Raw genomic sequence first — 129,466 nt, 5'->3', positions numbered from 1 at the left:
GTCTGATTTCATGGTAATCTATCTGAGCTTGTCTGATTTTTAAATTAGAGTTTTGAATCCCCAAAATAATGTCTTCATGGATTAAGAGAATTTGGGGATTTTGGTTATTAACGATTTATTGAAATGGTGGTTTAGTTTCCCTCAACAGGGTGAGGGATCTTCAGATTATCAGTTCTGGTCTGAAAACAAAATGACAGGGATATCGTGCCATGATCCCTAAAGCATTTTGTATGAAGAACATACAAAATATAATTCATTTGGATGTAGTTCATAAATAGTCCTCCTATTTAAAAATTTGAATCTTTTCCCTCAAGTGATTGTGCCAGCATTAAACCATTCTTCTACAACAGAAGAACAGTATCTCACCAGATCATGTTCAGACTTGTGAAATTAAATAGATGTGTATTCATATTTAAAATGTCTGCTGTTTACATCGGAGTAATTTATTGTAAATCTATGTTGTCCAAGAAGAAGAAAGTTTTTCTTGCTCATTTTGTACATTGCAGTAAATGCAGTTAAATATACTTACATTTACTATAACTTTAGTGCTACAATTTTACTCCTAAGCCACAAAAGAATTTTCAGTATTAATCAGAAATTACAGTAGTCATTTTCCTGTTGTGAGTGCTATCTCAGTATCTTGTTTTTGTCAGGACTATTGGGAGCCATCATAGAATAATAGAGAAAAAGTCATTCTTTGGTCCTGGTAGCAGTGTGGCTTGCAAGGTCTAATATCATAGAATGGGAAGGGACCTCTGGAGATCATCTGGTCCAACCCCCCTGCTCAAAACAGGGTCAGCTGGAGCAAGTTTCCCAGGACTGTGACTAGCTGGGTTTTGTGTATCTCCAAGGACTGAGACTCCATCACCTTTCTTAGCAACCTGTTCTAGTGTTTGATTACCCTTATGGTAAAAAAAAAAAAGTGTGGGGTGGTTTGTTTTTTTTTTTTTCTTCCTGTGTCTACATGGAATACCTGATATTTCAATTTGTGGTTGTTGTCTCTTGTCTTGCCACTTAGAAGAATGTGGCTTCATTTCTTGTCATCATTTTCTGTCTAAAATTAAAATTGAATCTTTGGATAAACCCCAATTGTTATAGGTGGTAGCGCCTAAATACAGTGTGGACTTCTATGGCAACAGTTACTATGGGTTGGTGGAAATTGCAGTGGATTGGGACCAACTGATAGATAAGCCAGCCATGGGGAGCATGTAATTTCTGTCTTGGCTCATAGAAAAGCCTAAAGAAAAATCCCTTAGGAGAAAGTCTGCCACAGCTGTTACGGACCTCCTTCAGAAAAGAGATAGGATCATTCAGTATAGGAGCCAAGGCATTTGTAACAGTATTTGTACCTTTTCCTTTTTTTCTCCTGATAATTTGTCACGTGATGTGAACATGCTCCCTTTCTGCCTCCTTAGTGAGGTGTAGCCTATGTAGACTTTTCACATTGCTTCCTTCCAGCAATTGACTTAAAATGCAATTCAGAGCACATGTTTATGGTGAGAGATAGGTGATGCCAGTGGCAGCTGAGAATGTGTAAAATTTGGTTTTATGTTGAACAGCTGAGCAGATTTCTGCAGCATGCTGTCAAAAATTCACATGGAACTATAGTTGAAGATATATGCCTAAACAGAGGTTGTACGAATACCCTAGCGTGTAGATGCTTTACTACTCATGTTACGGAATATGTGCCTTCGTTTGGTTGATGGAGAGAATTGGATCATACTGGATATGTAGTTCTCTCTGAGCTAAAACAAATAGCATGTTAATTCTAGTCTGTGAAGTATAGGTATTGTGTTTATATTAAATCAAATGGGTGCTAAAAGTTGGGGGGGGGTGTTTCTGTTTTCCAATAAGTGCATGTTTTCAAATGCTTACTTAAATTATTATGTGGTCACCAATGCTTACACTTATTCTTCTTAATTCGTTGTAATACTCGTATACATTAATGAGGTTGTCTGTGCTGTAATTATGGATGGACATAGCTAGGCCAAAGAGAGCATGTGAAAATGAGAGTGAGGAGTCACTCTGTTGGAATGAGCATTCAATGCTAAATATAGAAGGGCTGTAAATTCTGGCAAATGGCTAGAAAGCATAACCTGTTTGACCCCTCGATCAGTTTCAAAAAGAACTAAAGAAAAGCTGCAACTGTAAATATGTGTGTGTGCATGTCAGACTGCTTTGGTTTAATGACTTTGTTACATGCTTTCATTCCTCTTAACTCTATTACAACTAATGTGTGACTTATTATCCTACTTTGATAATTCAATTCATCCTAACCAGTTCTACAGATAGGATAGTTGTATTTACTATGTACGTTCCCTTCTCAGCACTGGTTTTAAAATAATTACTTCAGTAACCAGTGCTTTCGTTCTAGAAATTGTTCTATTCACATTAGTTTTAAAGAGCAAACTACACTGGTGACTCATCTGTACGAGTTTCTCCTGTACTTATCTTTTATGCTGTACCTTTCATAAACAGAAGGTGGCAGATGTTGTGGGGGTTTTTGTTTTGGTTTTTTTGGGGGGGGTTTGTTTTGTTTTAGAAAAATATGCTGACTTCTGCAGTATTTAACACTCCAGCCATTGCACTTCTGCATTCTTGCATAGGGTGGCAATTGAGACCACAGTTGGGTTGGAGGATATTTAGCCTCACTCTTCAGAATTTTTTTTTTTTTTTTTTTTTTAAATTTTAATGTGTGAATATACTCGGTCAATACTAACCAAAGCTGTGCTCTGTTTTAAGTATTTGCTTAGTGAAAACGTTTCACTATTAATCCTATGGGATTTGGTGAAGAAACTAGGTTTTTTCTGTCACAAGGCTACAGCAAGCAAACAAAAAAGCAGTTGGATTTTGTTTCTTGGTATGGATGCTGCAGAAACGGTTCGTAATGATACCTGCCGAAGTGCGATCCATAGGTATGGGGAGAACTGTAACTTGTCTTCCCTGTAGCTTACGTGTACTCTGCATATTAGAAACGTGAATGGGAATGCGAAGATATTTTTACTAGCCTTTTAGCATGGATGCGCTCACTGTGGGGCTACCTCCAGGGCCTTGCTGGTTGGAATGCTTTTTGGAATGTCCCGGGCTGTGAGCCCAACCCCGCCCTGGAATGTGAGGTTAAATGTTGGCGGTACAAATACAGAGTTTGAATATCTAAATCCTAGAGTTCCCCAGTACTGCAATTTCAGAAAGCTGGCAAGTGAACCACATGTCAGCTCAGCTGCTCTCTGATTCAAAGAGTAAGCATGCCTTGGGTTGCTGGGCGAGAAGGGGGGAAGTAGGATGTTTTTTGGTTTGGTTTGGTTTTTGCTTACCCGTTATGACCTGCAGAAGGGCGTGCTTTTCAAAGACGTTAACTGGCAAGATTGCAAGAGGTCCCAAATTGGTGTTAGCTAGAAAGAAATCTTCATTCACAAAACCGTTTTATTGCCACTTCTTTAATCAAACCTACAAGCTCAACATACTTGAGAGCTGTTGCCTTATTAAACAGGAGTCTGCTTATGTTTGGACTGCAAGTCAAGAAGCTGTGTCGATGAGATGGCCTGTAAGGCTTAAGTTTCCATCTGTACCACAGTGCAGGAGGCCAGTGTTTGAGCCTTTTATTCAGAGTTTCTGATGACAAAGCTGATGAAAAACATTAAAAGCAAGATGCAAAGTCTTTGAGGAGGGAGTGCCTCGTGTATTGTTAAACAGCAGTTGCCTAGGTCAGTTAAGGAGAAGAACTGATGAGCTCCAGAGGGAGTCCAGTCCAGTCATCCTTACTCAAAGGAGTATTAACCTCAGTGTTTTTATGAGAGGAGGCTTAAAAAATAGACATTTGTGGTGTTCACTTAGCTCCCAAATGAAACTGTGTTGTAGGAGTTAATGTGAATCTGCCTGTTAAATATCTATTAGATAAATAAATAAATACTTCTCCCTTGCCCTGGCATGGTGGGAGAGTCTCTGTTTTCCATTTTTAGAAAATTATTGTCTGAGTGATATCCTCTTGTGAGAGTTTAAAAAGCACTGTAATACAAATCTGACACTTAGCTCATTTTAACTTAATTTTCCTTGGTAGTCTCCATACATTTGTTAATGCTTCAGTGGGTCATTGTGTTTGACATGAAAAAATGAGCTTCCTGTTTAACTGCCTTTAAAAACTATTGCTTGGTGATTGTAACTGAAATGGTTACAACCTATCTATAGTTGTGAACATGGATTTTTTTTTTTTTTTGTTCTCTTGCATAGAGCTGGCAGAACTGGATTTGAGTACAGATCTTCAATCTGTATTTTTTAGCTGTTTTGAAACTGTATAAACATTTTAGTTTTCCTAATAAGGTTGTTTGTTGATTTGTAAAATTATCTATGTGGTGTTAGGATGCTGCATGTGCCATGCATGCCTGTATACTTGCCACTGTCTATTCTGTGCACAGGTGTTAGCAAGTATTGCTAGCATTTGGTCCTAGAACTTTATGTTAAACTTCTTAAAGAGAAACTGATAAAATGCTTTCCCTCATTGTGGTCTGAGAAAAGTGAGAGTTAAAGATATCAAACTAAAAGCTAGTACTTTTTTTACCTTTTTTAATTTCAAGTGTTGGAAAACTTTCTCGTTTTGAGTTAGGAAAAAAAATTATGCTCTAATCACACTTCATTGGGAAGCTTCTCAGTGACTTATGTGATTTGATTCAGTGGACGCTTATTTACTTAAGAAACTAACTACTGCAATTTTGTTGAAGTTTCTCAGGCAGCGAAGACATGAATGCCATTTAGTACTTCACTGTTTCACTAGCTCTCTGAATCATTACAAAATTTAAAGGAAACTTCTTGGCCATCTATGTATCTGCTCTAGTTACATACTCATGTAAGTCCCAGGCAACAAACAATTTAAAAGCTGAAACAATTGTCGTTGTTTTCTTCTCACTGTGTTGAAATAGAGCCAAATCCTGGACACGAGACAGAACATAAGTAAACATGTCTGGGTAGAGGTACCTATACGAACCACAAAACCCATGAGATCTTAAGAGTGTTAAAAACAATATGGGACAGTTTCACTTCAGCAGAAGCGTGCATTTATTTCCCCTGTATGGCATACAATGCTTTTTTTTTCGTGTAATTTTTTTCAGAAGTTAATTGAACATTGTGTTCAGATCCTTAAGTGAGAGGGAATGGCAGATGGAGTGTTTGCAGGGGCATCAGAATGATATGGCTTCAGAAAGCTGGAATATTGAGACTGCAGGATTAAGCGAGTAAATCACTGTACAGTTAGACCATGATGCCTACCTGTCATATCAGTGACATGGTAATTCTAGTTTACTGTCTTGCTGCTCTGTGACATTCTCTTATTACAGGTAATACCAGCTTTCATATTTTGCTCTGCCTGAGCATGGAAAACAGTTGTAGTACTTACAACGTTTATAGCCCTTACACTGTATAAATACTGCATTATGAATACTGAATTAACAGAGATTTAATAAATTATCTTATCTCCCATTAACTTTTATCAGCATGCCAAATGGTTGCAATGTAGACTGTAAAATCAGTGGTAGTTGGCTCTCTAGCATAGGTAACATGCAAGACTATGCAGTGTGACCGGAGATGTGTGCATATCCTGTAATGGCAGTGATGCTGGGGTGAAGACATAAGTAGAGCAAAACAAAAAAAAAAAAAAAAAAAACCAAACCAAACCCAAAACTAGTCACTGACGTCTTTCTGTACAATAGTACTGGTTCAGCATTTACCCATAGATTCGGCATTTACCCATTTTCCTCATGTTCATGTTCAGCATTTAGACTCTTGTAAGTCCATAGCAGAAGGATTCTCCATTCTTTGTTAGAGACAAAATGTGTAACACACCATTTATTTAAAATGATGCCCGTATGCCACTGTGTTATGGAAGCAAACGCAGCTCAAAGTATGATGGAGGACAGAGTTTCCATTTCATTTCTTGTAGAGAAACACGCTGAAGACGCAGATTTGTTCCACCCCCACTTTGTTATTTTTTTCATACATCTTAATTTAATTAAAAAAAAAAAAAGTTAGATGAAAAGGAGATTTTCCAGAAAGGGTTGATGTATTTCCATGAAAGGAAGAGCTAACCTCATCCTGTTAAGAAACATCTTGCATCTTCACCTATCACTGCTAGACTGCCATTATGCGTACTATTTCCCCCTCAGCCCAGCCTGTGATTTCACCAGATCACCTGGTCGGAGAGAACATTTCGCCCACACAGTTCACTCTTCTCACTTCCCCTGTGCTTTAGAACCCCACACGCATGCTGTCATCATACTGACGTCCTATATGGCCCAACAAAACAGACAATGATGATGTTTCTGTGTGAATGCATGTATGAAAAGAGAACACTCTCCTTTACAAATTTTACAGGGTTTATGGGAGCCAAACCTGATCCTCAAGCCATGAAAACTCCCTCTGGGAAAATGAGAGGTAACATAGTAACTGTCTTGTTTTAGGACATTCTGATCCTCTAATTATATCCTTACAAACTAGGTACCTGGGGCCAATGGAAAATGCTTCTGTTCCAGGACCAGAACTCCCACCTAAGTCTGTAGTTTATTCCGGCTGGTTGCAAAGATAAAAGTGCCTATCAGCAAATAGGAGGGATATTCCTCAGTTTAGTATGCAGTGATACTTTTTTTTTTTTTTTTTTTTTTTTTTTTTACAGTTCTAGGATCTTGGACTCTCAGAAAGCGGCTAACTGTATTCTTTCTTGCATTAGTAAATTTGGTTGGCTTGTCTATAACTGTGACTTAAACTGATTTTCACTAAATACAGCTCGGCCTTTAAAGAAGTTGCTTGTAACTTTTTAACATAATTTGGGATACTGACAAAAGCTAATCTTAGCTTATTGAGGCTACTTTTCACTCAGGTCGGTGTGGGTGGGGAAGAGAGGGTTTTCAAATGGTAATTTGGAAGAGTTTCTGCTCACTTGTTTTCTTAGCCTCACAAAGCTAAAGTTAGCTTTTGTAAATACCATTCTTTCTTCCACCTCAATATTTAGAGTAGGCATGTCAAGCTGACCAGTCTTTTTATCTGAACATAAATAGTCACCGTGATAATCCCTGAATTTCCATTGCAAGACTTTCTTGTATCCCTGGGTGAACTAAAATAAATTTGGGATTCAGCTGTTACACCTGAGTTACTAGAACAGTATTGTACAGGTGTTGACTTCCATTCAAGAAGGCATTTAGGTGGGGTGACAAAGAAGTACATCTGTTGTCTTCCTATCTTTGCTTGGCAATGATTGCTTCTGTAGGCAGCGATCACTAAACAGCACAAATACTTCTTCCTTGACTTCTGTAGTGCACAGCTGGTAGCGTTCAACTGGTGTCAGTGTTGGTTTTTGTTATGTTACTTCCTCACACTGTAACTGGGGCCCTCAAGAGCATGCACGTATCCCTTCAGCAGGGGCATCTAGCACAGGGGCAGAGCAGACAGCTGAGAGTGGCCACCACCTTTGCTGGCCCCAGCAAAATCTGCCACCAAGTGTCAGTCAATACCTGAAGTGCTTTGCTCGACATGGCTAGAACAGCAATGTAGCAAGAATACCTCAGATGCATTATGAAGGTGGAAAACACAGCTGGATAGGGAGCCTTTTGCTTTAGCACCTGCACTCAGGGTAACAAGAGAGGCAGTAAGGATGCTTTAACTGAAGTGGAATGAGCTGCTGGTTACAGTCCAGTTCTTAGCATGAAACATCCTGTTGACAACCTCAGCATAAACATCAATGGCTGAAAAAGAAAAGAGCAATTAAAATAGTTTTTCAGTCCTTTCAAGTACAGTATCTCCAGATCCAGGGTCAGTGATATGGGCTTCTGTGGAGTTTGTACTGTTACTGTCTATGATGCAGCTGATCTCCTAAAAGAATGTAATAATTTTCATTCTTTGACACTTCTATGCAAATTAGCACAGACATTAGCAAGATGAGAAGGTACAGACCAACTGGATGTGCAGTTGTCTGATATGCTTCCTTATGATTCAAGAAATGGAACTGGGAAATGGCTGGCATATTTCTATCCAGTATACTTCCCATCTATTGACTGCTCAGTATTTTGTGGACAAGTTCATAACCTTTGCATAGAAGATAAAAGCTATCAAATTTATTCTGCTAATTTGTATAGATTATTCAATTAATGAACAATATACAATATTGAGCTTTGTCAACAACCTGTGTATATATATTATAAATACACCCACAGTGCATCATGAACTGCTGTAGTTCAACATAAAACTACCACCAAGAGGATCTTCCTTGATAAGTGAGGAAGTGGCATGATCTGTCATTAGTTTCCTCCTAACGAGAAACAAGTATCTTCAACCACATCTTTAGACTCCCACGCCATTGTGGATTATCAAGATGTTAGGCTTGGTTTATTTTAAAGGTCATCATGTGAGATCTAACACACAATTTCTAAGCTATAAACAAAACATAACTCCACAAAAGGAAAATGCAGGTTATCAAAAGTGAGTGAAACTTAACACAATGTCTAAAAATAGACTCCAACATTACTTTTGTGACTTAAAAACATTAGCAATTATGCACAGGGCTTGTTTTTTTTGTTGTTGTGAGACAAAGTTCAGGTCTGTGTGGAATATAGTTTTATTACCTATATTATAGCAATATCCAAAATAGGCCAAGCGTTAAGAGTATATGGAGCATTTGCTATGAAGAATTTACCATCTAAGAGAACAAATATGAAAGGTAGGGCAGGCAGGATATAACTGTATACAAAGGGTGGAAGGTAGGGAGGAGCACAAAGCTGGCTGACCCATTTTTCACAAGAGTAGAGGAGAAGCTGGAGTACATCTTTTTGTGCCGTCTGTGACAAAGATGGATGTGGTAAAGGAAGAGGAAGCTGAGGGACTCAGAGTGGACTCATGTCATTAGCAAGACATGGGAGAAAGGAAAACGTCATAGAAAACAGCTTAAAGAATGTGTTGTTGGATGAACCGGTGAGAAGAAAGTTAAAATAGTCAGGGATCTGAAACTGGGGTTACATGAAGCCATACCGATGTCATAGAGTAAAATGATTTACCATCTCCCCGAGTACTTTTATTGGTAATTTGGATATGGTTTTGAGATGCTGGATAATGTCCTGAATTCAGGTCTACCCACTACACACATGGGACGTAGTGATACTTTCTTATATATGATTGTTGACAGGAGATTATTTAAAATGGAGATCAGCATTGTTTCAAGTTTTTGCTAGTTGACTATAAAGCTTTAGACTGAATTACTTATAAGGGATGAAATGCTGGGTAAATTAGATGGATTAAAGTAACATATTTTGGATCTAAGTTCTCACAAACTTAAAAGCTATTTAGGCAAGGAATTTTGCCTCAAGCCCTTCTCTGTTTGAAATTTTTAAATTGTGTGCTTAAAAAGAAGGAGCTGGTATCCAGTACTTCATGGGGACTGCATGAGATTTTTCATGAAACATATTGTATTTTACTGAGATGGGAGGTGAACTGAAGAATGCCAAAAAGGGGTATTGAATGACCATCAGTTAAGGAAGTTGCTCCCTGTCCTTGAGTCTTATGGGTGTTTTAGAATGACACTATGTTTGAACTATGTTGCCAGTATATTCTTGGGACTAATTATTCCTGAAACAAGTAACACACAATTCTCAGACACTCAAAGCTACTAAATAAACTACTGTAGCATTCAATTCAAACATGTTAAACACTTTTTTTTTTCTTGGAAAGTGTGGAGATATAACTAAGGCAAGGGACCATGAAAACTGACTTCACATCTATTCTAAGCACTTTCATTGAGCTATTGAGACTCAGCAGTAATTTCATGCCTTTACAGTTCCAGTTCCTCTGTTAGCATAGAGACACTGTATGTTATCAAGGCTCACATAATAGGCTGTGGTTCAAACCAAGTTATCAAGTCCTTGCCTCCTGCTTCTTGTTGCAACCTCCATTGCTTATTACCTCCTCCATTGTGCCAGCGCAGACACTTGCTTATGGTTGCTTTTATTTTTCAAGTGAATTGATTCCCTGATCTGATTTTAGAGAAGATGTATCTTTTAAACCCTAGGCATTTTATTGCCTCTTGCTAGTCCACAATAGGGATCATGGCAGCTGATAAACAATCAATCAAGTGTAGAATCTAAAATTAAATACCTTGTTTTACCTCTTTTGCCCTCCCACTATTGTTTCTTGAAAACAAAGAATATTTTGAAATAATTATTGAATCCACAGCACAGGTCTAAATGTTTGTCTAGGGAATTAGTGCTTTGGAAAAGGTTTAGATTAGTGTCTGTATAGGCTGAAGTCCTCTGCCTATGATTCATGTACAGTGTGGTCAAGTCAGTTTTACAAGTGTGTCTTGTGAAGTCAATTCTAGAAAAGTAACATGGGACATCTCTTCCTGACCCTGCATTGTCCTCTCAGTTCTGCAAATGCAACTATGTGTACAACTACTTGGCTAACTGAACTGATGCAGCGTAAAAACAAGCCAGCAAAATAGAATGGTTTTTTTGGGTGGAATTTTTTGATAACCAAAGGCCACTGCCGCCAGAAGAACCGCTCGTGAAACACTCTTATTCTCATCTTGGATGACTTTGAACTAGGCTAGATAGTTCCTGGCCTGTCCGGGGCCCCATAGTTCACATTGCCAGATGCTTTGGACAGTGTCTCACTCCTAAATGAAAGATGAAAATAGATACTTTTTCAACACAGAAGTGGCAGCTGTAAGTATTTAAAGGGTAGATATTGGCAACTACAAATGAACTGAAATGGAAGCTAAGTGGATTCTTGCATGGCTAACAGACAAATAGCATTCTTGCACAAAGTGAGTTGTCTTTCCTGGCAGTAAGGCGGTCAAAGTTGTTTCTTGACTGTGTAACAGATGCTGTGCCTCTTCTGTATGCACATAAGATATCAGCATTTAATATTTGGAGGGGGGTTAGTCTGCAGCAAACAAAAGTTGTGGCAATTCAAAATGTGGACAAGAGATCAAATATGTTTCATCTTGCAGCAGTTTCTGAGTTAACTGGTTTTAATTGTAAAAGATTATTTTAAAAATAGAACTGCCAGAGGCTAAACTTTACAGATCATTAAAATATAAAGACTTTTCCAAGTTGTCATCAGTTTCTCTCTTTAAAGAAACGGCTATACAGTTGCCTACTCCTAGGATATTCCTAGGGCTTCCTAGTGAGATTTTGCTCCTTTCTTCTAAATCAAGGTATTCATTCACTTTGTTTCAGAGTATTAATAGCTATGGCAACCAACTGTCAGTGAGAACCTTGTCCAGTCCCTAGAGTAACAGGAGCCAACAAAAAGGAACGTTTTTCTTTCATTCCTTTCCTATGGTTCTCTGATCGTTTGCCACAAAAAGCAGATTCTTTTGACAGAACCAGGTTAGGGAGTGGCTCCATGTGTAGTCACACTGGCAGATCCGAGAGGCCTGGCAACTACAGCCAGTGTGAAGGAGTTCACCTCTTAAGACAGATCATCTGCGCAAGTCTGACCATGTCCTCAAGTTCAGTAATGCTCCCTCTCAGACCAAGGCAGGGAAGATGGAAACTCCATTCTCAAGGTGATTTATTATGTCAGTTCTTCTTTCAAAAAAATAAAAGCCAAGTAAATGCTCAGTTTATGGTCCATATGATTTCTGAATGATAAACTTGAAGTTCTGATTGCTCTAGACAGGCAAATGAGCTTGATCCTTTGCTTTACTTGGCTATAAGTGAAGCCAAGGTTTGCAGAGAGGTCCTCCATACTGGACTGGTCCCAAAGAGCATAAGGGATGGAAAAATGTAAGGAGAAGGCAAAGGTTCAGAGGAAAGAATTGAAAGAAAACTTGTTCCAGCATCCACACTAACCTTTTTTCAATAGTCTTTGATGCTGCTCCTGAGAATCTATTATTTTCTAAACTAACGAGGTGATGACATCTTCTACAGTACGTCTTCCTGATGGATCCAGGTACTTTGTACAGCTTCTGAGATAGGTGACAGACAAACTAGACATTGTTATCTGTGAACCATATAACATATATCTGGGAAAGCATATAAACTTTTTGACATTATTCACTCTTGAAGGCCGATTGGCAGAAATAATACAGTTGGCTTCAGTCCCCATGTTCCTACCACGTCTAAATAAGCCTAGATAAGAGAGAAATTCCTTTAAAAGGATTTATGCATTTTAGTTTTCATCTGACTCCTGGCTCTGTGTTTTTGTCTATAGATTAAAGAACCCCAAACATGCAGGATTACCGAGAGTCATTTTTAAAGGGAAAGATTTGGGAGGGGAGGAGCAAAACAAAAAGATCCCTCTGTTCCCTAAAACAAAAGCCTATTCTTTGGAATCTCTTTACAGAGATTCTGTATAGGGAGTATATACATTGGTCAGTATGTGAAAGGTACTCAGTCTAGTCCCACCACTCTTCAGAAAATTTACCAGGCTCTGGCAGTATCACTGGGGAGGCAGATATGACCTGTAAACAGACTAAGCGTTAGGGATTACCTCCTACCTTATGCCAAAACAAATACTGTATTATATGGAGTAATAACTCAGCCCTGTATTCATAAAAGTGGGGAATGAGCAGCTGCTTAACAGTTCTTTTCTGAGTGTTACAGAGCCTTTAAAAATCTGTCTATGAATTTTTCCCTACAAATGCCTGTATTGTGTAATCTGGTTTGGGGATAGGCAAACATACTGGATCTTGGAAGTTTGTAAATTTATGTGTGGTTATAAAATGGTCTGCATATTTTAATTTTTAATTTTCCAATAAACTGCAAGATTCGGTAACAACAAGCTTGTTCATACAAAAGTAGTATGCAACTGCAACAGTATCTGGGGTGGGAGGGAGAAGGAGAGACCCCCTTGAAGACTAAGCACAGTGAGTTTATTATAATGTGATCTTAACTGTGTGTGACCCTTTCTAAGTGGATATCTCCGTGTCTGAATTATAGGTGGAAGTTCTTTTTTGGAAGAAAAGGGCAACATCATGTAGTTTGTATGCACATACAAACTGCCAGCTGAACTATGAGTTCTGAATGCATAACATTGAGAGATATGACCCTTTAAAATTTTTGTAATTTTAGAACTGTCTCTACCACACAAACCCTGTGTAAACAAGAGCAGTTTTGCACATTTAGTAAATGTGCTATAATATGGATTTGCAAAGAAGCAGCCAAAAGTGTATATTTGCAAGGAAGTCACTGAATTCTACTCAGACTATTTAAATGACACCTCTATGGTTTCAGTTTCAAAGAGAGTTTTATTATTTAAAGGACAAGTTTTGTTGCCATCTTTAACTGACACCTTTTTGCTTTCCAAGAGTTCTCCTTTAATTGGCTGCCTAGATGAGTAGCAGAAACATCTTATCCTCAGACGGGATGGCTGCTGTAGTTTGATGAACACCTTTTCTCGCGTCAGTGCTCCTCAGTCCCCAGCTGTTCATTCATCTTTGTCACTGCCTCAGTTGTGGCAGTACAATTGTTCATGGGATTTTGTGGTAAAACAGATTAGGGAATCGATACAGGTTAAAAACAACTGCCTCTCCACGCCCTTTGCACCAACCCTCCAAACAGTTGTTCAGGGGCAGCAAGGGAGAAAGAAAAGGAAGGGAACAAGGAGCCTGGAGGCAAGGGTGGTTTAAGTCAGCACTGCTGACAAAAGCAGTATTTATCGGACTGTGTCCTGTAGATATTAGCTACCCGGTTGACTTGGATGTCTGTGACACTAGAAATCTGTTAAAGACTTCCCAGTAGAGCTAGTCCAAGGAAGTATAAACCAAAAAAAAAATACTTGATCTCTCAAAAGTGAAAATTGCTGTTATGGAAGTGATGTGCTGTTTCTCTGCCTTGGTGAGGTAGAGCAGTCTGCTGTAGCTACAGCATGAAAATTTATGTGCACGTGTACGCCATAGCCTGTACCTGATAATACGTGTATTTGTCACATAAAGCTGTTGGTAAAAAAAATTCAACAAGTCTAAGTAATTTAAAAGTTCAAGTTCCATTTTCAGAACTAATACTGGAGACTACATCCCCCTGACTTACAATGAAAGACAGATAAATTTCTAAGGCATTTTGGAAATGAAATTTAGTTTTTGGAAGTAACTTATCTACTGTAGACAATTTACTCTATCCATAGCTAAGACCCTAGTCCTACTGCTGTGTACAGTCAAGCTTCATTTCAAGGCACTGCCATAAGAACTTGGTGGTTGTCAGAGATATTATTCAGGTTAATTAAGAGAGGCATTTCTGATTTAGTGCTATGTAACTAAAAATCAGAAGTTGTCTTTCAATTTGAATATGTGGGGATTGTTTTAACTTATAAAATGAAAACAATGATTTCTTCTTTAACTGCATGCAGCTTTTCAGTTTTCACTAAAATTTTACTTTACCATCCCATTGTCTCTTCTAGTAACAAGAGACAAAGTCAGTTTATATAGGATAAGAGTCTCACCGTAATCTTCTATTTTTAGAACTGAACTTTCTCCCCACAACTCTTGAAGACAAAACACCATGCGAGAAGTTGACTACTCTCATCATATTCCAGCTGAGAACAGAAATAAAAGTGCCAGCAACATCACAAATAAGCCTTTTTCTCATGAGACTTACAGCACATTTTTTTCTGACAGAAAGTGTACAGATGAATTTCCAAACTCTTAAATGTTTATCTGAACTATACCCACATTTTTTTAACCTTTTGTAGCTCTTACTTATATCTGAGACTTAAAAATATATTTATCAGGGCCATGGCTTAGAACAACAATCATCCCTAACAGATAAATTGTTTGTTTTGGAGTTACTGGTATGAATTGTGGGGAGGGGGATAAACTGATGAATTTTTGTCGTGAGTGCTTTAAAGACTTTCTCTTACTTGAAGTAAGTTTCAGTCCGTTTTTTCCTGATGATTTACTATTCCATATCACTTATTTCTGTTAATGATCCTTTGAAGTGATTATCCTTCTCTTTACTGCATGCAAAATGTATCTCTCAAACTAACAAGAGAAACTCCTATAGCAAATAATTCAATAGCCCTGTCTTTATCACTTGCAATAAACCTCATTATTTCTTTTTCAGACTTACTTTCTCCAAGTTTCACTATTGATCAGTCTTATCATAGGTTTTCTTCTAAAGTCACTCTACAGCAATGTATTCATAACGTTTATCCCTGAGATACCATCTGTTCATTTAGGTACTTGTTCACGTTCTTTTACTGGCATTTGTAAAGAACATTAATACAACGGCAGTGTGTTAGAGTGTTTCCCTTGAGCTATTGCCCTTTGTGGGCATGCACAGTGACTAGCACTGCTCTTGCACTTCTACTTCACGACATGAAGCATTTGGCAGCAATACTGACTTAAGATACCCTTGGTCTGCGTTGCTTCTTGCAGCCACTACACCAACCCTGCACAGTTGTGCTGACACAGCTTGTTGTGGGGCCGCACTGTGGATCAGATCAGGGAACCCACCTGGCCTGAGCAATCCTCCCCCACTCCCCCCAACTGAAGCATGAAGCTGGGTCAGTTCCCTTGGTCTGGCTCACAGGGTGGTCTCACAAATGGTTGTGCCAAAACAGCTGAGCAGATGGCATGCTTCTATGCTGCAGAGGGAAGGAAGAAACCATTAAGCTGGCATTGCCTAACACCATATTCTTATTAGTCTCAAAGTACAAACAGATGTAAATATTAGATTTCCTAGTCCTTGTTGTTATAACTGCAATTTACCTTAATGGCTAGGTTGCTGATTTTAAGTACAAATGAGTAAAGGAGGGGCTTTTGAGACTTAACTGTTATAATTTATCATGTAGCCTACATTAATTTATTTATTCAAATTGATTAAAATGTTGTTAGAGTAAGATCTATATTTAATACACCCAGTTGGCATTAATGGCAGTCTGACTAATGTGTGGATCAAAGCGTTGCTTCTTTTGCTAATTATTCTTTAATTGCTAAGTTAATATAATCTCTGGTTTGTTATCTGGCACAGTAAAGATACATGTTTAAAACAGCAACAAAGGTCCTGCAAATGGGGTCAGGTCTGGCTCTGTTCCCTAGACTAGAGTGTGCTCTGGCATTCAGTCAAATTGACCCGATTCCAGTGATTTCTGTACTGTACCTGACTTGGGGTGGCTTTTCCTGCAAGTCTTGTAGGTCAGAAACCCGTGGCCATGCATTTGCTGCCCTGCATTCATTCTCCATAGATTGCCCTTTGATCCAACCTGCAGATACCCCATGTTTTAAAAGCTTTTTTTTTTTTTTCCCCTCTCTCTACACTTTGGCATAAGGCAAGCAATTGGCAATTTATGTTGAAGCAGCAGGTTCATCCTTATCAGTACCTCATTTTTTTGAAACTGGGCATGTTCAGTTGGTACAAATTACTCTTTTTTTTTTTTTTTTTTTAAATGGAGATGGTGTGTAGAAGGTGCAACAACAGAGGAACAGGAAAGGACTATATGCAAAGCCCTGTCTTTCACATGTCTGTTGTGGCCTCATTGCAAAATAGGTGCATAATGAGAGAGCTCTGGTACACGCCCATAAGATACCTCAGAGAACTGGCTCTGGGGCATAGGCAGGTGCAGAAAAACATTGTTGGTGAAGAAAACTAAGGTGATAAAGTTATGACCAAGATACAGGTTCCATCCTGATTTTCAAAGGGAGTTAAAGAAGATCACCTGTTTAAGCTGTGTGGGCTAACATGGCTTATTTTATCTGCAACTGCAAAGGAAGGGTTCACTGCTTTGCTGCGTAAGCTGTGTAGGTGGCTGGGAGAGGTAACCTCTTCATCAAACCCAGCAGCAATCAGACCAGGACATGCATCCGTAGCCTCAGAGGCAAAGGCAGCAGGCTGAAAAAAACTGCTGTTTCCGAAAGAAAGTGATTCCATTCCCACCTTATACTGCCCCAGGCAGAAAATTAACACAGTAAAAGTGAGTGAGGTATTTCCATCTGGTTTAGTGAGTTAAGTCAGTTCTCTGAGGGTCATATGAGAGAAAGCATGCAGAAATCCTCCTTTCCATAACAGGGAAGTGTCAGACTGATGCAGCCATCTCACTGCACCTTTACTGTTGGTTCTAGCTAACAATTTATAACAAGTCATGCTGGGTGATTTGTGACTTTCTCCTGAAAGATGTTACTGTTCCCGTGTCAGAAGTATCAGATTCAGTGGAGTTTCATCTGTTTAATTTACTCGCTGCCATATTAGTGGAACCTAAAGCTAATTATAGTTTAAGTCCTATTTAGGCTGTGAACTATGGGGCTCATATAAAGATGGTTAGCCACTGACTGTTGGACAGCTGATGGTCCCAGGGGTTCTCTAGGACCTTATATCAAACATGCATGAAACTGAGCTCGCTGAGGTCCCTCCCTTGTGCCACTCATGCTACCATATAATGAGCCGGTTCAGGGAACTGAGACAAAAAGTTGCTTTCTTTGGAGAGCTAGTTTTTAACTGGCTCAAATCCCTGAGCTGACTTACTGCACAGTGCTCGCATCAGCACAAATCACTGAGCAACTAAGGGTAGGGTGGAGGGCCAGGCTATGGCAACTGTAAATTAGGTTGGCTTAAGGTGTTACAGAAATACACCCTAAACTGACGCAGAAAAAAATATAAAGACTTCCCTTTAAGAACACTGTTTTTCTTGAGTGATTGAGCCACTACTGAGAAATGCAGAGATATTAAGTACAGAGGAATTTAAATCTACACAATTCTAATTTAATTTTTAATCTTGAGTCATATTTGAGCCAGTTATGTTATAAATATTGAAGTAGATTTCCCAAAAAGAAATTATTCCCACCCTTTTGTTTAAAAACCTGTCATTCTGGTGATTTTATGGGTTAATTAGTTCATTTTCTGAAATGTATTTCTGGGATATTTTCCCTTTAACTACTTCAACCCATAACCTCGTGTTCTGAGAGTTACTTAACCTTTGGTCTTGTACAGTTTACTGGCAACCATTCCTTTCCTTTTAGGATCTTTCTTATTTGTGATTCTCTTAGCAGTATAAACCACATATAGCTACTATTTCCTAACATGAAGCCTCACACAGTGAACTGATGTTACATTTAATTTACAGAAGAGTGTTAGATATTTCACAAAGTTATTGACACCAGGAACACAGTACATTAACATCAAATGTTTGACATAATTTACTGTAATAAGAGATTGTAATCCCAGATTAAAATCGTATTAAAAAAATGAATCAAATTTATTTTCCAACTAAAGGACTGCTATAGGAAAGAGTTAACATTGCTTGGATATACTATATGAAGTTCTGTGCCTGAACAGGTTTGGATTTCTTTCAAGTTTTACTCTAACATTTCTTGGCTTACAATTGTTTTCTACTCTAATTTTAAAGCTTAATTTTAAACTTTTACAATCAATTTTATAACAGTCTTGGTATAATTTGTTAGGGCATTCCCAATGAGAAAAAGTCCAAGAAATCCAGTAAGACTGTTTTTAATACTCTGAAGGTATATAAATACCAATGTTGAGACTATTTTTAGTTTGATCTTTTGTCTGATTCACTGGTACATACCAACTGTTTTGTACCAAGCACAGTCAGAGCCTGGTAGCCAGTTGAACTGGGTTTACAACTTTGGAAGCTGCTAGACGAATAACTTTCATGTACTGTCTTGACTGGAAAAGATTCATTTCCAGTTTATGGTCATACTGTAGCAGACACACCCCTGCCTTTGTGATAATAAATATGAACCAGTATTCTGTGATATGGATCTTTAAAATATTGACTGGTTTTGGAAGGTGCTACTGTAAAAATTTTAAAAAGCATAAAATACACTTTTTCTTAATATAGGTAGAACTTTGAGCAAGCAGTTTCCCATTTGGTGCCTCTGGTGCTTTAGAAGGCTTTTCCTTTTCATGTTTCTTGAACAACTGTATAAACCCAGCGGATTAGAGTCTGCCTGCAGGAGAGCACCAAGAAGGGCAGCTGTTGTTCTCTTCAGCATTTTTTTGCTGAGCAAAAGCATGTCAAAGCCATCAGGACAGCTTAAAGCTACTACATGCTAAAAAAGTCATGCATTATAGTGATTGTGGGTACATACAGTCCTGCTGACTACTTCCTGCTGAATCCCTGCCCAGCAGAAACCACTTCATGGCTGATTGATTGTTTCTTCTTTTTTAATTGAGGAAAACTGGAGAAGATGTACATGTTTTAATTCAGATGGAAAACTAGGTAGCAGATTGCAGAGACCTCGCCTTTTGTTGTCTGTGAGTACATTTAGTTCAGCAAAAGGATTTATTAAGTTAATGAAGAAATTTTCATGAAAGTACTAGCACTTCCCTGTATTTTATAATTTTGTTAAGTTTATAAATATTAAATTATTTTCAAAAAATAACTTAGTTCCATCCTTTTGTTTAGAAACCTGTCATTTTGGTGGTTTTATGGGTTAATTAATTCCTTTTTTCCCCCTCTGTATTTATGAGGTATTTTCACTTTAACTGCTTCAATCCATAACCTCCTGCTCTAAGAGGAACTTAACCAAATGCATATTGCTACTGTGCACACTATTGCTAAAACACATTATTCTTCAGGATCTTCCCAGTGATTAAAATCTTTTCCTTTACATGTTTCAGAAAACATTTTGGACTGTTCAGTTGCAGACTGAACAACACGTGGAAAAAAGTTTTATTTAAATAGCAAATAGGCTGATATCATCCTGGTATCTATTATCACTAGCTAGTGTGTCATGAACATCTATTTACAGTGACAGTGTTGCTGTCATACTACTGTAATCTTTTGAAAACGTGTCCTTTGTTGTCCTACCTTGAATTTTGGTCTGGTACCCTCTATTCCTGCTGTCTCAATGGCTGACCAGGTAGGAGTCTGTGTATGTGGCACCTATTCCCATTAGTTCATTTGCTGTGGTTTTGTGGAGGGCACTGTTAGTAGTGCCGACATGTAAGTGTACTTACTCATCTCTTTATATTACTCTCCTCTTACAACATCTTCCTCTTCTAGATGTTTACATTAAAACCCTTATATCTATTGTCTGCCTATTTTCTTTCTTTGTAATAGGATAAAAGTTAGATGCCGTATCACCAGTAGATACTTTACCTGGAAAAATTATCCATCTTTTTGATAATGTTTTGCTTGGCTTTTAGTCTATGAAAATAGAAACAGTAAAGGGAGACAAAACAGGCAAAACAATAATCTTCAAGGTTTTTTTCCTTGTAATTAGATGAATTCCCAGTTGGAATATCTTTCTTGCTGCTTTCTTGATTTTTTTTTTTTTCTTTCTTAAGTGGTCATCAAACTCTTTTTCTAAATTTTCCCCCACTGTATTATCTTTATCAAAAATGTATCTTTAAAACCTCATTATGTCCCTATGAAAGAACACTTTAGTCTCGGCCATGCAATAGTTCTGACTATTTTTTTTAGATCTTCAGGGGTTTTGCATTCTTTTTCATCCAGATACTTGCTTCATAGCAGTCATTGCTAAAACTCTGGTTTGTTTTAGTCTTCCGTCTGTGGAAAAGGCCTTGAAGATGGTTTGCAGAAATATATGGCATCTTTTAATCTTCAGGATATTGGTTGAAGCTGTACCAAATCAGTTCTCACCAGAATCTGTTTCCAACCAATAGTTTAGCAGTGTTAGTCTGCGAGTGTCAATGTAACAAAGGCATCTCCATCTCTGGTATCATTATTGCAAATGTCAGTCTTCCTACTATGGAGTGAAGATCACTGAAGTGTGTACTCACTGGAGTTCACAATGGAGGGCACAGGTTTGTTTACAATTTGCTGCCTAAACTGTGGGTTTTGTGCTGATTACTTTTCTTTGGTGTTGTCAACCCAGCATCTTTTACAAACCTTGTCTCCCTCTTGGTTTTGTTTAAGGAATGTAATTTTTCAAGGACAAAACATCATTTTGCTGCGTCTCCGCTACCTCGTGGATGTTACATATATAGTATATAGACATTTTCTAATTTATTTTTTGTCTTCCATTCTACTTTCTCCCTAAATAGCTTTTAACTTTGCTATAGTGCCTTTCATTTATGGATATTAAACTACTTGTTACCAATCACCTACCTTATCACGGAGGTGGCCAGTTTCCATTACCTTACATTCTTTGCCTCCCAATTGTTACTACCATTCTGGATGTAACTACTATGACATTTTTGTCTAACAATGACAGAAGCTAGACTTAATTTACAAGATTAGAGAGTAGCCTGCATGCTGAGCTATTTTCTAATGATACATTTTGCAGTTGTTGGCTGCTTTCTGATCAATCAACGGATTGTGAACCTTGGTTTCAGCAAATGCTTTATAAAAAAATCAAACTGAATAAGAACAAAAATGATTGGAGTTAAATTTTTTACCAGTAACCACTGCAGTCTTGAACACTTTCAATGTAAACTAGGTAACATTTTAAGTGATAAAGGCACATAACATATTGTACACACAATCATATCTTCAGTCTGTCAAACCCAAGCAATTTTAATACCTCAAAAGGACATTATGCAATGAAGTACATGAGAAAAAAGATTTTTACCACTCAGAAGTCTGTATCATGCTTCAGAATGGACACATTCTTTATTTTAACATGAATCACTGTTATTTTCATGGTTTATAAAATTGTTTCAGATAAATTTCATTTTTTAATGGAAAGAGAATTTATTTAAGTCTGGTAAGGACCTCATAGAATTATTTACTGATCAAATAATGTCATAATGTTGTAATAAGTTTCTCCTTTTCTCTTACTGGTTTTCTTAATCTGAAAATACTTGTTCTGTAGCTTATGATTAGTTACCTCCTTGTGGCTTATTGGTATGATTTCTCCTTAACATATGGGAACACCAGGCCCTGTTCTCCAAAGGAGTAAGCAGCAGGTCAAACATTTTATTTTGCATTTGTAGGCAGATGATTTGTGCATATTCAGACATCTGTGGCCTTTTTGATAATGAAAGCAAAAGGACTGATCATATGGTTTGTTTTTGCTCACCAACTAGATGACATGAATCCTTGGGATAAGATTTCTAGTTTGAATACATGTTAAAACTCCATTTTATGTAAGCATTCATTGAAACTCTGTTGTTTTGTTCAATATAAATTAACACCTAAACCATTCTTTATACATATCTGATTAATTACTATATAGGATCTGCAAATACAGCAAAAATAAATTAATTTTAAATGGGTGAACCTTTACTGAGTAATATTCTTCCAGAGCTGAGTAGGATCAGTTCATTAATTGCATAGCTCATTCTCCAGCTTGGAAGAATACTGAGATGATAGTATTTAATCAGTTATTGCTTTCTGTGTTTTGTCTATTCTACTTTCCATAAAAAGACTACAATCCAGTCTGACATATAAGGAGCCAGAGGAGGCAGCTAAGCCTATTCCTGGGAAGGGGTTAGGGTAGAAAGATAAGGACCGGGACCAGCAGCATAATATCAGATGACTGACTCTAGTGAGGACTGATTCTGTGACCGAATTGAACAGTTAAACCTCCCAGCCCTTGCTCTGTCAAAGAAGAATCAACCCTCTTACGTGCAATCTGGACAGCAAGCCAGGTGGAAACTCAGTCAACTAAAAAACTGAGAGGCAAGAGCTGCTAATGAAAACTACTGCCTCTATTCCAATGCAAAGGAAAAAATAAATGTAAACCACCTGGCCGGCCCGTTTGACTTTATACTGGAATGGATCACAGCAAAAAAGACACACAAGCACCTGCCACAGCTGGGATATGGCAATCGTGTTCAACACCTGTTGCCTCTCAGCTGAAACCTGATGCATCCAAAGTAAGATGTTGGGCCAGAAAGCTCATTAGGCACAGACTAAGCAAGTGGTGTGAGCATATGTGATCTAAGGGCTGCAAAATGGATCCAGTTCCACAAAGAGAAAAGGTAGAAGTCCAAGATCCAAACTACCAGGGAGCCTTTAAAGTTTTCCGCAGCATTAGAACCTATTGTTTTATGTTGGCTTAGTCTGACCTGAGTTAAGGACAAAAGAGTGATTTGCACAAGGCTGACTGTCCTTCTCACTGAAGAGTGAGCCCAGCAGGCTTCATACAGAAACCTGGAAATATGCATATCAAGAAAAGATTAGTAATACATTTATTCTGGTTGCTTATTATGAATTATGGGAAAAAGCTGTTATGAGGGAAAATATTCTTTTCCTACACCTGAAGACAACTAATATACTGATAAAGAAACCTTAATTTGCTGATAAGCAAAGGCTGTATATAATTTGTTAAATTACAATATATGAGGAGGAATGACTTAAGCACATGAGATTGTGGTTACATCTAAGCTAATCCAAGGACATCAGATGTATATATGGAATGCAGAGAAACTGGTGCACCTTAAACTGCACATGCATTACACTTGAACAAAACAGAACCATATCATAGGAGTATCATAGTACGTATAGATCCTAGAATGGAATAGTTAAAGGCTCAGAGACCGGGGTTCCATTTTGCTGTAACAGTTGTGTGATGCTTCTCCTTTTCCAGTACAAAGAGAAATATTAGCCCAAATCATCTAGCCAGGCTGCTTGACTGTTCAGACACAGTGTATAAGAAATACTCCAGACTTCAAAGTCCTTACTCGGAGGCATTTGCAATCTAAGTAAAAAGAGGGACAACAGAAGTTGTATTATCCTCACCTCAGAGGGAAACTAAGGCAGTGTTTTAAGTGTCTATATAAATAGCAAATTACTTGTGCTGCTTTGAGAAAGTCTGAAAATTAGACTACAAGAAATTGGAAGCTTGGAACAGAACCTGTATTTTCTATATCCCAGTCCTGTACAAGAGGGCTGTCTGCTGGCTAATGAACAGTCAAAAAGGAAAGTTAAAATATGAAAAAGTAAAATGCCACCTTAGTCTTTGTACCAAGGCTAAGAGCTTTTATGAAACCTCATTTGAGTTTCCACAAATATTTATCTTATGCAAACATCACTGTGCATTAAAGTAGTTTGTTCTTGTTTCAGTAGCAATCTCAGTTGTCACCTAATTTCACTCACAAACCACTTTAGTCTTTGTAATAAGACTCTAAGGTATCTGTGAAAGCAATCATTTCAGAAGCAAATACTCATGCCTGGAGTGTCCTTATATATGGGTATCAGTAATAATGCAGCTGATAATTTTACTTAGTTTTCACTTGATGATCTGAGAGGAAAATACTGAATATAAAGTCTGCGAAGAGAGCCACGCAGTTAAGCACCAGATTTCCAGACCCTCTAGTCTTTTTAACATGTGTGATTGTAACCTCGAAATGGGAGGATTCCAGCCTGCTCCGTAAAACTACAGAAATATAAAGCAGCAGCAAACGTTATGAAGTAATGTCTGCTTTACATGGCAGAATGTTAAACAAACAATAAAGCAAAGCAATGATTGTTTAATGTAAAAATATATTGAAGAAAAATATATTAAAGTGTACTAATATGACTGCAATAATTTTAGGGGAGCGATGAAACTTCTTGGGGAAAACTGTAAAATGCTTAAATGAGACTGTGACCTCATTAAGTTTTTATGTAGGTATGTTTTTGTCAACATACACCTTGTAGGCAATCTTTTTTTTTTTTTTTTAAACTTTGTAATCTTGCTATTACAAATGCCCCATTCATCAATGCTGAGCATAAGATCCAGATAGGAGTGTTGTAATTAAGTCATGGCATAGAGAGCCTTAAAAGGATGACTGCAGATTTTCACTGAAAACTTAAAATTTATCCAAATTCAGTCAAATCACTCCCTTTTACTCTGTCTTCTGTTACCATGTATTCTAATGCCTGAATTAGGACAACTCCTAATTTTCCTACAAAACTTTCCAATGCTATGCAATCTACTTTTGTTTTTGTTTTCCTTTTAATTCCCCAATGGCAGAAGTTTCACATTTCACCCAGGCACTGGTAATTAGCCAAGGAAATTATTTAAAATGCCAGATGTCACATATTAAATATAAATAACCTATGACCTTGTGTGCAGAATGAAAGCCCCTTTCCTATATGACTGCTGAATTTAACTTTCTTGGACATAGCCTCTATACTGAAATAGTATCTTTCTCCTACATAACACCATTCTGCATGCTTAAAAAATGGATGTGCCTTGTTAGCTGTAAGAGACATAAAGGCTGGGATAGTTTTGTTTGTGTGCCATTTGCTAATGAGTGTAAGTGTGTAAGGATACATTCACACTAGTCAAACAATTTCCCTTGTTGTGCTCGTGCTTTTTTCAATAGTAGCTGTAAAAGGCATAACCATAGATGCAGCCAAAGAATGCTGTCTGCTGATGCCGGGGGTCTTTCTCTGTGCCTTCTCATCTGCCCTTTCTGTGCTATGCTGGTGTGTGTGGCTTCTAAACAGGTCCAGATTCAACGACAAACGGGAATGAGATCAAGCACATGAAATACAACCTTATGCGTTATATTCTTAATTCGAGGCTGTTTGGTTTATTGAATCATGCAGAACGAATGCCTGACCGTGCTTCTGCCAAAGCCTATTCTGGCTACAATTGCTCAGCTGGGTTTGATTTGCTGCCCATAGGAAGGGGGGAGGAATCCCTGTTACTCCAAGACAAATACGGATCTGGGATGTGGCTGCAGATCCAGAATTCCTCGCTATCCAGCATAGGATGATGTGTGGAAAATAAAACACAGCGCAATGTAGCCCTCAGGTTTTTGGAGCCGAAAGTCACAACACGCCTAGAAAATAGCCCCAGTTTGGAAAGGATTCAAATACCACAGGAAGCGCGTTCTTTCCTTCTCAAGGCACATGCAATAACTCCAGCTTCTGACCAGATCAAGGTGTATCCCCATCTGGATGCAATAACACAGCCTAAAAGCAGCAAGGACAGAAACCACCTATGCATATTAAATAAATGAATAAATAAAAGCACCCCTGCCTCACAAAACCGCAAGTGAAATAAAGTTGCCCTCGTTACTGCCACCGTTTCATCTCTCAATAGCAAGCAAAAGCCAAATCATCCATCCATGCCGTGGACCTCAAGCACAGAGGTTGACATAAGTCCCTGGAAATTGATGTCAGCCCACGTCAGTCGTTTTAGGGCTTCTGCCAACTCACTTTCAGTCACGCCCCAATTACTCTTTAGCTGTATAGAAAGGGTTTGAAGGTGTTTTTCTTTTTGCAAATTCAAGCGCAGAAAGGATGCACATTTTGGTGCAGTAGGACAGAGACAGTACAATGAAAAATATGGCGAAGACAAGACAAAAAGAAAGGATATTGCTGGCAAGAAATGCAAATTCTGAACTCAAAGACAGATACATCTGATTTTGATGTAACAAGCTTGATAAAGATTACCGTAAATAACAACTAATTGCTTACAGTGCCACCTTACCTTCTACATATTCTGTAAATACTTATCTTGTTAGCTAGATGGTCATGACATAACCCATTACTCTACTCTAGGGTACATAGTCCTTTTTAATTGACAGCTGTAGGTAGGACTAAAAGCACTGCCAAATGACCTGCATGTATCATAGTTTTCTGAATGAATACTGTCTCAAACAGGGGAGAAAAGATTTGTTTTACCATTAAGGGAAAGGAACAACACAATAATTTTTTTTTTTTTTTTAATTTAGCATACTCATTAGAAATAGACTCTGAGCATCTTATCAAAGAACATGGATCAAATACTTGTTTGTGTTCGAATTTCCCCTTATGGAGAGAACAAGTTTGATTGTATTTTTCTCCAGGGACATGCATAATGGATAATCCACTGGTATAGCAGAACAGGAAACTGCTATGGTTACTCCACATGTTGTAATCTGACACAACAATTATTTAACAATAAGACAAATTCTAATACATCTGCTTTGAAAATGCGAAAGATTACGCAAAGGTTTTCAGCCCAGAATTAGCTGCTAAGAGCCATTTTATATATAGTATATCTTACTGAAGTGTTCGTCGTAGACCTGTTTTCATTCAAGAATCCATGAGGGTTTTTCTTAACCACGGTTAATCCAATTACATGTTCTTTTCCAGCTTCTCTTGCTACGTGACCTTGGATTTAGAGGTAGAAAGAGGCTACAGGCCAGCTGGGTGTGAGCTTCTTATAAAGGTTCGGGCTTCCTTCAGGAGAAGGAGTTGGCTACCCTAACAAGAGCATCAACCCTTGGTTATGTATTGTAGGAACAGTAGCTGTAGTTGCTCATGCATTTTAGGTAAAGAAATAGCTAGCGGTGTGGGGGAAGTGACAATGAAAATGACGGTGCGTTAGAAGATTAAGTGAAAGATAAACATATGGCTGCTTTGTACGCTGGGCACTAGAAGCAGCTTCCTATTTTCACTTGGGCAAACTACTCCTGTCCCAAGTTCTACATAGTATTTTTTTAATATGATGCTTTCTGTTTCCACTAGAATTGCAAGGTCACAAAGCAGTTTTTCATTTAGGCTTGCTTTCTTCAGCACAGATTACTGATCTTCCTGATGAGTGCACAGACAGATGGAATGAACTGAACTCTTTTAAAAGCCTGCTGGACTGAGAATTGGGCACGGTAGCCCATTTCTCTTCACCTAAGCCGCCTTCTCTCACTTTCATTCAGTCTGTAAAGAGAATGTCTAGATACAAGTGCATGCATGGGCTTACATTATACCTGTTTGGATCCATCTAAATGGCAACAACACAAAAAGACCCTGCACATAGAAACAATTTGAATTACTTATTTATGAATCAAACAATATGATTAACAAGGTATTAACCGATTAACCTATAATTTCCACATGGCCATAGAGTCATGGCACACTAACTCTAGTTCAGTTAATTTTTCAACTAAGTAATGAAACCTGGTCCTTTAATGTTTACAAGATATAGCAACGGTGTTTCTAGTCAATATGAGTTTCACAGTCCATAACGTACATAAAACTGTAAATATCACATAACTATCTATAAGCAAACGTGACTGGCTGTGAGTAGGAGTTTAGTTCTCATCAATGCCCAGGTTTCAGCACAAACCTAAAATCTTCCTAGATCACGCATATTGAGGATTAATCTTTTACTAATTCCACAGCACCCCGTGACGGTTTCATTAAGTGGCTCTGGGATTTCTTAGACTGCAAATTCCAAACCCCTCAGGCCAGTTACGGTTTCTGCGCTGCCATCCGCTGCTGGGAACAGACGCTCCTGCTATAAGGACAACTTAAATTCTGCATTTTCTTTTGCCCTTTTGTTTGTCTTTCAACCTTAACGCAAGGCCGAACAACAGGCGAGGGTACATTATTGTGCAGGCAGAGCACTCTGTAATTTCTGCGCTCTTCCTAATGACTGCTTGGCTCCCTTCGCTAACGGCATACATTGCTAAAAAGCATCTTAGTGAACCTCCTTGCAGTTGCTTCATCTCCACTGGTTCCACGGAGCCTGGAAGGTAAGTAGCCATCAGCTTAGAGTCCTCCAGCCAGCATTCGTTACCCAGGCTACGCTCCTCAGCTTACACCAACCCACCGAATTACCCGAGTCGTTAAGTGGTGCCGCGACCACCACCTGTTTACAGGCGATTTTTCAGAAGGCTCTAACACGAACTCCGCCTCCCCCCAAGGGTTTTGCTCCTTTGCTCTCGCACGCGGCAGTTTCCGCCCTGCAGGAGGGTTCGCACGCGGGCTCCCGACGCAGTCGCCCCCCCGGCCCCGGCGGGGGCCGCCGGCAGCCGCCTCGCCCGCACCGGACCCCGCGGACCCCGGGCCGCGGCGGCCCCTGCGCGGCGGCGGCGGCGGGGCGACACGTGGCACCCGCGCCCCGCGCGGCGGCCCCGCCCCTGCGCGCTCAGCTGGCTCCTCCGGATTGGGCGCCTGCTCCGAGCCGGCCAACCGACTACAGCCCCCGGCGGGCCTCGCGGCACCGGCGGGGGGCGGTGCGACGCGGGCTCCCCGCACCACGTGACCTGCCGCGAGGCGTCCCTCCTCCCTCGGCGGCGTCGGCGCGGGTCACGAGGCGCCGTCGGTGGCGCCGACGTCACCGCGTGAGCGAGACCAACTGTGGGAAACGCCGGCGGGGCGGGGCGGGGCCGCCCGGGGGCACGGCGCGGGGGCGGGGCCGGCGGGCGCGCGGGGCCGGGGCGGCGCCAGGCGCGGCCCGTAGTAGGCGCCCTCCCCCCCTGAGTGACAGAAGGCGCCCGGGCACGGGAGCTTGCGCTGGGGCCGGAGCCGCCGCTCGCGCCGCCGCCTCCCTGCGCGCTCCCCCCCGCCCCCCGCCGCCCCCTCCCCTCCCCTCCGTCCGCGGCGCCATCCGGTGTTATGAGGCGGCCCTGAGGGGCGGCGGCGGGGAGCGCAGCCCGGCAGGAGCCCGGCGCGGCCCGGCAGGGCGACGGGGTCTCGCTTCGCCTCGCCGGCCAAACCCATGACTACGGCAAACTGCGGCGCCACCGACGAGTTCGACTTCAGGCTGATCTTCGGGGAGGACGGGCAGCCCGGCCCCGGGCCGCCGCTGGGGCCTGCAGGTGCGCTGCTCCGCAGCCGGGTCGCGGCCGGGGCCGGGGCCGGGGCCGGGCCGGGGGGGTCGGCTTCCTGTTTTCCTCCGAGTAAGGCGAGGGCGGGGAGGGGGGGCTGCCTCCTGCCCCGCCGCCGCGGGAGGGAGGCGGGAGACCGGGAGGCGGGGGGGAGCGGCGACGTCCCTCCTCCCTCAGCCTGCGGCCGCTTCACGGCGCCGCTCCCCTCCCCTCGCTCGCGGGACGCGGGGGGCTGCGGAGGCGCCCCGGGGGCCGAGGCGGGCGATGCCGCCAGCGGGGCCGGGCCGCGGCTCTCCGGGCCTGCCGCCGCCGTTACAACTTTCTCTGGGAAAAGAAACCCAGGAACTCGCCTGGAGCGGGAGGAGCCCCCCCGGGGCGCGGCGGCTCGGCCGGGGGAGGCCCCGGCTCTCGCCGAGGCCGGGGGCGGTTTGGATCTGGTGAGATCGACTTCGCTGCCGGCGCCGAGCCTGGGTCGCGTCGCGGGGCCGGGGGGAGGGCGGCCGGCGGGGCTGCCGGTGCCGTGCCGTCAGGCTGGGCGCGGGGCGGCGAGCGGCAGGAGGCTGGTGGGGCTGGGCTACAGACTTGTCGGGGGCTCTTGCGATGAAAAGTTTCAACGTAACCGTTCCCCGCGTATAAAGCAGCCTGGTTACTCCCGGGTGTTCTTACAAACTTCGCGTACGTGCGTGTGTATACGTGTGGATGGGCGAAACGCTGCCTGTGGGGATGCGATGGCTCTTTGGGTCCGTATGTGCAGATACAGGCGCAGATATATACGCACATTTCAGAGTGCTTCCGTTTTATTCTGTTCTGTAGTATTGGAGCCTGAAAATGCCGTTTAAAAAAACCCTCATATTTCTTTAAACCGCAGGAAATAAAGTATTCCCTGTAAATTATGATGTGCGGAATCAATAAGAGCCAGCTGTGCAGCGTGTAGCTGTACCAGAGTTCGGTGGCCGCATGCTTTATTTCTGATCTGCTTGAAATAAGTGTTGATTGGTAATGCACTGTCTTAAGTCTAACTGGTTCGATGATAAGATAGCTCTGAAACATGACTGTACCCAGCCTAAATTATACAGCCATGTTGTTCTGTTCTCTGACTTGGTTGTCTGCGTAAGTTGATTAGAAAAAAAAATGTTTGATACAGTCTGTATATAATCCAATGTGAACACTTGGGATTCGTTTCTTACAAAATCTCTAACTTTCTTGATGCTAAGATTTAGTTTACAGATTCCTTCAGATAAGGGGAGATTTTCTTTGCTTTTTTTCCAACTTAGTGGAATAGCAGATGGTGCTTTTGGGAAGAGGGCCTGAGTTGTGCTAGCCAAATAAATGCATTACAGTACCAAATGAAAACAATGGGGAATGTTAACAAATTACAACAAAAAGAATTATGACACCCCTATTTCTATTCTTTTCGCATAAAACCAGCAGTCTAAACTATGCTTCTCCGTCAATGATAGATGAGAATGAGAAAACAAGTTGCTCAGAAAACTGGAAATGCTAGTGGTACTCAATTCATTTTTATAATATTTGTATTTTGGTGGCATTTCTTAACAAGGGGTTCAGATATTACTCTGAATATAGAGAATTTCCCATGCTTGGTAAGTTAAAACTATTTTTAAGGCCAATTTGAAAATGTGAGATTCAGACCGTGAACTGATTTGTTTGCTGTAGCTTTCAGTAAGAAATCCCGCATCTGCATCCGTAACTCAGTAATTCCACTGCTTTGTGAAATACTGGAGATGATCTTGCCTGCTGTGCACAGATGTGGTCTTCAGGGGAAAGGGGTAGAATAGGTCTCTGCCTTCAAGTATCCTATTAAAAGGATTGCCAGAGTTTAGCTGTTAATTCTGCCCATGTATTTTACATATGAAGAACTAGATTTCATGTAAGAGAGGACCCATATTGGAAATCTTATATTTTTCCCTTCCGCCTCTTCCAAATATGTTAGTTAGATGAACAAAAGACCTTAGATCTCCCTAAAGCATGTATTTCATAATCCCATGTCACTTGCTTCAATGTTGTTGTCCATTGTGCAGCAAAGTAAGCATAAGGGTATTTTTTTTTTTTCGTAATGTGTGCTAATAATAAAACATGTAGGTCACAGGGAAAGTTGTTTAATTTGAAATAAATAATATTAAAATTCCTAAGTCTTCCATGATCATGGAGAACGCTTGAAAACATGTTCTCATGCTTCACGCTGTATCTGTAGAAGTTTGCAATTGGCATCCTTGTGAAAGAAATGTCTAGTACTAAGTTCTTGTGTAAAATCTATATTAATGCTTTCTTTTATGCTGAGACTACTGTAGTGTTGTGAGGATTTTATTCTTTTAGATATGTTCATATATAAGTATGTATATTTTATCTTTAACTGTATTTTTAATCAAAAGCCAGAAACTGAACTATTCTTTCGTTTCATTTAATATACTTTTGATTTCTGAACTGCTAAGAGAATGCTATTCCCAGGCAGTAGATTACCCTTTTTATGACATTAAAAGGACAAGAAGAGAGATTAAACCAACCGGGATTCTGAGTTATTATACAGAACGATTTCAGCGGTTTGCAGGACAGTAGAACTCACATACTTAGTTTTGTGCTAAGTGGCAGGAATTGAGACTAATGTTCTGCAGTAAGGCTTGTGTGCTTGATCTGAAAATTGTACTTCCTGCTGCAGAGGGGAATGCATGAAAGATGGTGTAAAGATGCTTGAAAGTCTGTAGTCTAATACTGCAGTCTTTGCAGCACTCTTGGAATCAAAGGGATAGCCCATTTCATATAGCTTGTGAACTGAAGTAACAATTTGCTCAGGTCGTTGCTAAACAAGAGATTGTCAAAAGCTCTTCAGCTACTTTTAAGTGGAAGTTAGGAACTAAACACCTTCTGCAAAATCTTGCTCTCTTTTTCTCTGATAGTTTAGTGTCCTTGTCCCAAAGAAGAAAGAAATTATCACTTTGATTTTGTGGTGTTCAGTGCTCAAAACGGGTGGTACAGTTCTAGATACTAATGAGCTTCATCTTTTTCTGACAAAATAATTCAGGCCTCCAGTGCTCAAAGGTAATGCTACAGAGCACTGTGAAGCGAACCACATCTCTTTGGTATACTCTTTCTTGCAGAACTGTTTGGTTAGTTGCAGTAGCATCTGATTGCATCTTGCTACCTTATATCGGTTGCATTTGAAATGCCTAAGTAGGCATTTGAATTACAGTATCGTTCAGGTCTCGTACAGTCTACTAAAATAGATTGTCATGTAGCTAACTTTGTCAGTTAACAGTTTTGAGGTGTCACCATGTTTCGTCTTTTTAATGAAGAGATTTTTGTGATGTAATCTGTGACGCTTGAATAACAGAATTTAACTTGAACACTTTTCTAATGATGCCCCCATCCCCTTCACCCCACCCCAGTTTTGCAATACTATTCAGTATAATTTTGGGTAGTTTTCCTAGAATATATTAGGCATTAAGCAAATAAACTGCATTCAGGTCTTCACACTACTGTTAAAAACTTGGCTGAGAATGCGGTATGCTGTTTAAATGCCAAACTGTGCAAAAGGGGACCAAATACAAGTTGCTATGATTGTTTCTTTAGCTGAATTTTTATTTTAAGAGTTCATCTTCTGTTTAAAAGAATGAGGTTTTACAAGGTGTGGACCTTTAAAGAACTTGGGGTATGTAGTACGAAGCTGGGAATTCAGGATCTTGTAAGGTTCTGTAACATCCAAAATTATTTCTTGTTGGTACGTGAAATGGGGACTGACTTAAAAGTAGAGGCTGCAAACTGTTCAATATCCAGAAAATGAATTATTTGATTACTTAGGAAGTTCTGACAGATGAGTTATTGATACTGCTATTTAGAATCCTGTCTACAATGTTCCCGTTATTTCTGATTAAGTCTTCTAAGAGCGAAGGACGGGCTAAAGTTTTGTTAGCCAGTAAAACAGAGTAAAATGTGGAATTTCACCCTAACACCCACCTTTTGTTCTTGGGTTATGAAGTAGAGGAGGAGAAATTCATATTATCTTTCAATATAAGTAATCATCCTTGGTTGATTTTGTTTATTTGTTTTCCCAAAATATGAGTGCTTTAAAAGTACTGATAAAAGTACCCTCCTTGGACTTCTGGTTCACAATATCTGTTTTATTTTCTTGGAAGCTGTGAAACAAGCTGAAAAGAGGTTCTCCATATTTCCTGTGACTTAATATTTGGTTAAGTAATACTATTTAGTAATCTTGTTGCAGATGAATCTCACAATCTCTCTTACTTTTCTCCTGAAAAGTGTGGTATGAAAAGTATGAAAAATATCCCAGTTCTGTGATGAATTTAGTGACAATTCAAAACATCTTTGCAAGCTGGAGCCTCACTCTGGATAAGGACAGTATATCTGGATTTTGATCTTTAGTTTCTTTGAAAACTTCTGTATGCTTGTTCTCCTTTGACTTTTTTTCCTCTAGCTTGGAGCTATTAGCTTATTGGTCTGAGGCTGTTACTGAATATCAAGACCGAAATACACATTTTGCCATTGTGACTGTCAAAGTAATACCTGATCTTTTCTTTTGAAGGTTTCCGTGTCTGACCTTCTTTCTCTACGAGCATCTGCAAGCTGCTTGGGCTCCTCAGTGGTTACCTCCTGCCCGTGTGTTACGTGCTCTGCAGCAATGACAGGCGCCGAATTTTTCCTCAGTAGCTAGACAGAGTTCTCTAGCAAGAACTGGCACTATATATGTGTCATTTAATTTAGAGATGTAGTGACGGTCTTAAAGCCAATGATTTGTACTGAAACACCACCACAATACTAGTCTTTATAGCTTTGCCTTGATCATTAATATGTAAAGTATTCTTCTTCACTTCTTAAATGTGTATTCATGATAGGTATTGCTCTCAGGGATTGTTGGCAGAGGGTAGAAAACAGCCTAAGCTGTTTACAGGAGTTTGCAGTGTGCTTGAACTTTTTGTTCTTTTCCCTAAGATGGTGATTAAGGTAAGCAATACTAAGAAAGTCAAGTTGCGGTAGGAAGGAGAGGAGTAGTCTCATAATTAGACTGAGTGGAAAATTAAGGGCTGGATGCTGGCACTAATTTTGAACTTGAGGTGTGAGCTGAGGGTTGCTCTTGATGAAATTCATTTTTGTGATCACATACTTCTGATCCAGAACTGCTACAAAGTTTGCTTTCCTTAGCTGAGTAACAGAAACTCGCAAGACCTGATCTTCTGAAGTCTTTTTAAGAGACCATCTTGCACACTTGTATGGTTCACCTGAGGTTTTATTCCTTTTTAAAGTCATTTTATTCTGTTTAGATTTGGTTGCCTCTATGAGTGGGTAGGAGAGAAAGTCTTTGCACAAGATGGTAACTCTGTGGTTAATATGTATCATTTGAGCCATCCCTATAAATACACCCGTCAGTGCTGGTCTGTAACCATTTGCTGTACAGCATGTGGATTAGGACTAGGATCAACTGGTGTGACTTTAAGAAAGGAACGAATGGAGAAGTTGCTTGAGTCCATTTCTGTTTTCCTCCTTTAGACCTAAATGATGCTTTTTAACAGAAATGTTTGTTTGTTTATTAGATATTGATTATTAAATGTATTGTGATGGGAACCACCACTTGAGGGAAATTTAGTTGCTATCATTTTATTTTACAAGCTAGTGGATGCCGGTGTCTCTGCATGTAGAAGATTGACACGCAGGGACACAATGCAAATCAGTCATAGGCTGTGGTTATATAATCTGCTGACGGAGGGAAGGAGGGAAGACCAAACAGCTGCATCTGACCAAAAATAGAGGGTCTGTGACGAGAACCTTGTGACTTCAAGAGAACTTAGACACTGAGGAAGAAACAAAGGAAAATGTGTATTAAAGTCAAATCTAGTATCAATGGAGTCAGAGCTGCCTGGCCATTGAGAGTAACAGAGTAAGATGGTAATCCTGGGAAGCTGACATGTTTGAATATGTTGTGTTTTTTTCGCAGTATGCTGGCTAAATGAAGTCTTGCCTATTTGGATAAAGCTTGACCAGGATGAGACCATTTGGAAAAATACCAAACTGTCTTGTGTGCTGTTGTGAAGCAGTTGTAGTTGCATCTGATGTAATTTCATAATTTTTATGGTTTGGCATATGGTTCTTGGATCACTACGTAGTGCATGAAGAATCGCTATGTAGTGAGTCACTATGTAGTGCAGGGATTTGAAAAAGATCCCTAGTTTGACAAAATGTCACTTATTTTGTGTGTGAATTCATGGTTGCACCTCACCCTCTGTCCCCTTCCCTCCCATCTGAATTATGGGCACAGTGCAAATGAAATAAAATCCTGGGAGTTGGGATGTGGGAGATGGGCAGGGTACAAAAGCATTTGTGCTAATGCTTTTATCTTACATATTTCTGAAAATCAGAAACAAGCTCTTTCTTTCTTCAAAGTAAAAAGTAGCCCTCGGCTTAAAACATGATGGTATTTTTTTCTTTTTTTTTTGTATTGTACAACTGCAAGCAGTTTATCATATCCCACCGGAAGAGTAGCGAAATAAATAATGTTGCTGTGAATGAGTGAGAAATGAGAGTAGCTTGGGCCTGGGTCAATAGTAAGCAGCAGTTTGGCTGTTCACAGCAATAACGTAAATATGGGAGTTGTTGCCTAAAGCTGCCCTAGTGGGCCAGGGAAGTACGTGGAGCAGACTTGGCAGTAAGCCCAGCCTGTAAAACAACATCCAAGTCCTTGCATTTGTCCAGGCATGCCATGTGGGGTTCGAATGACAGTGGAATTTAAGATGAGTGAAATGATCAGTAAGGCTAAGTAAAATTACAAGGCAGGAGCGAGCTTATTAACAAGCCAACATTCTCTTTTACCTTTAGTACACCCATCTGTGAGTATTCTTGTGAAATACCGGTGAAATAAAACGTAAAAAAAAATTGTGGAACTGTTCAAAGTCATTCAGGGAAGATCAGTTTAAATCTGAAGAACTGCAGCACTAGTTGATAAGCAGGCTTTTGGGCTGTGTTGTGGCCTGCACATCTTGTGAGTTAACTGAACAGCTGAACTTAATCATTTACATGGCTCTTCTGATTAAATGTCTCAGTGGCATTAAATGCTTATTGTTACTTGTCAGACAAAGGACGATAGGTGTAATAGAAGAGAAGATACTTTTGTGAGTTGTCTTTGGGAGGCCCACTCATCATTTTGAGGTACCTGGGAGAAGGAGAGAAGAATCAGCTTTCTGGGGATCTGACTACAAACCCGTGATCTTTCAGCAATAAATTCATGAAAATAGAACTCTGGGTTTGTTTTGGGGTTGTGTTGTGTTTTGGTTTTTTGTTTGTTTGTTTTAAGCAGAAACACAAACTTCATTTGAGGCTACATAAGACATTTGTAGGTAGTAGAAACATGAGCAGGTACTTACAGCTAATTTATTACTCCCAGAAATATAGAATCATATTATTCATATTAATATTTAGATTAATAGCAATTGCTTGTTTAAAAAATGGCTTCTCAGACTGCATTTTGAAGCTTAGTCATCATTTCTAAAAATGAGAAATATTTTTAATGTAGCAAAATTGCTGGATGGAGTTGGATTTTTCTGTTCATTTTTTAACAGGTTGGTGGAGATGGTTGTTTTCAAAATCTTGTAAATATTCCTCTTTGGATTTACTCTTAGGTCCTTTCAAACTGAGATCTTTCCATTTTCTTATGTATGAGGTTATTCAAGATCGCAGGAGGCAAATAACTTTGAATTCACTGCTGAATGAGAGGCTTCATGTTTTAGTGGCTGCTAACTTTGCTGTTTAGGAACAAATGCTGGGAGAAATGCTTTTTTAATCCCGGATTTTAATTTTTTTTAATGGTTTTGGTAAATAGAAAAAATGGGAAGCCCACTTAAACATACATTCAGTGATAAGCAGCATTTGTACTATGCTGGAGAGAATGGACTTGTGAATGATTGTAGTTGGGACAAGGCACAAACTGTTACCTTCTAACTAAAGTTGTTTTAGAGAGTAGTCCTTTTTATCTTCATAGGCAAAAAGAAAGCATACTCTAAAAACAGAATGACGAGCTGCTAACACAGTCACGATGCATTTATTAACCATTAGTGACAACGATTCACTGCTTTTGATATCGGCATAATGGGTTGTAATAATGTCTACAATGATTTATAGCTACTCATGTGTATCATAGATGCTTTCTAGTAGTTGTTACCTAAATCAAGAGCACAAAGGAGATGAGGACATGGAGTAACTCTATGATTACAAAAAGGCTTTAACGGTGTCATTTGGGATAACTGCTCAAGTGACAAGGCCACAAGAGAATGTGTGGTTTAATCCAAAGAACCACTAAGAAAATATGTCAACATTTTGTATTTTGCATAGCTTCTTTAAATTAGGTCAGAGTCTCTGTATTTCATCAGTGTAATTTGTCAAATTTAGGCTTTTGAGAGCAAATGCTACCGTCTTTCAAATTTCCTAGCATTTTTGGTTGGGGGCAGGAGCTTAGGCTGTTTGGGTACAGTATGTGTTGAAACCTCCATGCCTGCTGGAATAAACACAAGCTATTTAGGACTCTGTGAGGAGATGAAAAGTTTCAGTGCTTGCATGTGGCACAATCGTGAGGCATGCTAATATGGTCTCCCTTGTATTTGAGGGGATCATTCTGGAAGTTGATGAAAAAATGGCATTCGTGCTCAGCTTCAGCCTTCCCTTTCCCATTTGGCTGTTTGGTTCCTGTTACGCTTACTGTGTCAGTCTTAGCAAAGTGAATTCAAGGTGTTTCTGATTCTACATTGATCTGAGCAGCTGGAAAGCGGGAAAGTTTCAGATTATCATTCTGGCTCATTTCAGTCCTTTGATGTACAGAGCCTTTGAGTTCCGTGCACTTGAAGTCTACATTAAAGCTGTATTATAAAATATGTTGGTGAAAAGCTGTAACATTAATGATTTGAATTACTGAATTAACTGTATGGTAGGATTGCCTGCTGTGGAATGGTTTGTCTTCTGTCATGTTGTAGGACAGCTGCAGAAGTGCAGTGTAATTTTGCTGAGGTGTGAAGAGTTCCCAAACTAGTTTGTTCAGATACTGTCAGTACCAGTTATCAGCCTCTGTGTTGTGCTCTGTTTCATAAACAGAAAGAGGCATGCCCTCATTTCGGTCTCCCCTCCTCTTACTGCATAACCTCTCCTCACTGAAACTTCTTGCCTTGGCTTATTGCATTCCTTTTCTACCAGTTTTCACAAAGACCCTAGCCTATGTCACCATACTCTCCTGTAAACTAAAATACCCATTTTCCTGCACACTCCTGTCTTGTTTTGTTTGCTATGGCCCTACTTACACGTTCCGATCTTGGAAACTTGGGTTCTGCTCAGTGCTTGGTCCAGGACTGGAGCAGACTGTAAACCTGGCGGTGCCTCTGTATAGAGCAGCAGGTTGCTATCAGCAAGCTCATCAGTCTTAGAAGTTGATCCGTGGTAAAGGCATCCATGTGGGTAGTAAGGTGAGGATTTCAGTTTATAGGTACAGCATAAACCAGAACTTTGAATAACTGGAGAGCCATTCATGGAGTCCGTTAGTTTTGCCCCCACAAAGGAAGAGTTAGGTTGTGGATGATAAATTGGCCTGCAATACCAAAAATCTAGACAAACCTTCAGCTGGCAACTACAGCACATAATTCCCTTATTCCTTCCAATCAGTATTTGCCTAATGTCCTCGCTTACCTTTACGATCAGCCTTCTTCCTGTGGGTCAGGCACAACTCACCAGTTTTGGAGTGCTCAGTCTTCTCTCAGTTCCCATGTCTACACATACAAGCTCTGGGATTTCAGGGCTGCAGTCCTTTCACAAATTCTAACAACTGATCATATAGAATAATGTACTTCGTCTTCAGAATAGTAGTGACAAATAGGCTGTTAATACAATGTGTTAGTAACTGCTGCACAGATGTATTGTCGTTTTAAGAATCTTCCCAAAGGCCATAGTGTATTTCTTAATATCTCTGAACTACTGGGTTGTGTTAAGCTGACTTTCTGTCTAACACTGAACGACAAATGAGGCTTTGTTAAACTGGAGGGCAATAGTTTCAGTTTAGTCTACAAGGGTATTGTGCAGTAAAATACTGTGCCCTCTTGAATGACGTACCCATAGAGAAAAAAAGGAAGCAAAGAGGAGACCGTCGAACTTACAGATTTTTTTTATTTTTTAAAAGCAAAAAGTAAATATTTTTCTTTTTTAACCTGTTAAGAGTATTAATGAATAATTCTTAAATACTGAACCACAAGCTCTATAAAGTCCTCATTTAAAGATATGCTTCATAATCAACCAGAAATACCAGGAGAGCTGGAGAAGGCACAGGTATAAACACTGCCTAGCACTTTCAGTTGCTATTTTCTGTTCTTGTAACTGAACTTAGAATGACTAATACTTGTTGAACCTTACAGATACAAGCTGGATTCTTTACCTGCTTTGTACATCACTTTTTATCAACGTATCTCAAAGCACTCTGCTGTGAAAGATTATGAGAACTTACGTTTTTTAAAAAAAGAAAAAAACCTCAACTGAGGTTAACTGTATTTGCTGCAAGAGAAGTACATAATTTTCTGAAACATGCTTATGGCTTAAGCAGATGCATTTGATTTTCATGTTTATTTAGTCTGTTTTTCTTACACGCCAAATAAAATGTCATGACTGTTATTTCCCTATTTGGAACTTAATTCCGTTACTTCAGGGTGAAGCTGGGTGTACACTAAGACAGCCATCCTAGTTTAAATGCATACCGGGCTATGGCCTAAGGGCTTAGTTGCGTGTTACATGTTTATTTGATAGTGAAAACACCTGCAGTTCCTGTCCTGGTTGCTCATTTCTCCCCATGTCCTAAAGCTTGCCACCTTGTCAGTTTTGTGTATATATACAGGTGTTTACGTTAGCACGCTGCAAATCTGATTGCCAAAATCATCTGGGTTAAAAATACCTCTCTTCTCATTTCCCCTCCCCCTTTGTGTGTGAGCGTGTATGGGAGGGTAGTTACTGCTGAAAAAAACATAACATGTAGTTACACCCTGAGAGCCAGTATGTTCTTCTTTCATTCAACGTCAATTGTAAACGTTTGATATGCTGTATTATTCTCTTGCTTAAACTGCTTAAACTAGTGCAGCTTCGTTATTCTTCTGCATTTCTACTGAGGATAATGAATTCTCATCCAGACTAGAATTTAGAACAGAGCTCCTGCTGTTGAGAAGATTGTTTTTCTTGCACATTTCCAGTATTCTTGCTTAACACAAGAAAACGACTGAAATGCTGGTGGGCATGACAGAGCTGCCTCTAGTGTACATGATTGACAGAAGTGAAATTTATTTTTATCCTTTTTGAGTACTCTGATATGACTATGAAACGGAGCACAAAATCACTGAAGAGGGAGAACTGCTTCATAAAATTACAGTTGTTGTAAATAATCCTTTTCTGAAAGCTTAAACTTGCACTACTGTTTTGCATGGTGCTAAACTTAGTCTATAAGGATGTGTCTTACCCCTGCTCCGCCTTGCTACCTTAATTGTTTTCACAATTTATACTTTTCTAATACCATATTTGGTGGTTTACTAGTCAGTTATACTCCTTATGAACTAATGCTTTACTGTGTTTTTTAGGAGTTTTTTGGGTTGTGTTTAAGTTGATGTTTAAGCTTGTAGGAAGTGTCTTTTGAGAACTTACAGCTTGCAATGGAAAACTGGAGTTAAATATCCAATTATAGAGCTTTAATGTGGTAATGTACCAACAAGAGCTCTGATCGATTGTCATTTTAAGTGCACAAAAGGAAAACTATTACTATTGGGTATTTTGGGTTCTTTGTGAAGATTAAGATTCCTCTTTCATCCCAAGAAATATATGGACTGCTGCAAATCAGTAGGATAGTGAAATCTAAAAATGGAGCTGCATATGTTTTTTGTTCATATTTACAGATATTTCTGTGGCATTCTTTACAATACCATCGTGTTCAAAAAGAGATAATGCTAACTGTCATGACAGAACTGAAAAACAGAAGAGGTTGTCGTTCTTTTTAAAGTTTGGGAGTGGAGACGGATTATATGACTTGCCTGAGAACGCACATGATGTCTGTGGCAATGCTCAAGTCTTTCCTCATGCTATTTAAAGGACTTGATTACTGATCCTGTTTTTGCAGTAGTATTTTTATAAGACCTAGGTCGTGTTGCACTTTCTTAGTACCTTATAACAGCTCCTATTGTCTGAACCTGTTTGTTTATGGGCTTACAAACCTAGAATAATAAAGTGGTTTGGATAATTTTGGCACAGGGCTTGTGCTCAGACATTTGATAGTAATTGACCTTCCTTCTGTGGAGAAATCTGGCTCGCTGCACAGCTGCACATATGCATGTGCCAGTACATCGTTGAGGAGTGAACAACTGGTGGGCAAGCATTACTAGTCCTGAATGTGCAGTCTGATATGGCAAATAGCAACCAAAATGTACTTTAGGAGCAGCTGTTCTGGATACTATTTAATTATATTCTCCAGTTAGCTTATGTTGAAGTGTAGTTAGCAGCTTAGTAAGGGATGAGCCAGCGTTGTTTTAATACTGAACAGGAGCTTCTGTAAACTAGTCTGTTTCCAGACAGTAGCAAATGTACATTCAAAACAACAGACCTTCTGGTTCTCATTGGTAAAGGATGACACAGATGCCTGATGTAAGATTGCAATGGAAGACTGCAGCTTTATATAGCTTATATGCACTGTGTGAACATAGAGCATCTGCTAACTTTTGTGATCCCTCAGTAGTGAACCTGATCTCAGCAGGGTGGGGAAGAAGGCTTCACTAAATTTCTAAAGGCTCAATGGCTTCTCCATGCATGATAGTGTTAAAAGTTAATAAGTTAAAACAAAGCCGAGTTTCTTTCTATGCTAGCTATCCAGAAGACCTCCTTTGATCGCAAAACAAGATCTGTTTGACGTGGTTTTGTTCTTAGCAAATGTTGACTTCTTGTTTGTTTCCCTGTCTCCTTTTAAATGCTTACTGGAACAAATAAACTATTAATACTACTTCTAAAACTGAAGTTAAACTTATTGGCCCATAATTCTTCAGTACTTTTTAACCTTTTATTTTGTCCAGTTTTCTTTACTCTGCGTTGCTCTTAACTTTGTTAGCAATTTACTCCGTTGACTTTACTAAAGGAAAAGCATTTAACACACCTGCCTTTTCAGGGTCATGGCAGGCTTTTGATCTGAATGGCACTGCTGCTCTTGGTCTTTGTATTTTCCTGTGTCTATCCTGTCTAGCATCTTGCCCCCATGTGCTTGCGGTAGTTTTTATGCTCTACCTTAGTAATCTGACCTAGTTTCCGTTTCTTGAATGCTTCTTTCTTATGTTTTATGGTCAGTGAAGGCCTCATGACTTGGCCAACTTCACTGTCTTTCCTCCCCCAATAGGATTGTTTGGATAGAATAGCTCTCCTATTAAGTAACTAGATTTCCATAACTCTGTTTTTTGCCTTGGGCTTCTCCATAATTCTTTTTTGCCTTGCACTTGCCTATTGTGGGACTTCCCTGAGTTTGTTTACCCTCTGCTTTTTGAAGCCCTGTATTGGATTTTTCTGAGCTATTTTCACTCCTTTCCATCTTAAGGGTTGTCAGCTGTTTTTTTTCTTTCTTTCTTTTTTTTCCCCATTTCTTTCACCCAAGTTATATCATCTTAGTATGTTTACTAGTTCCTTCAAATTGGTTAGAGAGCTCTTCCAAATTGGATTCTCTCTACAGTCTTTAATAGGGCAAAAATAATTATTGGTAAATAGTCTAGTAGTATTAATGACATGATTTTTAAAGGTCTTAGTAGTTAGTGTCATCCTCTGTATGAGCAACTAACAGGTTATTTTAACACACGACTATAAGGGGTTTGTGTGTGCAAACTAAAATAAATCTACCTGTTTATTGATTGTGTCTGAAAATGGTTTGGGTGATTTAGACTTCAAAATATATTGTTTCCACAGTCTTAAGCATGCTTTTGGGATTTGCTGTTCATTAGATGCATAGTTCTTACTCTAGGTTTCTAGCTTCCTGTTTTTTGAGTGTGTGCGTGTATGCTGCTGGGGAGGGGTAACGGGAGCGCACGGTGCCAAACCCATTAGAAGTTGTTTGTTGTGGAGGGGGACCAAAGAAGCCCGAGTCAGAAGAGTGCTCTTCTGCCTTCTCCATCTCTTTCCCAGTTCTTCCCAGCTGGTGTTGATAATTCTGTGCTAGTCTGATTTCTCCACCTCAGCTCCATGAAACTTAAATTTTGAATGTACACCTGCTTTTTGTAAATCCTGGAGACACTGAAAGTGGACAAATTGTCTTAAATATTTTAAGATTTCTTGATTATTGCTGCAAGAGAAATAAGGCTCTTTGCAATGGTGAGAGTTTTAGCATGAACAATGTTTTCCTGTAACATTTTTATTATTATTTCAAAATTTCTGTACCTGTAACTGTTTTATTTCTAAGTTTTGAGTAGCTGGATAATTGCTTTTACTAGGATTGCCTTTTTCCTCCCTTGTCCTACACTTCTAATACTAATATTGAGTTAGGAAACAGGGACATCTGTGATCTTGCACATGAATATACCGATAGATGTGGAAAACCTGTAACTAACTACTGTCTGCATTTCGTGTTTTGTGATGGGGAAACAGCAAAAAGACCGACCCCCAATTAAACTTTTAAAAAATGTTTGTTATCCTAGTGAAAGGATAAGGAAATGCAGTTTTGACAGTGTTCAACGTAGTGAGCTTGTGTTAATTATTTGTATGATATACAGAATAGTCCTTCCTGATTATCCTGATCCTTTTAGTATATGCATATTTAGAAATTAGCCTATACGATTTTTCTGTGCTCTTAACACATATAATAGTAGTTAATGATATAATTATATAATATGGATAATTGTTACATATGACTATATGTAATATATATAAAATCACACAATGCTTATAAAACTACTTAATACTAGTCTTAAATGCAATCTTGTGCCTCCTTTAATAGATAGATTACTAATAGAGCTGCTCCCTGCCCATGAACCTTCAGCCTTTTTTTTTATTTTTTGAAGCCTGAGGAACATAGTCCATTCCTTGGTAACAGTATGCTTTCTCTCCATTTGAAAATGCTTCCTTGTTGTCTCTGAGGAGATGCGGCTTTGTTTTGTTTCTGTTTTAGCTAATTTTAAGCTGATTGCTATTAGTGAAACTGATAATAGAATTACTTCATTAACATACTAATTTTTTTCATCATGGAAAGGCCTAAAATACGTGGCTTCCTGTCTGGATATTTTGTCTGATTGTGAGAGACTAGATTTATTTTAAGTATTAATATTCTACTGATACTCAGGACAAAAACCATTTAAAAAAAAAAAAAAAAGACGTAATACTCAGAGATGCAGTTAATGTCATCTAGTCTGGATTTATGGAAAATAATTGTATGAACATGATGTCTCATTGTCACATTTGACACAGGAGCACTTTAGTTTGCAGAAACATTTGTGCTTCTGCGTAACATTCCGCTGCTACTGAAAAAAATACTTTAAAAAAAAACCCCAAACCACACACAAAGCAGTAGAAACTGTATAATTTTAATGGTGATGTTAAATGTTAGTGATGGGTCAAAACCTCTCAAAGTGATTCAGCATTAAAACAAATTACTTGGGTGGTAGAGACAGTATTGTTAACAGATTGTGAGACTAATTTCAGTGCCTAGTGGGGATGGTCCAAGTGCATTTAATTTCATCTGCTAGGAGATGATAGACTAGTGAACTACCTGAGGTCTCCTGCGTACTTACTTCCTTTAATTATAGAGGGAAGGCTCTATTTTACAAGGGCAAAGAAACAAGAGTGGAAGCATAGTGGTTACAAAAAAAAAAAAAAAAAAAAAAAAAAAGCTCTGTTTTGTACTCTTGTTTCAGACAATGTCTTATACTGGCAGTTAATTCAATATTGAGAAGTGGGGCGAGAAAATCTGCTTCAGTTCTGCGAGACAAAGCTGCTGACTTTGTTAACTGGACTTGCACTCCATCTCAATTGCTTATTTTTCTTTGGAATATTTCCTGTGTTTTGGATAAGTTAGTGAGATTTGAGAATATTTTGTTTTGCCTTTTTTATGCTGAACAACTTGTGCTCAAACTTCATGAGACTGTGCTTGAAAAATGCTGTTCTGTGGGGTGGGCACTTCAGAGTTTTCTAAGCAACCAAAAAAGATCTTTGGAATAAGATTCTGCATAATATCTTTAATAATATTCTTTGTTAGGCCTCTTTTGAATGTTTCTAGTTGTTTATAATCTTCATTGAAGTTTGAGTCACTGTAAGATGCTTTCTAGTGTTAAAGGAGATAAATATTATATATGCAATATTCCAGTGCTTGTAAGTATTGACTAGTGGGCTTGCAGAAAGTATCATAGTCCTATTCATGTCAAAAAGATTAATTTTAATGGATTATGATTAAAAATGTTTAATTGTGAATAGAATGTAGTTACGAAAGATAGTTTCAATTGAGTGTTCCAGCTTAGATCCTTTCAAGATTTGAAACCCGTTTTCTGCGTGTATTATATTTTCAACCACTGAAGATGTGTATAAACTGTGGAATCTGGTTGAAAACAAGATTTATGACAGAAAACTATGCTGTAGTCATATTTAGCTGTAAACAGGGCTGGGGAAAATTTAAGAATGAGCTTTATTTTGTATGGTTAGTGTAATGGGAAGTGTCTAGGATGTTGAAAACAGGGCATACCTGGGAAACAAAGGATTTTTTAATGGCATTTTTCAAGTATTGCATTCTGACTGTGTTCCTCTTTTTTTTTTTTTTTTTTTTTTCCCCTCCCCCAGATCTTGAGTCAGATGACTGTGCGTCCATATACATCTTTAATGTGGACCAACCATCATCCTCTGTAAATCAGCCAATTTGTATTCCTCGCCATGGATTGCAGTCTCACTCCTCTCCTCTGTCACCACCTACAAGACTTCAGAGTCATAAGAACTATGAAGGAACTTGTGAGGTACCAGAATCCAAATATAGTCCACTAGGTGGACCCAAACCCTTTGAGTGCCCTAGTATTCAGATTACGTCTATTTCACCTAACTGTCATCAAGGGATTGAAGCCAATGAAGATGAATTGCACACAAATGGAACAGAAAATGAGTATATGGAAAGGCCTTCACGGGACCATCTCTATCTTCCTCTTGAGCCATCATATAGGGAATCATCCCTTAGTCCAAGCCCTGCCAGCAGCATTTCGTCCAGAAGTTGGTTTTCAGATGCCTCCTCCTGTGAATCCATTTCCCATGTTTATGATGATGTAGACTCAGAGCTAAATGAAGCAGCTGCTCGATTTACCCTTGGCTCCCCTTTAGCATCTCCTGGTGGTTCTCCAAGAGGTCCCAGTGATGAATCTTGGCAGCAGCCGTATGGATTTGGGCATGCTTTGTCACCTAGACAGTCTCCCTGTCATTCTCCTAGAACTAGCATTACAGATGAAAATTGGCTAAGCCCTAGACCAACATCAAGGCCCTCATCAAGACCTACATCCCCTTGTGGGAAACGACGACACTCCAGTGCTGAGATTTGCTATGCTGGTTCTCTCTCTCCTCACCATTCTCCAACTCCATCACCTGGCCATTCTCCCAGAGGAAGCATAACAGAAGACACGTGGCTAAACACTTCCATCCATAACGTACAAGGCCTTAATTCTGGCCTTTCGCCATTTCAGTGTTGTACAGAGACTGATATTCCTCTAAAAACAAGAAAGACCTCAGAGGATCAGACCGCCACTTTATCTGGAAAAATAGATATCTGTCCTGAAGAACAGGGTAACTTATCGACATCCCTTGAAACTGCAGTAGATGACTGCTCTGGATCTCAACACACGTTGAAAAAAGATTTGCCCGGAGACCAATTTCTTTCTGTTCCTTCGCACTTTACTTGGAACAAACCAAAGCCTGGTCATACTCCTATATTTCGGTAAGTGATTAGAAAGTCCTTCCGAAGGCTTCCCTCCCATTTTTCCCCTCCTATGCACCTTAAGTAGACATATAAATGTGCTTATATTTCAGTGATGCATTAAGACTTCTTAAAGAAAACTTCTTGTAGGCAGGTAGATGATATAATTAGGAAAAAACAAGTTGGGACACCAAATATCCATCTTTTTCTTCTTTTAAAAATAGAGTAGATGCATTGTAACATAAGATTAGTTTTATTTAAATAAAGTTTGTTTGCATACATGCACAGAGCCCAGCTGAATCAAATGTCTGCAGATTTTGTGCACACTTTGCAGTTACATCTAATCTGAGCAGTTAACATTTTAATAATATAGCTAAAGAAACCTGACTTACATGATTTTATAAAAATGTGAGACCACAAAAGAGGTGGGGAGTTTATTTGCTTTTGGTTTTACTTGCTTTTTTGGGCTGATTGAATTCTAGAAATAGAATGGAGAAAATAAATTTGCATGCCATACTGAAAATCATCCAGAAAGAATTGATTTCTGGGCTGTAGTTCCAAGGGTATTTCCACCATCGTGGTGCTGAGTTAACTAGCTCTTTTCCTTTTGTAGTCCTGTCATGTGCTAGCAGGATGATTTGTGGAGGCTTGGAAGAGGAAACTAGTTGAGCTGGGGGAAAAATTCACCCTCCTTCCCATTCTGTTACTTTTTAGATGGGGCAGTCCTGTGATCTTTCCAACCATATAGCTTCTGGAATCACTTTGCCAGCACAATACAGTGGGTGGAGTAGAAACGAGAATTCCTTAAGCAGCATTGCTGCTGAATGGACAGATACTGTGATTACTCAGCTCAAGTTATCCATTTGATTCCTGAATCTTCTTGCTCTACTAGGTTTTAAAAATAAGGGTAGGGAGGTACTGGCAGGAAGGAGCTGTGGGCGTTTTTTGTGTGGACATTTTGTGAGAAAGGTGCATTAGATTAATACCTGTTAAGCACAATTAGCCATATAAAATCCATATTATAGGTTTAAGGGTCAGTGCTTCCATGCTAGTCGTTATTGATTTTTAAAATAATTTTGATTAAAATAGTATCATTCTATCCACAGGCAATGCTTAAGATTTCCTCTTCAAAGATGTAGTGGATGAAACAATTCCTCTTTCCTAGGGGCGGGGTGGGGGGGAAGATAGGGTAGGATTCTCCACATATATGCTTTATTTTGAAAAAGGCAAAGCTTAAATCCTAAAAGTTAATGACAAAATATAGTGTTCTTCTTATTGCAAAGTCATTTTTGCAAAGCACTTGTTTTCACATTCTGCATTTTTAATTTTAGAAATAATGGCTTAGAAAATATTCATAGCTCTAACATTTTCTTCCCCCCTACCACCTCCTCCCCCCAAAGTAAGTGAAGCAAAATAAAGAAAGAAATGTTTCTGACCAGTCTTCAAAAGATGGCCTATAGAAGATTTTTTTTCCTGGCTCTCAGAGTTTTAAATTCTTAACAGAAAACTGGAATTAACTATTGCCCAGTAAGCCAAGCTTACTGAAGAGGTATTCTTTTTGGGGACCTCCCTCAAAAGCACCACTTGTTGAAAAGTGGATGCTGGCTTTCATGGCAAGATGCTAGTTTTCATGTAACTGCCCTTTCTAGTGGCTTTTTCCAAATTCAGATACCATTCTTGCAGCATTTTAATGTATTGATGTATTATTTCCTGATGACTTGTCAGATGAACAAGCCTGTTGAAAAAATGTTTTGGAATACTTGTTCTCATTCTCTGTTGGGTACATGAATATTCTCAGGGGTGCCCGTCTTGTGGAATGTAGAAGCACTCAGTCATCTTTTAAAGATTGCTATAGCTGACCCTTTCCACGTGCGTTTTAGGCAGAGAACTAATGGAGAAAATGCAGCTGTAACTTTTACTATTGAGTACCAAAGAAGGAAGTTATGAACACAAATGGGTGAAATAAAACCCAATACTTTCAGAGTACAGTGGAACATCCTTAAAACAAATGGAAGATAAGTGAATCATAGCTCTAAGATCTTACCGAAGGGTGACTTCTAATGGGTACTATCAAATAGACTTCAGTGTTCTCCTGAGTTCTAATAATGAACTTTTCAGTTTTACCGCTGAACACGTTCCTGTGTGTTGGTAGATCAGTGTCACACAGAAGGGTCATTTTTATTAATACAAAACTTCTGTTAATTTTAAAACTAAGTTCTGTATAAATTCTTTAGAAGTTGTGAACTAGCTTAGATTGTTAATATCTAAATATATTTAAACAATGCTCATTCAGCCATTTTGTCATTTTTGCATAATTGTATAACCACAGATTTTAATTCCTCCGCTCCTCAGAAAGGTATTGATTTTAGTGAGTAGAAGTGATTTTTTGGTTTTTTTTGGTGTTTTTTTTTTTCTTTTTTCTTTAATGTCCTTCGGCATAACTGTTTATGAATGTGAAGTTTAACAGCAAAGACGCAAAGCTGCTAGCTGGAAAATTCTCTTTTACCAGATCTGAAACTACTGTGTTGAAAGATACGTTAACTGTCTTGAAGTTTTGGGGTTTTTTTGGTTTTGTTTCTTTTTTTTTTTTTTTAATTCTGTTGCAGTCTCTCATCTGTTAATGAAAGGTGTTCAGTCTGTTACTAGAATCTTTTCATTCTAACTAAAACAACAGTAACTATTTTTCCTTAATTGTGTATTTTGGAATTGTATTATGTTTATGTAGGATAATCAGCAGCCCTAACTTGGCATTTTGTTAGCTCGCAAGCTAACATACTTCATAAAAGGTGAGCACTACTGAAAGGTAAAAGCACATGAATGTACAGGCATATGGCAAGATGGGGTGCGAATCTATGGTTCTTTTGTGTGATGACCAAAATAGTTACAAAAATAGATATTCGGTTAAACCTGCTTCCTCTTGTAGTGGGGAGAACTCAGCAGAACTGAACAAAAACCAATTTTACTGCTTTCACTAAGAAGTAAAAATATTTTTTTTAAATGTCAGAATTTATTTAGAAGCTGGCACTGAAGAACTTCTCTAAATATAAAATGGGCAAACATGCAGAAGACAATAAAGACTACACCTATTCACAAGTAAACTAAATAAAACTATTAAGCTGTATACATTTACTGCCAAAAATGTAGTCTGACTCTTGAATTAGTGGAAATGGCTGCATTGGCAGCTGTATCCTCTGTGAAACGTTGAATTACTTAGCAGTTGTAGCCTGTTCCACAGGTGCTATAAGAGTATACATCTTCAGTATGTTAAAACATTTCATTCTGTTGTATAATAATTTATAATTTTGATGCTTATAAAGCAGGGGAGCTAAGTTTACTCTTACGTTTTACGAATAAAAATGAAATGCAAGAAGATCCACTGTTTCTTAAATAGTTTATGACAGTGACCAAAAGTGAGCACCTCAGTTGCCATAAATACTTAGATATTAATTGCAACTTATATCTTTATTACAGATTATATATAGCAATGTATTAATTGTAATATAAACTACAACATATATTACAATTAAGATGCTTTTTAAATGTCTTGATTGTGTTGTCAAGTACAAAGTAGTGCATGAAGTAAACCAGAGTATTGATTCCAAGCATATGAAGTGACTCTGACAAGCGTGCACTCAGCTGCAATAAACTGGCCCCTGGTAGAAGTGGGGATAATTTGCCTCACATGTGGCATGGTGTGAAATGTGCAGATAGCACCTTCTTCTCTGATTGCTATCTGAAGTTTTGTAAATCTGTAATCTAGTTCATCTATCGAGTCCCGACCATGTTTTCCTTCCTTCTTCTATGTTCAGTAAGTGTGCTATACTTAACAAAATTTAAAAATGCTTTTGAGCATTTTGGTCATATTTCAGGTGCCATCCAAACAATTTTGTTAGATGACAACTTGTTATTTGGTCGCAGAAACCCATAATCTGCCAGTGTGTAGCATATGAAAAATGTACGCGTATTATGTGCCCTGAGTCACATTTCTGCTTCCTTGTCAAAGATAAGTCTAGACAGGAGACAATGGACAGAACCAGTGCAACAATTCCTTTCACATAGGTAAAAAGGAACTAGGTAGTGTCTTCTGTATCTAGGAGCACTGAAGGTGTCTGTCGATGGTGTCGTTAACCAAGTACCTTGGCAGATGAGCACTCTTTCGATGGCAGATTAAGTTTGTCATTTTGCAGAATATTCAGCAATGAAGTTATTTGATAATTTTATTTATTCTATTGTTACTCTTGTTACTGTTACTTAAGATGCCTCTTTCTTCCACCCTCTAGCCTCCCCCAGGATGATGGATAACAAATTGCTTTATCTGTGTGTCTCACATTTCCCTCCCCTCCACTTGCAAAATCCCTTTCTTTTGGGGATCTTAATGTAGTGATAGTAGATCTGACCTCTCCATTTGCTTATTACGCCAACATTTCTTGAAGATGCTGAGTTTGAGTGTTTCTTGCACATCTACTGTTAGAGCTTGAGTTTTACTCACAGAAAAAACTCAAGAGTTTTTTTTTTTTTTTTTAATAGATCTTTTCAAAAGACCTATTTCTAGGCTTTTGCATAAAGTTATTTCAGATTCTTTTATTAATTGGATTCTCCTCTTGTTTCACTCCTTTCCCAAATTCTGTATTGGCTGTTGGAAGGGAAACATAGATGCTTCAAATTCACTTTCTTATTTATATAGCCTATGTCAGTATAGGTTATAAATAATCTAGAAGAATACCAGAGAAAGTGTTTCTTCCTAGAGGCTATTAATATTCAAATATCTAAATTTGATCTGCTTACTCACACTGAGGCACCATCTGAAAGGGGTTAGTATGCTCATATGAATTATCTTAAGTGTATCCTTAAGTCTTTGAAACTTTGTGAAATTTCTATTTAGTAGGTATTTAGTAAATATTTATGAAACCATGTAATATTGGGAAGCTCATCAATACTGATCCTTTTTATTGAAATTTTCTTGTTTAGATTCCAGTCAGCATCCTTGAGTACAAAGCTGCTGTATGAGAAAGATGAGTAGCAAATAGTATTTTGAAGTGATATGTATACTTGTTTTACAGAAATTATATGTTCGCGATTACAATGCATATAGCTCTTCTGTGTCTGATCCATCTCCTCTGAAACAGGTGCACGGTTGTAAGATTTCCAGAAAGTAAAAAAAAAAACAATTAGAAAGTCTGTTTTACAATAGTTTTTTAAAACTTAATCAAGGGGAATAAAAAGAGTATAGGGATGATCCAGAAACCTCTACTGAGCAATTAATATAATATAATATAATATAATATAATATAATATAATATAATATCTTTTGGTGAGGCCTTGTCACTAAAAGTACAATTCATAAGGGATCAACAACACTTATGGTGTTAACAACCGTGGTTACAATGTTCTGGAGTTAACAGCCATCACAGATGTGGCCAGCACTGATGTGGGTAACATGGGGCATTTTGTTCAAAGAGTGCTCAATGACGATGCAATTGAAAATGATGGGGGTTCTGTTATTTTTGCTTTTAGGTTTGTTGTTTTCTTTTCTTTTGCTTTAAACTTCTGACTTTTAATATGAATGGCTAGTGGAACTGTAAGTTTTAGGTTCTGTAAAGTAGATCTTGAGAATCTAATTTCTATCTCAAGCAAATAGGCACTTTGTAGGGTAGTAAACTTAATGAGTCAGTCATTTTTTCTTTCTTTCTTTAATCCCTGAAGTATTTGATGGGAACAAATGGTGGGTTTGTGTCTGGTAGATAACCAGGCAATATTAATTAATGGGCAAAAATCTTGAAATAAAACCTAATTTCTTTTGCTGTGTCTTTCCTCATGGAATTCTCAGAGACTTATACATTGATTTAAAAACTACATTAAACTGATGTTTGTCTTCAGACTGCTGTGTCACAAATTTAATCTAGAGCGCTGAGAAGCGATGGGATATCAAGTAGTTTCCAGTGGTGATGAACAAACAGGCTTTGATAGATGTATTTACAGTTCAGGAATCTCTTTAGTGATGGATACTTAATGGCAACTTGAGAGTATTTTACCTGCAATTATCTGGTAGTTAGTGCTGGAAACTAGGATTGCTGACAATGTTGCTTACTCTCTCAGAAAAAAATAGTTCAAATATAGTGGTAGATGGCTGAATACTTGAAAAAGTTGCTTCTCTTGTCTGAATCCTTCTCTTGGAAGTCTGGGGAGTAGAGAGGAACAGAATTATGTTCTATTGCTAACATAACTATTGGGACTGTGGTCTAATTTTAAGAAGAATAAGTCTTTCAGTGTGAGTGGACTATAGGCAAACTTATTCTGCTAAGTAGTTATCATCTTATTTTGATAAATAGTAATAACATCAGCTATGCTACGTTAGCAAAACTTTAAAGTGAAAATATTTGCAAATCGCTGACTTTGAAGATAAGGACACACTTAAGTGAGACAAACGAGAACTTTGTACCTCTTAGGTTTTTAATAAGCTAGGCTATTGCTGTAATGTTTACACACCATTAATGGATCCAGAGAATGTCAGGTAGTATTTAATATGGGACCTTTGTGCTGTACCTGTGATTCAGCTCTCTACTTTGTTCTGAAATGATGAAGTATAGATTTTACTTGACAGTATACTGTATCAGTACTCTAAAAGCATAGTTAACTGTGGGTCTGCTACTACTAGTAGAACAGTGATATTTTGAATGTAAACGGTATTTTTAAAAGTCTGTGGATAAGCCACTGTGGCAACTGGAATGGCCCCAAAATTCTTAACTCCAAAATAACTCCACCAGGGAAAATGTTGCTTTGTTCGAGGTAGTGAAGAGCAACCATAGCGGTATTTTGGCTCTACGGACATTCTGGAAAAGGAAGGTAGTACTGGAACATAGTTACAATTTGAGATTCTTGGGGGTTTGCTGTCTTGCAGCATTGACTTCTCACAGGATACACTGTTGGTTAATCTCTGCAAAAACTTGGGATGAGAAAAAGATGTGGCATATCCATTGTATGGTCAGTGAGCTTTTTCCCGCAGTGACAGATTTTGATGTGTTGGGAGGAGCTGTAAGTGGAAAATGTTATTTTTGCTGCAACTAAGAAATAATTAAAAAATCACCCTAGGAGATCTGTGAATCTCAACCAATGAAGAAAATAAGAACTTTCACAAGCATCTTGAGATCCTAGTGGCTATCTTTAAAAGGTTATTACTAGAATTAGTGACTACAAAGAGGCAGGAACATGTTCATACAGAGTGGCTGAAACGAATTCTTATCAGTTCCACCTGTGTTCAAAAACTTTTTAAGCAATGAGTCCAGGAGAGCATTAGACTAAAACTGAGCTAATCACACATGTGCTTCAGCTGAGGTACCAGCATTAGCATTTTGTCTGCACAGAGCCCCAGCTATTTGTCCAATGAATAACCTGGGAAGAGTGCTACAAATGGAAGGTAACTGTTTTAAGTTTTTAACTGGATTATTTGTAGTGTCTCTCATAAGCTTTGTTCTTCCTTCTGTCTCACTGGTACTGCTGTGGGGCCGCAAACGCAAACAAGCAATCTTGTTTCTGGGGTTTGTTTCTTCCTGAGAGAGAGGCATTGTCACTCCATGAGCTGGGCCCTGGCTTCTACACGTCTGAATACTGAAGTCCATATGGACACATTTGGCTGTCCTTATGCTGAACATTAGGTGTTTCCTTATCAATTTGTGCAGCCTGAATCAGTTCTGTTTTAGAGATAATGGTTGCAGAGGAAGAAGATATCCGTTAAATTAATACTGATAAAATTATCACTTCGGTGATAATTTTAAATGCAGTGGCTTCTGCTGAGGATGCTACTGAGAGTTCCTTCTTTACTGCTGAGTTTCCTTTAATACCTGCTGTTCTCTGAAGCCTTTAATCTTTATGTGATAGGAGTGTGAGCTTTTGGAGGCTTGCATTAATCAGGTTATAAAACTCCCTTGGTATTACTGGAATAACATTTGTAGGTTTACATATTGGTACTGTTTCAACAACATGCTAAGATTTGATTTAATGAAAGTTTTAGAATGACTGTCACTCATTATTTCTGTTTCCTGACATGTGATTTGGTGCTTTAGTAGTAGGTTACTGCGTTGTTAATAAGGTTTTTACTCATTTAAAGAAAACAAAAAATTAGAGAAACTTGTCTAAAAGACTAAATCACAAGCTATTGTAACAGTCATTTGGTGATGAAGTGGGTAGAATTTGGAATGAAACATGTGGAAGTGTCTACAAGTGTGTTCCTCCCCCATCAAGTCTGAAAAGTGAGGGGTTTTAAATATCAAAAGTTCTTATTTCTTTTAATCTTTTGATCTAAAATGACTTGAAACAACCCCTGCAGTCAGCAGCTGATCTGGATTCTGGGTTTTGAATGCAAAATGAGGTGGCTTTATCAATAATGCAAATGCTGTTGTGCTGTGTATAAGCTGGGGGAGACAGAAATCTTTGTGTAACACCAAATTTTTGCTCATTTCTGAAGTGGCTGAGCTTCTTATTCTTAAACGAGTTCCAGGTATTTTAAGAGTAACGCAGCACTAAATTTTGAACTTAAGTAAGTTCTGAACTATCAGAGATCATTGGAGTTCAATGCACAGTTTACAACTGATAAAAAAAATAACTGTGGTGAATTAAAAGTCTAGCAGTTTTACTGCTGATCCTCACCTAATAGTGTAGACTGAACAATATTTTCTTGAGAACAGATCCTTCAACGGAGTAAAGCTAGCAGCTTCAGACTTACTTTCCCATATGCAGCATCTAGTACAAAAATAGCATTGCTTCACATTGAAAAGTGTTCAAAATATATGCAAATTTGTTACCTCTTGCCCCCAAACACTGCCATGATTCTTCTGGTTTGATATTGATTTCTACATAGTGTAAAAAAAAAAAAAAAAAAAAAAAAAAAAAAAAAAAACAAAAACCAAGAGTTTGTAGACTGTGTTCTGATTGTTTTGTTATTTATTTAGTGTCCAAGCTTGTGGGTTCATGTGACTTTCAGAAGGTGACAGTGCTGGCTAGGAAGTTCCCACCCTGCCTCTCTCCCACTACTTCTGTTTGAAGAAGCTGTATAGACAACTGGGGCTCTGGTAAATTAATAGGATTCAAAAATTTACCTTTCAAAATGAAATAAAGTTAGATCACTGATCCAATTTAATGTGTATCTCTACAGCATTTGTATCAAAAAAAGTGAAAGGGTGATGTGGAAGCAGAAATACATTGAACCGATATCCTCACAGGGCAGAAAAGATGCGTGACAGTGTGCCCTAAAACTTTTTAAGATTCCACTGCTGCTGAGAAGTTGAGGGTGATGGAGACAGCAAGAAAAATATTCAGAGAGAAATATTTGAGAGAGTTGCTGGGTATCCAACATCAAACTCCAAAGGGAAACGGCTGTAACTGTCTAGCCTGCTACATCTAGAAAACATCAATTTGATGCAGCACAGCCTCAAAGGCTATGTAATTTATTTGGAAAACTGTGTTTTGAAAGCTTTCCAGTTTTTTGATGTTTTAGGCATCTGTGCATGGGTTGTGCGCTTGCTTGCTCTCTCATGCTGATATTTTCTATTTGTTTTCAAAGAATGACAAAATCTTGAGACTTGGTTACTTTCCTGTCTCTGTGTTTGTTCTAGTATCCCAAATATTTTTTTCAGGAGATAATGGGAGTCTGATACAGCTTGTGCCACATTTTTATTAGTTAATTGCAGAAGAAGTAAACCTCTCTGAGAGGCTATATGGAGAATGGTCACAAGCAACAAATACTTTTTTCTTGACTGAGTTTATTACTAAACTTTCAATAATACCTCCCAGTAATTGGTATATAGTCTGTGGTGTGCGTGTTATACTATTTTCTCTTAGGGACCATATCTGTTCACTGTGTATACCGACTATTTTGACATAGAATATTTGGGGGGTGGGGTTGGGGGGGAGGAAGGTTTCCAGAAATACTGAAGAAGAATTTCTTGTATGCTACATTTCTCTTTAAACTCTTCTTAGTATCTTCTAATCCTGACGTTTTCTTTCCTTTTTCAGACTGAAGACTTGAGTCCTCTTCTCCTTCAGTAGCTATAAAAGTGAATGGCAAGGTCTAGTTGATAGCCAATAGTAGCATTTAGGCAGTACGTCTTGGCCCGTGGTAAGTAGCTGGAAGGATTGGGCTTATACTGCATTCCTGTCAGTTTCCTCTTTTATTGCTGACATCACCAGTCCTCTCCTACCCAGTAAATACTATTGCTGTGGAAGGACCAGTCATCAGACCTCCTTACTGGGGGGAAAAAGTCTCTGCTGTACACTGAACGTTTGTGGAGATGATTTATTGCTCACATTTCTTCCTTTCAGTAAGAAGGAAGGGAAATACTCTTGTTCCTCCCGTTGCTCTCAGAAAGGTGCCTCAGGAGATAAGGCTTATATTATAATGTTCGCTCTCTCCTGAAGCGCACAGTAGAGGTACTCTGCGAAGCAGCAGGTCAACAGGCTTGTAGGTTGTTCTCCTGTAGGAGGAGGCCAGCAAGTGGTGCCGTTTCTTCTCCCTCTTTTCCATGCTTAGTGACAGTGATTTTTGTAGTAAAAGGCAGATGTGTGGTGCTGCAGGCTGAGCCCAAGTCCATCCAGATACTTGCTAAAGACAGAGCTTTCTTTTCTATTTTGTTCAGTCCAAACATTATCTTTTTTCTCAACTGTGGATACGTGTTATAGGTCTTAGCTAAATTCTCCAGAAGGTATAATTTATCTATCTTGGACCTGTGGCTATTCATGTTTGTGGAAATTTGCATGGCTTTGGATTGGTGGTGGGGTTTTTCCTGACTTCCTGTAACGTAGAAGGAAATAGAATTGAGCTTTCTCAGGTGACGATACAAACCAATATTTGTCCATCTCTTTAAAACCTAATTTGCTTTCCGTGTTAGTCCAAGTAAGGTAGTACAGAATTATTTCAATAGAAGCTTGTTTTTATTGTAAATGTTCTTGTTTGGTACACAATGCTATAAATGTTCACTTTTAAATGTTCGTAAATTAATTTGCTCTACCAAGTAATTACTGACTTGAATCTGACTGTTCATCTTATTAAAATCTTAAGTCTCTAAATCTATGCAGGTAAAAGGGTAGGTATGAAAACATTGGTGATATCATGCGGCTTATTTCCCTTTGAGGTTCTTCCATGTTACTTCTATTACTGCATTTTGTTCTTTTTCCCTGGAGTGACTTTGCTGCTATGTGTAAGGGTATATATAATCTGTGGATAAGCTAAGCATGTACTTTAGGTGCCTTTGTCTGTTGCAGTAAGTCTTTATGATAGGACTTCATGCAGTAAGTCTTTATGGTAAGTCTTAGATAGGACTACTAGCTTTAAAATTTTGGATCATCATATACTGTTCATTTTAATCATAGTTAACAAAGTGCAGTGCTTACCAGTCTTAGAAAAACAAAACCAACAAGCTGGAAGATAATAATGCAGAGAGTTAAAACTTAATGACTACAGATTGAACTTAGACTGTTCCCTCTAAACAATGTTTGAACTTGCTTGCTGATATACTTGAGGATAAAAAATTAATATAAAGGCATTATAGAACAGCACTGGTAATGTCGGGCAGGGGGGGTCCATACAGTGCCTTTCTTTTAATCAGGTATTGGAAGGAAGAATTCCACTCTAACAACCTCAAAAGAAATACTTAATTGAAGATTTTGGTGCGCCAGCAAAATTTTGAAATTTTCAAGTAACAGTTTTAGGCTAATAGCTATTCTTATTTGGTCATCATTTGTTAGGAAAGTGACATCATTGTCTGTATTTTACAGTGAAGTTACTTTGTACTGTGGCCAAATGGCATAGTTCATTTAACCATAGTGTGCTCGTCTTGATTGCAGCACATCTTCTTTGCCACCTCTTGACTGGCCTTTACCAAGTCATTATGGGCAGTGTGAACTGAAAATAGAAGTCCAACCTAAAACTCATCACAGAGCTCACTATGAAACAGAAGGAAGCAGAGGCGCAGTAAAAGCATCTACTGGAGGACACCCTGTAGTGAAGGTAGGAAGTCTGCCTTTCTTGAATAGAAGATAATTTTTTAACTACAATTATTGGTATTTACAATGCTGTGAATTGTTACCTTGTGTGAAGCTAATGGTCCTTCCTGGGTAAGATTTTCTCCCTTAAATGTAACTCCTTTGATACAAAAGTTAGTTTTAGATGTTTAAAAATGTACAGTTTGCTACAGTTACAGTGCATGTCACATTTTTACACTGTATGTGGTTTTATGCTTGTGAATGGAGTCACAGCGTAATAGTGTATTACTTAACATATTCAACATGAACTTTAAGGAGGAAGTGTGCATGGGGGCAGGTAAGAAAAGTCACAATAATAGATTACTGGGAGCTATACTGAAATATGATATAGCTTCATTTGAATCAGAAATCATCTTTCTTTTGGTGTCGAGACAGCTTCTGAACACTATAAATGCCTCTTTGTTTCTGTTTTTATGAAGCTATTTCTGTGGAATGGTACCCATAAATTCTGTTAACTTTCACTGAAATGTTGGGAGTAAGTTAAACTTGACTATTCTCTTTCTTGAGCATGAACCAAAGGTTATTACTCACAGTTCAATGGTAGCTATCTCCTTAAAAAGTACGGCATCACCTAGTTTCATTAGATTTGGACTGGTTATCTGTAAGGGCAAGTAAAACTTGTTTCTTGCTTTCTTTTTTTGACATCATTTCCATTGTCTTAACAGAATCATACAAGCTTTATTGTCTCTTAGAACAGTTTTGATCAGTTTCAAGAAAATGCAGTAGTGCAGGCAACAGTCCTTATCCGGCTAACAGGGTGGTGAAATACTGATTGTTTTGGTAACTGGTACCTGCCATTAACAGTTGCTTTGGCTCGGTTCTTTAGCTAATGCTAAATATTCCAAATGCTAATGGCATCTAAAGCGTATTATTTAAGTACTCTGCAAAGACCATCCAATTATTGTTGAGCTCAGAGTTAGATGTAAGGTCCTGGTAAATTAGGCTTTGCTTTCATAAGAAAGCTTTGCTGTCGTACTTTCTTTGAAGGGAACGACGTGCGGGTTTGGTATTGTGGGTGTAACTGTGTGCACAAGCTGTGATGTTCTCCTCTCTGACTCTCAGTACAAGTGTGTACGCAATTATACTAACAAGTTAGTTAGGGGTAGTCACTGATGTCTCCTTTAGTATCTACGGTGCCAGCTGGCTCACGCAGCTTGAAAGGCAACCCACCCTCTCATTCACTGGACATGGGGAAGATTGTGCTGAGGAGCTGTGGGACTTCTTAAGATGCCTTGATTTATCAGTTTGCCGCATCCTTGGGTGAAAGCAATGTCTCTTTACTTATTCACCTCAATCTTGCTTAATGGCCTTTATCTTAATCCCAAGTCAGGTTAAGATAAAATTTAAATGTTCATTTATAAGTCAAATGAGACAATTATAAAATCTTTATAGGACAAATGGGGGGCGGGGGAGGGGGGGGGAAATTAATCTGATTACATTAAGGTTATAGCAGGGTTTGTCTTTTCCTCCAAATCCAGGATATTTTCTGTTCTTTTCCAGCAAAATGGCAGTCAGGGTTTCAGTCCTTAGTCTTTCACTGTAGCAATCTATACATTAAAGATGTATTTGGTATATTTATCCTATTCCAATAGTTGGAAGTAACTCATTACTGTTTGAGACCAGATGCAAAGTGCTAATAGGATTCACATAATCAGTCCCCATTCTCTTTCTCCTACTCATACTGTAGTATAAACATGTTATTGCTTTTTCTCCTTATAGTCTATTCCTTCTCTCTGGCAAGTGAATTCTGTCATGCTTTTTAATTACATCAGTTTTGAACAGCTCTAATGTTATACCTATATAAATAAAGATGTACCAGCAGAATTTAAGTGTCTCGGACTATCTGATCCTTTTTTCCTTGCCTAAGCAATCTCCTCCCTCCAAGCTCTTCATCTGATTAATTTCTTCTCTCAACCTGACTCCTAGTCTTATTCTTTGGGCTGTTTATCAAACTGTTTCTTCTCTGACGGCTTACCTTGAACTTTTTCATTCCTCCTTTTTTCCTCTTAAGACTTTGTATCTTTCCTTTCTCTCCCTCCAAAAAAGGGCTGGTTATCTGCATCCTGTCTTCTTTCTTTCCTTCCATTTCCATTCTTAATCTGAGCTCTTCATCCAACCTTCATATTCCTTACAAAGTTGCTCAATGTTTTCCTTTCATCACAATACTATGGCCTAACCAGCTCCAACTTTCTCCTATTGTCAGACCTACTAGATTTCTTAGCACAGTAGAGGCAAGGGTCAAGTGCTTATCAGGGAAGTCAATGCTGCAAATGAGAAAACTGAGGATGCCTGAACTAGGCTGGAATCTGAAAGTCAGCCGGGCACATTTCTTCATGTGGAGCATTGTGTTGCTTTAGTCGGTGGAGAACAAGTAAACACAACTTTCACATGCCAAGGTGCTGGCACTGGAATTTAACACATTGTTAATGAGGACAGAGATCTTAGCTGATAAAATAAGTCTCTGCTGAGCTTTTGAGAACTGCATTCAAAAAAAAAATATTTTTTTTTTTTTTTTGTTTTGGCCCCTGGGTGCTTGTGTCTTGCACTAATGTTTGCATTAAAGGAGTTTGTTTTGCTGATGTTTGAGATTTGACAAATATATGTAAGGCTTTCTTTTGCTTATAGAACTAGATGCTTCTAAGCTGCAGTACTAGATGCAAGTTAGAAAAAACAGAGCTATAATCTATGTGACTTACACCAATGATTTTAAAAGCTATTTATTTGCATTAGAATTGTGAAATACCTTGCTATGACAAGAATTCTGCTTTAAAAATGGGGATAGTATTTATGTGTCTGACAGTCTCATGCTTAAACACATGGATTGTACTATGCCTCTCTAAATTAAAATGAACACAAATGCAAATCAATATTCTATTTTGCAATTTGGTCTCTTCCAGTTGGATTAGAAATTAATTGTTGTGCTTGATGGGAGAGAGGAAGTTGTTATGAAACAAAACATTGATCTGTATTAACTTTTTACTCACTGCTGGGAAAAACAGTATGCTAAGGGCCAAGTCTGGTGAAAGGTAAATACTAAATAACTGTGAGCAGATGAAAATTACTTTATCTAAATACCAAAGTGAAACCTTTTCCAGCACTTCCGGAGACTGGAATCTGGATTATGCAAATCCAGTTCACGATATGCATTACTGTTTGTTTCTGACTTAACTTTTCTTTTTAGTGCTCTTAGCTTTACACCAGTCACTTCCATATGTGTGATCATTGCAATAAAGTTCTCAGCATTTTCTTGTGTGAAATAACTGTATGTTAACCAGTGTCAGAGACAAGAAAGGATGTGGGTGAATAGCATAGAACAGAATATTTCACTTGCAAGGGACCTGCAACGATCATTAAGTCCAACTGCCACGTCTTTGGGTGCCTGAAGGCCTGTGTGCTTTTGCTTGCTGCACGATTTGTTTGGCTGTTGAACGTTATTCTATAGAAAGCTAGAGTATTTCATTTCCGAACTGTGAAACCCCTGTAGTTCTGCATGTGCAGTTGATGCATTATTTAAAATAAAGATTTTAAGATAGTACATAGCTTCCATCCATTAATCTATTAGCGCATGTCATTAATCTATTACTAATACTGTACCATACCTGTTGCTAGGAGACTAAGCTTCTGACAAATTTGGCATCATCTGTTGTGAGTACATTTAATCAGCTTATTTCTAAATGTGAGGAAATGAAATGAGTGGAGCATCATGCTTTGCTTTGGAAGTCCATTGACTTCAAGGAAGCAAATTCTGTAATGACATTCTCTTGTTTTCAGCTTTTTTTTAATGTAAAATGTTCTAAATAGTAGATACCTGTCATTTTAATCTCTGCTTTCTTGGGAGGATGTTCCAGCTAATCCATGTCATCTGCAACAATTTATTTTACCTTGGTAGAGAATCTGCAAGATAACGCTGATGATTTTCACAGGGAAGGAATAAATAACTTGGCAGAACGGTTAGCAAGAAGAAAGGTGGCATGTTGAACTTTTATCATCCAAATTATGTGGGAATTTTGTATCGCGTTGCCAGAAGACATAGAAAGCCTCTGAGCACTGTCTACCATTCTAATTCAATAGGTTAGAGTACTTACTTTACCCATCTATGAAGCCTTTTAAACAAATAGCTGCCACATTTCATCTGACTCTAAATGAATAATCGTCATTGCTTGAATTGCCCACACATCCCATAGGTCAAATTGTACACAATAAAAACAATGTTTACACTTAGAATTTGCTAGAATGAGATTTTACTGTTATCTAAAATAGTTAGGGTTCTTCATGAGACTTCACTTGGATAATGCTTATGATCAAAAACGTAAAAGCATTTTAGAGCAGGTGGGCACATGATAAGGATCTCGGGAACGTTTTGGGTTTTTTTTAAATGTTTGTATTTTAGCTTTCTGATCTAAAATGACTTTTTTCTTTTTAAACAAACAAACTTGTTTTGTATACTGTGTTCCTACTGTTCATGTCGACTTTGCAATTTCCTGAGTTTTCTTAAGTATTTCAAATTTAATGGTATCTTTTGGTAGTAAATTCCATAAGCTGCGTTGTACTCAACAGGAAGTATTTCTTTGTTATCTTGTGTCCTGTTAATAGTGAAGAAAGTGATTTGCATGATGTTCTTCTTGATAACCATGCAACGTGATGTACTGAGGGACTGTTGAGCTAACAGCTACTTGTTAGCACCGTTCTGTATGCGCAAAGGAGTATCTGTCCTGTGGCCATTTACCGCAGTGGGAAGTGGTTCTAGATGTGAACTACGATAAGGGTAGTTTATTCTAAGATTGATGTATCTGCAAGGGACACTGTATAGAAACCACTTGTGCCCCATGCATGTAAGACAAATTCGGGGCAGTGGTAGCTATTAAGAATTTGCCTGTACCAGAAGTGTCTTTTTGCCATACTACGAAGGGTTTAAGGAGAGACTCAGTCATCAATTCCTCTGCTGTAAGCAAAATTCTTACTGCAGTTGATGCTGCTGTAACAGAGGAGGGGAAGTATCGTGTAATCCATATGGACAACTCAGCAGTATTACAGCTGAAGAAAGGTGTAAGACCAAAAATTAAAGACTTGTTAAATTAAACCTTGTTTATTTAAATGGTTATAAACTTCTAGTCACTGACAAGCAAACAGTAACCTTCTGTCTGAGGTTTAATGGAGACCTGTGAAAGAGGGACTGAATGTCAGCTCTGTTTAAAGTGATTGCAGAGCTTGAAGGCATGACTGAAGAGCTGCAATGGAAGAAAAAGTAAACTAATTGAGCTAAAGTAAACTAATTTTGAGCTACTTTGAAAATTCTGAAACAGGAATGTGTCCTCAAAAAGCCTGTCAAACTCTGCCTGAGTTCTGGTAGAAGAAACGCTAACCTACAAGAGAGGATCTAACCAAGCAATGACAGAGATGATCCGATAAAAATAAATGGATGAAGGATCGTCTAAATGAGTGTATGTTTCCTGGCCTGTAATTCTGTGGCTGTCACCTTTTTGCCAGGTGTTCTGTGTGGCCAATTCATGTAACTACTTGAATAACAGATATAATATCAGAGTTCTCCCTGTTCTCTAAGCCCAATAAGCAGCATGCTTTTTCTATGTTTCATGACCCTTCCCATTCTTCCTGCCTTTTCTCTTTTCAATTTTTATTTTTGTCTTGAATTCTTCCCTATTTTATACATCACCAGAAGGTAGGCTGTATCCCAGCTCTAATTGCCTACTGTTGTTAGGTGATAATAACCCACAAATAAATCCAGAAGGCAGAAGGTAAGTCTCAGCCTGTGTGAACCATGCAGTGGGCTGTATTGGGAAAAACATTGACCATTGGATGAGATTCTAAAAATACATATCTTTCAAGAATAGTTTGGCTATATAGGCATCTTCTGCTCCAGAATCCCCAAAATAGATAGTAAAAGCCATATTGATGCATCTACTATACAATTTCTTCCACCAGAACTCATTTTCTAGTTTGAATACTCCATCTAGAAAATGTAGTCATTAATGTGAAAAACATTTAAAACGGCACTCTGAATGACACAGTTGTCTGCTTTTTGTATCATATGTTTACTAAAATGTGGAAAAGTAGTAATTTTTTTCTAAAGTAAAACTAATTTATGGGTTTTTTCTATAGGTTATGTGGGAATAACCAATTTCTCTCCTGGAAATGCTTGTTCAAAAACTGTCCATAGCATAATTTGGCATTTGGAGTTGGTATTTCAGGAATAGCACATTTTTTTCAAGAGTGTAGAGCAAACTGCAGATGGATAGTGTATTGCGATGGCTAGTTAGATGTGACTGGCAATTCTGCACTGTGTGAAGTTGTACTATTAGTCTAACACTATTTTAGCTATGAACTGATCCCCTTTTTGGGGTAGCATAGAATGGGAGAGGACTCTGGGCTAAAGCACTCTTCAAAATATGCCTGAAATTAGTATTTATAACACTTTCAATCCTATCTACAAGCAGTGAGTGAGCATGTAAGAGTGTGAGATTTCAGAAACAGAAATCCAAGTTTTTAAACCTTGAAGGATGTTCTGTACATCGTGTAAACATGTGGTATCATGACCAATCATGCACTGATATTTGCAGTTACTTGTTTGCTTTAATCCTTTGCAGGACCCATTTGTCTTTCTGATGACCTTTAAAATGGTTTTAAAATTGGACTTGTGCCACTATCTAATAGTTTATTAAAGTTTGCTCCTTTTATGTCTCACTATTTTTTTTCAGAATTACAAAGGTCTGTACTACTTTAAAGTCTTCAAGTCAGTCTACTCTATGAGTTTATTTAGAAAAAGAGGAAGGAGAATGCTTTTTTGATGTGCATGCTTTTCCTTCACAGTTGATAGAAAGGCACATCAAATAATGAAGTGATAGAAAATAGTACTGCACTTCAGGAAGGGGAAGTAGGTGTTGTCTTGGTTTAACATATTTAATTTTAAAATTGGAAATTTAACTTTTTGTAACGTTATAACCTTTGCAGAATCAGAATGAAATAAAAAACCAAAAGCATTCCCATGTGCTGTTAAGACTTTCTGAGCCAGTGGTTGGGGTATGGCCTAATAGGTCTGAATGGAGTTTTGTTCCATGAATTTTTCCAGTTCCTATTAAAAAGCCCATTGAAGATTATGGGTCAGCACTCATTGCACCTCTGCAAGGCCACAAGGGATGACTGTGGTCAGTCTGACTTTCAGTAACTTCCCGGAACTCTTAATTTCTTGGGTTGATATAAATATATAAATATGTATATTTATTATATATATTTTTAATATATAATATAGATAAAATATATGTATATAATATATAAATTATATATAAATGTATATTCTAGATTATATATAAAATATATTATATTATAATTTATAAACATATATTGTATATTATATATAAATAGATATTGTATATTATATATAAATATATATTATAAATACATATTTATAAATTATATATGTTTATAATTTATGGTTTATTTCAAGCTTTTCAAAATGCAGCTGTTAATAAATTCATGATAAATTGTACTGCTGGTGTTAGTCATTGTGAGTCTTTTGTTTCAAATCATGTTAATCTTCATGCCTTTGGATCTTTGTCATCCCTTGCTTTTATTCCCAGGTCATTGTTAATAGGTGTGCTGTTCAGCTTGGCAGAGTAGCCCTTCAGCTTTTAAACCAGCAGTCTTCACAGTTCTTTAGGAAAGTAGCTGCACAGCATTTGAAAGTGAAATTCTTGTGGAGAAATATCTGAAGAAAAAACTTTGGTTCTTCAAAGCCACGCACCGGTGCCTCTGATATTGTTGTCCAAAAGGTTCCAAGCTTGTGGGTCACATCTCCGTTGTCTCAGATGGAAAAACATTTCAAAGGCGTGGTTTGCTTTCTTCCTTTGAGTTAATTTTTTTTTAAAAAAATATATATTATTTTACTTTAGAGGTGGACTAAAATTTAATCAGTGAAAGTTCTTTTCCTTTAGGATTGTTTAGGTTTCATGGTGAATTATACTATATCTTCACTCATACAGTCTTCCAGAGTAAAAGTAAAAATACCTAATTCAAGAGAACAGCTTTATTGTTCTTCTCACCTCCATATAAAGGGGCCTTCATTCTCCTCTTTGCCCTCTCCTTAGCCTACACCCTTAACTTTGGGGGGTGTTCTAAGGAATACGGAAGTCGCTGAAATGCATCCAGCTGCCATGAGACTAACAAAGAAGAAATAACTAGTTACAGCATACTTTTCATGGCAAGGTGTTGAAAAGCCTAGGAAATCTCCATTCAAAGTAAATGCTTAGCAAGTGCTTATAGTTCTTTACACAGCTGTGTCTTTCCTTCCCTGTTCTTCATGTTTGAACTGAGGATTTTTATATGGATACTGGTGCATTTGGTGAAGCTAGAGTTCTTAATCAAGTCTTTCATTCACTGAAGTTATCCCAAATTTTTCCTCTGGCATGTCTTGTATTTCAAGACTATGCCCTATTTTTAGGGAGGCCTATGTAAGTAAAAGCTTTGTTTCTAATCAGCCTACTTTACCAATCCAGTAATGCCATAAGTGGTGAATTAATTGTGCAAAGGCAAAGGAGCACTAAAGTGTTGACAGAATCTTTATCTTCAATTAGCAAGCAAAGAAAAGGCCCACAGAAGATAAACCATGAGTATTAAACCCCAGTGAAAGTTTGGTTAAACATGGCAATTTCCTAAGAAATGCTGGGAGGTTTTGCAGGAAAATTGCTTTAAAATACAATTATCCCCCCAAGTTTTAGTTCCTTTTTTTTTATAAACACACACACAGACACATATATATATATTATTTATTTATTTATTTTTAGTTTTTAGTCTGAAAGAGCAGGTGTGTGAAACCCTGACATCACATCTGGATTCAGTGATGCTATTAGGTATTGGGTTTTTTGTAAATAAACAAAGAGGATTTTGGGTCAGACAAACAGACTATTTCAAAGTATACTAGTATTGTCTGATAAGCATCTGTTTCCTGTGAAGCGTATATTTTCTGTTGGGTATTTTTCTCAAGTCTTGTTACAGGTCTTGAGAAATCACATCTTGTGGATAGATAACATTTAGATTTGAATAGAGACTGGTAATACGTGGCCTGCAACAATAAATGGAAAACATAGACAGAACCCTCTTAATTTAAAAATAGGCAGGGAGGGGAGGCAAAACTTCTAAATATTAGAGTCTAAAAAAGTCTTCTCACAAGCTTGTTGAGTGTTGCAAGCTTTCCCTTAGATCAGAGCATGGAATTGATGACGTGAGCCCGATGCGGCCCCAATATAATCTGCATGTAATCTGGAAAAATGCTACCTTTTTCCCAAAAAACCCTCTTTTCAAGAGGTTTATGCCTCTTATTTAATGCGACCTATTTGCTTTCCTCAGCAAGCAAAAGGTTCTCACCACTGCCACAAAATTCCAAGTTTAAATCATAGAATTGTTCAGGTTGGAAAAGACCTTTAAGATCATTGAGTCCAACCATTAACCTAGCACTGCCAAGTCCAGCACTAAACCATGTTCCTAAGCACCACGTCTACCCTTCTTTTAAATACCTCCAGGGATGGGGACTCAACTACTTCCCTGGGCAGCCTGTGCCAGTGCCTGAGTACCCTTTTGGTGAAGAAGTTTTTCCTAATACCCAACCTAAACTTTCCCTGGCGCAGCTTGAGGCCATTTCCTCTCGACCTATCGCTTGCTACTAGGGAGAAGAGACCGACCCCCACCTCGCTACAGCCTCCTTTCAGGCAGTTGTAGAGAGCAATAAGGTCTCCCCTCAGCCTCCTCTTCTCCAGGCTAAACAACCCCAAATGCTGCTGTGCTCTCTGATCAAATTAATCTATGTAGTCTTTAGTGTTGCACATTTTTTAAGGATTTTCTGTATGTGCATTAAGAACATATGAATGTTTTTGTAATATAAAATACTTCCTGATGATCCAGAAATTCTCTCATTAACTTATTGTCTTTGTAGTTACTTGGTAAAAACTGTAAACCAAGTATTGACATGCATGCGTGAGTTTACTGTATGCAGTATTGTAATACGGCTGGAACTGCTTTGGCGTGAAGCTCTTCTGGCTTATCCTGTAGTGACCTTCAGTCTTTAGCCTTCCAGCTTTAGTTTAACTTACGCATGCACTGACCTTTGCTATGGAAACGATATAGAAACACAAAAACAACTTGGCTGAGTTTCCTCTGCGAAGCAGTGGGTGGTGTATCAGTATTCTGTTACAGAGGAGGGTTTCTAGAGGTCGGTAGTGACAGTGTGCAGTAACTTACTAGCTGTCTACAGCACACTGCTTGCTACTCCTGGGAAAGTGGTATATCTTTTTTTAAAGTAGAATTAGTAACTTTTTTTTGTAGTGTGCAGCTCTAGGATTGCACATGAATAAAGTAAATGCTGGAAGGAATACTTGAAAGTATAGCTAGTGCTCAACCAGTAGTTTAAGTTACTGTCTTTCTGTACGTGACCCATGACTGAATCTTGGGCAGGCTGATATTGGAGTGATTTATTGTAATGCATCTTAATCGCAGTGATTCTGCAGCATGTACCAGTAGGCTGTAAAATGCTGTTAATTTAAATACCTATGGTCTGTGTAGAGACACTACGTTCTTTTTTGTGTATATTGTGTATTGTTTACTAAGATGAACTAAAGGTACAGATACCATGGCTTCGTTAGGTATTTGAACAAAACCTAATATCTGTTCTTTCAAGTTAATTATGTAGGTATTTTCAATGAATAACAGTTAGCAATATTTTTTTTTTTTTTTTTTTCTTCTACTGAATCAAATGTTTGGGCTTTCCAACATACAGAATTGTGCATAAAGCAGATGAGGTAATAAGAAAGTGTCAGCCTGCTGTCAATGAAACTAAAAGAACAATAAACATTTTTTTGAATGAGAACAAAACTGTATTTAAAAGGAATGCATTTTAAATTCCAAAATATCTCATTTTTCCTGCTTTGAAGTTAACTTGGGGTCATAAGCCTCCTTCATGATTCACAAGACAGGTATTGCATCAATAACGGCAATTCAGTCTCCAAATGTAATTTTTCTTTTGGGGGAGAGATGACACCATTCCTAAGAGACAGAAGGTAGTTCAGATTCCATGATAATTCAGTCTCCAGTGGGGACCAAGTGTGGTGGACATAAAGTTCTGCTTTGCTTACTATGTAAAGGTTTTGTGTAGGGAGAGACATCCAAGGCTTACTCTTACCAAGATTATTCATATAATGGACTTTGGAATACTTTCATACTCTTCGGCAAACTGCTGAATGCACCTGCAGTTAAATAAGGTAAGAGTATGTGGTGGGTTGACTTTGGTTGGATGCCAGGTGCCACCAAGCTGCTCTATCACTCCTCTCCTCAGCAGGACAGGGGCGGAGAAAATAAGATTTAAAAAAAAAAAAAAAACACCCTTGTGGGTCAAGATAAAGGCAGTTTAATAAAAGCAAAGGCCTTGCACGGAATCAAAAGGAAAACAAAGATTTTTATTCTCTACTTCCCATCAGCAGGCGATGTCCTGCCACTTCCCTGGAAGCAGGGCTCGAGTATGCATAGCGGTTGCTCCAGAAGACAAAGGTCGTAAATAATGAATCCCATCCCTCCCCTGCCCCCCTTAGCTTTTTATTGCTGAGCGGATGTCATAAGGTATGGAATAGCCCTTTGGTCAGTTTGGGTCAGCTGTCCTGGCTGTGCCCCCTCCCAAGATCTTGCCCACCCCCAACCTACTGGTGAGGGGGGGGAGATGTTGGAGAGACAGCCTTGATGCTGTGCCAGCCCTGCTCAGCAGCAGCCAAAACACTGGTGGGCTTATCAACACCTTTCTAGCTACCAATGCAAAGCACAGCGCTATGAGGGCTGCTGTGGGAAAAATTAACTCCATCTCAGCCAGACCAAGACAGAGTAATTTGTCCTCTGTTCTCAGGAGTGGTATGACACGGGCTGTCTTTAATTACGCGGTGCTAGGCACAGCGTGTTGGTTTTGCTGAAGGCTGTGAATGATTATGTAGTAGACATTACATGGCATGTGCAGGCGTCCTCTCCACAAGCTATCGGATCATTTTCTACCTACCCCTTGGCTCACTGGCCTCCACAGCCTCTTCTCTTTCATTATAGACACTGTAAATTTTCGATTTTGCTCTTGCAGAATCCATGTCATGCGTAGAGTTGTCAGCTCACTTATTAGACAAGATTTAAGGGGAAAATGTTAATTCTAAAGCACAAATTTGTAGAATAAAGGTTGGGTTTTTTTTAATCAACATGTAGTTTTTGACAATCTCCCCAGCTGCCTCGAAGTTTTAGCTAGCGCATAAGGCTGTCTCATTAGCATCCATAGCCTGTTAAGCTTACTGTCTTTTTTGCTGTAAATACGACTGCTGGAAACACGAGGACACTGTGCAACCTGCTCATTGCTTGCTTAAGACTGTGATATGTTTCCTTTTTATGTGGCCCCTGTCACTGTGATCAGGCCCTGAATTACAGTCTGTAATGTGGGAGACAGGGTTGGTTTATTCTTCCCCGCCCCCCCAGCTTACTTAATTGCCACGCTTACTTGCACACATTGGTTATATTTATGGCTTTACATTGTTTTTCTTTTAAGCGGTTCTCTTTTTGTTTTAAACCCTAAATAAATGCAATAAATCATCTGTAATGCAAAGTAGAAATTTATGAGGTCTCTGCTACCTTGCCAATATGTTGCTACTCTGCCTAACCATATATATAGATATTCCAGTACCCTTAACAGGACTTCATTGCAGATCCTTTACAGCAATTCATTTGAGACAAAGCTATAGCATAAGCATCCAATTGACATGGGGGGGGCTTGTTGGCCTGCTTGTTTGTTTTGACACTGGTTTACACTAGCATGGGTTTTAAGTATGGATGAAATTTTCAGGGTTTTGTCTTGATGTTATTACAGATAATTTTTAATTATGAGATGCCTTATTTGTACATTTCTGTATTATAACGTATATAGGTTTCTTCTAAATGACTATAAAAGTATATTCTGCTGCGTTATAATAATTTTTTCTGTGTAGTTTCCTTGGGGCATTGGATTTCTTGTTTGTTTTCATTTAATTTAATACATAAACCTGAAGGAAAGTGACTAAAGGCGGTACTACTGTGTGGGGTCCTGTCGTGAGGTTTTTATTTTTTTTCTTCTGAAGCTGCAGTAACATAATTTCAAATTTCTACTTTGGTACAGCTAACGTACTGTAGTGATGTGAGACAGTCAACAAGCACACAAGCTTGTATCACAAGGGCATCATACAGAAAATGCACTTGATAACCTATTGGTATTTAACTAATCCGGTGGTGGGGTGGGCATTTTTGGTCAGACTTTCCCACCACTTTCCCCTCCCACAACATGCTTTGCAGAAACCAGGCCCTGTATGTCTTCCATAATAGCCTACCTGGGCGAGCATAGAGGGTGAACTTTGCTCAAGAGTAATGGAAGCAAAACTAGTGTTAGACACAGCTTTGAGCAATTCCAATGTAGTATGTGGCCATAGAGCCTCACAGGCAATACATTGCAACTGCTGGCATGGGGTGTATTTTGCTACACTAGATTAAGCTCCTGCTCTGTGTAGGCTTCTGTAGAGGACAGTTTCTCCACTGACTGGAGGCAGATCAGCTTAGTTTTACAAGTATCCTCCCGCCCCTTTCTCTCTCTCATATCCCTAGTATCTCTAGAACTGTTGTGTGCACGTCCACTGTTAAGGAAGGGGAAGATGGCTTTAATTGGCAATTAGCTTTGTCACAGTGACCCCATTTGGAAGCTATTCAAAAATTTGAGTAGGTCTGGCTTGTAATTTATATAATTCCCAGTGTTAGAGTGAACATACTTAACGAACGTCACAAGCTGTATTCCATGTGTTAAGATTTAATTTTAACTCTGAAGAAAATGGGTGGTGGAGTCACAGTGTTGAGAACTTGGGACAAGACGGCTGCTATAAATCCTGAACTAATACGTGTCCTTAAATTTTCTTTAAACTCCTAAAATAATTCAGACTCATAGACAATATGAAAACTTTCATTTGGTATTTAAAACAAATATGTTTGGGAAAGATGTTGGAGTCCTGCATCAAGTATAAAAAGGAACTTAACGTGGTTATGTATTTAATTGACATAAGGGTCGCTATGCTGCACTATCAACACGACAATAACTAAGAGTAAAGTTTGCTGCGGTCCTGCTGTGTTCCTGTGGTTGTCCTGTAGGTGACTTCCCACAGATGCAGGGAGAGAAACCTGTCAGTACACTGATGGTCACGGGAGGTTCTTTGTCTCCACTGCAACATTTGTAAATGCTTGAATATCACGTTTATTTACATGGGGAGCAACTCTGATAATCCAGACTGTCTCCACTCAATGGCTGAGGGTTTTTTTTTTTTGTTTGGTTTTGTTTGTTGGGTGTTTTTTTGCTGGATTTAGCTCTGTTTGTACAGAGAACTCCAGGGAGAACAAAAATATTTTACATATTTGACATAGAACAAAAGCTTGCAAATAATAGACATACATATATAAATGTAAATAAATGAGATCATGTAAGAAATTAGTTGGAAATATGTCAATTACAGGACAGGGCATTGTATTTGATAAAAGCTGCCATGACTTTTAAAGATTGTTTGGCTTTTTTGTGGCAGATATTTTTCTTTCATTATAATGAGGGTCTGAAGGGGTAAAGACTGTTAAACCCATGAGGAGAGGTGACTTTCTGATTCAACGTTATTAAGTCGGTTTGTTCCGCTTGCCTGTGCGTGCATGAATTCTCGATGGTAGCCAGTCTACAACCACGAAGAGCAGCACGGTCTCCATACTGCAGGAATCATCTAGAGATCTCCCAGCCCAGGAAAGCAATAGAAGCAGTAATTCTGAACTGTTTCCTTTCTTTCCTCTCTATAAAAAAAGTAGAAGGGGCACTTTCTCAGAGAGCAATCTCATAATGCTGTGATTGTAACAAATAACTTATTTGATCTATTGAGCTTTTGTGTCAGCTGCTCAAGATACACATGTTGTAGCTCAATAACAGTTATATGCTGTAGCTTGTCTGTAGATCTGTATCTGCAGTATGTCTCAGGAATTATTTTAGATTGTGTGTGTGTGCTGGGTACAAAGAGGTGAAGAACAAGCCTGACTTGTTTTGGGTTTATTTGAGTAAGCTTAGTTTTATTTGTCTTAGGTGGTCGAGATTTTTCGCTATTCTGCTTCTTGATCGCATTTAACCTCATTGGACAAATGGGAAGAACAGAAACTAAAATTAATGGAAAGGAAATATGACCATGCTATTTAGTTAATGAGTATTACATCTTGGACAGAAGCATTCCTGTAAGGCTGAAAGCTTTGAGAATAGCTCTTTAAAGTTCCAGACTTCTGTCGGAAACCAGATTTCTGTTCTTGATTGAGAAAGCTCTAATAAAAGCGACAAGACTGGTAGGTGCTGTCATAGCCGTAACTTGAATATAGAAAACAGGCGTTCATTTGGTGTACATAAAACTTACTGCCAATAGTAGTGCATCAAGATACAAGGAATCTACAGTAGTGCTTCTGATTTCTGGGTGATTTCTGTACTGCTGACTACTGGCGTTAAATTACTCTTGTAAGTAGGTTAAATTGACATGGTGTTTTGTTTGGTTTTTTAAGTGTTAGTTCTGTAAAGAGCTTGGATAATATTGCTGGGTGACCAAATAACTCTCCCTAGAGATAAAAATATTGACATGACAAAGCCACATTTAAAGAATGACTGTCTGGCCCTCCCTCCAGTTTGAACATAAGTTGATGCCGAAGTTGACGAAATGTAAATTTGCTGCATTGCTTTTTAGAAATTACATAACTTGCAGTGTGCATCCATCTGCCAGTCACAGGAAGGCGAAGTACGCTTCATGGATTTATAAGACATATTGTGTAGGCTTTGGATTTAAAATTGCAGTGGCTAAAGGAAACTTGCATGTTGCTGTTGGTTAAATTTGCTTCCTTAAGTCTTCTGGATAATATGTTACCAAGGTACTATCATAAAGCCAGCTTTTTCTTTTAGATTTTGTTTATTTTTTTTCCTGATGTTTCAGTTTGTTTTGTGGCTAGAATTACTACTGCTGGCTCAAGCAACAGCTGGTTTTATGACAAGGGGGTGCATTGGTGCTTAGTCTTATATTTAAGAAAAGGAAAGATGCATGAATTAACATTTATAAAATTTTGGTTTTTAAAACATTTTCTTTTCCAAAAATAAACCATACTTCATTTTCTAGCTAGGAATTAAATTTTCTGTGTCCTATCATAATACATTTGCATTCACAAAACCACTTAAGTTTAATAAAACTCACTATTGCATTCCATGGTAGAAAAACTAAACTTTAAAATATTTTTAGTATTTCTAGAAACTAGGTGTATCTTAGTAAAATTGATAATTTGGCTTTGATTAAAAACAATATCAGAAACACACTTATAGCATAGCTTGTTGTAGAAATTCTGTAGATAAAACGGTTCTTTTTTCTTTGAACGGTTCAAAAGTAATGAAGATATTTTGATATGCATTTGTTCTGGTAAATGTTGTTGCTTGGTACTTGTACTGGGGGACAGATACCTGTACTCAGTTTTCTGATTAAATACTACTCTCTGACTCTTAAGTCTTTGTACTAGTTGTGTATTTATATTGTGCACACACAAATGCAGTAAAAGTCAACTAATATTTTAATATTACATCTACTTTTTCATCAGCTCCTGGGCTATAGCGAAAAGCCAGTAAACCTTCAAATGTTCATCGGAACAGCAGATGATCGCTACTTAAGACCTCATGCGTTCTACCAGGTGCACCGAATCACTGGAAAAACAGTTGCAACAGCTAGTCAAGAGATAATAATTGCCAGCACAAAAGTTTTGGAAATACCACTTCTTCCTGAAAATAATATGTCAGCCAGGTACATCAGTGCATAACTTAGCTGTTTAGTTGCTATGTGTCTTCCCCCTCCCCCGTTTGTGCAAAGGTGAAAGAAAGATCTTGTAGAATAGCATATTTTCCACAAACGTGGCTCATGCTTAAGATGAACACATCTCTTTAAACATGCCAATGTTTAGGTAGTCAGAAATAAAGGAGTAGAGAGACAGGGAAGCTCATAAGATTGACTGCGAGATAGATGAGTGCTTCTGGGATTGTACTTCCCCATACAATCCATACATATATATATGATTGCACATTTGTAGCATTGCATGTGGGCTACTGGCCGATAGAGTTTGTTTGATTTTACAAAGACATAAGACTTTTTTCTATGAAAATACAGTTATACGGTTTAGTTGTTTGTTTCTTGATTGTATGGGGTGGTTTCACTTCTGATATCTTGGTAGGCCTTTTCCTTGTTTTGATTTTATTTTTATTTTTAGCAGTTGCGTTATTCTGACTTTTCGGGTCTTGCCAGATAGAATGTGCTAAATAATAGTTTAATGGTTAGTTATAGCAACAATTAAACTGCTCTGTTCTAGCTGGAGGGCCAGTGAACAGAGTAAAGCACAATTATTTGTTTATGAGGTAGCACATCTATTTCTTATGTAGACATCTGAAATCAGCTTAAATTTTCCTAGTCACAGACTTCATGCTAATTCCAGTGAATGCTATGAGCCCACAATGATGTGCAAGATGCCGCTTCTCACAAGTTTACATATATGTGTTACTTGATTAAAGTACGTGTATGTCTTGTAAATAATCGATAACTCTGTGGAATGGTAGCAGGGATTTGATGGCTACACTTTTGTCATTCTCTAGTCCTTCCTAAGGCAGAACTAAATGTAGGTCTCTTGCTCCTTGTAAATGATGTTTACTATGTTAAATAACTTACTTCAAAGGGTAAACAATGTGCAGTAACAGATAATCTTTTAAAGGTTCAAAAAAGCAGCAGCTAGGTATTTACAGGACAAAAATGTTTCAACAGAGTACTTACTGCCATTTTTGACACTAGCAGATCTTTTAATCTCAGACATTTAAAATAACATTTTAAAATAGCATAACATGGGGAAAAAAATAGAACGCGCTTCATTCTTTAACAAAAGAAAGGCTTACAGAGTGTACTTTGGCAATAGTTTGATTCATTTTCTTCCATTTCTCTTCTGATCTATCCATCCTCCCCTATCTCCAGTATCGATTGTGCTGGTATTTTGAAACTTCGCAATTCAGATATAGAGCTCCGTAAAGGGGAGACAGATATTGGAAGAAAGAATACCAGAGTGCGACTTGTGTTTCGTGTTCACATCCCACAACCTAGTGGAAAAGTCTTATCTCTGCAGACTGCTTCCATACCTGTTGAATGCTGTAAGATTGCTTTAACTATACATAATTTGTACTCGTGTTTTCTGCATGTGTCAGTGGTGTTGTCATTCTGACAATATTTATTGTCAGAATTATATATAACAAGTGTGTGTAAAAAGCATTATGTGTAAAGAGCTAAATTACCAAAAAATAATATATCGTCATTTAAAGCTGGTACTTGCTAAATGGCAGCCTGAAGGTTTGGAGGAAAAACAATGTTTTAGGTTTAAACCTAATACTGCAGCCACACAGCTAGCAGCTTCAGTGGGTCCTGTATATGAGCGGAGGCAGCTGATATATCTCGGTGAAAATAAATATTCATTTCAGAAAGAACTAATAACATTTCATTTACAAGAGTCTATACTATTACTTGTCTTTATACAGTATTATCTAATGAACAGCTGAACTTTTAGAGAGTTCATTTGTTAAACGCTGGCACTAAGGAATCAAAAGATGACCTTAAACAATCTGAATTTCTCTTAGAATTTGTTTTGTCTATAAAATACTGCAGTATTTTTTAAACCAATATTCCTAAACAAAAAATTTAATTTGCTGTAACAGTAGAGACCGTTGGGATTCATGGCTTCTTGATGTTTCTTTTCTATAACTATATAATTTCAACGCAATTTTAAAAACAAAGGTAAATCATACACAAATATGATTTATATATGTAAATAGAAGGTCGTTTTAGTTTGACCCCTGATTCTTCAAGTTAGCATCATAAAAGAAACATCACTATGATTAAAACTGTGAATAACAATTTTTCCCTTAATTTTTTTTTTTAAAGCTCAGCGATCTGCTCAAGAACTTCCTCAGATTGAGAAGTACAGCATCAATAGTTGCTCAGTAAATGGAGGCCATGAAATGGTGGTGACAGGATGCAATTTTCTTCCAGAATCCAAAATTATATTTTTTGAAAAAGGACAAGGTAAATACTTGTTTTTCTTGGAGGGGAAAAAAAAAACCAAAACAAAACAAAAACCCAAACAAACAAACAGAAACACTACCTAAGCTTGATTTTAGGAAGTACGGATGTTTTAAAAAGTAAAAAAAACCCAAAAGTTAAGTCACAAGTAGTAATCTGAAACTTCAGTTTGGGCACTGATCTGTATGCTGGTTGGCAATTATTAATGAAATAGTACTTCTGATTCAGGAAGACAATTAGAAGCTAACTAGATTTGAATTGTGTGTATTTAAAAGATGTTGTTGACAGATCATACCATGTATTTTCTCCTTCTTATTATTAAAAAATGAAAAAATGAAAATGGGAACTAATGGAAATGTAACATGACATCAGTGACAAATAGTACATCTGATCTAATCATTGCATAGAAACTGACTTGCTCCTAAGCTAATGAAAGAAATATTAGTTAGAAAACACAACTGATTTTTTTCATATATTTGCCTAAGATGTTCTATAGAAGTTACTATTAAGGGGATGCATTTTTTTAAAAGTCTCTGGCTCAGATTTGGTGTGCAGTGTATGCTTCAGCTGTGACTGTGCCTAATTTGCATCTGTAAACAGGCAAGAGTGCATGTAGGTAAAATACCGGCAATAAGCAGTGGTATGAACAACAGCAACCTTATGTATGGGTCTTAAACATTTTTGTGCCTGACAAGCCGGTCAAGTATTTAATTGCCAAGAAATCAGAAATGTTAGAGTCCATTGTATTACGTGGTTCTCATTCTGTAGAATGCAAGTTCAGTCTTCTAGGCAACACGTAGTCATGAGTGAGAACTGCAGCGGGCTTACGCTTGTATATTAGCAAGGTAGAAGTAAAAATTCTGTTGCAGGCATGCATTTCAGTTAAGGTGTACTAAAGACGCAGTGTTTCCTTCATGCAGTGAAATCTGTAAAAAAATTTAACTGCTTCCTACTGATCTCATGAAATGAAACAAATTATTCTTTGGGAGGGTAGTAGGTGAAATTTTTCAGTCTAATATATAGGAAATAGAATCTCAAAGTAAGCAAGAAACTTGCAGGTTTTGGATGAATATTTCTAAAACATCTTTCTTTAAATGTGAGTACAGGTTTGAAAGCTTCCCCCCTGCCCCAGCCCCATGTTCTTCCTCTCTATCGCTTTCATAATGATGCAATTCCATAAACTAGAGAATTTAACACCAAAAAAACCCTATCAAATACTTCCCATTTTTAGTTTACTACAACCAGATAGAATGAATGTTTTGCAAGTTTTCTTTGGTTTTGTTTTGTATTGTACACAAGTGCACATACACACACGCACGCTCAGGTACCTACTTATGTATTATTACTCAAAGATGTTCAGTTACTCAGCATTCCTTCCTGGTTCTGTAGCTCTTTTGCATATACATCTCCATCTTAATAATTCGTAGACTAAAATGCAGGAAAAATAGTTGCAAATTTAGGACTAGCTGTCTTAATAATACATAGAGTTCCTTTTCTTCCCTGATTGTCCCTTTAATATAAAGAGCATACAATCTGAACAGCTTAAGTTATCATTACTGTCACCTGAATACTTGATTTGATCCTTTGGGAAAACAGTAGCAAAAATAAAACATTAAAAACAAAAGTTTGCAACCAAGTCCAATTCTTCTACATCTTATTATTTCCTTAAATATTTAAGTAAAAGAGTTGGGTTTTTTTATTAGCAAATACAACATAAGTGGGGGTTTTATGTAATAATGTATTTTGACACACAACTCGAACACCTTTAAAGAAGTACTGCTGCTAGGCAATAGGTTCCCTGATAAACCCAATAACAGAGAGAACCGCATGTTGGATTAAGGATAATGGGTCATGCCAGGTCAGAGCAGAGAGAGGTTCACCAAGGTGATTTACTTCCCTCACAACACAGACAACTTGCCTGGTATTTGAACTATGGGGTCTTTCAGTTCCAGGGAGGGTGTGTGTTTTAAATGTATAACCTGTGGGTGTGTGCATGAAGAGCTGGCGTATGTTCTCTCTCACATGGTGACTTATGGGTTAAGTCATCAGCACATTAGTTTGAATAATCAGAAGTGTTAATAGTAAATTTAACTGCCTTTCAAAAACATTTTTAGAAAAATGGGGGAAAATCCCTCTGTACGCTTGTAGTACACACTGCCGCCTTTGGAATTAAATCTAACCGTATGCAATCTGCAGGTTCTGTTAAAATGCAGAATCCTGCACAACAGTCAACTTATGGACAATGTTTGCAGTGTTGAAACTCCTAAAGCATCTCTCTGCTTTATGCTTTGTTTACAGTATATCTCTGTCACTCGAATGGCCTCTTTATGACTGAAAATAAATGCAGTTTTATATTAAGTATTTAAGTATTTTTAAGATTAAGTATTTAAGTGTTTCAGAAAATGCTTTTTGCTTGAATTATTTGTAAATTTCTCTCAACAGATGGACGACCTCAGTGGGAGGTAGAAGGGAAAATAATTAGGGAAAAGTGTCAAGGGGTGAGAAACAATTTTTCTTACTTCAGAAAGCTTTCTGTTTTAAAATGAGAAACTAGACATCTTCATTTTTGTTCTGAAATTTAGACTTCATTTAGTAAAGTAAGTAGATCACTGGCTGATTCAGACAGACAACTGGAGACTTCTAAATTGGTTTAATACTGTAAAGTAGCCATTAAGATGATGCTTTGAAGGACTGGAAATAATATGCTTGTTGTGAAAGCAATGAAAAAAGAAATTAAAAATCGAAAAAAGAAAACCAAAGATAATTTTGCTAAGATGACAAATAATCTCCAGTGCGTTAAAATTTTTCTTAAAAGCTTAATGATCCAAAATGCAATTCTTTGACTGCTAGAGTTTTTTTTTTTATGCTCTGGCAGACAAACAAAGCATCCTTTAGATGACGTGTCTATTTAATGAAAAGCATTACCTTCAGAACACTTGTGTTTAAGAGAAGAAAAAAGTCTCGAAATAAAAGTTTGCTTCTAGTACAGTTGTACTATGTAATATACATAAACTTGAACTTTACCAATTTCAAAATATCAGTTTGCTTTAGTTTTGCAGTAAGTTTTTCTGTAATTAAGAGCAGTTTCATTTGCATTTAATATGTAAAACTTTTTTGTTTCCACTTTCATATAGGCAAACATCATACTTGAAGTTCCTCCATACCATAACAAAACCATTACAGCTGCAGTTCAGGTGCAGTTTTATCTCTGCAATGGCAAGAGGAAAAAAAGCCAGTCTCAACGTTTTACTTACACACCAGGTATCAAATAAAAAATAAAGAAGTTGCATTTTATTTTGTTTGTTAAAGTAGACATTTCAAAGTAATTCAGACAGTCTTGTACTTTTGACAGGTAGATAAGACTAGCTTTGAATTGTTTGTAAAACAATTAACTTAAGCTTGTCTAACTAAAAAGCTGAAATTTAGAGGAATAAGCTACAGTGCTATGATTATAGGCGGGTATTCCTTCATTACACTTTTTACAGAATAATTTGCATTCTGCTTTTCTTTTGAGAATGATGGTGAATCTCAGAAGCTGCTCTTCTAAATAACCCTAGCGATGACATGGAGGATAGTGAGATCATAGAAGAACAGGTTTTACACAATTTTTCCCCCACTCAAATGTCAAAAAAAAAAAACCCACAAAAAAAAAAAAAACAAAAAAAAACACACAACCCCAACCAGCCAGGTTTTGATAAGGAAGATAAAAAGATACATTTCCCTCCCTGTGAACACATTGCAGCATGTTGAGAGAAAATAGTTTGTAACTTAGCCAGAGGCAAAATCTGTACATTTTAACTGTATGTGTAGTTAAAACATCTTAATCCCTTCCATTTGGTATGAGGAAGTGGTTACTGCTAGATATGCAATGCCTACTCCTTTGCCTGCCACTTACTTTCTTTTCTTTTAAGAAATTCATGCCCATTTAGAGTAGCCAGAATTCACATGGTACCAGTGATGGCGCTAGACCCTTTAGTGCTGTTTGGAGGACTTGAAGTCAGGTATCTGAAGAAGTCTTTAAAGTTGGATATGGATATTAATATAAACTTCTTAAAGCTAATGTGTATGCTGACAAAGCCAACTACCATTAGTTTACACTATTTAAAATGAGTTTTGCTCACTTGTGCTCTAAAAGTACCTACTTCATGCCTTCATGCGTAATTTAAGCAATGTTACCTAGGTATTTGGTACACTAAGTATACATTAATAGTGTTATCAGATTTATGTGATATTTTTCAACCATTCTTAGGAATATCAGCTCCTAAGATAGTTACAAGACACAAACATTTTTTTTTGTTTGAAAAACCCATATTTAAATTATTTAAATGGTAGAATGAAGTAATGACACTGCTTACATAAGAAGCAAGTTTAAGTATAACAGCAGCTATTGTTGCACAAACATTTTAAAATCCATTTTATCTATAAATATATATAACAGTTTTCTTTAAGTGTGGTATATAAAGTAGTACTTGAGCAGTTAAAAGTGTTAGCATTTTCCTACTATTTGTACTTAAAATCAATATATTTTCATGAGCTTACCAGTAGCTTAAAAAACCCAAACCTGTAACTAAAAGCGTGTCAGTTTGTAACTCTCTGTATTATCAGAATGATTGTTGTCATCATTGAAATTGGGGGGTATGCTGAAAGGGCTGCTGTAATTAAAACAACACGCACTACTCAGACAAGTTTAACTGTGTTGCCAAAGTTTGGCTGTCATCTTGATCAGAGGCTAAGGAAAGTTTGAAGCCAGCTAAAAATTTCATTCCCCTTTTTCTAGTGCCTGATACTGAACTCTTGGCTGCCTGTTTTCAGTGGAGCCCAGCAGCAGCTGCCCCCGCACAGCTCTGAGGAGCTGCATGCTTTGGATGTACTGGACTTTCTCTGGCTGGGTTGCAAATGTCTTTAAAAACATCCATTGCATAGGAGGGTATTTTAGAAGGGAAGATAACTGCCTTCGAATAAATGCTAAGAGAGTTCTTCTGGCTTTTAAGGGTTAATATAGCAGGCATAAAGTAAAAAAAAAAAAAAAAAAAAAAAAAAAGGCAGAGCAAAAGGAGGAAAATTAGAGCAAGGGCATTAACAATACTGTTGTGCCTGTTAAACAGCAATTACCGTGTATTTATCACAGGATACAAATGGGTTGGAATTGTAATACAGTGTTTTACTTTTTCTAGTTATAATGAAGCAAGAGCACAGAGATGAGGTGGATTTGTCTGCTGTTCCATCTTTGTCCCTGCCTCACACAAGCAATGTCCAGGGCCTGCATTCTATCCGAACTCAATTGCCTTCACCAGAGCAAGGGCATCCACATGATAATTTACTGTCTACATCACCCAGGAGCCTTGTGTGTCCAGTTCAACCACCGTACACAGCCATGGTGACCTCAGCAGTACCCCACCTGCCACATATGCAAGGTAGAAACCTTAGTCCCAGCGAAGAGTGTCATGTTTTGCCTCCTGCTGTGGTTCAGTCTTTTCAGGTAACATCAGCACCTCCTGTGAGGCCTTCTTACCAGCCTATGCAGTCTAACGATGTATACAACGGACAGTCTGGTCTTCCTGTGAACTCTGCCTCCAGCCAAGGATTTGATACTATTTCATTTCAGCAAGACACAGCTGTACCTCATTTGATAAATCTTAGCTGCCAAGCTCTACCACCAATGCAGTTTCATTCTTCAAATCCAGGTTCTGTGTCAACACCAAGTGCAGCAGGGCACCCGCTAGCACACCCCGCTCATTCAGGACAGTCATCTTCTCACCTACCGTCAATGGGATACCACTGCCCAAGCGCTGGGCAGGGCTCCATCCCTCCTGCAATGGGTCAATCCCTTGGGCAGTCTTCTCCGCAGCTGCAGCAAGTCCCATACCATTCTACAAATCCAGCATCCGCTTCATCCCCGTCCCCAACAGCTTCCCACCCTTTGGTCCATTCACCGCTGTCTGGACCTTCTTCACCCCAGCTACAACCTATGCCTTATCAATCTCCTAGCTCAGGACCTGCCTCATCTCCCCCACCAACCACTGTAAGTCACTCGGGACAGCACTCCCCTCAAGCACGTAGTCCAGCATTGGGAGGTCTTAATGCAGCATCATCCCTAGTACACCATCCCGTATGCGATTCATCTCCATTTTCACCAGATGGGGCAGCTATTAACATTAAACCAGAACCTGAAGATCGAGAATTGAATTTTCAAACAATAGGACTACAAGACATCACACTAGATGACGGTAAGCGGACATAATATTTTAATGCTGGGATATAATCTACGTTAAACTACAAAGTGGGTGTGGGAGGGTTCTGTTGTTTTGTTTAGAACATACTCCTCTTCACAGATTTGTATCATCAAAATGGAGTCGTATTTTTGTGTCCAAAGCAATGACTTATTTAAAACTAGCTGTAAATTGGTAGTTTATACAGTTCAAGTACTTTAGTCTAATTTGCCCGTAGACTTTGTTTTTGTCGTAAAACAGGGCTTGAGGATTAACTCCTACATGTTGACACCTTATCTACAAGGAATTAATTTGAAGCCTTTTCCGATTGTCTTGTTGGTATGCTTCAGTGAAAGTCACAATAACATACCTAAGTTACATAAATGTAGTTTAGAGTCTCGTTTCTTGGAGTTGTCCCAGTTTTGTATGGCAGGCTAGTTTTTTGAAAATATATCACACGCATTTTTGGCACTGTCTTAGTCTCTTCACAGACATTCTGTAGATACGCTGTCGTCATTCAGCACCTCTGCTCACAGTAGCTGTTTGCTTTCTCCTTACCACTCTGGCTACCTTTTTGAGAAAGTCACTTGTTTGTTTAACATAAACAGAACAAGGACATTCTAGGGCTAAAGGCCAGGCTATAATGTTCTCTACTTTAAATACTTGGACAGTGTTAATTTACAAAACTTGTCCAACCAAGTGAAAAGAGAGAGAGATCAGATCCTAACCATCAGACTATTTGAGGCATCGATGCAAAGCAATTTAAAGGGCGTCTCATGTTAATAAGACTGGAAGAATAGAAGGCCTGGCCTTAAAAGGTGTGTGAAAGGTGTTTGGTATTGATGATGGGAATCTTAGTAGTATCTCATTTCTACAATAGCCTTAACTGTCGTGGTGTGGTGTTTTGGTTTTTCTTTTTGTTTGCTTTTTTTTTTTTAATCATCCTTAGTAATTATTTAATTCCATCAGTAGTAGTGTAAAGACTTAAGTGTAGGCCATCTGTTAAATATCCATGTCAGTCCCAGTGCCTTGCATAAACGGAGCTTTGCTATTGTTACCTCCAGTCAGTAGTAAGAAAATTAGTAAGAAATGCCTTTAAAAACACAGCATACTAGGAAGAAAATGAGAGAAACTGATAATTTAGTTGGGCTTTCAGTTAAATGGCCACCCTAATTAAACAAAGCTCTCTTTTTAGAAACACTGTTTATCCATCAACTTAACTTTATTTAGAAAGGAAGGAAGAGACTGATTCTATCAAGGACTTGCTGAGGGGAGAAGAGCAAGGCTTTATGAAACAGAACGCAACAAAAAATAGCAAAACATAGCATTTTCTACTTCTGTACTAGAGGAGCGAGAAAGAAATCTAATGTTTCAAGAAGTGTCATGTTCATGTTAGCACCTACCTTTTTTTCATCCTTCTTCCCTCCACACCCAGAAAAAGAGATGTAGAAATAAATAAAATCCAACTAAATACTGTAGTTAAACTTTTCACGATAGAAGCAGAAGTGTTTAGCATTTACGAGCATATTGGCAGTTTGTTTATACTTGTTCAGAAATTAAAATGAATGCACAGTAAAAAGAAAGCAAATTTTTCCCCTATATCACACTTATTAGCTGCTTTTAGAAACTATTTCCATTGCTTAACACAGTGAAATTACAGAGTTGTTTCTGTGCTGAGAAGGACATCAAGTCACAAGAAAAGCTGCAAGAGCCACACTTAAAGCGTGGCCACTTGCTAATAATTTAGAGAAGTATAATCAATAAACATATGAGTCAAATGGCCACAGCTTTATTAATTTCTTTTTTAAATAATGCTTGCTATGGAAGTTTAAAGAAGGTCTGATAACTGGTGATTAAACTATACACTTCCTATATGGACAATTGAACAGGGTTTTAAATGCTAAACTAGCACTTGGCAGCAACAATACGTTTGCAAGCATAGAGATTACCTTCATTTCAGTTTCATGTTACCACCATTCGATGATTGCTGGGGGGGTTGGGTTTGGTGGGGTTTTTTGTTTTGTTTTTTTGGGGGGGGGGGGGGGTGTTGTTGTTTTTTTTTTAATTTCCAATCTGCAAATACAAATCAGATGTCTAGCCTGAACCCTGCTGTTCCAAAAACCTTGAAGGACATAGTGAGAAGAAACAAGCTGCTCAGTTCTCTCAACATGAGTAAATACTTCCTCTGCTTAATCAGCTTTAAATAAAAAACATGTTTAGACAGGAACACTTTTTTTTATAATGTACCTAACATATTACTGTGGTTTAAAAAAATAATCTCAAAATTTTTCTTTTGTGTTTAATTGAATTTTAGTTTCCGTACAAATAGAGCTAGACACAAATAGCAAATCAGTTATTTTACATTAATGTTACAACAATTAAGGAAAAAAAATCCAAACATAATTGCATACATAAATGAATGTTGACACAGTATGTTCTCCCAGCTAATATATCAAACCTGAAAGCTACATTTAATTGGAAAATAGGTTTTTAAGGGTTACCAATTAAGGTGAATAAACCTCTCAAAATAAAACACTAAGGTAAAGCCAATTGAAAATTTTATAAAGCATGTCTGGATTACTGACCTTAAATATTTAAGTCAGTAGTCTTAAAAAACATAAACAAAAAACTGAAAAAAAAAAACCAAAAACCCTGACTCCATAAATAATCTTCTTTCATTTAAGTAACATGCACTATTTCAAAATTAGCATAGTAGATATTTTCTTTGCCAAGAAAATAAAATATTTTAAGACATTTTAAAAAAAATTTGAGTGTAGTATGGAAGTGCTACCTCATGATAAAATTAGTCCAGGAATTACTAAGCTGTTTAGTTTGACAGAGTAGGATTTAAAATTCTTTAAAAAAAACCCAAAAAAACCCAAAACAAACAAACAAAAAACCACAACAACAAAACACACACATCACACCACCACCCACCACCCCCCCCAAAACACACACACCCCCCACCTACAGAAGTGGCAGTCTGGATAGTAGTTACATAAATTCCTTTAAGCAAGGTTCCTAAAAGTGAATCTTACTGCCTCTTCAGCCAACATTCAGGCTTTTTCTTCAAAACATACCAAAAAAAGCCAAATCCATGACTTGATACAGAACTACAAAGCTGTTTCATCCATCGGTGCTCAAGCCAAGTGCATCTGGCTTAGTCTTGATCCAGCATCTCCTGGAAGGTGCAACACATCTGAATTGACCATTTATAGATTCTCTGCAAAGTCAAATATGCTTGCCAGTGACCAGAATGGAGTATCTTTTTAAATTTTGTTGTATTCCTTTGCCCTTTACCAGTTAGAGCAAGCTGGGCTCTGTTCAGACTATGAGTGAAAAAGGATGACATAATTTAAAGGCAGATCCTCTACCTGGGTGCCTGAATAAAGTACACTTTTTCCTCCCTGCTTTTTTTTTTTCCCCTACTGAAGTTTGTGTGGCTCTTTGTTTTCTTGTTTTTCAACAGGATCTGACCGATGTCTGTCTTTAGGCTTTTCTTATCTCCACCTTGAATTTGCTCTTTTGTTTGGCTTCCCCTCTTCCATCCTTGCTCCCTACAGGAACCACTTTCTAATTCACTTGGAGAAACAAGAGATCAAAATGCATGAGGACACCTAGGTTCACCTGATACTACACAAAACATTTGAAACATAACACAATTTCAAAGTAATTTGTACTGTATGCTACTGCTTAAAAGGTGTTCTGAAAAACAGTAATTCTTGCGGTTTAGGTCTTTGCAATAGTCAATCCGCACAAGCTGGTAAACTTTTCGACTGGAACTACGTAAAAGCAGCTTCTTGCTCTTTATTGGTCCCCTCTGCTTCCCCCCCTTGCCCCTGGTACGTCGGACCTTCTTTTTGCCTTAACATCTTTCAGCAAGTCTGCCCAACTCCCCAGGCTAACAGTTCCCTGTGCAGACAGCACGGAAGATTTAGGGCTGCAAACAAGGCAGCTGGAATGACAAGAAACAGGCGGTTGATCATTTCTGTCTTTTCCCATATCCATCATCCGTACTGTGCTGTTATATACTCATCTATTAAAGGTCCCATTTCTTCCCCACTTGGAAAAAAAAAGCAAGCTAGTAGAAGTTAGACTCCATCTAGTTGTATGATGAGGCCTTGTTAATTGTTTTTCCCTGCTCCGTTTTTAAAAAGTGCTCCTAGTGTGGTGGTTTACATATCCCACTGTCAGGTTTTAGATTTAATTCTATTCTAATACTGTTGATGTAAAATTTAATCTCTTGTGGTTTGCAGTTTAGGAGTGAGTTTACCTTGGATTTCATGGCTTTCTACAGTGATGAGGTTTCTAACATGTACAACTGTATTTAACCATTTTTAAGGTATTATGTTAGGCTGTATTCAGCAAATCAGGATGACCTTCTACTAATCCTCTTAGATTTTGTTACTCATTGCATCTCCATTACATAAAGCTGGAGATTAAAAAATCCAGTATGTGGATTTACTATAAATCATAACTAGAAATCCTCTAACCGTTTTGTGTACATAAAGCAATAAGTCTGCTTTGTCAGACACATTCCATGTAGAATTCTAAGCCATTTGCATTCACTCATTTTAATAGTTCTGTGATAACTCTCTAGTTGATAAATTCTCTTGCTGGGAAGCTTAGAGATTATTCTGATCTTTGCTAGAAAATCTGTACGTCTTTACAGGTAGCTTTTTACTGTAGCTTCAGCTTAACTTCTGGAGAATCACAGTAGTAACTAGTAAAAAAGTACTGGAGAATGACTGTACTTTGTATTTCTCTATATATTTAAAACTTATGCATTAACAGGTCATTCTTAATTAAGGCAGCATCCTGCCAAACAGAGCATTGAAGGTCTACAGAAACAAAAAATACTGAATGCTAGATTCTAGCTTAGTATGAAGGAGAGCAGCTCAGAAACCTGTCTTGCTGGTGCAGCTCAAACTTGAGATGTTCTTGAGATGTACATCTCAAAGGCAAGGATTTTTTTACTGTCTCCTAAGCATGGAACAGAATGTTGCATCTTGCAGCAAGCATGCCCGATGTGGATTTGTGTAACAAGACCTCCAGCCTACATTGTACATGGAACTCTCAGAATATTCCTGTTGATAAAAGGCATTCCAAAAATTATACTAGTATAAATTGTTTAGTAAGGTTGTGTTCAAACTCCTCCTTTCTTAGTATTCTGTATGTGAAATATATAGTCAAGCAGTATGGGGATAGCAATAAAAAGCAGTTTACCTTTCTAATTCTTCTCATAAGCTTATGAGCTCCTGCAGTGAAGTGTTGAGGTTGAATAAGGTGATAAGGCAGAACCTGAAATGTATTGAAAGAGAATGGGGATCTACTTCTAGAAACGGGTGTTAGGAATGAAATAGAGAAAGATCCAAACTGAGCAGTAGATTAAAAGGAAAAGGTGGGAACAGTGAGGAAAGGTGAAGAGAATGTTACTCATCTGGGGCTCTCAACAGTTAAAGGATGCTATGACCATATCTTCTTGTGGGTTCATTCACTGTGTTCATAAAATCTGTGCCAGCAAGGCATCTGTTGAGAAGGCCCAGATAAATCCTCATGTATCTATGACCAGCTGATGTATGAAACTTCCTATTTGCCTCCGACAGCCACAGAACACCTTGTAACTAGTTCAAAGTAAGCTCAACTAGTTGCACCACTGCAAAAAGATTGCCATTTAAGAATTAGAAGAGGTTAGAAACTTAGTCTGTGAATGTCAGTGGTATGTCTACATCAGGGTGCAGATGCTTGCAACAGTAGCGGAACTGGAAGGAGTTAGGCACGCCCTTGCGACGCTGGCAAAAACACGCTTAGACACTTTTGCACTGCTTTCCACTGCGCAGCATGTGTTCTTCAGCTCCGAGGTTCATGCTTAATACTTACTGTGTTAGGCTCCTCCATCTTCTTGCGTGAGAGAGAGGGGTAATCATATGACTTAAATGAGTTTGTTTCACTGTGATACATAAATGCAGAGTGTGACATCATAACCATGACATGAACAGGGATATTTATTTGTTACTGTACCAAATAACTGCAGAGCTTGTGCTGTGACCCTGCAGGCACATTTAGCCTGTGTATATAGCTGTAAACATAATGTGCACAGGAAAACTATACTCCTCCTAACATTTCATACAGCCTTATTTTATCAGGTAATAACAAAATAAAGTACTTCTTCGTGAAGTTGGCATTGAACCTGAAATTACTAAAAGTAAGGCTGTCTTATGGCTTGAAACGGCGACTTGCAAGGCAACCCACCATGTCCTTGATAGTTTGCCATTGCAAACTTGGCCTGCCATATGACTGGTTTTGATCACAAACCAACAGCATCAGCTGGCTGCTCTGCAGCAGAGAAGACTGAGGGTTAATTATAGCCTGGCAGCTTTTTTTTTTTTTTTTTTTTTTAGGGAAAGTTGACACTGTACTACTTGCTGGTCATGTGGAGTCAAAACCAGGCTAAATATACTGCACTACCCAACGTGACGTAGCTGCAGGGATTCTTCACATAAATGCAGCTGATAGAGTTCTGTCTGGAGTTGGTGAAAGAAGGCCTATATCCGAGGACGTGTGTGCTGCAGTCTATCCAAAACATTCTTTGAGGTTTACTGATCCTCATTACCTCTGTAAATAGAGCAATTCACTCATCTGGCCTCTAAAACACAGATTCCTGTGCGGATGCAGCAAAACTACCAAACCTAGGCGGTTGATGTGATCTGCCATACAATTACATCAAACTTCTTTTTGCAAAGCGTATTAAAAAAACCCACTCTGTGCTACTTACGCTAGTGACACTGTAAACAATCGTGCATTCCAGAATATTTTTGGGATCTACTTTTCTAAAACCAATACATCTTCTCATTTAAGTCCCGTTGCCCACACATCCTACTTCAGTTCAGTAGTAGTAAAGGAAAGGATACACAGGCTAAACTTTTAATCAGGTAGTGCTACAAAAAATGAAGTTGCTTGACTCCTGTAGGGAGAAATCCTGAAAACCAAATGGTGTAACTCCAGCAGTGTTTTGGTCTGCCTGTATCCGTAATAGAACTCTTAATTTTAAGCTGACTTACTGCTTTGACCCAAATCTGGTGCAGATAATTGAGGGTTTAAATTTTTTCTTATCCTTTCTTTACCTAAGGGAGGAGCCAAGACAAAGAGGTCGTTCATAAAAGTATGAATTTTTCATCAGTTAAATAGATAGACCTACAGGATGTCAGTTTTCTTGATTTCTATTGAAATTTAATAGTTTTCACTTTAGTGCTGTATTCTTTGGGTAAAAAACACATTTCAGTATTGCTTAAGGAAGTAAAAACCTTTCTCAAATGTTTATGAAATTATGAGGTAGAAAGGTATTTTTAATGTATGTTTATCTGGTACCTCAAGTTCTATCTAACTTCAGTGTGCGTTGAACAAAATCTTTATGCTATATTACACACTTTAAAAGGCTGTTGCTTTATTTTCCACGTTTCACGAACAACAAATATTGTGTGCCTGAGGCAAGTGCATGCTTCATTCTAGAAGGTGCTGGCTGGAGACGTGTTACATGTGCTACGTATGACATGTTTTGTCAGGGATTTATAAAAGCAAAACCTCAGTACTGTCAGCAGCTTTGTTAGGACGTGCAAGAACCTCAGAATCCCTTTATCTATGAAATTAATTAGAAAAATTGCTCAGAATCCTATTTCTCTGCTAAAGTGACAGATAATCCTTACTGTATAAGCTATGCAGACTTTATGGTGCAGAGACTGTTGCTTAGAAGAGCTAATTAGCTCCACTGTTCTCTCTGGAGGCTTTTTGTCAGTGTGTTTGTTGTCTGCTCCTTTGAAAGCCTGAGCTTTAAAGACGATTGCCCATAAAAGTTAATTTGTTTCGTCCCAAGGTAGTTTCCTGCCCATCTCCCTGGATTCATTAGATCTTTATTTAAATGTCACTTTCTTGCTTGTTCTACCATAGTTGGTGGGAAAAATGTTCTTTTCTTAGTCTCCTATTATTTGACAAGAATTTGTCCTTCATTTACTCCTTTCCTTCAAAATGGCAGTGGACATTTTCATTGAAACCCAGATAATGCTTTCCACTCCCTGTTTAAATACATGTAACTTTATGCTTTAAACAATTAAGCATAAGAAGTAACTTGAACTGCTTGAATTTCAGGAGGAAGTAAGCATAGACTCTTTCATTCTCCCAGGAGTCATCCCTAAGCAGGGCTTAGAAATCATGCTGGCGAAGCAAATGTGTGGCTCCATCCAGAAGACACAAACTAGCCAGATTCCAGAGCAATTTTGTTAATTGTACTAAAGCCTAATTTACTAAACTTGCAGCTCTGTCTTGGGCAAGAAAAAAAGAAAACAAACCCAACCCAGTCTACTGGTGTAAGGTCTCTGCATAGCCACTAATCACAACTGAATAACCACGCACTTGTTGGTTAAAGTAATAAATACACTATTCTGCATTCATTTTGCCTCCAGGAAAACCAGTTCCATGGAATACAGTTCTCCGCTTCCTCCTTGGTTTCTCACAGTGCCTTGGTCTGATAGAGCCACCTATACCAAGATAATACTTAGGTTTCTGACACTTCAAACTGTGTGTGGCCTGGCTGCAGATCAGTACCTTGGGCAAAACGTTCAGATAGCCTGACAAGTAAAGGCGAAGCTAACAGCTGTTCACAGCAACAGTTTCCTTTGTTTAAAGGATAGGAAAAATAAAAATAAAGGTTTTATTTACTAGTACTCTTTTGTCTACCTTGTTCAGTGGCGGTGCTGTCAAGGGGCATAAGCACTTTTATTTTGACCACAGTAAGTAAAGCAGATTGAGGAAATTGCAGGAGGAATGGTCTCAACTAACACAAATACTAAAATGAAATTTATGTAGTATAAAATTTGTGATGATACAACTAAGCAGACATCCAAAAATATTAACCATTACCTTTATGGCTCTGGCTGCTAACTGAAAAGTAACTAAATATACAAGATAAGCGATATTGGTTTTAATAGGCACTCTGATAATTTATAAGTAGTTACTTATGTCAACATATGTAGTACTTGTGAATGAAACTGGGTATTTGAAGTTAGTGCTATTAAAAGAAAACTGAAAGTCACTTCCTGGTTGAGTGAACTGTAACTTCTTGGTTTAGTCCAGTCAGTAGTTATGTCTGTCTTCTTCTCTGACACAGACAGTTTTATCTCTGACCTGGAATACCAGCCATCAGGTTCAACACAGAAATGGACTCAACATTCAGCACTCATGTCCAACTCCTATGTGGAAAATCTAGAGGGTGAGTCTGCTTACTGAAATGCTTCAATGTTTGAAATTGGAGCACGAAGGAAAGGGGAAAGTGTTTTAATAGTCTTAACATCTACAAGTGAAAAGTGCTATGTAATACTGAAGTATTGCTATAACTGGACACCTGTGTATTCTGAAATAGCTGGAAATTCAGAAGTTGTGAACCAGGTGTACGCTCATTCAGTAAAAACCTCCACTTCAAGTACATATAGCTGCCACAGAACTTCCTGAGTGCTGTAGGATCTAGTCAAACAACAGAAGAGGATATGAAAATCTTAAGCCAAATACGGGCAAGGTTGTAGACTGGCCAGATCAGTTAACTGTGGGAAATTTAAAATGTTTCTCCTTTTTTAAAAAGATGAAACAATGTCAATTTAAATAGATGGAATACAGTGGCATGCACTACAAATCTAAGTATTAGGAATACAGATTCATAAATAGATTTCTAGTTGAATGCGCACTATAATTGGGAAAGATCGACTGGATTTATTTTAAGATGCTTTGAGCTTCTTTGTTTCACATATAAACAAGATAATTATGCACTATGACTTTTAAATAGTAACAATATTAGAAATTGAAGCATGGTATATTGGTCGTGTTTGTCTTTATACTCATCCTTCTTAATTGTTTTTCATTTTATTACAAACATGCCTAAAATGCCAAAGAACTATGCTGTCCCTTTTTTTTAATATATGTACACAAACATACATATAAACACATGTAACACATTTTACTTCCCCTTAGATTTTTAAAGGGGAACACCTGTAAGTGTACAGGAGATTTGGGATTCTTAACAGTAAAGTAGCCAAGCTCTGTGTATAGTCTTAATAAAACTCTCACACATTAGCATGTAGACTGATCTTAAGTTTGCTCATGAAACTAAAATAAATCATGATGTTGGTCTTTTACCATCTTTCAAAAAACTGACTTAGTTCTGCTTTCCTTATGTATCAAAATGTTGTTAGTAAGGTAAGTAGCTACTATTCAGAATGGCAAAACTAGGGAAAGAACTCTCTACACTAAGTTGACATTTCTATATCTTGAAACGGCAAATCGGTTAGTAAAATGCCAGTTATGGCTTAGATTATTTCTGTGTTCTAGACTATATCCTGTGCAACTCAGAATCTGGTAGGTATAGAATAATTGTTGAAGAGCAGGAGTTCTTGAAAAATGAAAACTCAATTAAATAATAAAACAACCCCCAAATACAAGTATCATCAACTAAAGAGTGGCACACAGGTTGGCAAACCCCAAACTTAATTATTTAAGAAATGTATGCTGACAGGTCCCTTTTAAAAAGGGCACACAAACAGCAAACCAGACCCAGAGAGAAATATGCTTACACACAAATGCTAGCACCTGAGAAATCCAATTGAGAAATATGGCATTTTTTTAAATTAAAATAATGGGTATTTTAGGTATTTGCTGTAAGAAAGGTAGTGTGCAAGATGATGTTGACTCAGGAAAGTTAGTAGAATGGTTCTGTGCCTTGAAGAATGCTTAGTGTCAAATCAGACAAGCTAACTGTACCAACTAGTAGTACAGAATGCTTACAGATTTAATGTTCGGGCTTAAACTAGGAAGAGTATAGCTTCTAAATTATACCGCTGAACAGGAGAGCAACTGTAACTATAGTGTGCTGCGGGAGTTCAGACAATCTGCAAAGGCAGGAAATACACTAATGGAATACTTGAGTCATCCTTTATAGAATGGGTAAGCGTGATGACTGCTTCACAGAGCACTAAGTCATGAGAAGAACCCACAAGGGGAAACATCTCTTTATTTGGTCCAAAGGAGCATACAGGAACTGCTTCAAAAAAAAGTAAAAATTAACAAATCTTTCTTTGTTTTGTAGCAGTTTCAGCATTACAGGCTGTGACAAACTTCAAAAAGGGAACTATAGGAAAACAATAAAACTTACTTAAGAAAAAATAGGTGGTGAAAAGGGTAAAGTAGTTGCAAGCAGTCTGCAAACTATTTATGAAGGTTCAAATTCAAGGGTACAACTACTCTGCAGTGAGAGACACTACAAGCTGCTTCCAAATGCAGAAAACAGAAAAGAACATGAAAATTATTAGGTTAAATGTGAAACCTGACCAACAGATGACAAATCAGCAACACAGTTAAAGTTAGATTAATGAACTTACTTAGAAAGTTTTTTGTGTTGATGTTCATAGTTGAGGAACTAGAGATTCTCGTGCCAAAGTCCTTTGAAAAAGGGACATGTTGCAGGACTCAAGTTGAAGTATCAGTAAAGACATTTCGGAACAAACAGATAAACAGACAGTGGCAACTCACCTCAACTAGATGACATGACAGACAACAGCTCTGAAAGAGTAAGCAACAGTTGAACTCCTAACTGTAATGTATAACCTCTTGCTTAAATCTGATTCGGAGCCAGGGGACTGGAAGTTGGTAAATGTGATGCTGCTGCTGCTCAGCTATTCAGAATAGTGAAAAAACTGTCTAGAAACATCTATGGGAAGACCTTGTGATTAAAGAAAATCAGATAGTTAAAGGAGTGGAAATTATGGTACAGAAAGGCAAAAAAACCTGCCCTAATTCCATACATACAGTAACAAGCTCTCTGAACTATTCTCATTTAAAACTGTCTTGAATTTAAAATGGACAATTCTATGAAAACTTGCTCGGTAGTGTTAAAAGTAGTCTTAAAAGGGTGAATAAATGTTAGGAATGTTTAGGAAGCCAGAAGAGCATGAACAAATGCTACTATATAGATCTGTATGTGCCTACATCTTGCCCTGAGATCACAAAAGGATTCGATGTATACACGTTGTTTTGTGGGGTATTTCAGTTAAGGACAGGTAGCTTGACCAAAGATTTGGAACAGAAGTTAGGTTGAATCAGCTAGGGCTCTCCAGCCAGAAAAATGAATGACAAGAATATGCTAAGAATAATAAAATGAATGGGTGGCACGGACAAAGTAATGGAAAAATACTTCTTGGGAGAGAAAATAATAAAAGTGTCCACTAAGTAATCATGCAGCAAGTTCAACACGTATAAAAAGCATTGCTATAGCTATACGTAGTTAACCTTTGGAACTGTCTCAGAATGTTGCGGATGACAGAATTTTGCACAGACCTTAAAGACCCTGGGGAGAGAAATCCAAATGGGACCACTCAGCACAAAAGATACTGTCTCTGGCTCAGGAATTCCCTAGGACTAACACATTTTGGAGGCTGATGGAACACCCTGGGGAAGCATCATGGTGTTTCCCTAGGTCTCTACTATTGCCCATTACATACCTAATGATTTGTGATCTGAACTGGTTTACTTGTAGTTCTCCATGGAGGTTTTCAGGCAGTATTTTTGACCTACAAAAACCTAAAATGCTTTATAACTGCCTGTTAGAGAGATTCTCTTGTCCTGTAGAAAGTATAGATGCTGATTATAGATTACCAGCTTCCTGCAAGGGAAAAGAGGTCGCTTGCACTATTCCCAGAAAGGCCTTTAGGTTCAGGAATTGCTTGTATTTTCCTTTGTGCTCCAGTACAAAATATTCATCTCTTAGCCTTCACAGAGATAGGGGGAATTAAGTACAGAGCTGTTTAGAAGCATGCTAGAATTCAGTTGGCATTTGATTTTAAAAGGTAATGCCTTTACTTCTCATGTTAGAACTTCAAACACCTGTCTATCTTGGAGATCATGCTACATCTAAATGTGTTTTTATTCTAATTTAAAATATTCAGTAAGGTGGTACAGGTATACAAGTTGACTGACAAATTATGGATCGGTCTCACACTGAGAGAATAAATTAAGGTGACGTTGTAGAATTGATTAAACAATCCAGTGGGGAAGAAAGCACAGATCTTTTAAAAACGTATCAAAGCACCAGTTCCTCTTTTAGGAACTTGTTACTCTAAATTCGTAATTTTTTAAAAAACATTATTCAAAACAGTCAGCAACTTATTAAAAGTTGCCCCAGCTTTCATGATGTTGTCATGCTTCATAACACAAGAGCTTTGTTCTATTCAAATCAGCAAACAGGGGTAACTTTTTGTAGGTGACAGTTTCTCCGGAGAGGCTGGTCAGTCCTGCTCACAGGACGCATCTCTGTTGGAACAGCTGATAAGATTACTACCCCTAGCTGTATGTGTCACTCGCTGCACAAATGGCCGAGCTGTTCAACCTAATTTTAGTTTATCGTCAAACTCTGGATTGTGAATTGCAACGGTTTTAAGAGATCTTCGCGAACAGTCTGGCTGTTCATGCAGCAAACAGCTGGAGCAATAACTTTATCAGCTGTCCCAGTGCAAGGCTTCAGCGACCAAGAGGCAAAGCCCTCAGCCTAAAAGATAAGGGCAGGGGGTGGGGGGAGGAGGCCTCTGAGGAGCTGTGGCCCAGTTTTCTGTCAATCTCAGTGGCTCGGCTGTCTTTCATGTGTGCAGTCAGCAGGGACTTAAAAAGGCAAACAGAACACTCTGTGAAATCAAAACAGTGGGAACAACCCAGTCAAACAGAATAGTTTTACAAGCTTGACAGCAAATCCAAAACTCAGAGCTAGTTACCTTCTACTTGGTTCTGCTGGTATTGATGTTAGTATGCTGCTTAATTTTTTTGAAAAGTTATGGGGGCTTGAGCCTCCATATGACTTTCAGTGCTTTTGCAATGCAGCACAGAGGGGGAAGAACAAACCAAACCAAACCACAAAAAACTTTGCAATACAATACTACAGTATCACCAGTATTGACAGGTCCGATCTAGTCTGTCTGTAGCAGAAGGCTTTCTCCCCACCATGTTAAATTCTGTTCTGTACAATCTATTTTTAACTATTAGTATAAATTTACCAGCCAGCTTACACTATGTATAAATACTAGGGAAGAAAAAGATGAAACTATGCAAATAAAGTAACAGCTGAAATCTGGGATAACTGCCAAAGAGGTCAATTAAATAGACATTGGAAAGTTGTTAAAATCATTTCCATTTCACAGCCTGATTAAAAAAAAAAAAAAAAAAAAAGCTGTATTGCCTTTTGATCCATGCCATATCTGACAAACAAGTTTTCAAAATGCAGTTATCACTTTTGTAGTGGAAGAATCTGCTATATTTCTATACAGTGTAGTGTGTGCCACCCCGCTCTCTCTTGATCTGGTCCAGTTTTCAAGATTAGCAACCTGGATTGTTAGCACATAAAACATTTGATAACACTTTTGATGCTGTCCACTCAATTGACACTGATCCTCCAAAACAATTTTAGGTTGTACTCAACTAAATGAGTACTAAATATTAGCTACATCTCTGTAATTATTGAGTATGTAAAATATTGCTGGTTCCTCATCTCTTGACAGTAGAGGTCCAGCCATCAGAACACCTGGCACCAAACATACCAAACAGGCAGTGATTTAATAGGGTGGGCAGGGAAGAAGGTAGTAAGTTGAAGGAGTCAAGGTCCTACTCACAGAACTGTTCACCTCCATCTTAAGTCTCATGAGATTGCCTCTCTTCAAAGAGGCAACAGAAGTATAAAATACACAACACAACTGAGCCTGGCAGACAGACCATAGAGAACCTTAACAACATACTCGAGATCGGTTTCAATGAGTCCGGAACAAGCTCTGCAGCCTTCCCCTAGAAACTTTTGCTGAAGAAAGGAAGGAATTGTATTTAAAAAAAAAAAAAAAAAAAAAAGTGCATGTATTAAAAAAGCCATGCATCTTGGTTTCCCAGTATCTAGTTACTAACTGGCTGGCTTTTAAGGTTAAGCAACAGGGCATATGAAATCTTTCTAGCTATATTTCTAGGACAGCATAGCCCATGCAGCCCATAGTTGAAAATAGGAAAGGTGGAATAAAGTGTTCTTCTGGAAGTACAGAAAAGTTGTTTTCTTTCATTTGTAAAGCATCATCAGTGTAGCCTGAACTCAGGACTGTCAAATTGACTTCCTGTCCCAGTTTGTCACCTAAGATCTTGGATTTTGCTAGACAACATTCTAGAAAACCTGTGTTTATGCTCATGAATTGAGTTTTCAGTTTTAATCACAGACCACTAAATGTTCTGTGATTAACCCCATGTAGAGGAAGGTAATGTGTCATGCATTCGAACACTAACCTTTGGATTTCTGTTTTAGCCTTTAAACAAACACGATTTTCTCCATCACAAATTAATACAAAAAGGAAAACGCCATATGATTTCACCACCAGTCTTGTACATTTCTATGTAGGATTTTAACTCTTCTTACCGACTACATGACTTACATTTTAAACTTCTTTAATTTATATCACTCCACCTTCATATAAAGCCAAACGCTCCCCAATTTAGATATATGCAAGCATCTCATTATTTGCTGCCTTAAAGCTAAGTTGTACATCTCTTTGCTGAGCTGTTCCAAAGGACTTCCAGGCTGCCTAATTTTGGTAAATATTCAACCAACCTTCTCTAGAAAAGCTGCTTTCCTGGTTTAAATGCCCATTTCTCCATCTGCTAGCCTGCATGCTAGATCAGTGCTCCCCACTACCCCATTCATCCCTTCCGCCGCTCACAAGCGTGCTGGGCACAGCCAGTCAGGCAGCAGGCCCAGGCCTCGCTTAGCCCGTTACCGCATCGCTCCCGATACCGCCCTGCCCAGTTGTCTCAAACCTGGCAGCCAGACTATTGCACCGCAAAAGGTTAGAGCGCTTTGATCTCAGCTGCTGGCTTCTGCAGGCTGTGCTTTCTTTGAAGCATTTTTAGCATCATCTGTACATAATCTAAATCAACATATAGTCTTCCAGAGTCTATGGGCTTCTCCCAGCCATTTGTTGCTTACAGATTTCCAGACAGCTGAAATGGGCACTCTTGGGAAGTATAAAATAGGAAGATGTGTTAGTCAGGAGGCTATGGTCTGTGAAAAAGTGAACATACGCCTCTGCCAGACACAGCAGAAAAAGGATTCTGGCCTTTTATTTAGGTCTGCATGGTGCTCTGACAAAACACCAATTTAGATACTTGTTAGTTAAACAAAACAACCCGCCAAACAAAAAAAAACCACACTCGCTTGCATACTGGTTGGGTTTAAAAATGAGCAATCCTAACAAAGTTACTGTGGCAAGTAAAACTACTCCACTAGAATTTGCTGTTGGGAAGAAGACAAGGTACTGCCTTTCCCTTAGAAGTAGTAGGTGTTTCTCATTTAAATCCATATAAACCAGGTAAATCTGTATTGGCCACATGCTAAAAATGTTGCCAAAAGTTCTCCAACAGCAAAATGAAAGGTATGACAGAGGTATCGCACTGAGCTATAAAACAGCTTCTTGTAAACAAATCGATGATGATTTAAAAAAAAAACAACAACCAACACAAACTAACCTGTAACTTTAATTTAATACTCTACGTAATGAATTATGCAGAACTTTGGCAAACAAAACACCACATGACCAGCTATTGTATTCACAGTGTCATGTGATTTAAGGAAAATTTAATGCCACGTGGCTACATGCTGTTCAGTCAAGCACCTTTGCCTGTGGGAACTACAAAACGTTGCAAGAGTATAGACCAGTTTGTTCTGATGTTGCCGGTACAGATACATACCATCTATCAAAACTTCAAGGAAGTAACAGTCTAATAATTTCAAAATATAAAAGGTATTTAGCTATGTTGTTTTTTATCCTACCGCTCATCAAAGTTTTAGTAGTACTGAACAGCTGCAATATTTGATTTGCACAAAGCAACTGTTCACTAGCATACAGTAGATAATAGCTGTGAGAGGTCCGGTAATTAGAGCAAGCTAATGAGTGCCCTGACAGAAACTGGTGGAGCATAGTTCTTATAAGTGAACACATCTAAATTTTGTTGGCTTTTTTTCTTTAAAAAAATCTTGTTTTTTTAACAGCTGTTTACTTATGCATTGTGTTGGCATAATAAAAGTACTTGGAAAAGTATCCTACCTGCAGTCACACAATTTTCAGTGTCATAGTGCCAGTTAAGTTCATGGAATGAAAGATTTTTCTGAAGCCCAATAAGCTGCAAGTCTTGTAATGCTCCAGGGAATTGGTTATTACATAGCTCATCTGAACTGTTTTAACCTTTGGGCTGCCATAACGTGTATTTTAAACAAACTGTCCTTGCATTCATGCAAGAGAATACCATTGCCATTGATTGACTTTTAGATAACAAATACCTCTTCCATGGTTACATACGGGTATATGACATAAGGTTATCTTAAAGCTTTCCTAAGTAAAGTAAAAGAATGTAGACAAAACTTGTTTTCAGACTTGGATTTTATATACGTTATACGTACTTCAGAGCATTCACAATCTTACTACATTTTCTTTCAGACCCACTTACGCTACTGCTGCAGCAAAAGGCAATGCTCAGACTGTTGAACACTCTATAAACATCAAGAGCAATTTACACTACCTGTAGATTGATTTTGTTATGCTTCTACCAGACAGGAATGCTTAGTAGGAAGCTAAATTCTGCTACGGAAAATTCAGGAAGCACTAAGAAGGGTGGTGAGGTATATCAATATTGTTCTGTAAAGTTTCCCAATGGAGAACAAAAGAGCAAAAGCCTAGGTTCCAAATCTGTGAAGATTTTCAATAGAAGCAGTTTACTAACAATACAGAACATTCTTATTTTTACTAGGAATGGTCCTTACTCAACAAAAGGATCCCATTAAATGCCTGTTTATAGAAGGTCCAAACAAACTCACATCAGAGCTTTGCTTTTATTACTATAATTCAGCATATGCAAAGTTTTGCTGAATAAGAGATACCTACTGCCACTCAATCATGGAAAACAACACGATTGACTGCCTCTTCTAACTACTAAACAATAATTTATATTCTGATAAACTAATATTTATCTAAATTTTTTTGTTACTGTTTAATGTGATATTTTTCATCTCCACTTAGAATATTATTCAGTGTTCTTAGTTAAACTTACCATTGCCCATTTTGTAAGATGGACATTTATATCACTGCATTTACACTTATCCATTAAAATAATTATTTTTATCATCTTCCAAACTCAATTGTGCTGCAATCAATTATCTAGGCTTCAGAGTAACGCTCCAAAATTGTCATTTGTTGATAACTTCAGTGCTGCTTTGTCATATTCACAGTGGTGTCTCTCACTTGTAAGTAGTAATAGTTGACTAACCTTTGCTGAATTTGACACACACACAGACACACAAACTGATAGGACTTGCATGTTAGTCAATCTTAATTCTTCACTATAGAAAAGTTGACAACTAAGGAAGATTTTGTTACTGCAGTTTCAGAAATGCAAGTATTCAGAAAACTGGCCAATTAAATAGGTATATAGTATTAAGAAGAATATTCTATTAATCCAAATCCAAGTTCTGAGGAAGTTCTGTAAGTAGCTTGAAAGAGCCAAGAGTTATTAGAGTTATTTGTTGTGCCTGTAACACTCTTGAACAGAAAGAGTTCTGTGGGGAAATCGGTACTAAACTGACCTATGCTGTGCCTTTCAGTTACCTGGTTGTCATGCGTATGTATGTGCTTGTTTTCTTCAAGTGTTTTAGGGATTCTCCAACATGGATCATGGTAAGTACAAAGTGTAATACTAGGAGAAACTAGAACTTTTCCAACCCCCTTGCTCAACTGTTACTGAAGTTAGGTTCCTCATTCATCCTCTGTTACTTAACTGCATCAAGGCTTAGCACTGAAATGTTTCTTTTTTAAAAGGGATACACTGATGAGTTCTGCCTTTTGGAAAGCAGAAAAAATGTCACTTTTTAATTTTTTTTTTTTATAGTGAATGAGATCATAGGAAGAGATATGTCACAGATCTCGGTGTCACATGGAACAACAGTGGCCAGCCAGTCTGCACGTACGTGTCCTGGATCTCTGGAGACAAGAATATCTGATGGAATCCAGTAACGGACAAGCTTACAACTAAACATCCATGAAAACTTCACAGTTTCTCTGAGTATTTCTTCATCCTCTTCCTCTTTAGACTTACTGTGCTTCCAACTCTGTGGCCTTTATGAACTGGAACAGTGGATCCTTGCAAAGCCCTTTTAGTGGGTTACATTTTTGATGTAGAGACAGAGCATTTTAATTATAGTTCCTCAGATGCTGTAAAGAGACTTCTTAAAATGGACACACAGAATCTACACCAGATATTTTAACTGTTTTAAAGTTACAAACAAGCTTTGCTTTTTGCATTTAAATAGAATACTTTTATATTGTAAGTGCTTCAGATGTGTGGAGATGTTAGTTTGCTCTTATAATATTCACAGTACTGAATGTGGAAAAAGATTTAATACACATCCTTCAGTGTGCTGCTTTCCCTTAGAGATAGTATAGTTTGTAACTGATGATTTGTAACACCTTTTGGTCATTTTGGAAAGCCTTTAAAGCTTCTATTGTTTAATTTTTTTTTAATATGATCTTCCAGTGGCAAATCATACCTGTCATCTGAAGCCAATGCCATGGAAGCCATTGTGTATACCAATACCGTAGTGTTTTCTTTCTTAGATTCATAGGAAGCAAAGCCAAATGTAGATCTGCACTTGTTTATAAACTGAAAATGTTACTTGATAGGCTGCAAAAAGACCATTCCATCATGAAAGTGTTGGGATAGAAATGACATTCCAAAATCTAACTTTTGTAACTTTGTGGATAATCTTCCTGTTCTTTATTAGCACAGGCTCTTTCTCGAAATAGCTTTTTCTTAGAAAGTTACATTTGTAATCAAATTTGAGCAGTAGGATTTTAGATTAAAGAACAGCAACATCAAAGCCATGTTAGATACAGGAGAAATTTTAATATTTGCTGAGGATCTAAGTGTTCCTGTTATCCCTACAGAATGTGGTTTTGAAGTCACTAAGTCAGTGGCATTCAAGTTTTCCATGCAATAAATCATTTGATCACGTCTGTATCTTTTATACGCTGTATGCCTGACCATGCCACTTGTAAGTCCTAAGGAGATGACAATTACAGTTCCTTAAATTTAGGCTGTTTATAAATGTCAGTTTGCTAAAAAGTAATTTACTGTGAATTAGTGATTAGGTAGTATAATTTGCCCGTGTTTAATTGTAAATGTGTGAAGCAGAAGCTACCAAAGAAACACACAAGATGCATAGCAGCAGTAAACTTGCTGCTGTGCTCAAAGGATGCATTTCCCTTACCCACATAACCCGATACCTTTGAAACAATCTGTTTACATAGTTATTAAAAATCTCAGGCCTCTATGATTAGAAACCTAGGAGAGGATCTGAAACCACCTGCTTAGGCCACAAACATTTCCCTCCCCCAGAAGACACTGTCGTTTACAAAGCTTTCTGATGTGGAACATACAGGGTACAACAGTCACAGCAAAGTAAGATCAGAAATACACTGAACCTCAAAACGTTTAAGATACTAGCTTTAGCTCCTCATTTGGGTGAGCCGTGATGCTCTAACAAAAATTAAGAGCGAATACAGTCAAAAATTTTGAAATATAGAAAGTGTACTTGCATTGAAACTAGTTCAGATAATTGTGGACATTTTAGTGCTCTAACACACGTGGAGCACATGCCTCTTTCTGTAGAAAATGACTGTAGACCCTTAAAGTTACAGTAAAATGGTCTTAAAGTGAATACCCTTACTGAATTATAATACCTGTAAGAGTAAGCACAGATTCTCCTGATGTTGCATTTTGGCAGACAGTCATGGGGAAGGCTTCCCATTGAGCCTTTTGCAGGCAAAACATTACACCTAAATTTAAGTCAGCGCCCAAGCAATACCATTAAAGTAGCTATAATTGCATCTTCGTAATAGCTGAATCGTGAACTTTTTAAAAGACCATACATTAAGCGGGTGAAATTATAACTCTTTATCTTGTACTTCCTTTTAAGAGTGCAGCCTAAGGCTACTATCTTGATGTTTCATAGTTATTTCAAACAACTTAATGCAAGGCCACTACGTGCATCCTGGGAATCTTAAGCATCCTTTTTGTGAATGTATTGTTCAATGGTGCAAATCTTTAAATTTGCAGAAAAAAATTGGCAGGGCTGTAATCCGAAAAGCGCGATATTGTAATTGTCCCTCAGCAATGGTGCTTTACTCTGTCCTCTACTCATTTACGTTAAAGATCCTAGAAAAGGATTCACATGCTCAGAAATACACCTACTTAGGTTTTTAACACCTTAAAAAAACCAAACAAAACCACACAACACTGTAAACTATGTAATTGTCTTCAGACTGTGCGCTGGTGGCAAGGCATGTTCCAGTTTTCATTCATGTATTGGGTCTTTTGCATTAACCATTGTTTGTAGGAGAATTCTAACTTAAAAGCTTTTCATACTGTATGGGATTTATGCTCCTTTATCCTACTGGTACAGACTCTCCTTGCAAGTTCTCCAAGTAGCTGGAATTCACACTGTACCTAAAATGTAGGAGCCCAAACAATCCAGAGTTGCTATGCACTAAATTTTCTGATGCCTTTAAATACCTTGATGCCTGTAGACATAGAGATGCTTTCCTATTTAAAAATGAAATAAAAAAAAAAATATAGCTTTGGATACTAAAGCAGTTTTGTATTTGCCTTGTAAAAGCTTCAATACAAGGGTCTTAATTTTATTTTAGCTTGTGTGATAACGTAGGTAAAGACTGTTAATCTTGTATAATTTTAGTGATATAAAAAGCACACAATCTCTATTGGACTATGCAAATTTAATTAAACAACAGAACCTGGCAACTGTTGATCTTTTGTTGGCATCCACTTCCTTGCCCTTAAGTCCTTTCTTCTTCCCGAGTACTTTTCCAAAACTTCTTAATAATTTAGATTATCCTGAAGGAAAGCCTTAATGATGAGGTAGCTTTTCTATAAGGAGGGTCAAAGATCAATGTTAAAAACAAAAAATTAAGGGGTAGTATATTAATCTGGGGGAGGAGGAGGGGGTGATTTCTGAAATTACCTTGAACTAGCAATCTGAATTTCTGTAGTAAAACTTTCCTGTTACCGGGGAACTGCCATCCTTTTTAAACCAAAGAATGAAAATAACATGACAGTTTTGTTCTGATACAAACAAAGCTTTGAAACTCTATTTTTGATACTCATAACGGATGTCATTCCTTGAGGTTCGGAAATCATTCAAATTGAAGTTTTATATTTAAAAATGTGGGACAATAAAGATTAAGTTCTAGATGTTTACAGAGCCTTGTATTGTAATTTCATGTACATTTTGTATTTTAAACATTTTTGTAAGTTATGATTGCAGTGCTACTTGCAGAAATAAAGGGAAGAACTTGCATTTAGGCTCTTAAATCATAGTGTTCAAATAAATAAAAAGAATGCAAATGTGTTGTCATTTATTTAAAATGCAGACCCAAACGCAGAGTGGGAAGAAACTCCCTATTTGCAATGCAGTGGTAAACAGCTATGCTCAGTTGCGACACATGAAATGACGGACATTTAATATTCCTCCTAGAAGAGTCGCGGTTTTGAAGCAATACGATAAGAGTTTGAGGCTCAACTTAGAGCCAGCAACAGTCAGCCTATGCATACGTAATGAATGATCGGCAGTGCTGACAGAGTATCGGCTTGCACAATAGCTAGTGATTTCCTGTTTGCAAGTATCATTGCTTCAATTAGACGATCACAAGATTATTTTGAGAAATTGTTATTCAGGGAGCGCAAAATAAATAGTAATTTCCATTCCTGAAAGGATGTTATCATAGGTAAGATGCAGTTAAACTGTTTCAGAAATAGGTGTAGAATTCCTACAAAGTCTACGTTATTTGTGGAATCTTGGCTGATCAAGCAGTACTCAGGGAAATGCTGTTGGGAATGGTACAGTAGATTCAGGCCTTAAAAATCTTTTCAGTAGCACTGATATCACTGAGATGAGATACAGATTTTTATCTTCCTTGCAGTTTTGTTACAGGGTCTTTTATTTCTCTGTGGAATCCCTGGGCGTATTAAGGTACGCAAGTGTCCCAAACTCAACGTTGAAGCAAAAGCTCTGGCCTTTGGTTAGCAACGCACACCTGCCCGAGAGAGAAAAGGAGCAGCGATCACCGAGTGATCTCCTACTCACATTGCACGGCAAGGACACGGGCCAGTTGAGGATTAGCCTCTTATTTAGAGTACATGTCCTGACTGATTACCTTCACCAATGTTTTTTATCTATAAATATAGCAGAAAGGGGTAGCTACAGTGCCAGTAACTGAACACGAAGTAATTATATCTGAGTTTTACTAAAAATAGCACAAGGAGTTTGAAAGCTGTTCCACATGTTTTCTAGTATGATTACCCAGTATATAATTAGCATATACCAACACTAGTAATAATCCGTGGATTGACTGCATATACTTTACTGTCAATTCAAGTTGTCTTTCAGATGCAAATAGGCTGAAGGCTGATTCACCAGGATTGATAGACTAGGAGAGATGAGAGGATATGCCGTCGTGCCAGGGCGTTTAAATCCGAGCACAGCTAACCCTGAGCTCTCACGCTGACACCCGTATCTGTTGTATTGCAGAGAGGAGACTTTATTCCAGGCATTGTGAAAACATCACTTCTACCTTGCAAAACACTGGGTTTGTAATTTCAGGTAATCGGAGAGAAGGAATGTCTTGTTAAAGTCAGTTCCTTTAGAAGAGTAACCAGAAGTTTCTGTTCATTTAGGACCCAAACCCAAAGGAAGTGCTGGCAGAAATCAAGGCCTTTTAATTCTCTTATTGTAGCTAGTATTTCCATACAATATTCCACAGCACTACTTGTGCTGTCTGCTTCCCTCTGCTTGTTTCCAGGCTTCTGTCCCTCTCCTGCCATCTCTCCCAGCCCAACTCAAAATACCACTGCATGCTTTGAATCCAATGCTTACTCCACTGGAGTGAATTAGGTGAGGCTTGAGATCTTTTCCAAATGATACCCTCACCGTCCCCCCGCCCCCTCTTTGGCTTTAATTAATTTACAAGAATAATATTCAGGAACTACCCACTGCTGTAGTGATTAAAGTATCAAGGTATGTGAAAGGGCATTAAGAGCATACTCAGTTCAACATGGAAAAGAAAAAGGATTTCTAATATATTTAAACTCATGCACGGTTTTGCATACAGACTTGTCTGGTCACAGAAGTTAACACCAAACTTTTATTCTGCCTACTAAAAAGGACATTTATCAGTCATTCTTAGCACACAAAAAGCATTGTCATTTGCTGAGATTCTCTACAAAATGAAGATTCTCTATTATTTTACAATAGCCTACTGTTACCTGTTACCAGTAACACCTCCTTCATGTAAAAGAGAATAGAAGGAAAAAAATTAACCAGACTTTAAGATAAAGAAGCGATAAAAATAGGATACTTGCTTTGCAAAGGCTTGTATGTACCATGAATTTTGTTTTAGAAAAGACTGATCTGCTAGAGAAGTCAAGCTATACAAGTTCTCCGAGCTGTTTCTGCAAATTCAGAGTGAAGCTTTTGTTGGCGTATTATTATTAAAGTTTATTATCTTTAAATATTGTCTGGAAACTGGGAAGGAAAAAAAAAAAAAAAAAAAAAAACCAAACCCAAACTTCTCTCTTCCTTACTGTCATTGTTGTGACATCTGCTGGTAAGAGCTGGAAGAGTGTTTGCAGTCTGTGCTTGCTCCCATTACAAGGGCTCTCCCTCCAAAAAGAAAAAAAGTCATTCTATGACATTTCTCATTTGACACCTTTATGCATAAAAATACCTAGTTAAGTGTTGGTGCAATTGATGTATATCACAAAGAAATGCATACAGTCATAGATACAAAAAACCTTGAATAGCTCATGCCTGAATAGGCCAAAGAGAAGCCACACCAAGCTGCCTGTGCATAGCTTAGCCTGTTAGCAAGCTACGTTAACTTCTGTGCACATTTAATAATTTAGTCCTGACCTCTTCATACACTGCAGAAAGAGTTAAACCTTCCATAAAGAAACACCTGGAACATCTCTCAGAAACCCAATTGCATATACATGGTGATAATGAAACGCAAGCATTTAAGAGGAGAATAATAAAACTGGGTGGGCAAATAAGCAAAGAACAACAACAAGAAAGAAAAGTCAGAGTCACTGTTTGTTTTTCTCAGCAAAGCCATGTTTTGGTGCAAGATCATTAATTAACAAGCCCAATATTATTAAAAGTAGTTTTTGTGACATCTAGATACACGTAGATCTTTCTCAAATCAGCCATTTGATGCCTGAGGGCCTCAGCCCTTGCAGATTTATTTCAAAAGACAATGTTACCATTCAACATTTCTTACAGAAAGATTCACTGTGACAAAGCAAATAAAAAAGACAAATATATTGACGATAAACACTTCTGCACATAGGAGCTGTGTTACCTATAAAGATAAAAGGGAACCAATGAAAGTATAAAAAGTTGGGTCTGGAAGAAATCAAAAAGATGTACAGCGTGGGAAATTCCTGAGGGGTGGACAGACTGATTTCTCCAGGTAAGAGGGTGGGGAGCATGGGCTAAAGGGCTTGAAAATGATATAGGCAAGACAGTCTGAAAGTAATGAAGAGCCGTTCTGATCAAAGAGGTCCTGCCCCTTGCATCTAGAAGTTCAAGGCCAAGAGGTAACTCTGATAGTTCATATTGCAAATAATTGTGTGTCCAAAGAAGGGCAATGAGGCTGGTGAAGGGTCTAGAGCCCCAGTCTTATGAGGAGCGGCTGAGGGAGCTGGGGTTGTTTAGCCTGGAGAAGAGGAGACTGAGGGGAGACCTTATTGCTCTCTACAACTACCTGAAAGGAGGCTGTAGCGAGGTGGGGGTCGGTCTCTTCTCCCTAGTAACAAGCGACAGGACGAGAGGAAACGGCCTCGAGCTGCATCAGGGGAAGTTTAGGTTGGATATTAGGAAAAACTTTACTGAAAGGGCAGTCAGGCACTGGCACAGGCTGCCCAGGGAAGTGGTTGAGTCCCCATCCCTGGGGATATTTAAAAGACAGGTAGACATGGTAGGTACATGGTTTAGTGGTGGACTTGGCAGTGCTAGGTTAATGGTTGGACTTGATGATCTTAAGGGTCTTTTCCAACCTAAACCATTCTATGATTCTATAACTGACAGTGAGTATTTGAACCCCAGATGCTGTTTGTTGGGTGTTTGCTTTTTTTCCCCCCACCAGTCTTAATAATCAGACTCCACTTTTGTTTCTAGTATCAATGCAGCTCCATCCTCCCACCCACTCATACTCTTTCCTATCTACCTGACCTCTAGTATATGAGAAACACTACTGCTAGTCTGCTTTTTTTTTCCCTGTAATTTTTGATCAATGTGTCATAGTTTTCAAAGAAAGTGATGCACCTAAAGAGGACAGACATTCATGAAAATATTGCTTGGGAATGCAGCGTTGGATAGTCAGTGGTATCACATGAAATAAGTTGGAGGGAAAAGGGAGCAACTGCTTTTAGAAGTTCTTGTGTCAGTGGAATGAGAAATGACTGATGACTTGGAAAGGTCCTTCTTTAATAAGAAGCAGAGAAGACAAGGAAGCAGACTGATGAAAATCTTGTCAGTTGGGAAAGCGAATGTTTCTAAGAAAACAGGTAGTTTTAAAAAACAATAAGTACCTCCACACCTTAACAACTGTAGCACCTAGTACCAAACATACAAGTTCCCAAGCCAAACTTCTTAGCATACTAGATCTTCTGCAACTAGAAAGAGTAAAGCTAGCATAGCGCTGGCTTTAACACTAACATCAGCTTTTGGGGTTTAATCTGGTATTCAGCATTTTTTCAGGACAAGGCATGAAAGGTCAAGGTTGCCTTCCTAAATTTAATACAGCTTGGTACAAAAGGTGCGATGGATTCTCTCTGCCAAGGTGGCAACAACACTACAAGAAACACACACAACACAGAATAGCTGAACGCTCTCCCAGTTCTCTTACACGCATCATAAGTTTTTGCTCACTGAAATAAAGGGATCTGTTTGTAAATATTCCATGAACTCCCCAGTGTATCCACCAGCCAAGTCTTTCTTACAATGTGTTGGAAAAGGACAAGATAAACTTTTAGAAGTCAGTATGTCACTGTTTTCAAGTAGGAAATTCTGCGAGTATGATGTAAGAACAGATTTTTCCAGTCTTCTGTCATTTGAACAACTGCCTTCAAAGCTGCTGCACAGCCTGCTCCAAAGCACTGGTTTTCTACGATTTAATGAATTATGTTTTAGTTTTAAGGTCTGGCATTGTAAGAAATGCATCATAATAAAGATGCAACCATTTAGAAATCAGAAACAGCAGATGTGCAGATTTCCAGGGTAACTGCCTTTAATTCAACACATACACTGTGTGCTTTTTACGCAGTGTCTCTGTGCATGCTGGTTACTCATAAGACATTAATCCTTACAACTGCCCGATACTTAGAACAGTTGCTGTTCAGGTCTGTGCTGTGTGATCATCTTAAGTTCTTGCAGTAATTGTTCCTGTCTCTAGCTGCACTAATTGGCACACTTACTGTTCTGCTGGTACGTGCATTTGTGCAATTCCATGTTCCCTTACCAGAAACAAAAATTTGCCTATAAAATCTTCAACAGAAAGCGAATATGAGAGGTTGAGGATAGTTTTATTCAAGTAAAAGCAAATACTGCCCTGTGACATTTGCCTGGCTGTAGTCACAGCAGCTGGATAAGGAGTACAAGTCATCAAGCCAATAGGACAAATAAGGCAATACTGAAACTGAATTAAGTGCTACTATGGGATTATTTTTTCTGAGGACATGAAAAAAAAAAAAAAAAAAGAAGCTATGCCAAGAATGTCATCATTGCCATCTGACCTCACCACTGACAGAAATTATAATGGAAAAGTTGCACAAACAATGAAGGAAACAAGCAGTCCAACACCAGCCAAATATTGGGCTGAATGACATCGTGGTTTGGAGAGACAGAGAGACATACATTTTGTGGCTGTCAGCAGAGTTTCACTGAGAGTCTAAAATGCTGATTGCCTGAGCCTAAACCCTTTGGAACTAACCCAGCTGCTAAAATGACACTGGAGACCAATAAGGTTTCCTTAGCTAGAAAGAGGAATACAAAACATGCAAAAGAAAAAAAAAAAAAAAATGGTTACTGAGCAGGTCTGTCTCCAATTGCAGTCTTCCACTACTACAAAAGGTTAACCTCAACTCCTTCAGAGCAGAAAGCAGAAAAATCTCTCGCAAAGCTCTTAGCAATACTTTTTAGATAGCAGTTAAGCTGTACAAAACACCCTTTAGACAAGCAAGAGTTAAACATATCACTGACTAAGCAGGGCATGACCTAGTGTTTATTGTTCAATTTTTCTCTGCCATTTTTGCCCTCCCTCCTGGATCCCCCCTACAGGGACTGTGCCTTCATTGCTTTATGTCACTTGCTCATATATTACACTATGCTCAAGATTTTTTCCAACAGTACATGAACTCTTAGCAGTTCAAACATCGGACTAGCTGAGTAAAATGGAATTTTATCAATTGTAACAAAAAAATCCCATTTGGTTGGAAGGACACAGCCTAAATACAGTACAATACTGAGTGACATTAAATATTTAAACAGTGAGTAAGTCTTCCATAAAGAAAGTAGCAAAAATGAAAAAGGCAATGAAATTCTATCTTTCCACTCAGCTTGTAAGATAGTTTTTAAGCTACATGGTGTTGTTTCTTTCATCTAAAACAGACTCGGGTAGCTTATGCATCACTGAAGGCCGCTTTGCAGAGAGTAGAGATCTGCTGTGGCTGGGCCCAAGCAAGCAGAATCAGAACTGGATATCGTGCAACATAAAAAATGCTCAGTGGTAACGTTAAAAATAAAAATAAAAAAAAGAAATCACATTATTGAGACATGTGGAGCTCGCTTGTTAAGCTGTTCTGGAAGTGTTTCTCAAGCTCTCAATTTTGTTTAAAACAGGCAAGCACCTTCAAATCTTCATTTGGTATTGCTGGCTATGAGTCAGATAGATACAATCAAGTTTTCTACTCTCAACAGCATACTGACTTTTTTAGGATTACTTTTTTTTTTTTTTTAGAAGGCAAACTGCAGCTTGGGGGTGGGGGCAGGGTTGCTGCAACATTTAGTCAATGTAGAGATCCCATCTTTATGCCTGCTGTTCTAACTCCCCCCAAGAAAAGTCAGGGGTAAGAAAAAGGTTCACAAACAATTAGACACAACTGATCTTTTCACCGAGTTCTCAGGACACTCCTCTGGAGTCTCTGTTGTCTAGCAAATGAGGTGCAAGTGTTCACCAAACACCACCCGAATCCAGCTTACGCTTTCTGAGCTTCCCAAAGGCACAGACATTGGGCATAAAGTGAGAAATTAATGGTACATCAGCTTTAGCTTTTTATTTGCAGCTGAGAGGGAGGTTTAGGATCATACACAGCTTGAATTATTTCTCCCCATTTGTATATTTTGAGTCACTTTATTCTCAGTATGACTCCCACAAAATAAACATAAGCAAGCAGGAACAGGAGATGAAATCTCACATGCAGAAAGGTCACTGAGGAAAACAGCTTTGGCCTGCCTGCGCTGAACCAAGCACAGCTCATCAGGAGGTTCACGACTTCTACAGCGTCCCTCTGGACCAAACTCCAGTGAAGCCACTGCTGCTTCTACTCTATTTAACTAAGGACTGGACTATCTTATACATTTTTCTGACTATAAACAGTGACAGAAAATAGCCTTTCATAACAGATGCTAATGGATGACAGCTAATCAAGATACAATGTTTCCAACTGAAAGCGAAGTCCGAATTTCTGGTAGCACTGCTGATACGGCAGTCACATATGCTTAACCGTAGGGCTGCGCACAAGGCAGAAGAGTTCAGTGGAGGCTTGCTTTCAACATGAGAAAACGCTAGGAAGCCTACAAAGAGGAGAAGGTTGGAAATCTGCTACCCTTGAGCAGTGGGTGGTGTCTGGTCTCTATCAAGAGCCAGTGATAAGTTACATATAACTACAGCATGCTGTTTTCAGGGTACAGACCGATACTGAACGCAGGGCCTCAGCGAAACTGTGTTCTGCAGCAAGGGGCAGTACCCATCAAAGTCGGAGGAGAGAATTTAACACCTCATTGAGGCAAAACCTAAACAGTTTAGTAAAAGAGCTGATGCTTAATATGTGGAAACATTTGCATACATATGGAAGGGAAACAGCCTTTATTCTAACTAAGAGGGTGGCCAAACCGTCTCCTACTCAAGAAACAAACAGGATCTGGAAGAAGGGGGGCAGCAGGAAAGATTAAACTGGTATAAATCCTCTAGAAGACTTGAAAGGGAATAATGGCTGTAAAAGCTAAAGATGCCGCACCAAAAAGGTGGAAGACACAAAGGCTAAACCCTGAAGTACCTCTTATCAGGAGGGGAAAGAGCAAAGCTGTTTACTGCACAAAAGGAGAGCTTTCTCATACAGTATAACCGCAACTAGACTAAACACGGGGTGGTTTATTTATTTCTACACCTATGTCTTTTATTAAAAAAACAAACAAAACCAAACAACAACAAACCTGCTTGCTCTGAGCATTACGAACACTGTATTCACAATCTAAAACATGCTTAACTCTTGCTAGTTAACGTAATCTGGGCGACAGCAAGGCATTCCTTATCCTAACACATGACGAGTCTATAAACTGAGATTTCAGGACACTTTAGCAAGTGACCCAGCTACCCAGTACTTCACCCACTCAGTTGCAATAGTAACAGAGCAGGTTCCCAATTCAAAGGGCACGGCTCAGGGAAGAGCTGACAGCACACGTGCCAGACAGGCAAAAATAACTTCTAGCAACTGTTGGCCATACTGGAGGCTCTCTGCTGAGTAATCAGTTATTGGGTACGTACTTGAACCCCAAGGCTCTCAGGGGGCAGAACATCACAGCATTGAATAAGCTTTGGTAAAATAGACAAAAATGTCTTAGGATGTACTAATTTTTCAGTATCACTGTATCATAGATAATTTGTGCTATAATTTCAGTTTTAGCTCACTTTCCACTATGAGATATTTCAAATACATGTAAAAAATTCATGTTAGTCACCAAGGAGACAACCTCCACTCAGCTGGAATGCAGCAAGTGTTTAGCATTAATCATAGGAAGTCAAGAAATAAAGAAATATCATAGCTAGCTGAAATACAGATGAGTTTCAAGTAGGTATTACATAATTATGTGAGTTTGTGCAGGTCACTAAGGTAAATGTTTTCTTAAGCAATCATCATTTGAATTCCATCAAGTTATTTTCCACTATGTCCCACAGAGATAACATAAAATCTCTGTTAAGTATCGTGATCCCCAGTTCCCAGAACTCAATATACGTTTTGGTTCACATTTCAGGTCACGTATATAAAGCATTTGAAAGTCTTATTGGTTATGATGTGCACCTTTTAGTCTCAGTATTTGTCAACATACCACATATTGATCATGAGTTGTTCCATCACTGATCTTTCCCGTAACTCAAACTTCTAACCATTCACAGCTTTATGAATGATTTCCATCCCCACTCCCAGACAGATTTACCATTTAAAGTCAGTCCCAAACCAGAAGAAATTTAAGGTGCTAATGGAAGAGTAATTGCTTCTCTCCCCCTCTATGCCACTTAGTGAATCCATATCAGACTCCACTGGAGAGGAGAAGAGAGGAGAGGAGAGGGAGAGGAGAGGGAGAGGAGAGGGAGAGGAGAGGGAGAGGAGAGGGAGAGGAGAGGGAGAGGAGAGCCAGCGATACAGATCCTCCTAGTTAGATACCCAAACTCAAAAGCCAGGATTAGACAGGTTCAATGATGCACTCACAAGAGGTCCCCAACTCTCACTGGACTCATGAAGGAAGTAAGCTGCTAAGCAGCAAATATGTGGGGAGGGGGACAGGATAGTGCTATTCAAGTGCTTATAGTATCTGCACCTTACATCTGCAATGGCAGTAATGCCTCCTGCCAGATCTTTGGTTAGAGCTGTTTGTGTTATCTCACTCCATTCTGTTCCTATTATTTCATATTTATAGTCTTCCTTTTCAGCTCCAAAATTCTGCTGTTACTGAAAGATACTCAGGTTCACCTAATGCCTTATTTATGCCCCAACATCAAATTCACTTAAGTAACAGATGGTGGTTGATGAACTCTAGAAGTTTTTAGCACATGCTTCTCTTCTCAGTTTCATTAATTTAAAAGTAATCAATAATTTATATATAAACAATTAATTCAGTGTCCCTCTCTTGTTCCTACAACAGTACAGGACCATCCAAACCACATGAAACAATTGCCTCAAACACCAGCCACGCTAAACAACTGCACAGCAAGTCTTCAGTCTCCCCCTGCCACAAAAGGTACCACCTGAAAGACAGTATTACACAACTGGTTGTTTTCACAAAACAAATACACAACTAAAGAAAAGCGCACATGAAGGTATATTTATGAAAGGCGGCATTAAATCTTACAAAACAGATTCCTGTTTTCCCAAAATTTACCACAGTGCATGTCTCAAAAATATTGAGAAAAAACTCCATCTACAATGTAATTTGTCTAAAAAGTATTGCAGAATTTTGCATGGAGAAATCTCCCTTTGTAAGAAACAAGGTACTTGGCAAAAGGGGCTGGATTCAGAGGCACAGCCAGGTAGGACTGATGATTCAGTGAGGGCTTTCAGGAAGAGAAGCCATTCCAAAAGGAAAAAAACTTGTCCTTCAGGAAGAGAGCTTCCTGCTGTAGTAGGGTTAAGAGGAAATCATTGTTTGCTCAGTGTTGGGAACATTTAAATTATTTTCTCTAAGAAGTCTGCATAATTAAGGCTGGCCTTAGTTGGCCTTCCAGCAACTACTGTAGCCACTCCACTGGCTTCACACAGCTGGAGCAATGTTTACAACAGTTGAAGAGCTGAGCTCTTCTCAGAACATGGTGGGTGGGCTGGGAACAGTGGGCACAAAGTGTGCTCACGCTGCACAGCGGTGAACTGTACGTTCACCAACATCAACACCCTCTTCTCTGCTCTGACTTAAAAGCCAAACCATGCACCTCAGTTTGTCAGACACCCCTTGATACTTCCTATAAATATCTTCCCATCAGCATGTCCTCCCAGAAACGTCCATTAAATTACTCTTACAGCAGTGCAGAAAGGATTATTTATAAAGCTCCACATTAGCAATCTTTTAGGGAACACTGCAGTAAGATAAATGCAGAGGCACTTTTTGAAAGGGAGGAATGCTTTCCCATCATGAAACATTATCAAGAGAACATTATCTTCAATACTTTAATACATTTGACTCAAAAGGCTATATGTGCGGTTTGACTATTGGTCTGAAGTGGACTGCATTTACTGTATTCACCTAGAAAAATAACATTTTTTTTTTTTTTAAAGTTATTTCTCTGTGCTTCTAAATGAAAGTCTGAGCAATTGGGGGGGGGGGGAAGGAGGGGATGAAAAAAAAAATCAAAAGTTACCAATCTTATTCAGTGTTGAGATACTATGTGAAAATAGAGCAAGTAAACAAAGATAACTTTAAACTACATGTTAACATCATGCTTCAAATATACCCAAACGTAGCCAAACCTAGATGAGCTCCTTTCACAAATGAAGGCTAGATTTAGGGAATATCAGAGGGAACCTGGGCAGCGACGGGTGTTCCTTTGGGCAGATCGCCGGCCTAGACTACTTGTGCAATCCATTCAGAGAAAAGTTCAAGCAAATCACACAACAGATAACTCAATATAAAATGCCTGCTCTGCAGAGGTTACACAGTGTCCACCACACAGAAGTGGGGTATATTCTGAAGAGGAAGTATACAAAGAACAGGCCTGAGAAATGCAGGGCCCTTAGATCTGAAACAGTCTAGGCTGTGCCACAAAGGCATTCCGGAAACACAATTTGAGGAGATACTCATGAGCAGCAAAAGGTAGGACAAAAGCTTTCTTTTCACTCTAATTTTTTTATATCACCCTTGGTATAAATTGCCCCTTCCATTTTCATATTAAAAAAACCAAACAAACCTACCACGCTTTACTCCTTTTAGCACTGCAAAGTCACCACAGTGACAGGGAGTATTTTGGAATGTTTTCTGTATTATTCACAGTCATCTATTTGCAAACCTTGCCATTGGCAAAGAAGCATCGAGGTTGAGTTTCAGATCTTAGATTTTATTTGTTATTCATGAAAAACATCTTCTTTTAAATCTATCAAATTTGGAGTGATTGAAGGGCAGCAAGCATGAAACTTCATATAACTTCTAAAGGACATCAGCAGAACTCATTTAAGAAGAGGGGATAACTGGTATTCTCTCCAACGTTGTACCTTCCAGTGAAGCAGACTGTCATACTAGCTACCATTCTGCACAGCACAGCTACTCACTCACAATACTATCTAAACAACATGGATCTGCAAAGCACTGTGTGTTACTTGCGTCAAGAAAGGCACTGAAAAACTGATCTCTTAGGTATCAATGTTCCACTGTTGATTTAGGGGACTAAGGATAGAGTGTTTTTAATAAGAAAATTCAAAAAACACCCTATGGTTTATGTGGGTAAAAAATAAAAAAGAATGATAAACCACAGAGTCTTATTTTTCCTGGGTACACTGAACAATAGAGAAAAACATTCAAGTGGGGGCAGGGAGGGCAGTGGTTTTGAGCATTCAGGAAAAAATGTAAGTCCTCTTACACAAAGAGTTTGTAGAGTTCAATTTTTAGTGGCGTAGTCTGTTAAACAGCAACAATATTTTTCCTGTATACTTCACAAATTTTAGATCTATAGCTAATATAGAACTGAATATTTCTGAAATTGGTAACAATACATAGGAATGAGAAGAATTTCTGAAGAGACGTGCTGTGCTTGCTAAATAGAATTCAAAAGTTACTCATTAATTCAGTAATAGCTTTTCTGAAGAATTTCTGACTCAAATGCCAGAGTTACAAATTCAAGGGTTCCAAGATCCAAGGATGTCTGCTTCCTTACCAGCTCCACAATTACACCTCAAAGTTATGTGCTTTTTACAGTGACATCAATACAAATACTACATGTTCCCACTTGCTAAATAAGCCTTGTTTTACAGGGATTAAAGCTGAGCTGCTGGCATAAGAAAAGCTGTTCCTTGGCTCTTCCTTCTGATTTCAAATCCAATTTCCTATTCTACATCTAGAGGCTAAACCTTCATTTATGCTCAATGACAGATGTGCAACAAACAAATTGCAATTGTATCCACCAACCTTTCCCCCACTTTTATCTTAATTGTCTCAAAAAATCTGGAGTCCACCATTTTATAATCGGTTGTGACTGCAGCTCATGAGACTAGCAACATGAGCAGAACGACCTCTGTGCTGTTAACTGCATCCCTACTCGTCCAGCTTTTTGATGTAACTACACTCAGTGCTGCTGAGGCTCTGTTGCTGGCAGTTCCAGAGCCACCCAGCTCAAAGCTGGTTTAGTGAAGTCTACAAAGTGCTTTGACTGATTTTCCTCCTCGCCTTCACTGCTCCATTTCTGGCCTACCCAGAATTATCCCAAGACTAGTCTGCCAGCAGTAATGCTCTTTGCCTCCAGCTCGTCCCGTCCTATCCACAGTATTGGCTAATAATGCAGACTGCCTCCTCAGCATATTTCCAACCTGCTTTTCCTGTTCAAAACAGGTCAGAAAATCATACCACCTTCTAAATCCTTAGAAGAGTGATGTTAATCTCTATGCCACTAGCCAAAAGAGTCTAGTCATTAAAAACCCTCTGAATGCCACAATATCCAAAACTGAATTTGCCCTGTAGTTGGAAGGTCTTCAGGCCCACTTTAGTTGTGAGTTACTATACTACAACATCACCGTGCTATTTCTTTAGAGTGGCTATATTTAAAAAAGAACTGGATCATCTCCTGGTGCCAGTGAACAGAATACGAACAAAAAAATACCCCGAAAACCCCTCAATATTGCCTTCACTGCATTCACAATTTCCCCTGTTTTTAAAACACTGACTCTGATGCCATTATCAGTGTCTAGGCCCATGGCATTATAATTTACTTTCGTTTCCAAACCAGCTCCAAAACCGTCCCCACAACCTGAAAACTCTGAAACTTAGAATCCTTTATTTTCTGGGGGCTTATTTCTTACAAAGGAAGATCAGATTACTCTAATGAAAATGCTGACATGCTGTTATATGCTTTTAGCTGAGCAAAAAAGATTAAATTTAGGAGACAAGCAGAAGCCACATTTCATTGAAAACATGGAAGGTGCCATCCTTATAAGCCTTTTCCTCCTCACAAGAAAGAGAAATGGTCTATTATTCACATGAGCACTAACAGGTATAATTCCAACTTTTTACTGCTTGTTTAGGATATATCTACTTATGGCCTGCAGATCATCACCTAACCTGTGCTCCAGATCCCATCAGGAATACTATGCACTTGACTTCTGACTAGTCATTTCAGAAGGATTTAAGAGGTAAATGCCACATACTAAACATACAGCATTGTAAGTGAGCTTACCACTGATAGTCATCAGGCATAGATTACTTCAGTGTCAGTAAAAATTAGGCAAAATTGACTGCATTTTTAAGTTTCTGCATTGCTTTTCAAAAAAGGTAGTCCTGACCTTTTCAAGGATGTTTTAAATTAATGCTATTACTACAATTAATATTCATTGTAGTTTGCATGGATTTTCACAGTAAAATTCACCATTGCACAAGGACTGCATTGCATCAAACACAAGAAAGACACACCTAATCCAATGGGAACGAGACCCACATTTTCAGAGCATGTTTAAATAAGAATTCATTGGATTAAGTTGTAGCAACAAACATTACACTCAAGATGAGACTGAAACTGCCCTTTCCTCACTTAACCTCTCATGCCCTGACTAGACATGAGGAAGCACCTATTCCTTGCCTGCCTTTCTGCTGTTCTGTTGCAGCACACCTTTACTTGTCTCCCGCAGCAAGTCTTTGTGTATCTGCCATCCACAATGAAGGCAGTACACACCTGGACCCAGGAAGACAGATCCCTAAAAGCGAAATAGGACAGAAAACATCAGGAAAAGTACTTACTTTTCCTGACAAGCCCACGTGCGTTAGCTTTCAATGCAGCAGAGGAAGCTAAATTCTACTGCTACTCCCTTGCACGTATTGGAGAGATTTTTCCAACAAACCTATCAACAGTTTTTCAGAGCTTCTGGAAGAAAATTCCTGTAAGTTTTCCCCTCCCCAGAATACCATCATACATTTCACTCTTCCTCTCCTCTGGTATTCTGATGTGGTTTCCTTCCACCTCTAGTCCATTCTCATGGATGGTGGTAAGAAGAAATATAACAATGTTTCCTTCATTTTGCTCTTGCATGCTTTTTAATATCATCCTTTTAAAAGCACACAGAATAAAGATTTTGAAGCTTTTTGCACATAAATACATATTTTAAAAGGTACATTTGCACAAATTTCCAGCATCCTAAGTTATTTTAAAATGGAATATACACATAGAAGTGACCCATGGCAGTAGCACATTAGCTTTTCCCCCCACCCCCAGCAAGCAGAAAATTAACTGCTGATAACAGGTGATGATTAAAAACAAGTAAAAACCAACAACAACAATACTTTCAAAAGTTACAATGCTGTAACAGCCAAGCCAGAAGGCAAGGGACCAGTACAAGAGATTGATATAAAACAGAACAATTGCACATTCATCAGGTCCATTGTAAAAGCTGCTCTCCCAAAATGAAAGCAATGCAACATGTTGTTGTTCACATTTTTACTTATTGCTCAACAAGGGAAGAATGTCCTTGAAGGTCTACAAGCAGTAAAAGGCCCTGTTGAATGTTCCCAGGGTTTTGACACCAGGTGGGTTGCCTTCTCATAAGTCTAAATTTCTCATTCTCTTGGTATTGGCTCAACCTTCCTAACTTTTCTCTAAAATCTCCCTTGTTTCTTACCACTCCTTTGTACTTTCTGCTACCTCAGCATTCTTAGTGCAGGGTCAGAAGTCAGTAAAATAAATATTCATTACACTTACAAGAATAAAAAGGATTTTAAACTAGAATTTCTAATGTCAAAAATTAAAGGTTTATATGCTTTCACTTAAAAATATACCTTGCAAATGAGCTTATTGTATTTTTTTTAATGAAACACAAATTTCTTCTATAAACTCTTCATTTTGAGAGCTAATGATTTTTTCTTTATAGTTCTATTGCTATGTTCGCATTTTAAATGAGTTAAAAATACCTCACTTATTCTTGAACTGTGTGGGAAACATCATGACACTCAACACAGGGGATGCTTCGAAGCAAAAAAATCTGCAAAGACAACTCACGTGTTTGAAGGTTAAGGGTTGTGGGAGAGAGTGTTTTTTTGTTTAAATAGCGGAACTATTGATATACAACTCCCCGCCCCCCAATCATTCCTAATTTCACAGAACTCTCTCTTGAACAAATGAGGCAGTCCCAAAATGTGGCAAGTGCTAGAGCAACACAAGAATATCTAATACTAAACATTAAAAACCCCTCCCCATTTTCACAATACATCTTTCCATACCACGTCCACACTATAGTCTGAGTGATTAACATGCATGAGATCATCTACAAAGAGAATTTCTGAAGACTGTCAGTTCATGGTGCTCGACACGACCAAAGGAAATGACCTGAGAGATGGGGGAAAGGCTGAAAATGAAAACAAGCCTACATCATCAATTTGGCTTTTTCTTTACAGGGGGAAAATTAACACATACATGGTGATTCAAAGCATCAGACACGGGCCTTAAATGGAGGGGCAAAGTAAATGTCAAGTCTCGTTCTCCTCACGCTGAGCTCCAGCTCCCTCTGAGCCATACGCACAGCCTGCTCTGCAAAGGCAGCATCAGGAGGAGGGCAAGTACCGCTGTGGATCTGGAGTAGGCTGGAAACAGGATCCAAAACAACAAGAACAGCAAATTTGCTCTCTGCCAAGAGTAATTTACAACCCCCAGCAATAAGGAGCTGAACAAGCAGCTTGAGAAAGTCACCACCTCTCAAAGAGAAACCCTGCCAATATTGAGGCCATTATACTGCACAAGGAAACCAAGAACCAACCACAAGGTCAAGAGCAAGTAAATCAATCAGCAAAGCATAAACACCACACTCGGATCTACCAGTTGGGAGCAGAGAACCATCGCAATCCAACTCAGGCTGCAATTGGTTTTTGCTACCAATTTTAATCAGTTGTAAACCCTTAGCTTTATGCTCTTGGTATAATTTTCTTTTATTATTATTTCTTAAAGCCAGAAGACTAAAGAGTCATTTTGCTTTCATTTCTTGGTCCCATAATTTCTTATGTTCTAAAATAGTACGTTCACTTTTGGGTCACGCTTAAAGCACTCCTTTTCCACTGGATTTCTGTTAGATATTTTAATGATTTCTTTTTGTAGAGCAATTTTTAAAAGGTTATTTTTCCAATTAAAGAGAGTCAGATACTACTGTAATTTTCACAAATCGAAATAAATTTGTACATTTCAAAACAACCACATCAAATATCAATGAATACACCACTCTACACTGAAAACATTTAAAACAGAAAAACAAGAACAACATTTTTAAAAAGTTAAATCGACTGTTTTATGGGAAACATAATTGCCTCCTGTTTTAAGACTAACGGAGATCAGATTATTTACTGACATTCGTATGCAGAAGCTTCTACTGCAGATGCTTCTACTGCAGATGCTAACAACGAAACTCACAGGCCCCCAACCATTTTTATTTCAAATACACTGCTTGCAAACCGTGATCGAAAGGGGACATCTACTGGTAGCAAAGATTAGTGTAGGTAGTAAACGCCAAACCAACAGTTTAACAAAGTTACAATACCAAACTAAAAATCCACTGATGCTCCTGACAAATGTAAAAACTCCTACTGCTGCCAGCAAATTAAGATTACTAAAAAAACGTGTGCAAAAAAAAAAACCCAAAACAAAAACAAACAAACACCAAAAAAAAACCACAGCAAAAGATATTCTCTCAAAGACACAGTTAACATTAAATAGATACAATTATAACAGTATTTCAGTAATGTTTACAGAAGGGAAGGCATTTTATTTAAACTCTACTTTTTATTATCAGCAAGTACACAGAGCTAGATTTTTTTTTTTTTAAATCATCAAGTATATAAAGTAAAATGAAAAAAGAATATAACAACATACCAATATAAGAAACGGCAATTGGCAAGTCTGGATTAACATACCACCATCTTTATTTGAATATTTACATTTCCAACTGCATATCCAGCTCAATAATATAGTGGTCCTTACCTAATTATATAAAAAGAAAAAAGGGGGAGAAAAAACCAACAGGCCTCTGGTTTGTTTTAGGTTTGCTTTTTAACAATCCATATAACAAGTAGATCTAAAAAGGCAAAGTTTGAAATCGACTACAGGCAAACCTTGGCAATTATCAGGAGAATTTTCAGCTTTAGAATGTTTCAGGTTATCTTTAGATGCAACCAGCTTTTAGAAAATACTGTAAGTGGTAGACTCAAAATTCATTACCATGGACTTTGCCAAACACAGATCTATACAAAATGGGATGCAACCGGTTAAACAGCAAGCCACTTTAACTGACTGAAATGAAACACATACTATTTCAAAAATGGAAGTGTTGAAAGGCTTTTTTTCTTTAAAAAAAAAAAAAAATCAGGAATTGAGTTTCACTAATAAAAGTTTGTTGAAAACATCTTCGTTCACATAAACAAGCAAACCTTAAAAGCCTGTCTGGTGTGAGTCTGCTTTGCAAATGAAGAAATTCCAACATGAAACACCTGATCTGGAAGCACAGCTGCAACTATTAAAATAGAGAACGGCCATTTCAAACTCTTCAGTCTCACCTCATCTCAAACAAAAGTAATAAGAATAAGCTACCTTCTCTCTAAACTAGGGAGGAACACCCCATGTGATGACCAACATATAAATAATTTCTAGGTAAAACTGGCAGTATCAAGAGAATGGGAGCAGAAATACATGAGTAAGGGTATCATCTCCAAACTAGCACCATCAGAAGCACGAAACTAAGAGAAGGAATACAAACAATGCTCATTCTGTTCTTCAATTACATAATGTGGCAATACAAGTGCAGGTAAGGCATTTTGCTGATTGGGAGCACGGAATAAGCTTCTTTTTGAGAAACAACTTTTGTGGCTGATAACAGAGTATAAGAACCCTTTCTTTAACAACAGTAATTTTTCTTATTCCATTAAACCACACGCATGTAAAGACAGCAACCCCTTTGATAAGGCTTCCACAACACAGCACGGCCTAAAAATTCAATTGGAAGGAATAAAGGCATACATCAAAGAGAAGAAAAAAAAAAATTAGGCCTTACCCCAAGTTCCCAGCCTTTTCCAGTGACGTAAGCCCTCCTTCAGAGACCCGTGACGCAAGCGTTCACGTTTCATTTGTACAGGAGAACTCTTGGATTTGAAAGCCAGCTCATCAGCTATAAAGCCTCTACTGCCAAATTGCAGGTAAGCAGCTCCAAACTGACATTACTGCTGGTGCATGCTGCTTCCACAAGCGCAGGTAAGGTATAAACGTAAGCACACTTTAACTTCCAGAAGTTACCTGCCATGCCTGAGGTCTCCAGCATTCAAAGTGTATCTGCTTCAACACAACCCCTCCTGCCGGCCTCAGGGCAGACCCGCCTCGCACAGCTGAGCCCCATAAGCCCTCGGGGGCAGCCGGCCACTGGGTCATATCCAGCGGGCCAGCAAGGGAGGGCCTCCGTACCTGGGATTTGTTCCTTACATTGTTGCAAGAAAACTGCAAACGCCAAGAGCAAACGCGGTCTGGTTGTGCCAGTGGCTAGGGGAGAAAACACCCGCTTGCAACCATGTGTCAGGTCTTGGGGCACGGGGAGGGAGGCCGACCTGCCCTCTGGCGGGGCGGGGGGCCCTCCAGGGCCACAGCCGCCTGCGGAGGCTGCTCGGGACCCTCTGCCCCCCAGCCCTGGAGCCGACCCCCAGGGAAACCCCTCTGGCAGGGGCCTCTCTCCTGTTTGCGTGGAAAGCGGTAGAAGGCCCGGCGGCGGGCGAAGGCCTCCCTCGCCTCCACTCCCACATCGGCTCGGGGCCCGCGCGGCTGAGGGCAGCGACGGCGGCGGGGCGTCGCGGGGGTCCGGGCGGCGCGAGGAGGGGGCCGGGGGCCGCCGGGAGCCCCCTGCTCAGCGCAGGCGAGGACACTGGGAGAGGGGGCTGCAGTCCGGCCCCTGCCAGGCGCCCCCCGGGGGGCCTCCGGTCTAACGGGAGGGGCTACCGCCGCCCTTGACGTCGCTTTGCACAGGTAACGTCTAAAAAACGTACAGGACTCAAAGGTCCCACGTGTTAGGTTTTATACGCACAGTCTGAAACAGCCAGGTTCAATTTCTATAACTGGTTTCCACCATCTCATGCTAAACAGGGATGAAAATAGCAGTTGGTGGTAGCTAAACTTCTTTTTTAATAGATAGCTAGGTACAGAGTCTGCTACTAATTTTCAATTCATGTGAGCATGGGACTGGGCTTAAAAGTTTTAATCTGCGATCAGTTAATTAAACCATAAAGGTGCTAAAGAACAAGGGGAATGTGTACACCTGAACTGTGGCTGATGTGTTACTCGTCCAACCTGCCAAGGAAGGCACAAATCACGTATGAACAATGACAGAAGGAGCCGTAAAAAAACCCTATGCTTTTACTAGATTAAGCATGATTTTAGCTAAGAGCAAACCAGAAGTTCCATGCAGGCTATTAAGAGAAAAATAAGATGTTTCAACTGATTACAAAGCTTTTACCCAGAGCTGACCAGCTGGACCGTGGCAGAATGTAAGCATGGACAGGTAGCTACACAGCATAGGTACTGCATTGCTCAGGATAGACACTCCCAAAAATTTTAAAAGGGAGAAGCAGTCTCCTCAAAGGCACAATAAAAACATTAATTATAACAATGCAGTCCTCTCTAGTATTACTTTAAAAGTAAGATTTTTGGTAGAGTTCACCAGGGCAGACCTTGGAAACAGAGTAATTTAAACAGTCCCACTTTAAAATAATGAAAAAGCTTTCTCTCCAGGCCCACCTGATTGTGATAACACTTCAGATGGGAGGTTTTAATGAAGGAATGGCATCTGGCATGGGATGCTTCTGAGTGAAACAAACATTATTTTAATACTGTTTCTCCCCCCTCTCCATTTTTACCACAGAAAGGTTGTCTGGCTCCACTCTGACATAAACGTAGCATTTTGCATTGCACAGGAAAGGAAATGACCCATTAGGCCAATGAAATCCAAACATGAACACAATTTCAAGTTCAATGCTTTTGTTTCCTCTGGCACCAGAAGGGGAGAACTAAGCATGTAAACAGTTACATCACGTTGCCTAAAAAGTGCTCTGCTACAAGAGAAATATATATCATGCATACTTCTGGCTTACCAGCACATGCAAAAAGAAAAGAAAAATCACACCACTCTTGCAAGGTGCATATGCTTACCTAAATCTAGGAGAAAGAGAAAAATGAGTGAGAGGTTATTTAGCAGAGAATGATGCCCCACGAAAATACATTAAAACAAAGCATATGTTACTTTCAAAAGCCAATACACATCATAAGCATCTCTTTTATTTGTTGTAATATAAAGAAGCATACATCATTCAGTTCTTTGAAGTACAACTCAAATTGTACACTAACAAAAAAGATCAATTCAGACATCCATGAACTTGTCACAACAGGATTTCATTACGTTTTGCTCTGCTGGTATTGCACTTGGAATGGTTTTGAAGTAAGGCACAGTAAAAACAAAGTCATTTAGTGCTTCTACAGCAGATGTCTTTTTTTAAACACATGCTACATGACGTAAAAGTACTTCTTCTAGCTTATGTATATACACACACAGGGAAAAAGAAAAAAGCATGCACTAGAGGATTTAGATTTCAACATATCTTGTTGTTTCATAATATACAAATAAAGTAGTTTAAAGATGTAAACAAATTGCATGCACATAAACTAGAGCAAAATCTTTAATACAGTATCTGAAAGCTGTTATGCTTAAATAAAAAAATATAACTTATTAGTACTCAGGTTTATGTGCCATTTTTGTCCTGTAGAGATTAAAAGTTTGGGGCTGGGGGCAGAGAGTTATGGGTGGGCAGGGAGGATTTTCCTGGTTTTCCTGTTGTTTTTATTTTTCTGCTTTACACACTGGCAGCAGTACATTGGTAAGAAAGACAAATATGGCTTTTGCAAAACAATGTATAATGAAAACATGAGAAAGCACAATTGCATTTGGGGTCCAGCATCCTGGTATTTTCCAGTCAAGAACAAAACAAAACAAAAAAATCAATATGATCTATGCTTTGAACTGGGAAAGCTATGCATTCCAAAAGACCTTTCTAAAGACATTTAAACTCTACAAAAACCAGACACTTTGTCAAGTGTAAACTCTTAAAAACTAAACACAGAAGAATCTGAATGACTCAAGCTTCGCTTTCCACTTCAAATTCTATTGAACAGGTTTCTCCCATGGCTGCGATAGCTGAAGTGCTATTAGATTGTCTTCAGGATTAACTAGATGCCAGAAGCAGGTCTGCTTATCTTTAAACAAGTACATTAGAAATTAAGTAAATTAACTGCATAATTTTTGGTTTCACTTTGTCTTTGGCATAGGATACGCCATTTTTCA

The 129,466-nt window shown here is 38.4% G+C and overlaps 1 protein-coding gene across 3 annotated transcripts; it reads left to right on the top strand.

The window, feature by feature from the left end:
* The first annotated feature begins 29,046 nt into the window (after window positions 1-29,046).
* NFATC3 (nuclear factor of activated T cells 3) lies at window positions 29,047-107,083 on the top strand. 3 transcript variants are annotated; one of them, XR_014229109.1, is made up of 11 exons: window positions 29,047-29,357; window positions 46,179-47,310; window positions 59,125-59,287; window positions 76,000-76,199; window positions 77,409-77,581; window positions 78,366-78,506; window positions 80,946-81,001; window positions 81,638-81,764; window positions 83,678-84,730; window positions 91,114-91,306; window positions 93,873-93,912. XR_014229109.1 is itself a non-coding variant. In XM_082320909.1 (11 exons), exons 1-11 carry the CDS (start codon window positions 29,258-29,260, stop codon window positions 103,822-103,824), a joined length of 3,372 nt encoding a protein of 1,123 aa, XP_082177035.1. In that variant the 5' UTR covers window positions 29,047-29,257; the 3' UTR covers window positions 103,825-107,083. The 3 variants fall into 3 exon arrangements, 2 of the variants coding, with proteins under 2 accessions (XP_082177035.1, XP_082177036.1); XM_082320909.1 differs by lacking the exon at window positions 91,114-91,306 and adding an exon at window positions 103,700-107,083 and having other exon boundaries at window positions 93,873-93,974; XM_082320910.1 differs by lacking the exons at window positions 91,114-91,306; window positions 93,873-93,912 and adding an exon at window positions 103,700-107,083.
* The last annotated feature ends 22,383 nt before the right edge of the window (window positions 107,084-129,466 follow it).

Source organism: Platalea leucorodia, assembly GCF_965183815.1.
Source record: "Platalea leucorodia genome assembly, chromosome: 8".
Lineage (NCBI taxonomy): Eukaryota > Metazoa > Chordata > Aves > Pelecaniformes > Threskiornithidae > Platalea > Platalea leucorodia.
This window is presented reverse-complemented; position numbering and strand designations above follow the sequence as displayed.

Bases quoted from the DNA above. Each gene is read 5' to 3' on its own strand.
- NFATC3 (XM_082320909.1), top strand. From the start codon at position 29,258: ATGACTACGGCAAACTGCGGCGCCACCGACGAGTTCGACTTCAGGCTG. The intron at 76,200-77,408 runs GTACATCAGTGC...CCCTATCTCCAG, and splicing joins GAAAATAATATGTCAGCCAG to TATCGATTGTGCTGGTATTT. The intron at 77,582-78,365 runs GTAAGATTGCTT...TTTTTTTTAAAG, and splicing joins TTCCATACCTGTTGAATGCT to CTCAGCGATCTGCTCAAGAA.